Source organism: Lontra canadensis, unplaced genomic scaffold (genome assembly GCF_010015895.1).
Source record: "Lontra canadensis isolate GAN:19392208 unplaced genomic scaffold, GSC_riverotter_1.0 scaffold8, whole genome shotgun sequence".
Lineage (NCBI taxonomy): Eukaryota > Metazoa > Chordata > Mammalia > Carnivora > Mustelidae > Lontra > Lontra canadensis.
In genome coordinates, this window is record NW_022631002.1 from 1,062,129 (window position 1) to 1,184,024 (window position 121,896).

The window sequence follows — 121,896 nt, forward strand, 5'->3', positions numbered from 1 at the left end:
ACGGAATTGTTGTGAAAGCGCCATGTTCTCTAAACCCTTTCCCCACCATGTTTCTCTTGGCAGAACCCGATCTGTCTTGTTTCTGAGGCTGGTCCCACAAGGAGCTCCTCCGCAGCATCCTCCTTCCCAGCTCTCTCTTCCGTCACTGTTTCTTATTCTTCCCCAGTGTCTCGTCTGATGTCCTGAAGACACACGCGCACAAGCACAGAGGACTTAAGGGCTCGCACTTTTCCTTAAAAGAGCCCCTGGCGGTGGCGGTGTTGGTCCCGGGTAGCCACCTAACCGTAAACAGTCTGCCTCCACCAGAGAGTTTCTGGTGGTGCGAGTGGCCATGCGTGGGCAGCACCGGACAGAAGAGGAGAGAGGGCGTGGTGGGGGTTTTCAGTCAGGAGGCCTTCGGTGGGGCTTGTGGAAGAGCCTCCAAGAGCTCCCCGGGAGCCCCAGAGGAGGGCGATCATTTCTCATCTTCGGGGTGCATCTGGAAGCAGAAGCTGCGTGGCTATGGACGACCCTCTGGTGGACCTTCCCCTGAGGGCCTGTGCGTGTTGGGGCCGGCTCAGCCTTGGGCTCCCCTGGCCTCTGTTCTCCTTTCATGCTCTCTCATCAGCGCTGTCCCACGGGGCCCTCCATGTCCGTGTCCCCACATGCGGTCAGTGAGCAGAGATCACAGAGAAATCAGAGCGCTCACGTCTGGGGGGTAATGTAGGGAATGAGGAGGACAGGTGTGTCCTGTGTGCTCAGTGTGCCTCTGCCTGGTCAGGTAGATGCTGTCACTATTTCTTTTGCACAAGAGGCCACGTTTCCAGGGGTCCCAGCAAAACCGGAGCTGGAGCTCTGGCAGTCGGGCAGGCTGGTCTCTGAGCCCCTGCCTCCCCCCGCAAGTGCCCTTGCAGCAGTGACCCTGGGGACCGCTGAGCCTTGATGGCCAGACACACAGACCCACAGGGCTGCGGGCAGGTGCTTCCAGGTGCAAAAGGGAGTCTGCATGCACCTTCCCAAGACCCCCACCTCCGCAGCCCCCTCCAGCTGGCAAAGTGTGCCCTTTGCCTTGACCTGTGCCTTTGTCGTCGGAGATGTGGTCCTGAGGCCAGCACTGACGACGTGGTAGCCCGTCCCCTGAGCGCTCCCGGGGCCGTGCCTTCTGCGTGTGCATTTTACAGCTTTGTGGAGACAGACCCTCCTCGTTTGAAGCACGCACGGCGGCGTCCGCTGAGTGTCTGCTGTCGAGCAGGCATCCCCATCGCAGACACAGCCACAGCCACGGACCTGCGCCCCGTCTGTGGACGGGTCAGTTCTGGATTTTCCATGTCAGCGCACGACCTGAGCTGGGTGGTCCCGAGGCCCCAGTGGCCGTGTCCGGCAGTAGCTCTCTCGTGCTGGGGACAGGCTGCATCCATGTGTCCTTTACCCGTAGCTCCTGCGGTGGCACTGCCGTGCGCACCTGTGGGACAGCAGCACACTCTCCCCCTGTGACTGACGAAGTGAGAGGCCAGCGTTGGCCAATAGGCTGCTCAGACCCTTGGAACGGCAGGAGGGGCATCCTGGAACGCTTGTCAGAGCGCCGTAGGGTGGGTGCCGGAGCACGTCTGTCCCACGCCTGCCGGGGTGCCCTGCGGGCCCTCCCCAGGTGAGGACGTGACTAGTGGCCCATCCTCCTTCCCCTGGAGGACAAAGGCTCTTCCGAGGGGCCTCATGCCAGGCTGGGCCTTCTCCCGTGCACACATGCCTGCAACTGGTGACAAGCAGGTGGGGGTGCGCCGGGAGCCAGAGGGAAGGTGGAGGGCCTGGGCAGCAGCTTTCCTGGTGGTGGAGAATGCCGGCCACTTAGCTGAGCAGAGCTGAGTGGCCTCCACAGCACTTCCTAAGAAGCTGGACCGAGTGGGTCCTGGCGTCAGGTTCCCACTTGCTGCCTGCTGGGTGCTCTCCAGCCTGGTGTCCGCACGGACTGAACGCCACTCGTTTCTCTGCGGCACTGGGGGTGGGACTCGGAGTGAGGGGGGCTTGCTCCTGCAGTCCAGGCACGTCTGTGTCCGCTGGCCAGCTTCTTGATATGGCCTCTCCAGGGACGGCGCCAAGAGCCTTAGGCCCCTGGGGCCATGGGTGTCCCCGCTCAGCAGTCAGGGGCCCAAGCAAGCCCACTGCCATCATCACGCCTCTGCTCTGGCACTGTCCCGAGGCTGGTGACACTCAGCCTGGAGCTCTTTGGTTTCCTCTCCCAGCACTGTTGGTGATCTTACTCTCCACAGCTTTGTGCATATAGGGTCTCCGGAGGCCTCCTGTGTCCCCCGTGTCCCCAGAGCACCTGGGCCCGCTGGCATCACCGCACGGCCATAAGATGGGCAGGCTGAGCCTCAGGCTGGGCCCAGGGCCGCGGGGCCAGCACGGCTCCTGGAGAGCCCCAGCCACAGCTCCACCAGCCTCCTGCACACGACAGCAGGCCCCAGAAACCCGCAGCCGGGAGGGGACCTGAGGTTGTCGTTTAGCCAGAGAAGCAGGAATGACACTCTGCAGAAACAGCAGAGGGGAGCTGCCCTGTGAGGTTCAAAGCAGCCAGCAGCCCTCAGGCCCGTGTCCCGTCCCCCTGCAGGTTCTGCGGGGAGTGCCTCCAGCCCTGCCTCCAGGTGCCGTCCCCCCTCTGCCCGCTGTGCCGCCTGCCCTTCGACCCCAAGAAGGTGGACAAGGCTGCGCATGTGGAGAAGCAGCTCTCGTCCTACAAGGCACCTTGCAGAGGCTGCAGCAAGAAGGTACCCCACCCTGGGGCCCTCCTGGGGCAGGGGCAATGGTCTGCAGCTTCAGGGAGACGAGCCTCTGCTCCCCGCTCCAAGCTCTCCCGAGAGCGGAACCTGTGCTCTGCCCCTCCTCAGGGTCCACCCCTTCCCAGGGCCTTCCCACTCCCATCACCCCTGCCCTGGCCTGGGCTCTGGCTCTTAGGTTGTTGTGGGCCTAATTAGGGAACACGGGAACTGAGCCTCAGCCCTGCCAATGGGAAGGGTGGGGGGGAGGGAGGCAGGGTCCCAACTAGAATTGGGGGCCCTCTAGTGCTGACTGCTACCACCCACCTGGCTTGTCTCTCCACCCTGCCTGGAGCCCCTCACAACGGTCCAGCCCCAGGAGCTGATTTTGACTGCCATCCCTCCGCTCAATGCGAACAACACCATAGAAGGTGACCCCTGGTTGCTGTGTTCTAAAGCTCAGGGTCTGGACATCCTGGGGCTACCCTGGGCTCTGCAGTGAGGCCGCTGGCCTCCTTCCCTGGCACACAGGCTTTCTCCCGATACATCTCTTCTGGTTTCCTCGAGGACTGCCCAGCCCCTCTGCAGCCCCCCAGGGACCCCAGCTAAGGTACGCTCCAGTCCCGTAGCTGGTGACCAGATGCACCTGCCGACAGGTGTGCGGAGTCTGCGTCGCCTTCCCTTGGCGCCTCTTTCCTGGCAGGGCTGCAAGGCCCCCGCTTATGCGGCACCGCGGGCCGTGAACGTCAGGGGCAGGGACCGGCCTGCTTCCTGGTGGTCCTCTCATCCTCTGGAGCCTGACCCCGGTGCCGCCTCTGCCTCTGTCTTCCTAGGTGACGCTGGCCAAGATGAGGGTGCACGTCTCCTCTTGCATGAAGGTCCAGGAGCAAATGGCTAACTGTCCCAAGTTTGTCCCCGTGGTGCCCACGTCCCAGCCCATCCCCAGGTAGGCCTCCCCACCCACGTGCTCAGAGCCCCGGTTCCTTGTAGGGGCGGCTTCTGCCTGTGCTGCTGTCCCTAGAGGAGGCTCTTGTGTCCCCTCTGCAGGCAGCCTCACTGCCCTGCACGAAGGGGACCCCAAGGAGGGCCCGTACAGGTCACTGAGTCACCTCGCAGCAGGGGACTGTGGGGGGAAGGGATGGGACACAGAGCATTGGGGGGAGCCCATCAGCCACACCGCGGGTGGGGGGCGTGGGCAGTGCGGGCCCCCACTCACCTCCTGCCACCGCCCCAGCGCCGTCCCCAACAGGTCCACCTTCACCTGCCCCTACTGCGGCGCCCGCAACCTGGACCAGCAGGAGCTGCTCAAGCACTGTGTGGACAACCACCGCAGCGACCCCAACCGCGTGGTGAGTGGCCGGCCCCGGGGGCGGGGGCGGGGGCAGGGAGCAGGGCTGGCTCCCCCCAGCGCCGCTTCAGCCCGCGCCCCGTGTTGCAGGTGTGCCCCATCTGCTCGGCAATGCCCTGGGGGGACCCCAGCTACAAGAGCGCCAACTTCCTGCAGCACCTGCTGCACCGGCACAAGTTCTCCTACGACACCTTCGTGGTACGTGCCCCGCCCCGCCCCGCCCCTGCCGGCCCTGGCCCCGCCCCTGCCTCCACCCCCTCCGGGGCCCCGCCCCGAGGCCGGTGGCCCAGAAACCATGCCCCCCTGCCCCCCCACCCTGCAGACCCGCCGCACCCGGCCCTATCGCCCCCGCCCTAGTTGCTCCTCTGTCCGTCTCAGACTCCGGGTGGTGTGGCCCGAGGCGAAGGAGCCCCCTCCTCCCAGACGCAGGCGGGAGTCAGCCGGGCCGTGCCCTCAGGGAGGACCCAGCTGTGGATCCCAGGCGTGGGCAGCCCGTCCCACCACCCCATGGCCATGGCGTGACAGCACTGTGCCGTCCCGGGGCGGGGGGTTCTGGCCCTGAGAGGCACCTGCGCATCTCTCGCCTTCCCTTCCTGCCCTCCAGGATTACAGCATCGACGAGGAAGCCGCCTTCCAGGCTGCCCTGGCCCTGTCTCTGTCCGAGAACTGAAGGCACAGCCCAGCCCCTGGACCTGACCCCTCCGGCCTCGGGAGACTGGGCCACCCCCAGGGACTGGGCCTCCTGCGCCTGCGCGGGACAAGCGGAGCCTCCTGTGTTGCAGGACAGGTGGTCCCCGAGCCCGCCAGGGCCGTGGTCCTTGGAGGGTGGACACCAGTGCTCCCGGCCGAGCGCGGCTGGCTCCCTCGGTGCTTCGGGCTGAGCAGGTGGCCCTCGCTGGGCCCGAGAGCGCGGGCGGTCTGTCTCCAAGCCATGCTGTCCTCGTCCGACTCGGTGCGCCCCAGCGGGGTCCCGCAGGCCTATGCGGAGCAGGAAGCGCCAGGGGAGCCCCGCCCACCATGGGGGGGCGCTTCCAGTTCACCCGCTCGGGACTGGCTTTTGTGATACTTAGAATTCTGGCATTTTTCTATACTATCCAGCGTGGTGATCTTTCCACATTTTATAGAGCAAAGACCGAGCAGTTACTGCTCGTACTGCAATACCCGTGTTTGACTAGACAATAGTATTTTTATGGAACATTTACAAAATTATATTTTTTAAAAAAACAATCAAAAATAAATAGTTGTGGGGTCTGTGCGGGGGAGCAAAAGGCGCCGACGCCAGAGCCAGAGCGCGCCCCGGGGCTTTGCTCAGACAGATCCTGGCGCTGCTCTGCTGGGTTCCCCTTCCTAACTGCCAGGAGGAACCCCCGGGGCCCCCAGCTGCTCCCAGCAGCTCCTAACTCCGCGGTTGCCCCAGCAGCGCCGGCCTCCTCCCACCGGGGTCCTGGCCCCAGCCCTGGCCCTGCTGTTTTATCCCCAGGCGGACCCCAAGCGCTGTCAGTAGGCCGCCCCTGGGGACGACAGCTGGGGATGGAAGACACCATCTTGCTCTTTCTGTTCGCGGCATAAGTTATTGCTCTTTTAGAAAAACTTCAATAAAACATTTCAAAGCATCTGTAGTGACCTTGACCACTGGGTTTCATCTGGGAGGGGCTGGGGTGCACCGTGACTTCCCTTTGCTTGAAGTCTGCAGGCATGTCTGTCCCCAGGCAGCTCCAGCACTGCGGGGGGACAGTGCCACCCACCAGCCCAGGCCCCTCCCTGTGAGCATGGCGCCTCCCCAGGCTGCCCTCAGCCCCAGGCTCCCCCAGAACACGTCCTCTCTCTCGAACCACAACAGTTTGCTGGTGACACATCTTGGCAAAAGTGTGCCAGGGGGGCGGTTGTCACCTCCTTCCTTGTCAGGAGATGGGGTCGCCCGAGGCCAGCACACTGGACTCAGTGAGGCCTGCTCTGGGGGCCGGAGGTGGCCACGGTGGCTGGAGGGCCACCTTTGGGACACCCTCAGAGTAAAGTCCTGAGTCTCTGAGCAGCAGCCCCTCTCCCCTCTTGCTGCTGGACAGCTCCCCGGGCATCCTCCTGGTGCCCCAGCATGTGACCTCGGCTCCCCAGCCTCACATGGAGGCTGGCAGGCGGAAGGAACCATTCAAACAGAAAATGTCCGGGGTGTCTGGCTGGCTTAGAGCGTGTGCTCCTGGTCTTGGGGTTCTAAGTTCCAGCCCCATGTTCGGTATAGAGATTACTTAAAATCTTTGAAATTACTTAAAAGTCTTTAAATGTGGGACATCCAGCCAGAGGTGGTGCTCTGGGCTGCCAGAGCGGCTTCCCCAGGCAGGGCTGCGCTCCAGGCCGTTCCTCAAGGCAGGTAGGAGCTTGAAGCCACGGCAGAGCCAGGCAAACCGGTCCCACAGGCAGCTGCTCAGGAGAGCAGTGATGGGCTGGTCACCCTCTTAGGACCCCCTTCATTAGGGGCCTCCAGTCCCACCCTCCCCCCTTCAACCCCACTGGTCGAGGGAGCCGGTGTGGTGGCGGGTCCCTGCTGCCACCTGAGGACACCTGTGGAGCTCTGCCCTCTCCATAGAACCACGGGGCGAGAGCCACAGGGTAGTGTCCACACAGGACCTTTCATCCCCAACACCTCATGCCCAGTGACTCGGAGTCCAGGGCAGTCTGCCAGGGGGAGGGCATCGAGTGAACCCCAACACAGCGTGGGGGGTGCGGGTGAGCTGGATCTCAGCAAACCCCATGGCGTCAGGGTGGGGACGCTCTGGCTGAAAGCCACGGCACAAAGAACCTCCCTTTTACTTCTAATGAATCCTGGCGACAGTGGGGCTGTCCTGCCAGGCCTCCCCCTCAATCCACAGGGCCGCCTCCAGGGCTTCCCGCCGCGTGCGTGTACACGCGCACACATGCACACCCATCTCCCCCACGGCCACACAAAGCCAGACAGCATTGTGTCCCAGTGCTCCACCCGGAGGGCACACTTCCCTTCCCCAATGGAGTCCACGCGCATCTGCGGCCTAGAAAGCACGTCTTGGGGTGCCTGGGTGGCTCAGTAGGTTGAGGCCTCTGTTTTCGGCTCAGGTCGTGATCCCGGGGTCCTGGGATCGAGCCCTGCATTGGGCTCTCTGGTCGGCGGGGAGCCTGCTTCCTCCCCGCTCTCTGCCTGCCTCTCTGCCTGCTTCTGATCTCTGTCTGTTTAAAAAAAAAGAGAGAAAAAGAAAAAGAAAGAAAGAAAGCGCGTCTGGATCTCAGGTACCTACAGCCTCCTATGATAGCACCGGGCCAAGCAGGCAGGACCCCTGGAGCGCACAGCCCTCGCCACCCCCAGGCCCCGGAGCGCTGGTGCTGTCCTCATCCCCGGGGGCCTGTGGGAGCTGAACGCCTGTGAGTCTGGCCCACTGCCTGACCTAGCCGGGGGCACTGCCAGCAGGGCTCCGATGGGGGCCTCCTGCTGACTGTGCGGGCAGCCCCCAGGCCGCAGAGGAGGCGCTCTGGAACCAAGAGGCCGGCTGCGGATTCCTTCCGGGCTGGAGGACACTCCAGGCCCTGCAGTCAGTGGCTTCCAGAAGCTAGGGACCCCGGACCTGGGACCCAGGAGGTTCCTGTCTGGCCTGGCCGGTGCACACCCCCCCAACACACACACACCCCTGCCGCGCACCTTATATGGAAGTTGCAACAGAGAATTGAGCTGCCAGAGACACCTCTCCTGAGAGCCTCCAAGGACAGGCCGCGCTTGCTGGCCTCTGCCCCCCGGTGGCTGGTGTGAGAAGCACAGTGCGTGCTGTGGGCTTGGCTGGGGGCTGGTCTGCGAGATGGGGACTCCAGCCCCTCCCGGTGACAATAAGCAGCATGACAGGTGGCCCTCCCTTCTCCCAACAACCTGCTGGGAAAGGGGGGTCAGCTCCACGGTGCAGGGAGGAGGCAGTGAGGTGCTGAGTGGGGAATTCTGCTGTGGACCCAAGAGACCCCTCTCTTTGAGGCCCTGGGCGTCCTGCCGATGCCTGACACCCATATCACTCGGGAACAGCGCCTGCGGCCTTACAAACACACGTGGGCACACACATGTGTCATGTGTGCACGCGGTAGGCCACAGCCCCGCACGTGCGTGCACCCCCGCTCAGCCCCCCACTGCTTTCTTCCCCTGCCGCCCCTAGAAACCCTCCTCAGGGCCCAACACTGTGCTCCCCGACATGCCTAGGACACCATGTCTAGGACTCTCCTGCATGCTGTGTGAATAAGCTGTGTGCGAAGGGACAATGTCCCTCCCTGTCTCACACAGGACATGTCTCCAGACCCCAGGTTAAGAACCAGCATCAGCTGTAAGAGACCTCAAAATGGAATGAGCTCTCCTTCTCTGGGAGTAACCAAGCACACATCGGCCACCAATCTGACCAGATGTTGGGAGCTGGAACATTGGGTCTCCATTTCTATAAGCCCATGACCTCGTACGGCCACAAGGTTGCCCCAAGTCAGGATATACAGCCACAGCCACACCCCAACAAATACGCCCTATGCCAGGGCAGGGGCTCTTCGTCCCTGCGGCTGGCGCCCCCAGTGTGAGGGGCCACCCCTCTGGGGTCCTGGGACAGCTGAGCCCCAGCTATGAGGTCCAGCTCTGAGCACTGTTCCAAGAGTCTCAGTCCCGGGACTCTTGGGGTCCCCTCCCCAGAAGCTCACCTCTCCTCCAAGCCCCAGGGGTGTGCATGCCCGGGGCCACACTGTCTGGGGGTTCACAAGGCCCTTCCGTCTCACCCAGCAAGCGCTGCTGGACCCCGCCGTGCACACGCAGGCACTGCGCAGGAGTGAGGGCTGGCTCCTGGCTGGGCCCCCATCGGGATGCAGTGTGATGGGGAGCAGGGCCCCCCGATTGGGTCGTGGAACCCAACCGGTTAAGAAGGGAGCACGCACTGGGGATGCATGTGTACAGACGCATGCAGAGTCAAGCACAACCTGTCTAACTCTTTGTAAGGCACGAAAAAAAGACTATAAAAACACATTCACACGAGAAGAAAAACTATCCAACCAGAACTACTGCAATGGCTCCCAGATGCCTACCCTAATGGCCAAGCGAGGCTCAGGCACCTGATAGAGGCAGATGGGCGGGGCCCAAGCCCAGCTCCCAGCCCACTGTCCTCCCCAGGGTCTTAGGTGTCAAGGGAAGATTGCTGTGATTTCTCCCGGACTCTGGTCCCTGCTCTGGTTGAAAGAGGGGCAGTTCCAGGAGACTGGAGGGAAGTGGGTGGGTGTGAGGCCTAACTGCCAGGTAAAGCAGCCATAATGAGGATAAAAGGACACGGAGCAAGAGCAAAGGGACAGTGGCATCCCCTCCCTGGCCCTGCACAGGTGCAGACAAGAAGATGCCCTCGTCTTCCTCTGAGGGTCCTTCTTGGGTCCAGCCAGACACGACCCTGCGAGCCACAGCCAGTGAGTCTGCATGACCCCAGCAAGGGCTGAGAAGTGGGTGTGGGTCTTTTGTTGTGGGATCCCAGGGGCCATTTCCAGGATGAGATGGGGAACACTCGTTTCCCTAAGTAGTGAGGGCCTCTCTCTGGGGATGAGGGACGTCACCTCGGCTGATGGCCCACAGTGGATGACCGGGTGAGGAGGGGCAGTGTGGGTGGAGGGCTAGCAGGCACCTGCAAGCCTTCTCTTCATCTGGGAGGAGGAAGAAGGGAGAAAGGGTATAAATAGAAGGGTCACGAGGCCACAGAACAGGTGAATAAGCAGAAAGCAGCCACGTGTCCTCTGAAATCCACACGCACAACTGCACAGGGCCAGGCTGTGGCCCGCAGGAGAAAGGCCTTCTGTCCATGTGGCACCTGCCCCTCCTTGCTCTCACCAAGCCACAGACAGGGGAGCACACGCCTCGTGTGCGCCTGGGTCCCTACCCCCCACTGGCTAACCTCTCAGAGCCTTTCTCACCTGCAACACTGCATGAACGTAAGACCCTGGGGGACATGGCCTTCCCTCCCCGCTTCTCTGGAGGTCCCTCTACCGGCTTACCGTCAACTCCACCCTGTCGCCCCCCAAGCCCAGAGCCAGCGTAGAGCACCCGCCGTCACCTGGCACCCGGGCCTCCAAGGCAGGCAGGCCTGCTGCAAGGCCACGGGAAAACCCCACGGCTGCCAGGGCAGGCTTGGTGCTGTGTCCCCTCACCCAGAGAACGCCCCGTCTGACCCCCAAAGTCCTGAAACGTCCACATCAAAAGGGACCAGACACTCAGACGCAGCTCGCCCCGCTCTTCGTGGCACTGAAGGAGGGACGCGGCCGCCCAGGGGCACAGACTGGTCTGCACACAGTGCCGGCGCTTCCCCTCTTGGAGGGAACTTCCCATCACCGCAGCTCAGATCCCCTCGGAATCCCAAAATCTCAGGCTGTGTCCGTTCTCCCGGGGAAAGGAGCCTCTGCGGGCGCGGCCCAATCCCTAAAGCCTTGTCCTCGGAGGGAAGGAGCGCTCCCCGGCTTTCACGCCCTGGGAAAGGCCTCTCTCCCGCCGCGGCTGACCCCCGCCGCCACCACGGCCCGCCAGCTGGGCCAGCTTCGGAGTCCAGGGCCTGCGCTCGTGGATCCACCGCAGCGGGTCTGCGCGGCAGGCGGGGCGGGTGCACCCCGCCGGAGCAGGGGTTCAGCGCGCGCCTCCCCCGCCGGCTGGACGGGAGCCCGGCTCGGCTTCCGCCCAGCCCTGACCGCCCTTTAGTCCACGGTGAGTGGGTGCGCCAGGCCCCAGGGGTCGGTGTGACTCGCGGCGCGCGCCAGCGCAGTCCCGTGGGGTTGGACTCGGCGGCCACGCGCTCCCTCCCCCGCGGCCCGCGCACCTGTCCTGGGCGTGGCCCCGAAGCCCCGCCCCGCGACCCCGCCCCGGCCGCGCCTCGCGCTGGTTGGCCCAGGCGGCGCGCTATGCTAATGAGCCAGCCCTCCCGACACCTGCCTGCTGCGCTGCCCGCGGGCGCCCGGCGGACGCGTCGGGGCACCCGCGTCCGCAGGGGGGACCATGCCACGCTCCTTCCTGGTGAGAGCGCACTCCAGCCACAGGGCTCCCAACTACAGGCAGCTGGAGACGCAGAGAGGTAGGGGCTGCCGGGCTCCTCGGACTTCGTCCCAGGTGGGAGGAAGGGGGCATCTTGCCGGCAGAGGGGCAGCGAGACCCCGGGTGCGTGGGTGGTCTGCGGGCGCTCGTCCGCTGCGGGGGGCCTCGGCCCCGCGTCGGGCTGAACGGGCGCGGACTCCCTCCCCACCGAGAGAAGTTTCAAGGCCCCCAGTCACTTTGGGGCTCTCCACCTGGGGCCTGGCGAACCCATTGCAGCTAAGGGAGCCCCGGAGCCATCTTCCCTGGGGCAGGAGGTTTGGGTGGGTGGGTGATGGGGTCCCGGGGATTGGTGGGGAGAGAGACTGGGAGAACTTGGGGATGCGGTCCAAGTGCTCCCCCAGAGCATCCAGAGGAGCCCAGAAGAGTGACCCATGGGCTCTGTGTGCCTAAGCCCAGCTCCTGCAGCGCCCCTCCCGGCCCCTCCAGGGCTTCCTCAAACCTCTTCTGGGGGTCACCTTCCCTCGGGCCTCCCTTCACCCCCGTGACAGGTCCTCAGAGCAAGCTGTGGGGGGCACTTAGGGGCTGCAGTCTCCCAACCCCAAGGGTGGCTCAGTGGGGAGATGCACGTCCAGGACCCGGGACTGTCTATGTATCCCCATTCCCTGCTAGGCATAGGGACACAAGAAGGTCCTGGGACAAAGGTCTCCTTAGAGTGATCAGAGCCATTCCCCACAGCTCAGGTGCTTCTTGGGGGTGGGGGGTGAAGACCCCCTCCCCGGGGGAAACTGCTTGGTGACTCAGACAAAGAGGGGAGGAGGGACACTGTGGAGGCCTGCGAGTGGAGGCCGCCGCATGGATCCATCCTGGGGCCCGCTGCCACCAGGGGGTGCCTCCTAGGACTGGGCTCCTGAACTCTGCATTTTGAAATCAGTTTAATGAGTCACCACCAGTGATTTTCATAAAATGAAACAGTACAGAAACCATCAGAGTGCAGGGCTCAGGGGAAGGAAACCTGGGCTTCAGATATATGTGTGTCTATGATGAGAAATGGAACTGACACGGCCATAGTCGTGTTTCAAACCTGTTGTCTAGAGCCCGGCCTTAGCACACACCTGGCTTTACCCTTTGTGCAGACGTGCAGACCAGGGCAGCCAGTGACAAGGGTCAGACTCAGCCACCTCCCACCCTCCTCCCTCCTCCTGTCACCCTCCTGCCTGCGGAGAGCTAGGTGACCACTGTGAGCCTCCGCCTGCTAGGGTGTTGTCTGGGGCCCCTCACTCTCTGATTTTAAGTAAGTGCCTTTTCAGGCCTCCCCCAGGGAATGTCTAAAACCAGAAGGAACTTAAAAGTCTCTTCTCCCAGGAATGTGAGTCCCAGGACCAGTTAAAAACATCCAGCAGCCCAGGAAGTATGGAAAGCATTTAAAGGACCAGCAGAGGCGTGGGGCAGTGCCACTAGCTTGGCTGCCTCTCTCCCCTGCCCTCCCTCTGGAGCCCCCAAAACAGGGTCTGGCTCTGAGATGCCTGGGGCCAGGGTGGTGGCTGCATCCCAGAGACAGGAAAGGTGCTCTTTTTCCCCAGTAGAAAGGCCCCTCGTGGCGCTTCTGTGGTGTCAGCCTCTCCAGCATCCCAGGGCTATCTTTCCAGAACTTCCTTGGCCTTTGTCTCTTAGCTTGCCATTGCTACTCTCTCTAGAGGACAGAAATTTGGTGTGCTATTTTATAATTGGAGGATTAGGGGTGAAGTCAGGGCAGAGTAGAGGGTGGGAACCTTCCTTAAAGGTCCTCATTTCTCTACATCCTCACTAACACTTGCAACTGCTTTTTTTTTTTTTTTAAGATTTTACTTATTTGACAGAGAGAGATCACAAGTAGGCAGAGAGGCAGGCAGAGAGAGAGGAGGAAGCAGGCTCCCCACTGAGCTGAGAGCCCGACGCGGGGCTCGATCCCAGGACCCCAAGATCATGGCCTGAGCCAAATGCAGAGGCTTAACCCACTGAGCCACCCAGGCACCCCGCAATTGGCTGTTTTTAAATTCTAGCCATCCTAGTGGGCATGACCTGTTATCTGGTTGTGGCTTGAATTTGCATTTCCTTGATGGCCAAAGAGGGCAAGCACCTTTTCCTGGGCTTGTGAGCCATTTGTAGCTCTCTCGTTTTTGTTTTTGCTTTGTTTTGTTTTGTTTTGAAGTAAGCTCCACGCCTAGCATGGGGCTTGAACTCACAACCCTGAGGTTAAGAGTCAGAGGACCTGCCTGCCAGGCACCCTGCCATTTGTAGATCTTGTTTGGAGAAACGTTTATTCAGATGCTTTACCCGTTTTAAAATTCTATTACTTATCTCTCATTGCTGCATTGCAGGAGTTCTTTGTATATTCTGGATGCTAGTGACCTACCGGGTATGTGATTTGCAAATATTTTCTCCCCAGCTGTGGGTTGTCTTTCTCGACCCAAAGCCTTGCATGAAGGCAGAAACGAGACCAGAGATTTATTCCATCACATCTGGAGCACGAAGTGGGACAGGGGCTGTTCAGGGATTTGGGTTTGGGGGAAATGCGGGATGTAACTACCCACTCACCTGTTGACTCTGGGGGCGCCCGCTGCTCCCATCTGGTCAAGTGTGGGCATGCCGGCCCCCAAGTTCGGGCGTGGCAGCCTGGGGACCAGCTGCCCCAGGAGGTCGTGGCGGTACCATCGAGCACAGCTGTCGACCTGGTAGCGTTGGCGGGAGGCTGTGTGCACCTCCGTCGCCATGGGTGAGGGGTGATCGGGGGTGACTGGAGGCTAATCAGTTGTCTTATACATTGTAGCTGACTGCCAAGTGTTCGCTCTGATTCAGCGCTGTGTGGGAGCCTGGCGCCGCGGCTCTGAGCCGGCCCTGAGGTGGAACGGGGGTCAGGGAGGCCTGCCCCGTCTGGGTCACGGGGGAACCTCCCTCGGCCCCACGAGGGCCCTTCTGGGAGCCTGTTGGGGACTTCTCTTCCTTTGTTTTTAGAGCACTGAGATCTGTCCCGTAGACCCTGTGGTCACGTCCTGAGCTGACACCCCGCCTCGTCAGTCCTTTCCCTGCAAACTGAACTGCGAGGACCTAGAGGAGGCCCGGGGTCGGACCAAGCAGGGCAAGTCTGAGGACAGAGTGTGGGGGCTCATGTTCACCTGTACCTTCTCTCTCCGTCCTCCCTTCCAGAAGTCAACGGTGCCCATTCTGCCTGCAGGGGCCTGGTGGTGCCCGTCCTCCTCCCAGATAAGTCGGCCTCTCCCACACCTGCTGACCCTCCCCGGCCCTGGGAGCACACCTCTGTCCTCGCCCGCATCTCCCTGCCCCTTCCCCGCCACGAGGAAGCGCAGGGGGCCCCCGGGCCAGACCCCCTGCAAGTTGGCGCAGTGCACCTTTGGGCCGGTCGGGCCCCCAGCGTACCCCTCAAAGATAGCCTGAACCAGCTTAACCTGCCCCCGCTGCTGGTGCTGCCCACACGGTGGCCCCCGATCCCGGGCCCCGCTGGGGACCCCGCCGCAGATGGCCGGCTGGGTGCGGCACGGGCCCCCGGAGGCTTCCAGTGCGTGCACTGTGGCAAGACCTACCACACGCCGGCCGGGCTGGCCAGGCACCGGGAGCTGCACTGCCAGCTGCAGGCACGGCGCTGCTTCTCCTGCAAACACTGCGACAAGGAGTACGGCAGCTTGGGCGCCCTCAAGATGCACCTGCGCACGCATACGCTGCCTTGCCCCTGCGCCGTCTGCGGCAAGGCCTTCTCCCGGCCCTGGCTGCTCCAGGGCCACATGCGTACCCACACAGGTGGGTTGGTGGGAGGCCCCGGGGGGCGGGGTTCAGGCCTGGCCCCAGACAGGACCGGAGGGGAGAGTTTGCAAACAAGTGGCCAACATGGCCGGGCTCCCTCCAGAGGCTCGGGGAGGGTCCTTCCTGCCTCCTCTAGCGCCAGGGAGGCCCGGGTGTCCCTCCACGGTGGCCATGTCCCTTGCCCCTGCCCCCATCCTCATGTGGCCTCTCCCCTACGCATATTTGCGTCCATATTGCCTCTGTTGTGAGGACACCAGTATAGGGGGCCAGGGTCCACATACCCAGGGTGACCCCACCCTAATCTGGTCGCATCTGCAGGGGCCCTGGGTTCCAGGTCAGGTCACGTCCACAGGCACTGGAGGTTATGACACAAACACATCTGTTTTGAGACACACAATTCACCCCACAACACCTGGCAAAGCACAGGATGTCCCGGCTTCTGTGGGTCTGACTTGTCACCTTCCACGGCCTTCCGGAACTCTGGAGCAGGAGGAGCGGGGGACGGAGAAAGACGGGTGGCAAGCACGGGGGCACAGACTGCCTGAAGGGCACAGACGACAGCTGGGGCTTGATGAGGGCCCGGGAGCAACCCCTTCCTGGGGAAGAGGAGGCCTGAACACAGGAAGGGAGAGGAGGGCAGCTGCGGACAGACAGAGACGAGCCGACGAAAGAGAGGGGCATGTGCCCAGACCTGAGGCCCAGAGGCCTCAGCACTTCAACTCTGAGGGCAGGAGGTAGGACCACACCGCACCCCAGGCCCACCAGGAGAGGGAGAGGGAGGCACAGACAGATGGCCAGGAACGAGAGTTGAGGGCCAAGGCCCCAGCTGTCACGCATGCCTCCCGTCCCCGAGCCTCCCTGCCCGAGTCTCTGTAACTAGGACTCTTGGAGTCCCAGCTGGGCAGAGGCTGGAAAGCAGGGTCTTGCAGGAGCCACTGTCTGGGCTGAAATTCCATTTGGTTTTCCTCAGCTCCCCCCGCAGAGACGTCCCCGAGTGCCCCACCCCACACTCTCAGGCACTCAGCGCTCTGGGTCTGGGAGCCCAGAGGGTGGGAGGCCCCACAGGAGACTGACCGGGCTGGAGGGTGTCCGGGCTTTGAGCAGCAGGGAGAGATGCTCAGGGGCCTTGGGACTGCAGCCTGGTGCCTCTCGGGACTCCACAGGGCGGAGGGCTGGGAGTCACTCCACACGGGCAGAGGACAGATGAGCCCCAGTGGTCCTCTTACACTTGTTAGGGCTGTCCAGGGGGCCCAGCTCCCAACGGAAGGACTTTGCGCAAATCCCCAAGCACCCTGATTGGAGGTGCTTTGGAGGACACAAGGTTCCTAAGACGTTCCTAAATGCCTGTGTCCACTGCAGGGGCCAGGGCTCAGTCCTTTCAGCCCACCTTCACGGCCGATCCGGGAGTGGCGCCGCTTGCCACCCTGTCCTTCCACGGCAGGAACAGCGGCCAGAAGGCCCCCCGGAGGGCTCTGGCAGAAACAGAGAAGGATCTGGTGACTGTGGTGATTACAGCAAAGACCCACACTAGACCTTTCCTCTTAGGGTCTTAGATGCTGTAGTCCTGGCCGGATGTGACCGTCCATCCTGTTCCCAAGCGGCTCTGACCTTGACTGTGTATGTGGGCCTGTTGGTCCTAGGGTTTCCTCCTGGAGCCGGGCTGAGGCCCCCTCCATGAGTGCTGGGGAAGGGCGCTGAAGGAAGAGAAAGCATTAGAACGGGCACGAACATTTGGAGAAGGTGGAAGGCCTTATTCATTTATTTTTTTATTTTAAAGATTTTACTTATTTATTGGGGGGGAGCAGAGGGGGAGGGACTCCCCGCTGAGCAAAGCCTGAGCCGGGGCCCCACCCCACAGCCCTGGGACCATGACCTGGGCTGAAATCCAGAGGCAGGTGCTCACCAGGGGAGCACCCAGGCACCCCGAAGCTTGTTCGCTGGTAAACACGACCCATGAACCCGGGGCCAGCTCCCGTGAGCAGGCAGAGGCACCCTGACCCACGCCCCCCTTCCTCCCGCAGGTGAGAAGCCCTACACCTGTTCTCACTGTAGCAGGGCCTTTGCCGACCGCTCCAACCTCCGGGCCCACCTGCAGACACACTCTGGCACCAAGAAGTACTGGTGCAAGACCTGTGCCAAGACCTTCTCCCGCTCGTCGCTCCTGGCGCGTCACCAGGAGTCCGGCTGCTGCCCCGGCCCCTGAGGAGGGTGGGCTCGGTGCAGGTAGGAGGGACAGGACGTCACCCCAGAGCTGACGGCTGGCCTGCCGCGCTGCCCGGCCCCACACTCGCCCGTTCGGTGTTTCTCCTCTCCGCCTGCCGCCGCCCAACCCCATCCCGAACGGGAGAAGCCTGGAGGGCTGTTAGGGTGAGTGAGCGAAGACGGTGACCAAGGACGGTCCCGTGTTTGACTTGCTCTGGTTTCTGCTTCTGTTATCCCAGAGTTAAAGGCCGGTGGGGGACAGCTGCCAGCGTGGCCCGCGCCTGCCATTCCGCTGGCCTTTGTGGGGAGAGCTGCCTCAGGGCTCCCCTCCGCCTGCCGCTGGTCTGGACTCCGGGCTCAGCCGGGTCCCGTCAGGGATGCCGCATGCCGCCCCCGCCCTCCTCCCCAGGCAGCCCCGGACAGAGCGAGGCCCCCCCACAACCACAGGGCAGAGGACAACCACGTGTCCTCTGAGGCTCTGAGTCAACGGCGGAGGCTGAGCGTGGAACTGTCCTCGAGGGGCTGCAGGTGGGTGACGTGGCCCTCTGGCCGCAGAGTGGGGGGGGACGGCGAGGGCGTGGAGCCATGAGACGGAGGGATGAGGGGCAGGACTGGTGGGAGGCGGTGGCGCCAGTACACGCAGGCGGAGCAGGCGCCAGTACACGCAGGAGGCACCGTCTTCGGAAGAAAGAGACCAGAAATGGGAACAGCATTAAACCGGGAGGGAGAGCAGCCACGGGGCGTGGACGTGCTGGGGAGAGGGTGTGAGCAGAGCTGGGGACATCAAGGCCCAGGGAAGAGGCAGCCGTGGGCTGCGCGTGCCCGCACTGGCAGGGCGCTCAGAAGGCCATCTAGTCTGGGTCTGCACACGTCTCTACGGAGGCCACCACATCACCCAGGGACTGTGTCCGTGGCCGCCCGTGGCACCGTCACCTCCCCTCTGTCTGCCCTTTTCTGAGGCTGCAGGCGTCCCCCAGCTGAGAGAGGGGCAGACCTTGACCCTGCCCAAGACAGGCCTCTCAAACAGACTCAGGTGCCAACAGGAGACCCCTCCTCTGCCTCCTGCCCCCACGGGGCAGCCTCTTCCCACCTCCAAACACCGGGCGGTCACCTGCTGGGCTGGTCCTCCTCCTGCCAGCACATCTTGGCGTCTCCGGCTGGCCCCGGGAGGGCGGCCTGCATCTCACGGGGACTGATTGAGTTCTCGACACCCGGAGGGGACACCTGCTCCTCTCTGCAGGAGGGCTGGCCAGCTGTCAGCAACGCCACTTCTGGCCCAGGCTGAGGGACAAAGTTAGGCACCTTGGTCCTGGCCCTGAATGGGGCCATAGGGCAAGCAGCAGAGGTCCCTGTCTCAGCCCCAAGCCCTATGGCCCTGCTGAGGAATGTCCACCAGGCCCACCCTGGCCACTCGGCACCTACAGATTCCGCTGGAGGCTCCTCTGCGGCTGCTTGGATGACGGCCATTGGAGGAGCCTTGGGGACACCCCAGAGGAAACTTGACCGTTATCTTGGGCTTCTCAGGACCAAGGGTGACCTTGACGAAACTGGCCACCCAGGAGCCCGCGGCTCTAGCAAGTACCAGACTGTATCAGCAGGTGGAAGGAAGACGCCCTCTGGGAAAGCCTTGCTCACATTCCCGGGCTGCACTGCTGCCTTCCCTCCGCAGGGATCAGCCGCGCCCGGAAGGACAGACAGTGTGAGCGGGAGGCTTAGCTAATATATCCGAGTCCTGGGGCTGCGTAACCAAGTTCCCCACACCGGCCCGCTTGAACCTCAGAGGTCCACTCCCCCATAGTCTGGAGGCCGCACGTCTGAGACCCAGGTGCCAGCATGGCTGGTTCCTCCTGGGGCCCCTCTCTCAGGCCCTGCTGGCTTGCCGGCGTCTTCCACGTCCTCGGCTGGTAGACCCGTCACCCATCTCTGCCTCCGTCCCATGTGGCGTCTTCCTGTCTGTGCGTCTGTCTCTGTGTGCAAATCCCCCTTTTCCTGAGGACACCAGGCCTACTGGGTTAGGAACCCCCTGATGACATCATCTTAACTGGATCAACTCCAAAGACCCTGGTTCCAAATGGGGCAACATTCTGAGGTCCTGGGGGGTCAGGATTTCAACACCATCCTCCCCCAACAGCTGACATGAGCAGAGTTTGCCAAGAGACACCTGGGGTCAACTCCTCTGTCCTTAGTCCGCAAAGGTTTGGTGGGTGGGTGCAGTCGATTTAACTGATGGATTTACTGGAAACACTTCCTGTGCCCATTCCCACGCCTGTCCGTCGTCCTGAGCAGGAGCCCTGCGCTCACAGGGCAGCCGTCCCTCTCAGCAGTCTCCCAGAGCTCTGGGCTCCTCTGCTGAGCGGGTCAAGCCGGCGATCGGCCTGTGTCCCGCCATCTCACAGAAGGCCTTTTTTTTTTTTTTTTCTTTTTAAATAGCCTCCAGATGCCTGAAGGAAGCTATATTGTAGATTGTGTTCTATTTCTGGGTCCCGATGTCTAAATGAGGCGATGCACCTGTTGGATATGAAGGGAGGGAATTTCGCGGCTCTAAAATAAAGTCGAACGCTTGCCCTTCTGTACTGGCCCATGGAAAATGCTCCTACATTTGTATCTGGACTGGCAGAGGGCAGGGCGATGGAGGCTGGCTTGGCAGACGGGGTGAGGAAAGGCCCGAGGGCCTGCTGGGAAGCCAGCGGAGGATGAATGGGGGAGACAGGCCCACCGGGAGCGCGTCAGCTGGGGTCAGATCACGGGGAGGCCACGCGGCCCGGCCCGAGCAGCTGGCAGCTCCCCCTCCCCGTGTCCCCTGCCTCTCCTTGTCACTTTGGTTATCAGAATTCACCTAGGACACCCATTACAAAGTTGGCTTTCTGGAGCCCCCAATCCCGACACCTACAGAGTGGGAACCAGGAAGGGGGCCCAGACCTCGTTCATGTCTGTCCCAGTGGCGTGGGTGCGGCTGGGCTTTCTGCGGGAGCTGCTCTTTGGGTCCCTCCACCCAAAGGCTTTCTTTTTCCTGCCCAGACTTTGCTGAACACATGTCCCCTCTTCATCCTAAAGAAGGCCTTTGGGTCCCCTCCCTCCGAGGCAAGAGCAAGTGGAGCAGGGGCCAGAGGCCCTGGGGCCGAGGAGCTGGGAGCTGGTGCTGTGGCCATAGCCCGTCCGGTAGACGCTCCACCAGTTCCATCCAGCAGAAAGCGGAAGGCTAAGAGATCAGGGGGGATTCTGGACAAGAGGAAAACCATGTAATAAGCCCTCCAAGCTCAGAGACCCCATCTTTCAACAAGAGAGGAGTCCCTGGATGGTGGTGTGAGGGCGACGGACAGGGTCAGCATCAGATACCCAGCCAGGAAAACCACTGTTCTTGGACTCAGATGCCAGCGCCCGGCCTCCACGGGCTCAGGTCCTGGAAACAGGTGCAAGAGGGACACCCAGTCTCTCCGTGGCCCGGTCCCCTGCTCCATCCCCCATTCAAGGAAACCACTCTCCTGAAGCTACAGACACACTAGGGTTATGCCTTCCCTTCCAAAAGTCCAGAGGGTTCCATAAATATCATTTGGGCCCAGAATATTCGGGGGGGGGGTTCTCTAGAAGTTTGAAAATAGCCTGCTTGTTACTATCTATATTCAGAGAACCCACTCCCGGCCTCCACTTGGGGGCTAAGTATAGCTCGCTGGCAAGGTTCAATGGAACAAAAGTTTCCAGACCTCTGTCACTTGTGCACAGCATGACATTCCAGGGAGGATGCAGCCAAGACTCAGAGGGGGTCCAAGGAGGCCGGGACAGCAGGGCGCCCCCGAGCGGGGGAGTCTGTGGGACTCACCGGCAATCAGGGTGTCCTGGCTCGGTCCCCAAGTGAGGAGTTCTGATCCCAGCTGAGTCACTCCCACTGTAAGGCCTTGGCTTCCGCTTCTGTAAAAAAAGGAAATCATGCTAAACTCAGTTTCAGAATTCAGGGGAGGACCAAATACATATAATAGCAAAAAAAAAAAAAAAAAAAAGAAAAGAAAAAAGAAAAAAGACACTCAAGATTCCTCAAATAAAACCAAACAGCTAACGTCAGAGAAACCCTTCCCTCCTCTTAGAGTCTGCATGCACCTCCCGGCCAGCGAGTTCTGGCTCCCGCTCTCCCCTCCCAGCTGCCTGCTCAGCTCACTGAGCAGCTGGGAGCATGCTCAGGGCCCCGCACACACGGGGCAGGGGCTCAAGGTCACAGTGGGGCCAAGGGGGCTGCTGAGGGGCAGAGGTCGGGGCCCGTCTCAGCAGCTGGGCACGTACATCTCTGGTATGTGCAGTTCAGGGCTGTGTCCCCCATCGTCCATCTGTGCTGTGCCCCCAACCCCCAGGCTGACCTGAGGGCATCCGCCACCCCCCGCCAACAGTCTCCCCACACCTCTGTCCCTCGGGGCCTCTTCTGTTTTCCTGTGAAGATCCACCAGTCACGGGTCCTTCAGGAGGACGTGGAATCACTCGGCCCATCTAGCTTAAGATACCAGTCCCCTTCCCTCCCCTGGGAGCAGGCCTATGCTCCAGAGAGTGACATAGTGACCTCGGAAATGAGAGTATGTAAGGAAGGCGGTCCTGGAGCCACAGGGGACTGAAACCTGCATGTTCACCTGGGGAACGCAAGTGTTCTGAATCGGCCAAAAAGAGGCTGGGTTAGGGACAGTCTGAGCCCTGATCCCGCCGCCAGCCCCTCCACTGAGTGTGAGATGAGGTGCAGCCGCTGTCCCTGTGGCTCTGGTGACCTTGGTGGCAGCTGTGTCTGCCCCCCTCACAGAACCCACCCCGTGATGGTGGCTACGAGGGAGACCCCTCGCCATGAGGGCACGAGCTGATGGTGCAGGAGCTGCAGGGGGGCTTGGCACTGGCATCTCCACACGGGCCCGCCAGCTCGCTGCCCCAGGGCCCTGGCACCTCCCCACCACGCACTCGTGGAAATCAGATGCAGCCTAAGGATGTCTTGAGTTGTACTCAACCTCAACCCTGGGTGCCAGCCTCTGTCGTGTTCCGAGCGAAGGCATGGGAGGCGTGCAGAGCCCGTCACGGGGCGCGCGGGTCATCTCCGAGGAGGGCACGTGCCACGGAGACGCAGGCCTGTGCACCTGCAGGCATCTTGTCAGAAAAGAACTAAGGGAACCTGTCCCTTCCAGGAGAATGAACAGGACTTCTCCCCCATAACACCTACACATTTAAGAGAAAATGACCATTTCAGAAGCTTTCTATCTCTGGGCAGCTTTCAGGCTCAAAGACTTTTCTGATGAGAAAATGATTTTTCTTTTTTTTGAATTTAATTTCTTTTCAGTGTACCAGAATTCATTGTTTATGCAGCACACCCAGTGCTCCACGCAATGCGTGCCCTCCCTAATACCCACCTCCAGGCTCCCCCAACCTCCCACCCCCGAAAATGATTTTTTTAAATTATGAAATGAAACGTCAATATATGGACGTTCCGGATAAAAGAATGAACCATTGTTTTCCCAACGACTGATGTGGACACTGCGACACCCACCCAGGCCAGAGACCCCAAGGATGGGGCAGATTTCCGTGGATCGGAGCGTGGGAGGTGTTCACCAAGAGGTCAGATTCCCGGTCGCAGCTCGCTGGGAGGCAGTGTCACCACAGACAAGCTGCAGGCATCTGGAGGAGCTGGAGTGCGTTTCTGTCCCGTCTGTGGGGTCGGGCAGAGGGGACAGTCCGGCCGCTCCAGCCAGGACCCCAGACACCCAGATTCGCAACAATGCCAAACCACGTCACTGTCCTAAAACTGCTCTGGGAAACAGTTCCCCTGCGCACAGATGTGTCAGCACGTGGTGGGTTTCTTACCGATGATTCTGAATGAACGTAGTTCGCGCATCGTTACATCAGCTGAACTCCCAACACGGGGCAGTGTACAGGCGCCGTGTGCACAGCTCTCGGTGCTGAGCCCGGGCGTGGGCACACTCGCACAGCCAGCCGGAGACCCGCGCGCCCACGTGCGCTCCCAGGGTGGGAGCAGGAGCCTGTGGCGGTGCACGGACGCTGCCCACGGACGCTGCCCAGCCGGGCGCTGGGAGAGAAGCTCGCACCGGCTCGGCGAGATGCGAGAGACGCCCGTCACTGCTCCAGGGGCGCCTCCTGCTTCCCCGGCTGTGCGCGCACCCGCGGGCGCCGGGCTCATCTTCCGTCCTGCCGCCACCGCCTCAGCTCAAGCCCTGCGCTCCCAGCCCGACCAGCGAGAGCTCCTCCTGGGCCCTGCTCCCACCTTCCCTCCACATCCGCCTCCCCCACGCCCAGCGCAGCGCCCTGGCTACCTCACGTTCAAGACCATGACCCGTGGCGTCCTGTGGGAGGCCACCTTCACCCTAAACCCTCCGTGTGCCGGGCCTGTATCTGATCCGGACAGGCGCTCGGCAAACCCAAGGGAATGAGCGAAAGGGCACCTGGCTGGCTCAGGTCGTGACCAAAGCGTCCTCGGATGGAGTCCCGCGTCGCGCTCCCTGGTCAGCGGGGAGTCTGCTTCTGCCTCTGCCGCTCCCCCCATTTATGCTCTCTCTCAAATAAAATCTTAAAAAGGGGGGGAATAAAGGAACAGACGGGGGACAGGGCAAGGCTCCATCTAAACCAGCCTTTATTTCTGTTTTCTTCAGTCCATTTGCGGGACCAATCTCACAGCCGTGGCCTTTCCTCACCCTTAGAAAGGAAGCTGCTGGCCACGGCACAAGTGCGAGGCCCACCATCAGGCCCCGGGGCCGGGCTGCAGACACGGCGCGCGGGCGCCGGCAAGCGGTGAAGGCGACGGTGGAGACCATCCCGGCTGTCAGCGGCGTGGACAGGGGACGCCAGGGCGCATGCGCATGGTGACGCCCGCCGGCCGGCTCCAGCTGACAAGGCTGCTGGCCGGGTGCGCGCATGGAGCGAGGACACACATGAGCTCACTTCGGAGGAGCAGAGGCTACAGAAGCAGCCGTGTCACTCACTGATTTAAACACCCGACACTGTTTCTTCTGGAAGGAGGCAGCACTGACCTGTGCGCTTCTGGGGCCAGTGTCAGCCAGTACTCACCGTGGACCGCCGTGGACGTGACACTGGCAGGCCCTTCTCCACCAGAGAGGTCTCGCGGCATGTTGGGTGGCGGCTGCCATTGACACCTTCACACTCTGGCTTCAGAGTCTGTGATCTCAGCTACTAAACCAAGTGCTGCCCAGCAAGACACTCTTGAGCTCTTCCCTTGCAAATCAGAGACCAGAAACGGGGGAGATCAGGAGGCGGAAGTTCTAGAAAGGGCAGGCCCGGGTGTGCAGAGATGGCTGGAGGGTGGCCGGGCACGTGCAAGAAGGGGAGCTGCCCTGGGGCCTGGAGGAAAACACCTCCCTGACGGGTCTGGGGCTCGAGTGTGGAACGTGGGGTTCTCTTAACACCTGCCCAGGGGAAGACAAAGGGCCGTAAGCAGCAGTGGGGGAGGGGCGGGGCGGCACCGGAAAACCACGGAAGGACAGCAGGATGCTCAAAATTTCACCGAGCTGACCAGGCCTCTTTTTTTGTTTTTAAGATTTTATTTATTTTTTTGACAGACAGAGACACAGCGAGCGAGGGAACACAAGCAGGGGGAGTGGGAGTGGGGAAAGAGGATCCCTGCTCCGCGGGGCAGGCTCGATCCCCAGATCCTGAGACCATGACCTGAGCCTAAGGCAGACGCTTAATGACTGAGCCCCCCCAGACACCTCTGACCAGGCTTTGAGAAACAGGACAGAAAGGCCAGGAAGACCAAAGAGGGTGGAGGTCGAAGGACAGTGGCCAGGATTCCAGGAGTCCGAAGGCAGATTCAGGAAGGATTTCCCCTGAGCCAGGTGGGACGCTGCCACTCACAGCTGGGCTTGGGGACCAAACAGGTAGCAGGTGTTGCCCACCACAGCACCGGGCACCCAGCAGGTGCCTGATATCTGGCCTCCACACTCTGGGACTCCCAGCTCGGGTCCTGGTTCACAATGACACCTTAAACCGTCCCTGCCAGAACACAGACCTTTCAGGAAAAGACCAGCAGCGAGGCACTAGCAGGCAGGGCCGGCGGGCACCTCCCAAGATCAGCCAGACACCTGCAGGAGCAGGTGTGCGTGGGGCCCGTGGGAGGCCCCGGCCACCGTCCAGTGGAGTACGCACAGACTGGCCTGCAGAACGCCCTCTTCCCCAGTGTCTGGGGATGACAACGCATCCTAACTCCAGGATGCTGGGGCTGCCCTTACACACTCCACAGGTGGGGCTGAGAGCTCCGAGACTCTCTCTCCCTGTCCTGGGGCTGCCGGTTCCAGACAAAGGTGTGGGCAGGCTGGTCCCTCTCTACGTGGCCTGCAGACTGGCGTCTTCTCCCTACGTCCTCGTGTGGTCCTCCCTCGGCGCCTGCCTGTGCCTGATTTCCTCGTGTCCCCCAAGCCCTGGGATCTGGGTCTGCCCTACTGACCTCACTGTAACTTGATCAGCTCTTTAAAGATGCTCTCTCCAAACACAGGCACATCGTGAGGTCCTGGGCACCAAGATGTCAACATACACTTGCAGAGGGCAACTCAGCCCGAGAGCTCCCTTCCGAAACCATGGACCTTCTATCAACAGAGAAACGCCAGCGTGCCCCGGCCCCCCGGCACCAGTACGCCACAAGCAGCCCTCCCTGGAGTCAGACTGGGGCTCTGAGCTGGGCGCTGTCCCCGCCCCCGTTCAGGGGTGGGTGGCACAAGAGGTGGACTGAGCTGCTCGGAGGCTCCCGGCCACAACACATGGGACAGGATTGGAACCAGGCAGCCTCCCCCAGACCCCAGAATCCTCAGGCCCCGCCCCTGCTGGAAAGCAGCCCTGCAGGGACCCGAGGGCCTCAGGTCAGGCAAGCGCCTTGCTGTCTCCCACGTGAGAACCGGGAGCTGCTGGCCTTCCCTGGGTTTGGCTCAGGGACCCACGCGTCCCTGCTCCTTGTCCTTGGCACCTTCCCCAGCTGCCCCTGCACACGTGCCTCATGATGCGTCTCACGCATCCCCCAGACTAAGCCCGAAGCATAAATAAAACACGGACTAAAGCCTGTACGCGTGGGCACCTGGGTGAAGCTGCCTTCGGCTCCCAGGTCCTATCCCGAGGTCCTGAGATCGAGCCCCGAGTCAGGCTCCCTGCTCAGCGGGAAGCCTGCTTCTCCCTCTGCCTGTCACTCCTTCCACTTATTCTCTCCATCTCTCTCTCTCTTAACTAAAATCTTAAAGTAAAAACCTGTACACGAAGTGCTGTCTTGTGCTCTGCTGATGGAGAAGAGCAGGGAGCACCTGCTTGGTGCCCGGCACAGCCCCCTCAGCGGCCCCGAGGAACAGGGCTCGGGAGGAAACGGGAGCTCCCAGTGGCCAGAGGGAAAGCAGAGATGCAAACCTGACGCCTCTGCCTGCGTCATGGTGGACATGAGCACTACGAGCGGAGCCCCCAGTTTTGAGAAAAATGCCAACGGTCTCAAAAGGGCTGAGCCAGGACCGTGCAGACAGACAGGGAGAGGCTCAGGCCACGGTGCACACAGACACCAGTCATCCCGAGCCTTCCTGTCGGGGGGACAGACCCTGGTGCGGGTGCAGTGTGGGGGGCGCCGTGCTCACGGGGCGGCTCTGCTGGGCCCATCTCAAACTCTTCCGCTTGGAGAGGGGGTGTGCCGAGAGTGTGGCTTACAGAGCCCTCAGTGACACGGCTGGTCCTGGACCTGCGGACAGGTGAAGGGTGCGTGGATGACTGGGTGACTCCAGACGGAGGGCGCCCAGAGCGCCCCGCTTCCTTACTGACATGCTGCCCCGCCCCCACTATCACCGGGGCTCTGTCGCCCGCGGCGCCGCACACCGTGCTGCCTTCACCGCATCAGACTCTGGGTTTACGCCTGGTTCAAAGAGCTCACCTGGGTTCAGCAGTCGAAGGGCGAATATTTCCGACACAGGCAGCAAAGACAGTGTGACGCTGACACGACAGGCACAGCAGCTGTCTTCTGACGCTCTGAGAACCCACGGAGCTCCGTCGGTCTAAGCCAGCCACCAGACCCCTCAGTTCAGAACCACCCACCTGGTAGCTCACACACATGAAATCGGGGCATCACTAGGCAGCCACAGTGAGCAGTGACTGGCCTATGGCCATATGCACAGACATGAGGTGTGGGGGCTGATGGGTCAGGACACCTGTGCACACCTGTGAAGCCCCGGTCTGCTCCATGGGACAGACACACCTAGCCAGTCTCCTCCTGCCCTCGTCTGTCTCCCCTACCTCAGCCCTTCTCCAGACAACCATGCAGCTGCCTTCTGTCACACAAAAGGCTGCTGGTACTTTCTTGAATTCTTAGCAGTGGGACCTGCCATGATTGTTTGCACACCTCAGTCCCAACCCCAAGGCCTCAACACACGACACGTTTTCTTCCCAGACTTCTCAAGGCCTGAGATTCCCTTTGCTGACCCTCCAATGCTGGTCCAGAACTTTCATTATAGACCACCGAGGTCTGCATTTTAAGAGACGACAGATGTCACAGACCACGTCTACAGACAGAGGATACAGACTATCATAGTCTAGATGACAAATGACATGGACCGTCCTGGTCTACAGACAACAGAGAACATGGACCATCACAGACTAGAGACAACAGACGACATAGGCCATTGCGGACTGCCGACAACAGACGACAGGGACTGTCCTGGTCTACAGATGATAGACAACACGGACCATCCTGGTCTACAGATGACATGGACTGTCACAGACTGGAGATGACAGATGACGAGGACTGTCCTGGTCTACACATGACAGAGGACATGGACCATCACGGACTAGAGATGACAGATGACAAAGGCCATCACGGACTACAGACAACAGACAACACAGACCATCCTGTCTACAGACAACATGGACCATCAGGACTAGAGACAACATAGGCCATCACGGACTGGAGACGACAAATGGCATGGACTGTCCTGAACTATAGATGACACGGACTGTCACAGACTAGAGATGACAGAAGAAACAGGCTGTCCTGGTCTACAGACAACAGATGACCTGGACCGTCACGGTCTGGAGAAGACAGATGACACTGACCATCATGGTCTAGAGATGACAGATGACATGGACCATCATGGAACAGAAATGACAGACGATGCAGACTGCCACGGTCCAGAGACGACAGATGACACGGGCAGTCCCAGTCTAGAGATGACACAGATGACACAGACCATCATGGTCTAGAGACGACAGACGACATGGACCATCACGGTCGACAGATGACAGACTATCAGAGTCTATAAACAGCAGATGCGCAGATCACCACAGCTGTAGATGACAGATGTCGCCGTCTAGGCTGCAGCAGACAGTGGAGGTCACTGACCCCTGGTGAGCAGGGGTCTCCCTGCTCCAGCTCACCCCGGCGACCAACAAGCTTTGCTCAAGATACAGTTACAATTGTGTCATTCCCCAGACTGAAAGCCAGACCTTTCTCGCGGTCTGTGGGGCCTGAGCATTCCCAGCACCTCCGGCAGAACGCCACCGTCTCTGTCCTGCTCGCTCCGGCACTCATCTCACGTCTGCAGGGAGGCTGTGACCCACCCGAGGACAGAACTCCCCCGGCCTCACCTGGCACCGTGCGCTGCTGGAGGGTCCCTAGAAAGGCTTCACGAATGAACAGAGAGGCACACGTGTGAACTTCAGCAGAGCTTAGAAGAGAGTCAGAGGCTTTACAGCCTGCGTTCTGTGGCGACGAGAAAGTCACTCAGCTGCTTCCTGGGGGGACAGAATGAAGGACAGTTTTGGAAGCTGGAAAAGGTGGCTGGGGGTGACCTCGTGCCAGGCCAGGACACACCCACTCTTTAAATGCTTCTTGTTCCATCTCTGCCCCGAGCCCTGCTACCTCTCACCTTCCCACGATGTCGGCAGGTGCCAGGAATCTGAAAGTGCTTGGCTCTAGCCACGGAGGCCCTGGATCCACGACTCTGAATCCTCCCTGTAAAGGAGAGAGCGGGACCTTTAGGACGTAACTGTGTGAGCAGAGCCAGGCTCAGAAGCCACACGGTGCCCGCACAACAGGATGGCAAGAGAAGCAGGGCCCACCCACCAGCCTGCATTCTGGCGAGCAGACCCGGGAGGGAGGGTAGCCCCAAGGAGTTCAGAGCCCGGGTCAGGGTCCCAGAATGAGTAGTGGAGGCTGGGGAGTCATATTCTGATGCCTTAAGTGACCACAGGACCTGTGCTCTGTGCATCAAACACTCCTTAATAAACAGGAAAACTTTATAAAGGAATAGTGGCTCTGGGAGAAAAAAGAGACGTCAGGAAGGGGGGCCGGTGCTTCCTGGAGCAATCACGGGGCAAGGTCCCACCCCTTCTCCCCTGAACACGGGCTCCTGAAGGTCTCCAGGATGCCAGGAACGGGTGTGCCAGATCTGTCCCAGCAAGCCTGCAGCTCCGGCCACTCTGCCTCACATCCATTTCTCTAGATGGGACTGCTGGTGAGCTGCGGCAGGCCCTCAGGGTAATTAAAGGGTATGAGCACGCCTCACTGGGCTGCCTAGCAGCTGGTGTTCAAGACAAGTCTATCATGAGCATAAATGAAACAATTCATGTAAGGACTCCGTCCCCAGTATGCAGGCAGGAGCAAAGTGCCCGGAGATGGGCAGGCCAGGCAGCTGAAGACCCCCGAGAATCGTCACGCAGGAGACCCAGGAGAGCTGAGCTCTGGTCCCCCTCTGGTCCCCAAGCAGGAGGGAAGGGCCACAGGACGACAGTGCCCAGGCCCCAATTCCCATGCCAGGCTGTGATCGCCTGCTTCTGCTGACCACACTCCCACACCAGCACCTGGCACAGCACTGTGGCGCGGGGCAGATCCCTGATGGACGGTGACTGAATGACTAACGAGGTGACCCTTGGCTCTAATGTCCCACCGTGCATATGGTCCCCGCTGATAGCACACGAGGACCCCATGTCTTCAGTTTTGCCTCAGGCGGCTCGTGGAGCAGGGACGGGCCGAGCAGCAGCCACTGAGGACAGTCGTCCTTTCTCCTGTGTCCGAGCCCTGCACTTGGCGGTTGGCAGTAGAGACAATGCTCTCGGTCCACAAAGGAAGACACTGGGGCCACCGCAGCGAAGAAACCTACATACCTACCCGAGTCAGGTCTGCCCGACTCCGGAGCCAACGCACTTGTTCTCATCTGTCTTTGCGACTCACGGCATGGCCTTCGGACCAGCCGCTTTCGTCACTGGCACCCCCTGGTGCTTGCTAGAAATGCAGAGGCCGCACTCCAGATCTCCCGAACCAGGATTTCCACAAGCTCCGGAGAGGACTCGTGTGCACGTTAACACTGGAGAAACACCGCCGAGACTCCCTCTCATCAACACTGGGAGACGACCTGAAATAAAGGGCCGTCTCAGAACGCAGACTGGAACCACGACGAGAAGCAACTTCACACCCATTAGCACCGCGGTTATTAAAAACAAAGAGGAAAAAGAAAATAAGCACTGGGGCGCCTGGGGGTTGAGTGTCGACTCTCGGTTTCAGCCTGGGTCGTGGGACCGAGCCCTGAGTCGGACTCTGGGCTCAGTGGGGAGTTTGCTTCTCCCCCTAAATAAAAAATATTTAAAAAGAAAAGAAGGGGTGTGGAGCAACTGGGCTCTTTGTGCACCGCTGGTGGGCACCTATGACACGGCTGTCACAGGAGAACACCATAGCAGCTCCTCAAAAAACTGCGAGAATTCCCGTAAGACCCAGCAAGTCCATCTCTGAGTATCTGCCCCAAAGCACTAAGAGCAGGGACCTGCACGGACACCGGGACAGCTGTGTTCACAGCGGCGTCACTCACAACGGCCGGAAGGCGGAAGCAAGAGAAGCATCCCTCGGAGGACGACCGGAAAAGCACGATGTGGCCTGGCCCTGCAGGGGACGGTAGCACTCGGCCTTAGGAAAGGTCATGACACCTGCTACACCATAGGGATGGGCCTGGGGTGGGGGGTGGGTATTACACTGAGTGAGAAAAGCCAGACACCGCAGGACAAACACTGTACCATCCCACCCACAGGCGGTCCCTGGGAGAGTCGGATCCGTACAGAAGATGGGGGTGCCAGGGGCTTGGTACAGGACAGGGAGTCGGTTTAATGGGGACCGAGCTCAAGCTGCAGAAGACGGGCGCGTTCTGTGCACGTGTGGCGGCGTCTGCGTTACGGTGCGTGCACTGCACACTCCCGAGCTGATCCAAAACCGGCCAAGACGGTAAATTTTAGGCTATGTATATATATATTTTTAAGATCTATGTGTTTACTTTAGAGAGTGGGGGCAAGAGAGAGAGAGCGCACAGCAGGAGGGGAGGGGCAGGGAGAGCGGCTCTCAGCCCCCACATGGGGCTCAGTCCCGTGACCCTGAGACCACCACCCGAGCTGAAACCAGGAGTCAGACGCTCAACTGACTGCACCACCCACGTGCCCCTGGGCTATGTGTATTTCAGCGCTATTTTTAAAAAATGCTTTAAAATAAAAGAATCTGAGGGGGATTGTGCGAGATGCTTTAGGCTTACAGAAGTACACTCTGCTCTTCATTCTTGGTACTTGGCCTTGAAATGTCAAGCTTTACTCCCTGTTTTCCACATACCTTTGAAACACGTGAAGGGAACAGACAGAAAATCAGAACAATGAGGCCTCTGTGGGGTTAACAGGCATTAGCCCCACAGCCCATGTAACCAAAAGCTGAGAGTGGGAAAAACATACACTTACCCAAGAGGCCCTATGAGGGGTTGACTTAACACATGTGGGTAGGTGCTGGGCTGAGGGTGTCGGTGTGGGATGCGGGCCCTGCCCCCTTCTATAGGGCTTGTCCGTTCAAGGTTCTCCGTTAAATAAGGGAGCCTTGGCCCACTAACACGTGCTCAGGCATTTAGGCCCATTGCCTGAACAGAGTGCGGTCTACATCACGATAGTAACAGAAACGAAGGAATACCCATTTCACTAGACGGGGATGGTGGGGAGGAAGGGACATTGTTGGGGTAGAACAGAACCCCTTCTTTCTACTCAGTGGTAACCAACAGATGCTATTCAAAACTGAAAAAAGGGATCAGAGAAATTAGACAGAAAGAATACGAGCAGGTTATTTAGAAATACGGAGGAAGGGCCACCTGAGCGGCTCAGTCGGAAAGCGTCTGCCTTCAGCTCGGGTCATACTCCTGGGGTCCTGGGATCGAGCCCCGCATCGGGCTCCTGCTCCGCGGGGAGCCTGCTTCTCCCTCTGCCTGCAGCTTCCCCTGGTTGTGCTTACAAATAAATAAAATCTTAAAAAGAAATATGGAGAAAAACAACAGATTTGAACAGTGGCCGCCTTCGGGGTACCTGGGTAGCGCAGCTGCTTACGCACCTGACTCCTGCTCTCAGCTCAGGTCATGACTTAAAGTCCAGGGACCGAGCCCCACTTTGGGCTTGGTGCTCAGTGTGGACACTGCTTGAGATTCTCTCTCCCTCTCCCTGCTCCACCAGCGCTCACTGTCTCTTCCAACTAAAATGAATCTAAAAAAAAGAAAAGAAAAAGTGGCTGCCTTTGGGAAGCCAAAACCTGGAGGTGCTAAGTATGCCGGAACGCGTCTAGTAACTAAGTTTTAAAATCACGCATATATGACATTACCTTAATCTGTTCAGGCTGCTATAACAAAAAACCCCAGACTGGGGGGCTTACAAGCCCCACTGGTGTCTCACAGTCCAAGACCAAGGTCCTGGCAGATGCCCCGTCTGGGGAGGACGCGCTTCCTGGTTCAGGTCAGGAGGCCGCGTCCTCACGGGGCAGAAGCGGGGAGGACGAGGGCTCGGGGCCTCTGCTGCAAGGGCTCTAACCCCATCACGAGGCTCCGCCCGCTGACCTCACGGCCTCCCACCGGCCCCGCCGGACACCGTCACACTGGGGGTTTATGACAGGAGCTGGGAGAACTTCATACAGGTCCGTGCTGATCTTTCCACCACTACTACGGCAGAACGTACATTCCTGAGGCTCACGGGTGACCTGGCTACAGAGAACACCCCTAAGGGGTGCCCGGACGGTCTGTCATCAACCTTTCAAAACAGGTTGCAGCGGCTTTGCATGAAACAGGAACACGATGGCAAGAACACCTTAAAATAACAAGCACCTGAAACGCAAAGGCAAACCGCGGTGGGATACCATGTTCACATCAGACGGAGGGGCCGCGCCGCGGTGGCCGGGTTTCCACAACCGATCCCACTGCCTTCCGGGAACCTGCCAACAGCTCTCAGAACTGCCCCACACAGTCTGCTTGGCCTGTGATCCCCACTGAGGAACCTTCTAAGGAACACGAACACCGACACAAGCTGTGCTACCTGAGAAGCCGCTCACAGTATTAAGAACCGGTGACGCCTACCGGCCCACCAGCAGGCGGTGAGCTGGGAAGAAGGCGGCACGTCCAGACAACAGAACGGGGCGCACCCCTGCACGGAGCGGGCATGACCCCCAAGAAGCACCTACGTGGGAAAAGGTGTCGGCCCGTGTGTATCACCCGTGAACGCTGAGGGAACCGGACACAAAACAGGAGCACTGGCACGTCTGGGGAGAGGAGGGCTGGGGCGGCTGGGTTTGCTCTGCGTCTCCCAACCTGGCCGGCATCCCGGCCCCGGCAAGGGCAACAGCGGCAGCTGGTAAAGGGCGGGGGCATCGAGAGCTGGTGCTGCAACGCTGCGAGCTCGGGTTTACAAGGAAGAGGTCCGGTGGCCTCAGGGTGGTCATGGTTGTCCAAGGGGAACCGACTCCGGCCACAGAACCACACACGGGAACAGTGAAACGGGTTTTACACGGCAAAGGCTTTACAGTAACGCAGCGCGCCCGTGGGTACAGACCCCTCTTAACAGCGGGAAAAAGGTCCCCGCTTACCCCGAGCTTCAAGAAGAGGGGGTGAGTGGGGCTCCTGGGCGGCTGAGGGCTAAACTGCACCTCCGGGCTTCTGTTCGGGTCATGACCTCAGGTGGGCTCACCGCCCCATCGGCCTCCGCACCCCGCGGGAGTCCGCTGGGGATTCTCTGCCTCCTCCCCTCCCCCATCTAAGTAAGTCTGCTAGAACCTGCGGGGCCCGAGGTTTGAGAGAGACTGTCTGAAGCCACATGCCTGGTGCCCGCCCAAGCCAGCACAGCTCGGGGTAGGGATGCGGACCCCACAGTGACCCAGACCGCTGGGGCGCAGGGGACTCCACGATCTCCAGACGAGGGGAAGACCTATGGGCACTACGGGGCTCGGAGACCCCGACGGTCAGGAGTGCGGAGACCTGTGCGCCCCGCCGGGACGGGGGACCCCGACGGTCAGGCGTGGGGGTGCGCCCCGCGGCGCCCGAGACTCCGGGGCTGGCCCTTTGGCTCCGCCGGCACCCCCAGCGCGGTCACCCCGTCTGTCGTCCCGAGCTGCTGAGGGCGTCTGGGCGCCTGGTCCCCCTGAGCCCAGCCCGGCAGAACAGGCCCTCGGCGTGCGCTCCCCCACCGCGTCCGGCCGCGGGAACCTTTCCCCTTAGCCGCAATCCAGAGTCGCTCCGAGGAAGTCCGACGCCACGCGCCTGCGCAGACCCCTGTGCCTGCGCGGTCCCAGCTCCTACGCAGAGCCCTGCGCCTGCGTGGCGGGGGGGGGGTAATACCTGGACAGATCTCCGCGCTTGCGCAGACCCTGCGTGTGAGGGCCCGCCAACGGGGGCGGGCCCAGAGTCGGCAGGCCATCGTTCGATCCCCTTCATTGGCTGAGAAATGCAGCGGGGGCGTGGCCCACCGCTGATTGGGCGGCGTGCGAAACAGAGGGTCCCTGCGAGCCAATCGCAGCGCGGGTGAGGTGCGAGCAGGGTTCAGCAGGCGGCTGAAGGCTGAATTGCGGTTTCTTGGCCATGGCCTCTGAGAAGCGGGTGGTGGCGGTGACCTGCACCGCGCCGGTCAACATCGCGGTCATCAAGTACTGTGAGTGCGCGGCCCGGGGCGCCGGACACGGCCCACGCGGGACGTCCACCCCCGGGGGGTCGGGACGGGGTTGGCGACAGTGTCCACGCGGACGGCGAGCCCCACGGGGGCGGGATGGGGTGGGGGACAGTGTCCACGCTGGGGCGAGACGGGGTCGGTGACTGTCCCCGCGGGGGCGGGATGAGGGCGGGTGACAGTGTCCACGCGGACGGCGACTCTCGCAGGGGAGAGACGGGGGAGGGTGGCAGTGTCCACGCGGACGGCCAGCTCTGCGGGGGCGGGATGGGGTGGGTGACAGTATCCCCGCTGGGGCGAGACGGGGTCGGTGACTGTCCCCGTGGGGGCGGGATGAGGGCGGGTGGCAGTGTCCACGCAGATGGCGAGTCCCGCGGGGGGCGGAGTGAGGGCGGGTGACAGTGTCCACGCAGATGCCCAGCCCCACAGGGTGGGACGGGAGGGGGTTGGTGTGTGACAGTGTCCACGCGGGATGGGAGGGGGGAGACAGTGTCCACACGGAGGGCCACCCGGGGGCTGGGGACCCACGGTCTCCCGCACCGGGGAGACCGCTCTCCCTCTGCAGAATGCTGTGAGCGCAGTCAGTGCGCGTGTAGCTTTGAGGAGTGGCCCTTGTCACTCGCCTGATTCCGGAGACTCCCACGGGAGGCTGCTCACGTCATTACTGGTCCTTCCAGTGCTGAGTCCTGTTCCCTGGTGGGGCCGTCCCACCCGGGCCTCAGCAGCTGGGCTGTTTCCAGGCTGAGCCATGTTGTGGATAAAGCCTTCCGCACCACCCGAACACAAGTCGTCCCTCCCCGGGGCGAATGCTGGGTCACAAGGTGGTTGTATTTCAGTTTTTTATTTAAAAAAATTTTTTTAAAGATTTTATTTATTTGAGAGAGGGCGTGCATGGACAATGGGGGAAGGGGCAAGCGGAAGAGGGAGAAGCAGTCTCCCCACTAAGCAGGGGCCCCACTCGGGACTCCATCCCGGAGTCCCGGGATCCTGACCTGAGCTGAAGGCAGACGCTTCGCCGTGTGAGCCCCACGGGGTCCCTGCTTCCCCTCTCCGTCTCTCATCCCCCCACAAGGTTCTCTGATTTTATCAGGCAAATAAATAAAATCTTAAAAAAACCAGATACGCCCCGGACCACTTTGTGTTTCCACCAGCATCGTCTGTGTGATCCCGGTCTTCAGCCGTTGCTGGTGTTGTCACTGGTTTTCATTTGAGCTTTTCTGACCAGTGGGGTGACATCTGGTTGTGGGTTTCCGCCCAGGGATCCTGAACCCCTGGCCTGGTGCTTACCTGCGACCCGTGTGTCCTCTCTGGGCAGTGTCTGCTCGCATCCCCTGGCCACGTCCTGCTTGGACTGTGTGCTTTCTCCCCGTGGAGATTTGAGAGTCCGCAGTCTAGTCGAGGCTCTAACCCTCTGTTGGACGTGTGCCAGCATCTTCTTCCACCCCTTAGCTTGTCCCTTCATCCTCCTAACAGGGTCTTTCAAAGTTTTGAGAGTTTTGCCGAAGTCCAGTGTATCAGGTTTTCCGTGACTAGATCAATGCTTTTGGTGTGGAGTGAGACTCCTCTGCCTGATCCTACACCAAAAGGTTTTCTCCCGTGTGTTTTTCTAAAGGTTTTGTAGCTTTGCGTTTTATTTATTTATTTATTTAAAAGATTTTTATTTCTTTATTTGACAGACAGAGATGACAAATAGGCAGAGAGGCAGGCAGAGAGAGAGGGGGAAGCAGGCTCCCTGCCAAGCAGAGAGCCCGATGTGGGGCTCGATCCCAGAACCCCGGGATCATGACCTGAGCCAAAGGCAGAGGCCTTAACCCACTGAGCCACCCAGGCGCCCCATAGCTTCGCATTTTAAATTGAAGTCTCCACCTTGACGTGTTTCTCTGCGTGAGGTGTGAGAGTCGGGTCGCAGTCTGTGTCTGGCCGTGGATGTCCGGGTGTCGGGCAGCATGTGCTGAGAAGGCCGCCCCTCCCCTTTGCAGCGCTTCTGCGATTTCTCAGAGACGAGCTGGGCATGTTTGTGCAGGTCCCTGTCTGGGCTGTCATGGATCACCTGCCAGGCGTAGTCATTACCACCACCTGTAACTGTCCCCACTCCCGACACCGCATGCACTGTGTGTGCTTCACAGAGAGAGAGCTCCGCGACTTCCCACGTGGGGACGATTCCCTCGTCTGGTGCGCGGGGAGTGGAGGCGGTCCCATGTGTCTCCAGGGCCTAAGCGCACAGAGCTTGCAGGAGTTTCAGTAACTAGGGCACTCCTGCGTGGGGGGCGAGAGCCTTACCATCTGAGTGCTCAGGGCCTGGAAAGCCACTCCAAGGCAATTAGTTGAATGGATGAAACAAGATAAAACATGCGATGAGCTAGGGGCATGGACTGGCCTCCAGCTCTGCTCTGGGAGTGGGAGGCCAGTGAAGTGGGGGAGCAATCCAGGAAGACTTCCCGAAGGTGAGGGCCCAGCAGGAAGAGGACGTATCTGATGCCATGAGAGAGCACGGTCCTGGCAGATGGGGGAGCAGTGGGATGGGAGTGAGGGTAACTGGGGAGCACTGGTGGGGAGGAGTGAGGGCAGCAGTGTGCTGGTTTGCAAGGCTGGGAAATGGACCAGCCTGGCCTTCGGTTGTCTGTTCCAGGGGGAAAGCGAGATGAGGATCTGGTCCTGCCCATCAACTCCTCTCTGAGTGTCACTTTGCACCAGGACCAGGTTAGTACAGGTCAGCACTAAACACCAAAGCAAATAATCACCAAACTTCTGTCGCACTCGTGTGTGACAATGGGTCGCACAACTCTCCAGCCGGTGCCAGCCCCACCCACCCCTGTTAGGACTGCTCTTCCCGTGCACTCCCCTCCTCCCTGGTCTCTAGAGGTTCCTGTCCCTTCCTCCTGGAGCCACGCCCCGTGGCTCCGCTGTGGCCCAGGAAAGCGTGGGCTGCACCCTGCGAGCCCGAGCCAGGCTGGGTGCCGAGCCTGCCGCACGGCTTGAGGCCTTCCTCACCGCCTGGCCTGGCTGCCTCGGCCTCAATAGCCCTATTCTCCAGGGAGGCCATCCTTGCCCCTCAGTGGGTGACCGGGAAGGGCCACGTAGGAAGGCCCTCCCCCGCGGCCAGGGGCGCTTAGCCGGCCCCCCCTCTGAGGTGGCCTGTGTGTTCCTTCCCAGCTGAGAACCACCACCACAGCCGCCATTAGCAAGGACTTCACCGAGGACCGGATCTGGCTGAACGGCCTGGAGGAGGACGTGGGGCAGCCCCGCCTCCAGGCCTGTCTGAGGGAGAGTGAGTGGGCTTGCGGGAGGGGCGCGTGCGGCGCTGGGGCTGGGCCCCGGTGGTTCCTCACTCCACCATCCCTTCTTCACTCTGGCTTGGGTCTCAGTGCACAGAAGGTGCCGCTGCCTCTTAGCTCCCCCGACTTCCCAGCACAGCCCAGCCCCTCGGGGAAAGGGGGACGCCTGTCAGCACATCTGGAGCGGGTGTGGGTCGGGGGCTGGGGTCTGGGGCTCTGCCCCAAGCAGGAGGCCTGCACCAAGTCTGGGGCAGAGGCCTGGCTTCAGCTGTGCCACTGCCCCTTCCTGACCTGTGGCGGGTGAGATGTCAGGAACAGGTCGGGGCCACTCTGCCTGTGACCGTCTCCCCCGTCCCTTCAGTCCGCCACCTGGCCCGGAAGCGGAGGAGCGCCGGTGACGAGGACCCAGTGGCCCTCGGCCTCGGCTACAAGGTTCACATCGCATCCATGAACAACTTCCCCACGGCTGCGGGCCTGGCCTCCTCAGCAGCGGGTTACGCCTGCCTAGGTGGGTGCCCACAGGAGCCCAGGGCCCCTAGGGGGTGTGCTGGGGCAAGCGGCACCGCTCGCTCTTGGCCTCCAGGGATCTGGGTGCCCAACTCTTCCTGGGGCTGTGTGTGTAGAATCCTCTGGGTTATTTGTGTCAGAAACCTGTCTCCAACTGGCTTAAGCCTAAGATAGGAGCAGTTTCTTGGCTTAGCTGGCTTCAGGTGCAGCTGGCTCCAGGTGCTCCCACAGATTCCTTGGCAACTTGTCTCCCTCCCTCCAAACCCCTGCTTGGCTTCCCTGTATGCTGGCTTACTCTCTAGTAGGCCCTCCCCACCTGGGGCAAAGCTGGGCACCACGTGGCAGGCGGCAGGCTCACCGTGTGTGGCCTGGCCAAAACCCAGCTCAGCCAGCTCACATGCCACTGCCTGAGACGCCCTCGATGACTGGCAAGGCCAGGAGGACACCCAGTGCTGGGGGCAGAGAGCTCACCCTACGGGCTCCCAGCTCTATCCTGGTGTCAGCCGCTCAGCCAGACCAGCCCTGCTTCCTGGTGGCCCGCACTGCCAGCTGCCATCCTCATGCCCGCTTTTCAGGCCTCTCTGCATTAGTCTCTGCGCCACATGCTTTTGAAAGTCTTCGTCCCCACCGCACCCATCTGAGCCCCCTGTGCCCTTCCTCCTGTGCCTTCAGCCTATACCCTGGCCCGGGTCTACGGGGTTGAGAGTGACCTCTCGGAAGTGGCACGCCGGGGCTCGGGCAGTGCCTGCCGGAGCCTGTATGGTGGCTTCGTGGAGTGGCAGATGGGGGAGCGGGCCGATGGGAAGGACAGCATCGCCCGGCAGGTGGCCCCGGAGTCACACTGGCCGGAACTCCGAGTTCTCATACTTGTGGTGAGTGAGGCTGGGGGGGCAGCTCCTCCGGGCCTGTGGGCTCGCCGGGTGACAGAAGCACCTGGCCCAGCTCTGAGCGACTGCCCGCGGCAAAGGGGCTGCCGTTCCCAGGCGGGGGCAATGGATGGGACGCGGCCATGTTTTAGGCTGGGGCAGCAGCATGGGGTCCAGGCCAGTTCTCCCGGCAGGTGAGCGCGGAGAAGAAGCCGACGGGCAGCACCGCGGGCATGCGGACCAGTGTGGAGACCAGCCCCCTGCTCGGGGTAAGGCTGGTGCCGGGATGGCCCAGGGCACGTCCCATACCTCCCGGCATACGGTGGGCTCCACCCGCCTCCCTCAAAGCCCTGCTGGTCTGCCCGGCTCAGCCCCCCAGTGTTGCTGCCGGCCGCCCTGCCGAGCCGGGACTCTGACCTGGGGGACGGCTGGCGCCTCACGGGACCATGCCTTGCAGTTCCGGGCTGAGTCGGTGGTGCCTGCACGCCTGGCAGAGATGGCCCGCTGCGTGCAGGAGCGGGACTTCCCGGGCTTCGCCCAGCTGACCATGAAGGACAGCAACCAGTTCCACGCCACCTGCCTGGACACCTTCCCGCCCATCTCTTATCTCAGCGACACGTCCTGGCGCATTGTGCATCTGGTGCACCGCTTCAACGCCCACCACGGGCAGACCAAGGTAAGGCCAGGCCGCTCCTGCCGACTCCCCAGACCCGCGGCGCGCTCCCTGCGCCGGCCCTCGGGCCCAGAGCTGCTGCACAGCCGGCTGCAGTCTGGCGCAGGCCGGCCGAGACCGGGGCTTCGCGGCCCCGCTGGACCCGGCCGTCGGCGGGCACTTAGTCTCTTGGCCCGCGTGTGGGTGCGCGGCCCCCACTTGGCACTTGAAGGCGCGGGTCCTGAGCCGGTGGGCAGAGGGGCGGCGGCTTCCCTCCAGGCAGTGCGGGGTCTCTGGGGCCAAGGAGAGGTGGGAGCTGGGCCAGCCGCCCTGCAGACACTCACGCGGGCCCCGGGGCTTCCAGGTGGCATACACGTTTGACGCGGGCCCCAATGCTGTGGTCTTTGCCCTGCACGACACCGTGCCTGAGTTTGTGGCTGCTGTGAGGCACTGCTTCCCCCCCGAGTCAAACGGAGACAAGTGAGTTGGGGGTCCCCCACATTTAGGAGGCGTAGGGGGAGGAGCGGGGTCACCTGCTGAGATCTGGGACGGTGGCCCCCGAGGCCGTGGTGCTAAGTGGGGGGTCCCGTGGGAGTCTCCGTCTCTGCAGGGACCCCAAGCGGTGTGTCACCAAGGGCGCCTCCCTGTGACCATCACGCATCACAGACTGGTGGCCACACGTGTGGGTGCGAGCAGCATCATGGTGTCTGGGGCTGGAGCCCGTGTCCCTTCCAGTCGTCTTGGTGCAGGGACACCTCACTGCTTGGGGTGCGGGGAATGTGTCACCGTCATTGGGGGGACACTGACCTGTAGTGTGTGGGGGCCGGAGGGCTGGCTTCCTCACCGGGTGGACAGACCCCATGACCAGGGACAGCCCCTGAGGCAGCCGGCGTCCTTGCAGGAGACCGAACTCATCGCTCCTGTCACCCCGTGGGCGGCTTGTGGGTCTGCGCGTCCCGGGGGTGGGGGCTTCCACTCGGACTGAGGTGCTGCTGCTTCGTTTCTCAAAGACTCTGTGTATTTGAGAGAGAGAGAGCTTGAGTGGGGCGCAGAGCGGAGGGAGAGGGAGAAGCAGGCGCCCCCCCTGCGCGCGCAGCCTGACACGGGCTCGGACCCAGGACCCTGGGATCATGACCTGGACCAAAACCGAGATTTGTTTGCTTGGCACCCTGAGCCATGCAGGCCCCCACGAGGTGTTCCCTTTCTGACCTTTGTCCCACCCCGGCCAAGCAGGAGCCGCGGGTGAGGAGTGGAAGGAGGAAACCAGAGCCCCACTCCTGGTGACCCCAGCGGGCGCGCGCTCGCTCGTGCTGGGCATCGTGCGCGAGGTCAGATACACACCGCGGAGCCGTCACCCCTTCCACAGCTGGGAGGGCGCGCCCCGCGGCTGTCCCCGTGCTGCTGTGCGAGCGGCACTGCCACCTGGTGCCGGAGCTTCTGCATTTCCCCGGAAGGGACCCCCACCCCACGCCAGCTGCCAGTCCGCTTCCTGTCTCGCACCTGCGGCCTCCGTCCGTGGCCTCAGGACCTGCCGCCCCTCTTTCCCCAGGTTTCTCAAGGGGCTGCCCGTGCCACCCGTCCCACTCTCAGACGAGCTTAAAGCGGCGCTGGACGTGGACCCCACCCCCGGCGGCGTCAAGTACATCATTGCCACCCAGGTGAGGCCCAGGGCCCGGCTGACCGAGGGGGCGCGTCCAGCCCCGCGGGCTCAGCCCCTGCCTGCCACCAGGTGAAGGGGCGCCCTTCAGCCGCCGTCTGTCGTGGCTGGAACGCTGAGACACAGTGACATGGCCTTTGGGTTTTCAGAGTTTGGTACCGTCCGGCTTGAGCCTTCACTCAGTCACCCTTCAAGTGGGTGTGTAAGGACCCCCGGCGTTGTGGGGCAGTGTTCCCCGTGCTGAGGGGGGACTTAGGGAGACACAGGCGCGGTGGGTCCTCGGGGCCTTCCTGGCTCACCCCACAGGAGCGGGTCCCAATCCCTGTTTGAAGGCCTGAGCCCACATTTCACCAAGACTGGTCTGATCCTGATTCCTGTGACCTGAGCCCCCAGGCCCACGGTCTCTACCTTGCACTGGGGACGTGCTGTCCGCCCCACATCTGGGTGATGGAGGCCAAGTGACGGAGGCCCGCCGTGGGGCAGGATGCTGCTGCGTGGGTCGTTAGCTTCTGACCTGTACTTCCTGCCTCCCCATCGGACAGGTGGGACCCGGGCCTCAAATCCTGGAGGACCCTCGCGCTCACCTCCTGGGCCCGGACGGCCTGCCGAAGCCGGCTGCTTGACCGCCTTTCCTGAGGGGAGCTCCGGCCGTCCCTGGAAGAAGGCTGCTTCACTGGGAACGGGGTCGCTGGGGGTGGCGACCGGGGGGTCTGTGCTTGTTGGGGCTCCAGGCCGGACCCCACACTGTGGCCGAGTTGGGTCAGTGGAGTGACCAAGCCGTTGGGGAAACGCTGCCCCCTCTGCCCCCGCCAAGTGCCTCACCTAGTGCTTTGCTGAGAAGAGAGCGGGTACGAGCACCAGGGATCCGATTCTGGGCGCAGAGTGGGATGGTGTGGAGTGGCTGGGCATCCCTTCAAGGGGCCCCCTAGACTCACTGTCTGAGGCCACTCCCACTGCCCCAAACGGCAGCTCTGCTGGACGTGAAAGGGAGTCGGCACCCCTCCTCAGAGCCGGACGACAGGTCACTGTTAGAGACCTCAGGGACCCCCCACAAAAGCTTCAAGCCTCAGCTAGCCCCCCACAACTCCTCGGCCGGACTCATGCCCTGCAAAACAAATGGAATGTTTCTTTGTAGAAAGACCCCTGGTGTGTCTGTAGCGGGAGATGGGAGAGCAGCGCCAAGGTGGGTGCGTTACACAGGAGCCCGTGGGCTGCTGGGAATAAAGCCATCGGTGCTGACTGGGGCAGACGTGTTTTATCGTGGTTCCGACCCTGGCACTCTGGGGCCCCTGCGTTGCGAGGCTGGGAGGGCATGGACGGAGTGCGCGGGAAAGCTGCCTTGCGTGCCTTTCACTTGCCTGTCAGCTGCGGGCCACACGGTGGGCGTTCAGCATGTGGCCGTGAGCCACGTCCGGTGGCTGACACAGTCTCTGAGGCTCTGATGGGTGTGAGATGTGGTTTGGGTCTGGCTGTAAGTCCCTGTCCATGCAGGAAGGTGGGAAGTGGGTTTGTTGGTGGGAGTGCTGGTTAAGGACTCAATTCCCCACAGCCCAGAAGTTTCTGGGCTCTGAAACCACAGGAGTGCCGCCCCTCCCTGTTTCTGAACCATCAGTGCTGGGCAGGGTAGGCTTCTGGGAAGAGTGGACCCCCAGGGCCAAACCTCCATCCTTCCTGCACCAGGGTCAGGGCTGGGTCTGGGGCTGTGGGGGAGGGTAATGCACCTGCTGGGCTGTGATCCTGAAGGGGAGGGTGAAGGGAGATGGCAAGGACCATTCCTGCCCTCTGGATTTCCCCAGAAGCTTGGCAGGTCTTGCCCTCCTGCGAGCAGAGGGTTGCCTGTGGTCTAACCAGACCTGAGCTGCAGCATGGCTGATGAGGAAGTGGGGGCTGGGCCTGCCACTGTCCCCCCTGGTGAGGACTGGCGCCTGGCTTCCTTGTGGGGCACCGGTGGTGTGGCTGCAGTGAAGGTTCTAGGGCCTTGAAAACCTTCTAGGAATCAGCCTGCCCACACCTCTTTTGGGAGAAACCCCTGTTGCCGCCTGTGGGATCCTCCGACCGGAAGGTCCAAGAAACTGAGCTTTCTGCCCTCTTAGGCAGGTGCCTCCACCCCACAGCGTGCTCCCGCTGTGGCCCAGCCCGCCAGGGATCACCTTGGTCGGAAGAGGCAGTGGAGCTGATGGTGCCTAAGGGGGCAGTGGTGGCCCCTCCTCCGGCGCCTGGAAGGAGCTGGGGGAGGAAGGAGGCCGAGGCCGAGGCCTGGGCCTGGACGGAGGTGGGCTGGCTGGGGCCGCAGGGAACCCCGCCTGGGAGGGAGGCCCAGCGCCGGCAGGGCCCCCCACGCTCGGTCCCTGCTCTCAGAGAGAGCGGGTCCGGGCCGCCTCGGGGGCGGGGCCTGCCTCGGGGGCGGGGCGGGGGCGGGGCCGGCCTTCGGGCTGGGCCCGCAGTGTCGCAGGGATCCCGTCGAGTCGCGGTCGTCTCCGCCACCATGGGGCAGATCGAGTGGGCCATGTGGGCCAACGAACAGGCGCTGGCGTCCGGCCTGAGTGAGTGCGCGTCGAGCCCTCGGGCTGCGGGTCGGGCTGGGCCAGCGCGGGCGCCGAGACCCCGGGCTGCGGGCTGGGAGTGGGGACTGAAGGCAGGGCCCGGGGCCTGCAGCTGCGGGGCGGGCCCGGAGTGGGCTGAGACCGGCGGGTCAGTCAGGGACCTTGGCCTGCAGAGGAGGTTTGGAGACCAAAAACCCCCTGCTCCTGCCCACCCTCCAGCTGTCCCCTCTACTCCCCCACCCAGGCCCAGACCTCTACACCGAGAGAGGAAGTTGCAACCAGGGGAAGAGGCGTTTCGTCCCTGGTGGTTTCCGGGGAGTCAATGCCCCCTGGGGTTGGGTAAACACAGCAAGTGGACAGCCCATACCCCTGCTGCCCAGGGCTGGGGGGCTTTGGCCCAACCGTGGAGAGGGGCTTCCTCTCGTCCTGGGTCCTGGGAGGCAGGTGCTCAGCATGTGGGGCCCCACCCCCAGTTGCACAGAAGGGCTTCTAGGATTTCATAAGGGAGCTGGAAACCCCCGAGAGTGACCCCGTTCAGCTCAACTCCCAGAGAGACTGCTTCTGGGGTGGGGGCAGGGCCCCCAGGCACCATGCCCCGTGTGCGCAAGAGCTCTGGTAAGGGAGCAGTGGGGTGTGCACCCAGCTCTGTACTCACAAGCAGGAACCTCTCTGGACTGTGTGGGGCAAAGCTGAGTCAAGAGGGGCCCCAGAGGCTCTGCCTGCCTCCCTCCAGTGACCTGCCAGTCCCAGGAAGGGCCTGTGCGCCCAGTGTGGAACACGCAGACAGGGGGCGTCTTAGCCGCACACCATTCCCCCTGGACCGCACCCCACCCCCGGCCTCCTGCACCCGGGGAGGGAGGAGCAGAGGCAGAGGACGTCTCCCCACCCCACACTGTCAGATCACATTTTAGAGCATGGGGCCTAGGGTGTGCTGTACGTGCAGGCAGGTCCCACTTGCTGTGGGCCTCTCCAGTGGCTGAGAACTCAGTGGGTCGGTCACATGGTGCTGTCACGGTCCCCAGGCTGTCCACTGCAGACAAGCCTCTGGTTCTTTGGAGGCCCACTGTGAGCAGGCCGGCGTCCTGGCCTTGGCTACCGCCCGCGAGGCCATGGGGCCCACACTTCTCTCATGTCCGCTGCACAGATGGCAAAGTCGGGGGTGGGCTCAGCCTTCTCCATCGTCAAATAAGAGTGCTTGTCAGAAGGTCCCCAGGGCCTGCTCTGGTTCCTCCCTTGCTGACTTCTCTTCTGGGTGTGAACTGTAGCCTCCAGCGACGGCTCAAGCCTGGTGAGACCCTGACTACACACAGTCACAGCCCACAGATTTTTCTATTGTGGGAAGTCCCATCTGACCCAATGGTGGCACCTGCTGCTAAAAGCCTTCCTGGGGTTTTCTAGTACACACACCAAAAGCCAGATTCTGGCTGCTCCAATCCCTGAGTGTCCAGAACATTGCCCTCTCCGGGACTCGTGCACAGACTTCTGTTCTGTTCCCGGATCCTCTGAGCTGACCCCAGGGCCTTTGCTGAGCTGAAGCGTCTGTGGCTGGCTCTCAGCTCACGATGTCTCTCAGCTCACGATGCCACCTGCTTGGAGCAGACTTTCCGGGGTACCAGGCGGAAAGGAGCCCCAGACATTCCATCCCGTTCCCCCTCTTCTAGTTTCGATATTTATTTCTGTTCCCCTGACAAGACCATGAGTCCCGCAAGAGCTGAGGCCTCATCTGTCCTTGCCGCTGCTGCACGGAGCAGGGCTCTCTTGGCGTTTGGGGGTGGTGCAGCAGTCCTCCCTCCTTCCTGGTGAGTCAGTGGTGTCTTTGCCCTCCTCTTGCCGAGGGCAGGCAGCCACACCACCGCTCGGGAGGGGGAAATCACACACCCAAACACAAGTAAGCTGACTGAATGCGGAACGGCGCTCTTCCCTCTCCCAGCTCCCCCAGATGCTGACCAGCCAACAAAAAAAGTTAATATGTACTAGAGCTCAGCAGCACCACTGGTAGGAAATCTGCTGGCAGGAAGCAGAGTGAGGTTTCAAGGTGGTGTATCTGGGCTGAAGGAAGGGGTGCCGGGGGAATAGGGTCTCTCAGGGGCTCAGGCTCTTACCTGGTGGGATTTGGGGGCCTCTGTGTGGAAACAGGTGAATCTGGGCTGCATGGCTAGACCTGGCTGGGGAGGGCCACATGCACAAGAAACAGCGTCAGGAACAGTCCTCTTCAAGGATGCTTGGGACCTGCAGCCAGGGCTGGCTTGAAGAAGCCTGGGACCATGCAGCCGTGCAAACTCAGGCCTGTGCTATGAGTGGGGAAGGGCTGAGTGTTTTCTTCCCTGGGCCAGACCAAGAGATTGCCGCGCACTGGGCCCAGGCCCGGAGAAACCCCGAAGCCCCCAGCAGAGGCAACGTGAAAGCTGTCTGCAAGGCTGTTTGCTCCCCGGGGCGCAGGAGACCGCCACAGGAAGCCGGGCACTGCCAGCCGCCTGCCCCGCCCGTGGAGGAAGCACGTGGCCCAGGGTGGGCGCTGACACTGCGGCAGAGCCAGGGAGCCGAGCCGCCTGGGCCTGGAAGACCTGAGGACGTGAGGACGCCTTGATGCCCACCAGTATGTTCCAGACTCTCAAGGGGAGAAGAGAGCAGAGGGCACAATGAAACAGGACAAGAAGTGAACTATGCAGAACATCAAGAAAGAAAATTCATTCACGGTCCACGGGTGAGCTGGATGCACTGTAAAGATAAGAGGGCTCGTGGAGTGGACGATGGGACTCAGGGCGCCTCGCAGCATGCCGCGCACACCAGAGACGGGGTTACTGAGGAGAAGCTGAGCCCTGTGCAGGGGTGCAGGGGTGGGGGTGCAGGGTGGGCAGCAGTGGAGGGAGGGAACCTGCCGCGTGGGGGCGGTGGGAGTGCAGGGAAGACCCTCCCCATGGTCAGTGGGTGGGAGAGACCCTCCCCGTGGGCAGCAGCAGGTGCAGAGGTGAGAAGCAGGGCCCTGTAGGGTGAATGCTGGGAGGCAGCACGAAAGGGTAACGGGCGAGCATTTTCCAGAAATGGAGAAATCTCAGATTGAAAGAAAGCGGAGTCCTTTACAGAATAAAGAAAAACAGATCCCTTTTTGGACACAAGGTAACGAAATTATAGACCATTAAAGAAAAATCTTAAAATTTACCAGAGGGGAAGAGTGGCTTCGAGAGTCAGACTGATGGCAGACTTCTCCAGGAGGGCCGCCAGAAGACAAGGGAATGAGATCTTGGGTGCAGAGGGGAGGGTGTGTTCAAGCCCCGGGTAGACTCACTCAGAGGGCTGCTGCCAGGCCTCCCTAGGGGGACCCCGAGGGACACCGGTCAGCGGGGAGCGCGGGGTCCTGCAGCAGGGCTGGCGGCGAGGAGGGGGCCTCGGGGCACCGATGGTAAATCATGAAGCTGCCCGCGCAGCTGGGGGGTGAGGCTGAGGGGAATCTGACGTCCACGTGTGATCTGGGAAGAGAAACGTGCGATTTCAAGTTGGAGCGCGTTAGCTGGCGGTGGGAAGGTGACACCAGCGCACGTCACACAGTGCAGCTGGACCCGCTCATCCGTAATCGTGCAAGAGCGCCGCCTCCCAGAGGCACGAGCTCCCGTGCTTGTAGCGGGAGAAACCGCTGGAAGTTCTGGGGCTGCGCACGCGGGTGTGCGAGGACTTAGGTCTCTGCCTCTAAAATGGCTACAGTGGAACATTTCGTGTTGCAGATACGTGACCGCAAGAGAACAGGTTGTAACAAAATAGTGTCTGGGGAGGAAAGGTCCAGCCGTATGTCGCCTCCAGCCGGGGGAGGCAGCCCCACGCAGGCTGGGAAGAGCCGGCAGACGCCAGGCCCAGGAAGGGGCTGGAGTATCAGCCCCTGGCCGCCGCGGTCCAGGTGCGACGGCGGGAGCGCCGTGCGCCTGGGAGAGGTCGTCCGTCCACAGACACACACAAATAACAATGTCATCTCGAAGCACGGAAAGCTAACACAAAATGGCCAGGCGTCGTGGAGCCCTGTTGCGCGGGGGCCTGGGTGAGGACCCGTCCGGCCAGCGCTCCCCGGGCTCTGAGCAGCTGCTGGGATGGGGACCGGTTCCGCTCACACACAGTGCTCTGTCGGCCCGGCTCTGGCCCCAAAGTGCCCAGCTCATGGGCTACTCCCTGCCCCACCCCACCTGCCGTGTCCCCTGCACGGGCCAGTGTGTTGTCCCACCGCAGAGCATCTGTGGGCGACTGCTGGCCTCGCCAAGGGAGGGGGAGTGCACGGGGAGAGCTGGGGAGGGGGACTCCTGTTAACCTGCTTCTCCTCTCTCCGCAGTCCTCATCATGGGGGGCGTCGTGGCCACGGCGGGCCAGTTCACCAAGTGGTACTTCGGCGCGTACTCCATGTATCCTGCCTGTGTAGATCGTGGGACGGGGTGCGGGGGGCAGTGGTGCGGGGCTCCGGGTGCGGACGCAGCTGCCCCTGGGGCCACGGGCACGTCACGGTTTCCCTGGGCCCCTGCAGACGTGGGGAAGGCAGGACAGGGCTCAGTCGCAGTTTGGGAAGCCGAGGCTGGGAGCAGGGGAGTGACTGGCGTGAGGCCAGGAGGCCCGTGGCCTGGCGAGAGGTGTCAGCAGCCCCGAGACCAGCACTGAGGCCTCGGGAACTCTGGGGAGCCCCTCTGTGCCCCCCTTCTATCAGCTGTCCAGCTGGGCCGGCTTGGGATCTGTCGGCGGTGGGCTGAGCCCCTCTGGCCCAGTTGGGACGGGCCAGCGGGCACCCAAGTGGCCAGACCCATCGGAAGCTGCCCGGCTGTTTCCCGCCAGCAGGCAGCTGCACCCCGTCTGTTTTCTGAGCCCACCGTTCCTTCATGGCACGTTCAGTGGCGCAGGCGTGTTCGTCTGCCTGTTGGAGTACCCCCGGGGCAAGAGGAGGAAGGGGTCCACCATGGAGAGATGGTGAGCTCCCATCCCTGCGCTGGGGGGCGTCCCCGGGGCTGGGCCACCCCACAAGGGAGGACACGCCTTCTGAGGCCGCAACCGCCCTCCTGGGCAAACAGGCCAGAGCCCGCCCTGCTGCTGTGGCCCCTCGGTCTCTGGGAGGGAGGAAGCCGGGGTGCTGGGGGGCGGGGGGATGGCTGCCGAGCAGGGTACAGTCTGTCTCTCGCCCTCTGCCTAGTGGACAGAAGTACATGACCAAAGTGCTGAAGGCCTTTGGGCCTCTCACCAGGAACTACTACGTCCGGGCCTTCCTGCACCTGGGGTGAGCCTCCCCCCGCCTCCCCCCGCCCCCGGGGACCAGTATGGCCCTGGAGTAAGCCCCTCCCCACCAGCTCAAGTCAGCCCCATCCCGGCTCAGATAGGCTTCCAGACCTGGAACCGGGGCTTCCCCAGACCAGCTCCATGACCTCGCGCCGCGTAACGGCTCACGGCCACGCAGGAGCTCACCCGGGAGTCGTGGGGGGCTGATGAGGCTCGCCTGGGCGGCTCTGCTCACTGCCTTGGGCGTGTGCCTGCTGGTTCCTGCCAGGGAGGCCCCAACGCCCTCGGGCCTTGACGGCCATGTGGGCGTCCTCCTGGCGTGGTGGGTGGGGGCCCAGCCCCAGCACCCCAAGAGTTGTTAAGGCTCAGATGAAAGCAGAGGACAGCTCCAAGGGCCCAAGCATGGAAGCCCAGCCTTTGGCAGGACTGGGCGTGTCCTCCAGCCGGGGTCCTGGGGGCTACATGCTATGGTCTGCCTGGTCCTGGGGGTCCTGGGGTGCAGACTCCTCCTGACCACCTGCCTCCCCCTCCCCGCCTCCCCAGGCTGTCAGTACCTGCCGGCTTCCTGCTTGCCACCATCCTGGGGACAGCCTGCCTGGCCATCGCGAGCAGCATCTATCTGCTGGTGAGTGCTATCGTCTGTGGCTCGCCCCGCGGGCCCTCACCACCTCGGTCCCCAAAGCCAGCTCTGCAGCCTGAGTCCTCACTCATGCCGTGGCGGGGTCAGTGGGTCTGTGGCCACCAGTCACTGGACGTGTAGTGTGCACTAGCTCCTTTTTCTGGGCCTTGGCCCTGCTTTGCAGACCAAGAAGTACAAAGTCAGAGCTGAGGTGACGTGGGTGGCCCAGGGTCACACGGCCAGCCACGGCCCAACCATACTTTTCTCATCTCACCCGTCCTTGCTAACTTGGGGTGCTGTTGGGAACACTTCCTGGGGAGCCTGTTAACGGTACAGATGCCACGGGGATGTTTTCCAAAGCTGCCCCATGGGGCCTGCCCAGGGTCGGGACACTTGCAAAGGCCCCGAGGTAGGGCTGCACGTCATCTGGTCTTCCCAGAAGGGCCGGCAGGCTCGGGGGAGGATGGCGTTGGGGGAAGCTCTGCTGGGCACAGGCTCTGGGCCAGACGTGTGTCTGAGCTGTTGCTTAGAACCGCCCATTTTTTGAGGGGGCTTTTGTCTTTTCCTGATTAACTCGCAGGAATCCCATGTTATGTTTTCAGTGTGAGTGTCTGTGCATGAATTTCAGACCCTGAATACTTTCTCTGCCTTGGTGAGGGTGTGTTAACGTTGGTGTGACATCCTTCCCTGGGCGGGACGGGAGTGTTGGTCTGTGCCTTCCACAGACGCCCTTCCCTGCATCTCTGCCCTCCCTGGATCCGGAGTTTTCCTTTTCAGGGGACATGCTGGGATTCACCTCGGGAGGCGGGGCCCCGGTGCCCATTCATTCTTCTGCTTCCTAAGTGACGTCCTGTCACAGTTTTTCTCTCAAGGACGGTGGGGCACAAATGAAAAGCACACGTTCCCAAGCCCTCCTGGCCTGCTGAGGGCTCTGCGGCCAGCAGGAGCCCATTCTCTTTCCTCAGCCGCCATGGCTTGTGCCCCCACGAAGCCTCCTGCCCTCCCCGGCTACCCCCCCACCCCGGCCACTCCCGCCCCGCGGCTGGAGCGTCAGCGTGAAGGGCGTCCAGGTTGCCCTCCCCACTGTGGGGTCCTGCCTGGAGAGTGAGGCAGCCGGAGTCTGGGGGCCCGGCTGTCACTCCGGAATTAGTGGGTCCAGACGCGGGTCCCGCCCGGCTCCCGGGGGCTGGTGGTGGGAGCAGAGTTGGCCTCCGGGAGGCCCTATCAACCCAGCTCCTCTGTATCCCGCAGGCGGCCGTCCGTGGAGAGCAGTGGGTCCCCATCGAGCCCAAGCCCAAGGAGCGGCCGCAAGTCGGGGGCACCATCAAGCAGCCACCCAGCAACCCCCCGCCCCGGCCCCCTCCCGAGGCCCGAAAGAAGCCCGGGGAAGAGGAGGCTGCAGGGGTGGCAGGGGTTTCCGGTGGCCCCCAGGAAAACCCGGTCCCGGTGATCGACGAGGTCGTGTGACCCGTGTCTCCATTTGTCCCCCAAGTAGCCTCCAAAATAAACCAAGGAGGGCAGGCTCCTGACTCCGTGTGCACCCCACTCCCAGTCCCGGCTCCTCCTGCATAAATCCCGGATGGGCTGCTTCTCGCCCCCTCTGCCTCCCTGCCTGCCCGTCCCATCGGGCCACTGCCAAACCGCCAGGCTCCCGCAGCCCAGGGCAGATGCCACCTGCAGCACGCTGGTCACTGCTGCCACAGAGATGCCCCTGGTCCGTGGGCCTCCTGGACCTTCGGTTTGGAAGGTCCTCCCCCCGCACCCCGTCCCCAGCCATGGTTCCTTCACCAACAGATGGTGTCGCCGCTGGGTCTATGGCGTCCGTGGCCCATGGGGCTCTGCTCTCAGAGCCAGCCACGTGGTGGAAACTCAGTCACGTGCTGACCAAAGCGTCCTTCAGACCCCAGACAAAGGTCCCTCCTCCCCAGCAGGGCGCTCGTTCGCACACAGTAGGCCTTCTTCAGGGGTGAAAATGGCTGGACGGGCAGGGAGGTGCCGGAAACACCCCTCAGATGGGCTGGGGAAACCGAGACTCCAAGCGGGGAGGTCATCGCCTCGCCGGAACTGCTCAGGCTCTGATCCCGGGTCCGGAGGCAGGGGTGCCTGGCCTAGGGGCTGTCCCTGGCTGGCCAGGTCACTGCAGGGGGTGGGGGCAGAAGCCCCCAGGGGGGCATCTGGGCAGCGAGACGGGCCTTCGGATTTGTCTGGGTCTCTGGTGGGGCTGGAGAAGAGACTCAGACACTTGGAGGGGAAGGTGGGCTGCACAGGCATGTCCCCCTGAGCTGACACCCCCGGCCATGGGGCAGGGGGCTGGGTGCCCTTGATGGAGGAGGGCCTGCCTGCAACGTGGCCAGACCGGGAGCAGAACCCCTCCCCGGAGCCACGGTCAGAGGTGTTGGCAGGTGAAACCCACTAGGGCCCTCAGGGCCCACACGTTTCACACACCGGCCACCCTCAGGGTTCACGCACAGACATTTCTGGAAGGACGCAGGATCCAGGGCCAGCGACTGTCCTGGAGGACCAGCTGGGCCTCAGGCCAGGCAGGGGTGAGGGTGAGGAGAGTGCTTCGGTCACTGCCCCTGCCTCCGACGCTGTGCTCTGGGGGCGTTTGTCAATTAAAAACACACTTACACTTAGAATAAATAATTGTTTTAGAAATACAAGGGTACTTGTTCTGGGGGGAATGGGAAGGGGAAGCTTGGGGGCTGGGACCAGCCTGAGGCTGGTGAAGGTGTGAGGGGAGCCCGGGGAACCACCGACAAGGAGGGGACATGAGAACACATTTTGTTTAAGAAGCTCTAGAAGAATAAAATGATTCCTTCTAGGCCAAATGTTTTTGCAGAAAGGGTAAACCGAGTCTCGAGATGGGCCTGACCGGCGCAGGGTGACCCCACAGGCCCAGGGACACAGCTCTTCAGTGCCTGGAGCCTCGGAACCTCCCCGGGGAACCCCAGGGGGCAAATAAATAACCAATAAATACCCATAATTAGTAGGGACCCTCTTCACAGAGACCCCAACTGTCCAGTTGTGCGGGGGGCGACCCACGGCCCCCCCCCGATGCCACCCAAGACAGCCAAGGCCTCCGGTCACTGTGCCGACCTGGGCAGGACGCAGGTGCAGCCCACGGGTACGCGGATGAACTCTGCGTGGAAGGAGAAGGCCCCGGGCGTGGGCGACCCCGTGGCGTCCTGCGAGCAGGGCTGGCGCCGGAGCACCAGCAGCGTCTGCTGCAGCGGCACGGAGTTGAGCGCGGCCGTCTCTCGGCCCGTCTTGGCGCTGATGCAGCCCCGGCACAGGCACTGGGCGAAGGCCAGCTTCTGCGGGTAGCGGCTCTCGTCGGTGTCCACGCTGGGGGGACAGACGGGGTGAGGACCCTGCCCGCCACCCCCGGCTGTGCCTGGCGCTCAGGGTGCCCCTGGCCCGACGCGGGCTGAGGAAACCAGGCTTCAGGGCAGGTGGCATGGGGCCCCCTTCCCACCCGCCCAGTTCCCCGACCCCCAGCCCCGGGCCCAGCCACCCCTGCGGGGGTTCCAGCGTTTACAACGGAATTGTCCCAAGGGACCGGGGAGATGGAGGCTCCCGGCAGTCCTGCCCCGGGCTCGTGTGCTGGACCCTGCCCTCCCGTCGGGGGGTGACAGCTCCTCTAGCTGCGAAGACACTGAGGCTTGGAGAGGGGAGGGACTGGCCCAACCCTACAGGGCAGGGACCCCGGTCCCCCGCGGCCCTCACCGGTATCTCCAGGGCGAGATGGAGCGCTGGTGAATGTCGGCTTCCAATACCTCCTCAGGCCGCAGCACCGGGCACTGGGTCCCAGCTGGGGGCCTGTCATGCCGCCTTCTGCGGCCCTCCGCCTCCAGGCTGGCCACCAGGGCTACGGGCAGAGCCTGTTCCCACTTGGCGGCTCGAGCCAGCAGGTGTGGCGGGGCCTGGCCCAGGGGCAGTTCCTCAGCCGAATAGCAGCGTGGGGTCCCATGGGGGTGGGCTCCCCCCCAGAGCTGGGGGCCATGGCGGGCTGGGCTGGCAGGCAGCCAGAGCAGAAGCAAGAGGCCGGGAAGGAGCTGGTGGACAGAAATTGGGTGGTCGGGTCAGGGTGGTGCCCAGGGAAGGCGGCACCTCCCTGGCCTCCTAGCTTGCCCTAGATGGGGTGCGGCCCTCCCTCTACAGTTAGGGAAACTGAGACCCAGAGGGAAACTTAGCCCTCAGGCCAGGCTCCCCAGAGCAGCAGAGCTGCTGGGTCCTAGCTCTCTCCTGTCCCCGGATTTGGGGTTTTCCTGGACCCCGTGCCAACATCCTCTGCTTGGGGGCTGGCGGCACGGTGCAGGTGGGGGCGTGGGGAGAGCAGCGGCTCACCAGGCTCACCATGGCAGCCGTGGCGCTGGGCTGAGAGAGGCAGGTGCACTTGGCTGTGGGCCTGGAGGCTGCGGACCTGGAGGCTGCCCGGCTCCAGGTGCCCTTTATACCTCCAGCCACACCTGGGGAAAATCCGGAGCCTCTTCCTCCTGGGGAAGTGCCCAGCTACGCTTCCTCCTCCACTCCCGGGTCCCCACTGTGCCCTCCTCCCACCCCACTCCTCTCCCTCCCCCACCCAGAGGGACCCTGCCTTGCAAAAGCTGCTGAGAAGCACGTTTTAGGACTGGGCTGTACCTGCTGCTTGGCCCTGCCGTGAGTGGCACGCTGGGACAGCTTGGACTCATCTAGGGCTCGTTCCCCAGGCTGGGGACAAGCAGTTGGTCCCGTTTTTTTCTCTGAGAGGGTCCAGGAGGGGCCCCGTGTCCGCCTCCAGCGGGGCCGATGGGAGGGTCCAGAATAGGCTCCGGGGGCTGGGGACCAGCCAGGCTTCAGGTTCTGGGTTGGCTTTCTGCGGATTTACTCAACGAAACCTCCTCCAGAAGCCAGGGATGAGGAGGGGGAGGATGCCTTGGAAACCTCAAAGAAGCTGCATTTGAGGAAGTTCCCCCCCGCCCCCCTCCACCAAGGTTGTGGCTGTGGTTGGTGGGGAGGGGGCTGCCTGACCACCATCCAGGCCCCTTGGTTATCCAGAAAGGGACAGCTGGAGGCGATCTTTGGCCATCACTCCCTGGGTCCCACGGCCACCCCGAAGTGTCCCCCAGCTTAGCAGGGTCTGAGGGCAGGGGAGTGGCTAGGCTGGGCACCAGGCAAGCGCCGTTCCCTAAGTCTCCAAGGACACAAAGACGCCCTAGGGGAGCCCAGACCTGCCCTCCTGGTCCTCACAGGTGTCTGCACCTGCAAGGGGGCTGCCCTGTGGCCCTTGCCCTCCCGGGGAGCAGGACGTGGTCAGGGGAGACCCTGCCCCTCGCTGGCCCGGATGAAATGCTCCTTCCCAACAGATGGCTGGACAGATGCACTGAGTTCCCAGAGCTGCTCCTGCCTACAGTGTCCTGGTCCCTGGTCATCAGCGCTCTGCTCGCATACTTTCTGCAACGGGGAGATCACTATCTCCCCTGCATTAGTTTGTACAATAACAGAAATCCAATTGTGGGCAGGGTCCGTTCCTTCCGGGGTCTCCGAGGGAGGACCGCTCCCACCTCTTGGAGCTTCTGGGTCTGCTGGTAATTCTGAGAGTCCCTCGGCTTGTGGCCACATCATTGCAACCCCAGCCTCCTCCTCAGGTGGCTCTCCCCTGGGTCCGTGTGTCTCCTGCGCAAGGACGCTACCCTCGTTCAGAAAGATCTGAAGAACCAAGACCCTTCATTCGTCCCAGGGACGGGGGCCAGGACGCCAATGTCTCTTGCGGGGGTACACAGAAGACCCCGGACCCCCTCTCCAGGGTGGATGCTGGGGGATGGCTTGGTGCACCCGCGTAGGCCAGCTTTCCAGGACACCCCTCCTGAGGGGCTGACCACTGACTGCTGACTACTGACCGCTCCTGCCTCCTGTCTCAGGAGAGTTCTAGTCCCCCTCGGGTCCCCCCAGGAAGCAGTGTGAGCCCCTTGAGGGCAGAGGCGGTGGAGTGGTCCCATGGCCGCCCTGGCATAGAGCTGTGCCCAGCGCCTCGGGCTTCCATAAATACACTGGAACAAGGGGAAGAGGGGGCGAGCCTGGTTCCCCTGGAGTAACATGGGGTGACAGTGCCCCAGTTGCGGGGTGCTGGAAGGGGGACGCCCACTGTGCCGTGGTCTCACCTTCCTTTGTGTGTGTGGGGGGGTCTGCACACATGCACATGGGTGTCATTTATGAAACGAAAAGATGGTCACTTCTGCAGCCACTGCCTGGCGGGTGCGCTCTCGTGGGGGCCCCGCAGGCTGCACAGGGCACACACGCCGCAGCTTTGCCCACCCCCCCACACCAGCCCCCCATGGGAGGGGGGAGTTTCCGCATTTTCTGTGCCTTTCCAGAACAGCTCATGGGTGGGCCCCGTGCTGGGAGGAGGAACCCTGGGACCAGGCTGCGCACCTGACCTGCTTCATGGTGCCACCACCAGGGGTGCCTCCAAGTGGTCCTGACAGCCGGTCCACAAGGGGGTGGCGGGGGGGAGCTGCCCTAGGGGACGAGGGCCAGAGCCCAGGGGTTGGGGGTCCTGGCCGGCAGCACTAAGGCCGGAAGGGTGCAGGGCGGGGGCCTGGGCGGCACCTCATTCCTGTGGGTGGCTGAGGCAAGCGCGGAAGTCCGGGGTTGGGCAAGACTGGAAAGGCGCCACCAGAGGAAGACTGGAGGGCGTCCCGGAGGCCACGTCCCAGAAGGCCCTGCCCCCCAACCATGCCCCTTGGACCGCCTCCTTCAGTCTCCTGCTGAGTGAAGCTGCCAGCCGCCCTGGGGGGGCGGTTGACAACTGTTGCTGGGGAGAGCTGGGGGGCTGGGCGCATTGGGGAGGGCGGGGGAGGCGGCCCCGGCGCCCTGGCAGCTGCTGTGAGCAACCAGAGAGAAACCCACGGAAACGGCACTTTCGGCGAGCAGCCCGGGGAGCCGGGCGTGTCCACTCACGACCTTGGAGACTGTGTCTCACATTTGAGTGACAAAATTAAGAAATAAAAACCCCTTCTGTTTTTTTTTCTTTATCCGCTCAAGAAGGACGAGGAGAGAGGCTGCGGTGGGGGTTGGGGGATATAGCAGGAGCCAGGTGGTTAGGGAAGGAGCATGGGAAGGCCTGAGGGGACAGGCCGCGCAGGCTGGGGCCACGAGAGTTAGTGTGAGGAGTTAGGTCAGAGTTCCAGGAACAGGAAAGAGCACGTGCAAAGGCCCTGGGGTGGGAGGAATGGCAAGCAGGTGGTCAGCATGTGTAATGTGGCAGGGCTGCTCTAGCTGTGAAGACTGGACCTGGACACAGGGGTCAGTCTGGTGGACAGACATGGAACTGGAGGGACGGCCCTTAATTATGCCCACTATTTACATGTTAACCACAGCCAGGATCTCAGCCATCATGCTCCCTGGAGCACAAACATGTCTGAGGATCCATTACATAACAGGGCTTCCTTTTTCCAGATGCCTGGCCTGGAATGTTCTTCCCACGAATGTTCTTGGTACCAGACTGGGCAGGGGGAGGGTTGGCTCAGGCTGTGGCCCTTACCCCTCCCAGGACAGGTACTACTGAGTCTGGCCCAGAGGAGCCATGGGCCCAGATGCCTCATGCTCATTACACCGGGCTGGGCTGAGGGAACCAGGGCCATGGTTCCAGCCTTGGTGTCAGAGGCCCAGGCCAGGTCAGTGGGGCAAGGAGAGCTATGCGCAGACAGGGACATGTGGTAGGCTCACCTGTGGGCTCCCAGCCGGCTTGTGGGGTGCAGCGGCCCGGGAGTACAGAGCACAGGGGTCAGGATGGCCCCCGACGTGCCCTGGCTTCCTTCTTGGCTCTGTGTCCTCGAAGGCCTCCCACTCAGAGAATGGGAGTTCCTTTTGTACCCAGCTTTGACCCAAAGGCAGTTCAGATAAGCCTTGAAAACCTGCTAAGACCCAGGGGCAAGGCCACTGGCATAGGAGGGCCCAGACACCCTGCAGGACTTGGTGGCCACATGGAATGCTGTCCACCCCCAGGCCCCCAAGCTCCACCGGCCACCCAGCCTGGGCAGAGTGCCTGAGTGCAGCTCAGCGGGTCCCCGGTGCAGGAGAGAAGCCCTGGGGCTGCTGCCCGCTGACCTGGCCCAGGGCAGCCGCCTCCCCAGAACCGGGGTGGGGGGGGTGGCACGGGCCCCAGGGGGCATTCTGCCTGCCAGAACTTACAGAACTTGTTATAAAGCCATCTGAGTGCAGAGGGGTGCTGACACCCCCCAGACCGTGTGGGGGCCCCCCGAGGCCTTGGTGCCCCTTGGCGAGCTCACTCCTCCAAGACGGGGCTGCGGTGAGCACCAGGGTTCCTCCTCATTGGTCTTGGTGGGATGGGGCTCTCCAGGGGGAGCAGGGGCTGCGGCCGGCAGGACGGCCCCGCTCAAAGCTCCTCACAGCGGCAGGACCCCAGGACGGTCCTGGGCCCAGGACCTGTCAAGCCTGCCTGCGTGCACATGGCGGGGGAAGCGTGGGGGGACAACGACTGTGTGCACACCAGCTTTGGGGCCGGGGGCCGGCCTAGCCCGACAACCGCCCTTCCTGGCTCCTCTGCTCTGGGACCCACTCGAGGCAAAACAGGTCACCGGCGTGAGCGAGGGGGGCTCCGGTGTTCAGGATGCCCCGCCAGGCCCAGGGCCACCACGAGCATACCAGGTGCCCGCCCACGGGGGCCGAGGGGCAGAGAGGCGCCAAGGGCGTCTCCTTAGGGCCTCCGGGGCGCCCGCGTCCTCAGCCTCCATGAGCCGACGTGGGAGGGGCGGCTAACATGCGGGGGAGGGGGCAGGCCCAGGGAATCACCACCACCAGGGCAAGACGGTGCTTATCAAAATACTTTATTTTAGGAGACCCCTCGAAAAAAGACCCTCCACATTAGACAGACGCCCAACAACACCCTCAGCCTTTTTTTTTTTTTTTGGTCTTTTCTGTATTTTTTTTTTTTCCTTTTTAAATCAACTAAAACAATCTGAGGCTTAAAATAAAAGACAGGAAGTATTTCCCAATCGGACTTCAGTCAAGAATATAGATCTATTTTCTGACCCGGGCCGGGCAGGGGTGGGGCGGCGGCCGCTCAGGAGCTCGCGGCGCTCCGGGACGGGGAGGAGCGCGCGCAGAGGACAGGACTGCGGGGCAGGCTGGCTGGCAGTGGGGAGGGAAGCCGGGCAGGCGGCCCTGGGGCCCGGGACTGCTCATTTACATGACCCTGACGCCCAGCCCGGCTCCTGCCGCAGCCGGCCGCAGCCGGCCGGCCTGCCTCTGTCCGGCAGGACCTCTGCTCCGGGACGGGCCGCGTCAGTCCGGCCAGGTTGGGAGGAGACCGGGATACGGCATCATCTTCATCACGGTGGCTTCTTTTCCAGCTGAGAAACTGTTTTTTTCTTTTTTAATTTTTAAAAAGATTCACAGCCAAAATGAGACATTAACTTCAAAATCCCAGACGGCTGTGCTCGCGCCAGTCCCAAACACACGAGCGCCCGCGGCGGGGCCTACACCTTCCCGGGGATCTTGGCGCGTTTGCGCGCGATCGCGTCCTCCACGGCCTTGAGCTGCTTCAGCAGCTCCTCGCGCCGCGACAGCGTGCTGGCCTTCCCGGACTTCGTGCCGGCGGACGCGGAGCTGGCGGGGCCAGCGTCGGAGGCTTTGCCGGGGACGCTTGTGACCTTACTGGAGCTCTTGGACTGGGGTGACATCTGGCGCTTCCTGCGTGGGGGAAGGGAGGCCATCAGAGGGTCCACCGCGGGGCAAGGACACCGGACAACGGCAGCTCTGACCGGCCTTGCTGGCATGCGCCCCCCGTGCCCCCCGCCCTCGGCTGTGGAGAGCGAACGGGGCATGGTGTCCAGGGCTCAGCTGGCGCCCTGCTGACCCGTCCTTCCTGCTTCTGGTCCTCTGCGGCCTCCCCCTGCGGCGGGGAGAAACCCCACACGGCTGACCCAGGAGCGGCCCTGAGAGCCGGGCTGTGTGGGGGCTCCAGGGATAGCAGAGTCCAGGACCCATCTGGCCCATGACCCTGAGCAGTGGGGTGGCGGGGAAGGGCCTCCCAGACGACCTCCTGCGAGGAGGAACTCTCCGCCCTGCTTCTGGGGCCGACGGGGAAGGCGGGAGAAGCTGGGAGCACCAGGAAGCCTGGTGCCAAGGGCCCGTGTTCTAGGACCTGCTGTGGTGCAGGAACGCTCTGGCTGGCCAGCCCTGAGGCCCCGGTGCCCATGGGGTCCGCTCAGGGCATGGGTGGGGCGCTCACCTGTCTGGTGGGGCCACAGGCACCTTAGAATTCTGGCCTCTCTGCCGCTCTGACTTTGGGGAGCCGAGTCTCCCGCCGGACTTCCGGTCCCGAGAACCTGGACGACACGGGCGAGGTAAGACCATGGTCCCAGCTGGGAGTGGGCTGGTGTGCATGGACAGGGCTGGGTCAGCCCGGACGGACGCCAGCGTCGCTGCAGCTCAGTATGGCCTGTGCGCTCTCACGGGAAGAGGCAAAGGGCAGAGTCGGTCAGAAGGAAAGGACAGGGCAGCGCCAGTCATGCTGCAAAGCGAAGCTCCGCGAGCCCACGGAGGCTGAGTTCCGGACAGGCCACGGAGCTCCCACTTACCCGACACAAAGACCCTCATCACTCACACCTGTGAACTGGGAACAAACAGGTAGGAGAGGGCAGGAAAGAGAAGTAAAACTAAGAAGCCGGGGGTGTCTGCCATCCCGCTGTCAGGTGAGCGGGGAGGCCCGCGTGGGCAGCAGGAGTGGTCCGGCAGCAAAGGCGAGAGGTGCCCCCTCCTGCTCCGGACCGGCCCCCTGCCCTTGCTTAGGGAGGAAGGACGGCTCTGCACCAGCGACCAACGCCGGCCGGGCAGATGGCCCGTGGACAGCCGGGGTCGGACTGCAGTCCCGAGCCCCCCGCCTGCCCTCTGCCGCCCCCCAGAGTGCGCGTGCCCCGTGCCATCGCAAAGAGGAGGACTGGAGCCACCGCCCGTCAGAAGGCATTTTCAGAGAGGAAAAAAACAAGGACACTTGTTTTTTGTTCATGGAAATGTAGTTATTTTTCATAAAAAATGTTATTTGTTTAAAAATATAATACTTTGTTACTATTACCTTAACATTAATAAATGTTGACACTTTCTCCCCAGTTTTAACTTTTAACACCTTAATATCGATGGACGGACCCACACGAGCCTGCCCTGATGAGCGCACGGGCCCCGGCCCTCTGCCCTGCGGAGCCCCGCGGAGGCAGGACGCTCACCTCGGTCTGGGGATAAGTTGGCCCGCTTGGCTGGAGGAGGACTTTGCCTGTCTTTGTCGGACGGTTCATACCGCTTCCTGCCCCCTTTATCGGCCGCCTGGAACGACAGAGGGAACACAGTGAGGATGGCGGGCCTGACAGGCTGGCCACCGGGCGGCACCAGCCCCCGCGGGAAGCCGGGAGCACAGCGGAGCTGGTCCCACGCCCACCTCTGGGTGCTGACGGGGCCTCGAGGGAGGCAAGGCCAGGATTTCAGGCCTTCAATCTCTGCAGCAAAGGTACCGCAGACACTGTTCCCTGGGGGCCACCAGCACTGGAGAGGACCCCAGGGAACTCAGCGTCTCATCCTCGGAGTCGAGGGCGCCTTGGGGACGTCAGCTCACACAGGCCCAGCCACACGGAGAAGGGCTGGGGAGAGCAGCCACCACTCCAGACACTCTCACCTCCCAGGACATGCTACTGGGCTTCGTCTCCCCCATCAGAGCAGCAGGACAAGTGGGCTGTGTCCAGCCACCGCTCACTGGCCCCAGGAAGTCGGACACCCCTGGGGACTGGGCTCCTGGAGCTGCCACCAGCAGTGCCGTGGCCTCACCTTGTTCAACAGCGTCAGTTTGATCTCCTTATGGGCGACAAACGTGCCCTGCTGGGGCTGCCCGGGGGCCGCCTGCTGGGGGGCCGTGGGCTGCTGGGGTTTACCGCCGGCAGAGGGCCTCGAGGACTTGGGCAGCTGTGCGGACGAGTCCCTTTTCCGCTTGTCCTCTTTGACCCCATCTTCTTTTTTAGACTTTCCTGCCAACAACAAATGCTAAGTCACAGTCGCCATCCCGGCATGGCGGTCTCCTGAGGGGGGATGTGCTCTCAGCCAGGCCACGTGGCCGTGGGATGGAGCCGGGAGGTTCCTGCGCTTTCCTGTTCAACCAAGTGAGGCAGTGCGCACACCCTCTTTCCACGAAGGGCCTGCCCACCTCTGCAGCCACAATGCCCAGGACACGAGGACCCCCTGTACCTTTCTCCTTCTTGGTCTGGGCTGGGGTGGGGGACCGCGAACTTGCTGAGGACACGGGGCTGGCCAGGTCTGCGTACATGTCGTCTGAGTCCACGCTGTGCACCGAGCTACTACTCGACGTGGCGCTGGACACCGAGGAGACGCTGCTCACGCTCAGGGACCTGGACACACACAAGCACGTCTGCACCCACGCGGCCCCGAAGGGGAGACGGCCAGGGGCCAGAGGCCACGGGGGGCCGGTCGTGGGTGTCCACGTCTACGGTCCCCAGCCTCTGGTTTTGAGAACAAGTACCAGCACGCTGGAGACTCCAGGGAGTACGGTGGGGGGATTCAAGGTGCCCCAGGGTGAAGGGACGCCCCATCACGAAGTCGAGGGCCCTCGCACGAATAAGCAGCCACCCTGTTTGCTGGGCAGGGACGTAGGACGAGTGACTAAATGAGAGTGAGGCCGGTGACGACAGGGCCAAGGGCCCAGGTTACAAGGCCCGAGAAGGGGAGGCTTTGCCCTGTGGCCACACCAGACCCTGGAGCGGAGGCTGCCCTGGCCCAGCCCGCGGCTCTGGGAAACACGGGGACGGCGGCCGGCGCGCAGGTGCCGTGGCCACGGCTCCCGCCGTGATGAGGACGTGCCACTTGGCAGGCCGCTGAGTCCTGCACGCTCAGAAAACACCGGAGGCCCGTGGGAGAAAGCCAGGGCCCAGTTCCGTTTAGAGACCGGGTCTCTGAACCTCTCGGAGGAAGATCTGGGCTGCGCAGAAACGAAGGAGCGCGTCCGCTCTGGGAATCTAAGCACTGGAGGAGGCGTCTTCTCTTCCGACAGCTCAGGCGCCGCGTTCTTTCCTACTTGACTGGCCATCCCCTGGCGCCTGGAGCACGACGGGCGGGCCGGCGGGAGGGCTCCCGTGTGCGGGCCCGAGGGGGAGGCGGCCAGGGTTCAGGGGGCCAGGGAGGTGCTGACAATGACCTGGATCTGGAGCTGGAGCCGCTGTAGCTGCTGCCGCTGCCGCTGCCGCTGACCGTCCGCCTGCAACACAGAGAAGCCCGCCGTGTGGCTGCCGCGACCCCGACCGGCCGGCTCACGGTGCGTGGGGCTCTGCGCGCTTCTAAGTGCAATTTCTCCTCCAAAGAAAGACATCGGCCTTCTCGGCGTCCCACAGCAGCACTGCCCCGTTCTGGGGGAGACCTCAGTGTCGAGGGGCGCCTGCGTCCTGCACGACCACACCTCTGTCGTCATGATCGGGGGAAACTGAGACTCGGGGAGGCGACGTGACAGGAAAGCCACACAGGACAGGGACTGTCAGGCCCCAGACTCAGCTGCTTGCCCCGGGTGACCAGCTTGAAGCCTGTTTGCTCACCTCCTGGGGGGGGTCCTAGCTTGCCGCTCCCTCCTCCTGGCTTCCCGCAGGTCTCCTGGCTTGGTGGGCTCGGGGGCTGGAGCAGCGGTTTTGGGGGCCTGAGGTGGGACTGGAGGTGGGGCTGGCTTCTTCACTGACTTTTCTCTGTGACGGGAGACGGGGGCGGGGTCAGAGCCGGCCCCATGGGCGGAGGACAGGCCCACGTGAGGAGCCCCGAGAACCATGGAGCCGGCGCTTCCTCAGGAACGTGCCCCCCACCGGCCGCCGGCCCCACTCATGGGGCAAACCTTCACGGCCGCCAGGACCCCTCGCGTGTGGGACCCACACTGCAATATAAAGAACAACCCCGAGGGCTTTCCTGCGCTGTCAGTGTGGGGCGAGGACCCCGCTGACCGTCCTGGCGCCGGTGCAATCAGCAGGGATCCGCGTCGTGGGCAAAGGCGAGCCGCTTAGCACAGCGACAGGGGCGGCCAAGACACGCGCACACGCCGCCCCCCGTGTTCGCGAGGCCCCGTCACACGGCCCGGTCTGGACGGCTGCGAGCCCGGGCACCAGTCACGCCTGACACTGTTCCCTCCGCGGGCGTGGGCGGCTCCGGGTGCCCATCGGCAGTGCGGAGAGTTTCAGCGCCGTCCACCTGGCGAGCACCAGGCTACTGGGCGCTAAGTGAGTCGTACACGTGAGGACCGGGGACAAAGCAGGGGGGGCGCTGGCGCCACACACAGGCACCGGCCTCGCCCGCAGGGTCAACGCCCCCACTGGCTGCCTTTCAGTGCTCTGCTCGGGAAAGGAGTCTGCTTTCCCTTTGGGGGAGGGGCGTGGGCATGGCTGCAACCTGAGACACGCCTGTTAGGGGCTGTAACCCGACGGCAAGCTCCAGGTGCTTCTAACCGGCCACATCAGTCACGTCTGTTGACGAGGACCAGTGGGACCCCCTCCTGCAGCAGCAGCATGCGTGAACGAGGCCGGTCTGGCAGGCCGCCCCTCTCCGCACACCCTGGACACGGTCCTGGAAGCACGACGGGAACCACCTCCCTCCTGCCCGCTGGAAGAAACAGCAGGGCCTGCTCCCGGCAGACGCAGCGGTCTGACCCGAAGGAGAACGGCCGACAGCATGGTCCACACAGGGCTGCAGGCGTGCCGAGGTGAGCGTGGCCTTGAAGTTCACAGGCCAGGAAGAGAGAGAGGCTACGTCTGTGGCCTGTGGCCCCCAAGCCTGATCCCCCGACACCTCTGTCCACCTGCAAGGGTTCTCACTGGGACGTCCTCAGAGGCAACGGGGGGGAGGGAGAGAGGGCGAGCCTGCCCCACGGGGCACTTACCCTGCTTTCCCAGGCGGCGGAGCAGGCTCCCCCTTGGTTCTAACAGAAGGTCTGTGTGGGGACGGCGTTGGAGACGGGGAGGGAGACGAGGAGAAGGAGCGGGACCTAGGAGGAAGCAGACGCATGAGGAGGGAGCAGCGCGGTGTCCGTCTGCGTGGGAGCACGCCGGGGAGGTCACCCAGCTCCACAGAGAACGCTACTGCCAGGCTCTCAGCTGCCGCACGTCTGAAACGGCTTTCGGGCAGCTCTCGGTCCCCCCTGCAGCTCATGAGATGGCGAAGCCGTGACGGATCCTGCAGGAGGCCCGGCGGCCACGAGGACGGGGTGGGAAGGCCACACACTCAGCGCTGCTGCGAAGTCCAGCATGGACTCGGTGACACAGGCAGGACGGAGGGCCGAACAGGGGAGCGGAGCCCTGAGGCCCAGGGGGCTGGAAAGTGGGGTGGGGAGGGTGGGGGCGAGCAGCACGAGGTAGGGACGGCCAAGCCCGGGCGCTGCGCCCGTGGAAGGAAACGGAGATGGGCTCCAGGTTCATGTGTCAGCGGCAAGGATGGAGAGCCCCAGGACGGGGACGCTGGTGGGAAGTTCTGGAGGCTGGACCGGCCAGGCCACGATTCCGCTGTCCCGGGATCCAGCACTGCACCCCACGGGAGGCAGGCTTCCGAAAGGCCCCTGTGCTGGCGTTTTCTTCCTACTAAGAAACTGTCACGCACAAGGCCCCATTTTCCACCAAGCAACGGGACCGGTAAAATAAGGCGGGGCCCCTGCAATCATACACCCTGAGGTTTTAGAGACAGAGGGGTGCGGAGGAAGTGCCTGGGTCCACCCTCCTGATGCTCCTTGGCTGGGCTGGGGGTTGCCCCCAGGGGACGGACACCCCCGGTAACTGCCAGGAGCTCGGAGCCAGAGCACACAGCCTTGTGCCACAGTGTGTCCGTGCGGCCCGGGCACCACCTGCGACAATGGGGTCTCTCGTCTCATCCCCACTGTGGCCTTCCCAGGCAGCTGCGCTGCCCTATGGAGATGGTGGAGCTGCGGGGGGGGGGGGTAACCGCGTGGAGGCCCCTACACGGGCCGTCCTCCACTCCCCACTGTCCTCTGGCCTCGCCCTTCTCCTCTCCTAACTAAACCCTGAATGGGGGAAAGGGAAAGGAGAGGGGGCCGGGGGTCTCCCCACGCAGGTGTGCCCTGGAGGCGGGACACGTGGGTGTGCGTGCAGCGCAGGCCACCTGAACGGGCTGGAAAGACAGAAGCAGCAGACACAGAGCCTGAACAGGCCTGTTGTTACGTTAACCGACGACTGTCCCCACACAGACAACAACGGAGAATCCTCCAGAAACACCAGTGTGTCTCTTCAGTGCGAAAAACACACGTGTTGTCTGACCCTTCTAGAGGCGTCCACAGGAGACAGAAGACGGAAACGCCCTGGGAGCCCTGCAGTCGGCGCACGCACACTTCGAAGTCGTAACTGAATGAGAATGTGAATCACCGCCTGTGGCTAGCGGCCCAGTGGACAGTGCAGGTCCACAGGACGTGGCCACACAGTGGCTGGTCTCCTCACTTCAGCGCACGCACAACACAGGCCGTGGGGGGCCGCTTCCAAGCCGCCTCCCGACAGGCCCCGCGCTGAGCCCTCAGCGCCTGCAGCTTGTTATCTGGCCACCTGCACACACTTCACACGCTCCTCGGAAGTGACCTCGAAACGCGGCTCCGGCTGTTCTGAGAAGAGCCGGGTGCCCGGCGGGATGCGGGTGCACAGCGCGGCCGTGCCCAGACGCGCCCCCGCTGCCCACAGTGGCCGGCGGCGCACGTACCTGGACCGGCTGCCTGAGAACGAGCTGCGTCTGGAAGACCGGCTGGAGTAGGAGCTGTAGGAGGACGAGCGGGAGCGCGAGCGGGACGAGCCGGAGCCGGAGTACGAGGACGACCGTGACGATGACCTAGAGCGTCCAAGGACAGGGCTGGGGGAGGGGCTGGTCTTCCTCCACCTCCAGCCTGGCCGCCGCTGACCTGCTGTCCTCAGGTGCAGACCCAGGTGACGTGGCCACATGCCCACCTGCTCCCGCACCCCCCACGTCCTCCGTCCCTGCCTGGGCACACCCAGCCACCTGGCCACACAGCTACTCCCACCCGCCCTCTGGGCCCCTCTGTGGGCATGCTGCAGGCCAATCCCCTTTCTGGTGGAATCGTGTTTAGAAAGCAAGACGTGGGTAGGTGCGTGCTCACTACTGCTGGCGGACAGCTTCCAGGCCCTGGCTGGACACAGCCCCCCGTGCGGTCACACATGGATTCCTCTCTACCCATCTGGGTACATAATGAAAGCCCTGGGTCAGCACTGACCTCCCCAGTCCCCGTCTAGCATGGCGGGGTCCTGCCGGCCTCCCACCCCCACCACAGGCCTGCCTGCTTGTTCACACCCAGTCACGCTGCAGCCCACACCACAGGAGGAAGAGAGGGGCTGCCTCCATGACCGGGCTCATGCCATCCTGGCCTTCTGCCTCGTGGGGTCTCTCCCAGAGGGACTGTGTGAGCTCTCCCCGCCTCGCGGGCCCCCTCACCGGGTCTCTGTTCTGGGTTGCCAGCATCCTGGCTGAGGTCAACCGTTCCTTTTGGGGGTGTGAAGCCTTACGGAAGTTGTAAGCCTCAGTTCTGTCTGCCGCTAACGCCCCAGCGCCCCAGTTACTCAGTGAGTCTCTTCTAGACAAACAGGCTGACTGTCCTCCGGCCGGCGTGGTGCAGCCCTCCGGCAGCGTCCGTGCACCGTCGCTGTGACTGGCCAGCCCCCTTACCTGGAGGAATTAGAGGCAGAGGCTGACGAGGCTGATGTTTTCCGGCGCCTTCGTGCCCGGCTAGGGGAGACGGACACCCCGAGTTTCTTCTTGGGAGACTTGGACCGGCGCCAAGGATCCTTCCACTCATCCGCTCGCTTCACCTGCGGTCCCGCAGCGGCGGCCTCCTTCTTTGGTGGCTCAGCTTGACGGCTAGAATCAGAGGTGTCAGCCACTCTGGGACCTCCTCTGTGACAGCAATGCCGCTCGGGGAAGGACACTGAGAGGCAAGATGGCGGCATAAGCGCCTGCTTCAGGGGGAGCCTGACAAGTAACGGGTCACCCACCGGGGCCACAGAGCTCACTGCCAGCATGACAAGCAGAGCTCACACCACGGACGGTCTCCACGCACGTGTCCTTCCTGGAGGGACATGTCCTTCTCCTTCATGGAAACTAACCACACTGGTACTCACTTTTTTGGGTGTAACGACGTACAGAATTCCCCACCATACTACAAACTCTGGGAAGGACGGGGTGGCCTTGTCTACCATGTTCTCTCTAGAGCCAGCACAGCAGGTGCAAAACAAATTCTTCGTTTAAGGGCAATAAATTACTTGTTGCCCTCCACTTATGGCCAACTCATCTTTGACAAAGGAGAAAAGAATATTCAATGGAAAAAAACCAGTCTCCTACACAAGTAGTGCTGGGAACATGGGACAGCCACATGCAGAAGATTGAAACTAGACCATTTCCTTACACCACACACAAAAATAGACTCTAGATGGATGAAAGACCTCAACGTGAGGCAGGAATCCATCAAAATCCTTGAGGCGAACACAGGCAGCAACCTCTTCGACCTCAGCTGCAGCAGCTTCTTCCTAGGAACATCGCCAAAGGCAAGGGAAGCAAGGGCAAAAGTGAACTATTGGGACTTCATCAGGATCAAAAGCTTTTGCACAGCAAAGGAAACAGTCAACAAAATCAAAGGACAACTGACAGAATGGGAGAAGATATTCACAAACGACATATCAGATAAAGGGCTAGTGTCCAAAATCTATAAAGAACTCATCAGACTCAACACCCAAAGAACAAAGAATCCAATCAAGAAATGGGCAGAAGACATGAACAGACATTTCTGCAAAGAAGACATCCAGATGGCCAACAGACACATGAAAAAGTGCTCCATATCACTGGGCATCAGGGAAATACAAATCAAAACCACAATGAGATGCCACCTCACACCAGTCAGAACGGCTAAAATTAACAAGTCAGGAAATGACAGATGCTGGCGAGGATGCAGAGAAAGGGGAACCCTCCTACACTGTTGGTGGGAATGCAAGCTGGTGCAGCCACTCTGGAAAACAGCATGGAGGGTCCTCAAAAAGCTGACAATAGAGCTACCCTGTAACCCAGCCATCGCACTACGGGGTATTTACCCTAAAGATACAAACGTAGTGATCCGAAGGGGCACGTGCACCCGAATGTTTATAACAGCAATGTCCACAATAGCCAAACTATGGAAAGAACCCAGATGTCCATCAACAGACGAATGGATAAAGAAGATGTGGTGTATATACACAATGGAATACTATGCAGCCATCAAAAGAAATGAAATCTTGCCGTTTGTGACGACGTGGATGGAACTAGAGGATATTGTGCTGAGCGAAGTAAGTCCATCAGAGAAAGACAACTATCATATGGTTTCACTCATACGTAGAATCTAAGGAACAAAACCCACGGACATAAAGAAAGAGGGAAAAAAGAGAACAAAGCAAACTGTGAGAGAATCTTAACTCTAGAAACAAACTGAGGGTTGCTGGAAGGGTGGGGGGTGGGGGATGGGGTAACTGGGGGATGGGCATTCAGGAGGGCACGTGATGTGATGAGCACCAGGTGTTCTATGCAAATGCTAGACGACTGAGTACTACAACTGAAACTAATCATGTACCACGTGCTGGCTAACTGAATTTAAATAAAACATTTTAAAAACGCCCTAAGGACGCATTAAACTGAAGCATAAAATCCCTGTTATATTGGCCCTAAACCCCAAGAGTGTTTGCCATATAAGCTCACAGCTTGTATTACTGGAAAAGTAATCGCGGAAGTTAGTGAAACTTGTCAATTCCAGCCCGTCCCAGGCCAGCCTGGGGCTGCCGTCACCCCCTACATCCTGTGCTACTCTCGTCCTAAGAACGCTGGTGTGGGGTTCTTCCTCAGTCACCCCGCGGCCCAGCTCGGCCGGTCTGCAGCCCCCTGACAGGGCAGCAGGGCAGACAGAAAGCGAGGGACAGACTCCTCTTGTCACCATTAACTGTAGGTTAAGGACAGAGTGCCGCTGCCCGTCCCCTTCACAGCCCGGAAAAGAAATCCACCGAGGGTGCAGTGCTGGCCAAAGGAGGCCACCGCTGCCTCTGAGAGTCAACGTCTCCCCAGGGAGACTCTCGCATGCACTCTGGGGGGAACACTATGGGCTTCGTGGTGAGCTGCCCTTCCCCCCGGAAGGGCCGCCAGCCCACGCACACCGAGCCACCAGCCAGCGCCCCCTTCCCTCTGAGGGCTGTTTTAATTTATTTGTACACAGACAACCATTTTCATTTTTTACTTCATTTCTACAGTTACTCACTAGGACAAATGATTTGGCTTGTTTTATGAAAATGATGTAATTTCTTCTCAAAATGTATTTAACCCTAAAAAGTAAAAATAACAAAAAATATAAACCGTGTCCATAGGCCCTGGATACAGAAAACCATGCTGGCGGCACAAGAATGAAGCGGTTTAGGGAGCAGCTGAGGGAGGGGTCTCTTCTGCAGACCACCAGACCCAAACACTGCTGAGCTGGGCCACAGATCTGGGGACCCAGACCAGAGAGCAACAGTTTCCGGCTTGGACACAGAACTGGAACTGTCCACGTTAACGGCAGGTGTTTTGGCGAAACGACTGAATGGACACCCAATAAAGAGCTCCTGGGAAACCCCAGGGGGAAGCACGCCTGGGCACTGGGGAGGCCGGCGGAGGCAGGAGGCACGCCCTTGGACTTCCACGTGGGTGGCCACGTGGGCCGGGGTGATGGCAGCCACACGACCAGGCTGTCCTTCTCCACTGTTTTCTTTGTTCTTTACAAAGTTCTCCACACTTTTCTACCCCATCCTGTTTCACGTCTATCACAGAAAACCCCCAAATGTTATTTAAGAAATGTTTCCCCTCTGGCAGAGGACAGCTTCTGCTATGCTGACTGGCACACAGGCCCAGGAGTTTTACTAATTCTTGGTCCTAGCGACGCGTTCTCATCTCTCACAGGACCTCCCTGCAGAAGGAAGGGGCCCTGGCGCCGCTGCAGGGCCAAGTGGCTCTTACGGCCGTGGCTGCCGACCCTCAGCGGCCTCTCGGCCGCACACCGGCAGGGATGGGAGAGAAGACGCCCCGCGCAGGTCCATAAGCTGAACGTGACCCGTCGGTAAGGCAGCAGGGCTGGTGCGGCTGTGCTCTGAAGCCCTGGAGGGCCGCACCCCTGCCCCGGAGCCTAGGACCCGGTGGTGGTGCAGCTGGTGTCATGCGGGTGCCCGGCCCCAGAGTCCGACCAAGTGACAAACGCTGCACCAAACTGAATCGGAAACCCTGTGGGCAGGTCAGCTGATCAACAGTCTGAAGACGCAGGGGTGGGAGAGGCGGCGGGAAGGGCCGCGGTCAGCAGGGGCAGCGGGCCAGCATTTGCATAAACCCTGCTCCACGGAGAGGGGAAACAGGCCTCGCTCTGCCCAAGGAAGGGGCCTTCCCCAGCCCTGTGACCGCACACTCTTATCTTCCAGGCTCTAACGCTCCGCTCAAGGCTTGGAGAGGGACTCCGGGGAGCAAGGGTCAGCCGCAAGGCCTGCCAAACACAGACGTCACAACACAGCACAACCCCGGCCCGACACTCACAACACGCCTCGCACGTCACATCAGGGGTCAGAGGCGTGAGACGTCAGCGACATGAGGCCGCGACATCAAGGTGTCTGGAAACTCTGAACAGAGCGGCAGCCAAGTTTGGGGTCAAAGGTGAAACGAGAGAAAACATAAAGGTGTTCTTCTAAAATCGAAAGGCCTAGGCATCCAATAAAGGTCCAAGAAAAGGGACTTAGAAGTGACTGAACTCTTCACAGTCCTGTCACAGCACCTCTCACGGGAGAGCTTGGCCGCGACTGCATTCTGGCAGCCTGCGTTCTGGGGCTTTCGAGGAAAGCCTGCGCTGTGATCACCTCCCCTAACCCCTGGGCAGAAACCCCCAACGGGGGTCCTCCGCGCACCCTGCTGAGCACCACGCCTGGGGGACGCCCGCCAGGGAAGACTCCAGGGGCTGGCAAGGCACCCCTCCCTCTGGGATGCTCACCTTGCGTGGAAATCCCACTTCTTCCTTGTCTCGGACTCTGCTGAGTTCTTACGACCCACCCCAGCGCGCCACAAGCCCTCTTCCAGCCTTGGCCAGGCCACGGGTCCCTCTCGCAGCAGACACACAGTAAGATGCGAGAGAACTTAGACCGGCTGCTTGCGGTTCTCATTCTGGTGCCCCCCCAGGCCCTGAGGGAAGCCCCAACGCCGGCCGACGCACGCCCCATCAGCGAGGCGCACAGCCAGCACCCCGGAACCTGACATTTCCAGGGGCCGAAGCCGGGTCCTGGCCGGAGGGGCCCAAGGGCGGGTCACTGCTGTGGACGGTTCTCCCGGGGCGAGGTGGGGGGCAGGACAGACAGCCTTTCCGAGTGAGAGGGCATCCGGTGACAGACCCAGCACGTTCACTCTCCAACTATGAAAACATCCCTAACTTCATCAGGAACCAGTAACCCTGAGAGAAACGTGACTGCCAGCAGCGGGGACAGGCACGTCCCCACCCACTTCCCCTTTAACTTCCGGGTGAACAGGGAGAGGAGAAGCCTCCTGTTTCAGGCCGTGGGTAAGCGGCGTTCGCGTCCGTTTCCTGACCGCTGCAAGGCCCATGACGTTGCCCGAGGCTCCTCACGGCTCCTGCCCCCGCAGCCTCCCCCGCAAGAACCCAAAGCTCCCCCTGGGGGCCGGTCACGCTTGAGGCGGCTCCGCGGCACGTCCTTCTGCCTCACGGCTGCATCCGTGTCCACGGGCACTTCTCCAACTCCTGCTGACAGCAGGTGTGCGGCCTCAGACGCGAATTCCCCGGGGAACGCGACCGACTGCCTTTTTGTCTTCGGCAGTCGGGCAACTTCCCGGGCATTCAGTGGCTTAGGCCCCGGGCACGACGACCTTCCCGGGGGCAAGCAGTTCAGCGTGCCCAGGACGGACGAGAGGTCAGGACAGTGAGCTAAGGTCTACTGCATCCCCAGACGAGCGCCTTTGCCCTCACCAAAGATTACCGACCGTTCGGACGCCAGGCCCAAGAGCAGCTCGGAGCGATCTCCAGCGCCTGGCTCGTCAGGAAGCACGGGACGCCACGCGGCGGGGAGCAGAGTGGGAGGCTGGGGCGACCTGCCAGCCCACGGCCTCGGGACAAGGCCCACCCGCTTTTGTGGGGCCACGCACACCCCGCGAGGCTCCCGACAGCCGTCTGGGTGTGGTCGTCGGACACACTCAGGGGCAGCAAACGGCGGGACACCAGCACGCTGGTCTAGGGCCGTGTGAGCGCGCACAACTTGCCACGTTCGGGTTCCCGACGCCGACAAGCCGCAGCGTTGCGTGAGGGGGGCTGAGGAGCCACGACGCTGCGGCGAGGGTGACGGGCAGCTGGAGGGGAGAGCGGCACTCAGACAACCGGGAGTCACCCAATACAGAGGGGAAACCTGATGTGTAGTTTTTGCAAAAAATACAGCAGACCGGAGCAAGGGTCACCTTCTCTCTAGGGCGGCAGATGGCCGTGCGGCCTCGGACGTGACACACAGGGCAGCGGTTCCGGTGTAGCCCATGTGGCTACAACCGACCTCCCTTGCTTTGGCGCTTCCGGCCTCCAAGGGGAGTCCGGAGCAGTGGGCGCCTCTGGGAGGGGCTCTGGGAGCCCCGTGGAGACGGGCGTGAACGCCTGCCCACTGCCAACCCACCCTGGGCCCCTGGGGGCCTCACACTGGATGCAGGCCCCTGGCACCCTGAGACGAGAAGCCCTCGGCGGAGGCAGCGGGCAGGAACAGGGCTCCCTCGAGAGGACGGAGGAGAGCTCCGGGGAAGTGAGGAGCCTGCCCTCTTGGCCCCAACGGGCACCAAACCTCACACGTGCATCTGAACACTAGTGAACAGCTTTAAGCAGTCCCGGCAATCCCTCCAGGAAGATCCCAATTACTACCTTTATCTAGAATGAAATTAATTTGCGTATGCCAAAGAGCACCCTAATTACCGCCCAGCTCCGCCCGGGGCGGCACGCCCTCTGGCTCGGCTCTAAAGATCAGAAGGTTTCACGAAAGGGATTTCCCTCTATTTACATAGATGCGTTCCACAGAACTGCTTATAAGGCTCTGCTCAAGGCCTAATTCCAGACAGGAACCCTAAAGGGGGCGAGAGACCGCGGCCCCAAGCCTTGGCTATCTAGAGCAAAGCTCGTCAGAACCCCCGGAGGGAGATGTTCCACAGAAAACACTTGCCAAGCAGCCCCGTGGGGACGGCCTGGCTCGGGCGGGGCAGGCGGGAGAAGGGCAGACAAGACGGCGGACGGCAGTGGGGGGCGGGGGGCTAAGACCCAGGGAGCCAGGCAGTCTGCCGGCACATGGTCCTCGCCACGCCTCACCCCACGGGGCCGAGGCTGTGCCCCACTGCCGGGCCACGGGCATCTGGGTTGCGAGAGCTCTCGCTGGCCACAGACAGACCGCACTGAGTCTATCCTCGCCAACTGCCATGTGTGCCCACTGGACTCCGCGACGAGCAGTCCTGGGGCCGGCCCGACCCCCTGCAGAGTCCTTGAGCACCAGCAAAGACGAAAGCTTCCCACTCCACTCTGAATGCAGTCATGACGGTCTCCTACTTGAGGCGAGAAAAGTGCTTTCCATCCAGCTGTGGATGTAAAATTCCCACCCCGTCCTGGGTAGGTAAGTAAACCGATCTAGAAAAGGGAGCCGACACAAACATACTATGCAGGGAAATTAGCCGCCTCCTAAAGTGGTCACGCCAGCTCCGGTGCTCAAAGGGAAAGGAAACAGGAGGGCCGCGCTGGAAATTCTGCTCTGGGGAAACCCTAGCCCTTCGTGCTGGCACAGGGCTGGCGGGGTTCCAGCCAGGGTGATCAAAGACGGAGTTCAAGACTCCCCAGCAGCAATGAGAGGCTGAATCCAGACCAGGGAACAGGGCGCACCTGCCTCTGCCCACAGGAGCATGAGTGAGGGTCTAGGGAAGGAAAAGGAGGGGGATGCGAGCCTAGCAAAAGGAAGCAGACACCAGGGGAGGGCAGGTCTGCCTGGTTTGGCGAGAAAGCTGCATCTCATTTTAGGAAGAATCCACGTAGCCCCGCCTCCCGAACCCGCCCCGCCGGCTCAGCGGTGCTCCTTCACCCGAAGGCCCGAGGCTGTGCAAATGTAGGGCTCGAGGCTGGTCTTCACAGGGATCTGGTGCTTGGGGGCTAAGCCAGTACATGCTAGTGCCCTTCGAGCAGTCTTTTTGGATTCACATGGACACCCCCTGGAGGGGCCAGGCAGCACTGAGAACACGAGGGCTAGAAGGGCGTCTGTCTCACGAGTGAGCAACAAGCAGAGACGGACACAGCCACTTGCGCAGCTGTCCTCCCTCCAAGAGGTGCTAAAAGCACACTCAGGTGTATAAAAATGTCCCTGAGCTGGACACACAGACACTTGACTTGGAGCTACCTGGCTTCTTGGAAACAAGCAGGACATGTGAAGGGGGTGGGGGACGACGGTCCACAGCCAGAGTACATAGGAGGAAACACACTCGAAAGCCATCCAAACACTGGAGTGGACGAGTGGATGTGCCTCAGGACGCCACAGAGTGACGGGGCAGAGTGACAGCCTCGACATCATCTGCCCATCTTCCCTGTGTCTCTCCTTTCCAGACCAGGCATCTGGATACACATGAAAACAGCTTTTAGGCATTTGGAGAGCAGAACTCCATCTGCAATTTCATCAGTCCTACAATGTTTGCTATGACAGATGAAGTAAAAAGGGAGACTAGTACCAAACCCAAAACTAACTTATAGCACCATCACGTGTCTGCGGGCTCCAGCTCTGGACTGGGCCGTGACGGGGGGCGCCGATGCTGTGGGGGCCTGCAGGGGACCGCGCTGAAGAAGGCAACAGGTGATAACACATCCGTCAACAGTAACGTGACATCAGGGAGTGCTAAAAGCCATGACGAACTATCTAGCAGGGTGGGAGAGGCAGGGAGGCCCCTCTAAGCAGCAAGATGTGAGCCACGTCCTGGAGACACGGAGGGACGGCAGGGGCAGGTGACGGCCGGGGCACAGGCCGGATGACCAGCAAAGTCGGCGGTGTGAGCAGAGGGAGCCGGGCCTCCTGCTCCGGCAGCGCTCCCAGAGCGGACACAGCCCCACCGTGGAGCCCTCACAGGACTTGTCCTGCGCATCTTGGGGTAAAGGGCTTCTATCAAAACAGGGCTTCAATGGCCCAACGCCAGGAAGGCGAGATCAAGCGCCGTCGTTCGCACGCGGTCACACCTTCAGGACAGTGCAAAGAGCGGCCGCCGCAGCCCGACGGTCATAAAGCTGTTGAAGATGGAGCAGTCTCAGTGCATCCAGAATATGCGATCACTGAATGTTCTTTAAAAACATTATTTTGCCCAATGTTAGGAAAGTATGAGAAAATACAGCAAATTACTGAGGACAATTTATCACGATCCAGAGGAAGAGAAGAGTGAAAACCGGTGCTCACAAAGACTAAGCACCCTGCGGCTTCCTGCCAGAAACAGAGCTGCACAAGAAAGGGGCTGGTCTGAGCAGAGAGAACAGGAGCCTGGCTTCATCCACCAAAAAACTGTAACTAATAAATGAATTCGGTACAAAGGAAACAAAGGATACAAAGTCAACATTACAAAAAAAAAAAAAAATCTGTTGCATTCTTATACACTAACAACCTGAAAAAAACAACAAAGGAAACAATCTCATTAACAACCGCATCAAAGACAGTACACTGGGGGACACCTGGGCCGCTCAGTCCCTTAAGCGGCTGCCTTCAGCTTGGGTCATGATCCCAGCGTCCTGGGATTAAGTCCCACATTAGGCTCCTTGCTCGGCAGGGAGGCTGCTTCTCCCTCTGCCTCTGCCTGCCAGTGCTCTCTCTGACAAATAAAATCTTTTTTTTTTTTTTTAAAGATTTTATTTATTTATTTGACAGAGATCACAAGTAGGCAGAGAGGCAGGCAGAGAGAGAGGGGGAAGCTGGCTCCCCGCAGAGCAGAGAGCCTGATGTGGGGCTTGATCCCAGGACTCTGGGATCATGATCCGAGTTGAAGGCAGAGGCTTTAACCCGCTGAGCCACCTAGGCGCCCCAACAAATAAAATCTTAAAAAAAAAAAAATACATTGGGGGTGCCTGGGTGGCTGAGATGGGTAAGTGTCTGCCTTCCACTCAGGTCCTGATCCCCAGGGTCCTGGGATCAAGCCCTGCATCAGGCTCTCTGCTCAGTGGAAGTCTGCTTCTCCCTCTCCCTCTGCCCCTCCCCTCCCTACTCATGCTCTTGGCATAAAAATCTGAAAAATACATAAAAATCTTAAAAAAAAAAGTACATAGAAATAAATTGAGCCAAGGGGGTGAAAGAGATAGATACTGAAAATTACAAGACATTAATGGAAGAAACTGAAGACCACACAGATAAAGGGACATATATCCCATGTTCATGGACTGGAAGAAAGGATACTACAAAAATGTCCCCTAGTACCCAAAGCCATCTACAGATCCGATGCAATCCCTATCAAAATTCCAATGATACTTTTCTTTAGAAACAGAAGCAACAATCGTACAATTTACGTGGAACCACAAAGACCCCAAAGAGCCAAAGAGCCAGAGCAAGAACAAAGCTGGAGGCATCAGGCTTCCCGATCTCAGACTGCATCACTAAGTCTGAGTCATCCCAACTGCACGGTATCGCGTAAAAACTGCCACAGATCAGGGCGCCTAGCGGGCTCAGCCCACAGAGTGCAGGACTCTTGGTCTCAGAGTCGTGAGTTCAAGCCCCATGCTGGGTGTAGAGGTTATGTACAAAAACCCAAAAACTAAAAATCAAGAAGAGACACAGGGCAATGGAACAGAAATGAAAGCCCAGAAAGAAACCCACACATACACAGCCCATCACGACACAGAAGGCAAGAACATGCAACGGGTAAGGGCAGTCCCCTCAATGAATGGTGTCGGGGACACTGGACAGCCACAGGCAGAATGAAACTGGACCCCATCTCACACTGCGCCACAGATAACTCCAGGTGGACTAAAGACTCAAAATGGTGAGACGACCCAAAACCATGAAGTTCCTAGAAGAAAACAGGAACAAAAGCTCCTTGATATGCATCTCCGTGATGTCTGTCTGGTCAGGACGTCTGCAGCGCAAGAAACAAGATAAAACATAAGTAAGTGTGATCACTGCACTCTACCCCGAAACTAGTAATACAAAACGCGTTAATTAATGGAACTTAAATAAAAAATAGATATGGAAAAATAAATTAATAAGCAGGACCACATTCAACTAAAAAGCTTTTGCACAGAAAAAATAATAATAAAATGAAAAGACAACCTACAAGAATGAGAAAAAATATGTACAAACCATCTACCAGATAAGGGATTAACACAGAAACTATGCAAGAAATTCGTACAACTCAACAGCCAAAAGAAATCGGACTTAAAATGGGCCATTTCCTGACCAGACATTCTGTAAAAGAGGACATCCAGATGGCTAACAGGTCCGTGAAAACATGCTCAACACCTCTAATTATCAGGGACACGCAGGTCAAACCCACAATGAGGTATCACGCCCCACCTCTTCAAGTGGCCGAAATCCAAAGCAGAGCTGGTCACCATGTCAGTGAGGGTGAAGGAAAGGGCAGCCGGCCATGACCGAACCCCCACTTCTAGCTAAACGTCCAAAGGAAATGAGAACAGAAAGAGATGTCTGCACTCGCCCGCTCGCCTCAGCAATCTTCTCAACAGGAGCCCGCGGCTGGACACACGGATCAAGGAAATGTGGATGGACCGCATGAGGGGTACGGCTCAGCCACGGAAAGGAGGCTGTCCCGCCCTCGGTGAGGACTCCGATGGCGACCGAGAAGTGGGCTAACTGAGTAAGTCAGACAAAGAAAGCCTCTCTGTTCTCACTGTGCCTGCTCACTTACACGTGGAATCCTTTTTTTTTCCTTAAAGAGTACTTATTTATTTATTTCACAGAGAGAGAGAGAGCAGGAGAGGGAAGAAAGCAGGGGAATGGGAGAGGGAGAAGCAGGCTTCCTGTCGATCAAGGAGCCCAATGCTTGATCCCAAGACGCTGGGATCGCAACCCGACCCGTGGGCAGGTGCTGAATGACTGAGACACCGAGGCGCCCCTTCTATGAGGAGCCTATCAGAGCCGAGCTCATGGAGACCGACAGCAGAAGGGCGGGTGCCACGGGCTGGGGCTGCCGGACATGGGGAGCTGCTCCCACTTCCAGTCAGAACAGGACTGAGTCTGGGGATCTAGTGTAGCCACAGGGGCTGCAGCGAGGGATTCTGTCTTGTGCACGTGAAAGCTGCCACGACGGTAGATCTGACGTGTTCTCCCCACGCACGGCAGTGGTGCCGGTGCGGACGGACAGCGGAGGCCATTCTGCAGCACGGAGGCAGGGCCACGCATCACACTGTGTATTTTAAGTTTGTGCAATGTCACATGTCAACACATGTTAACTGCGCCTAATAAAGTTGGAAAAAATGTAAAAAAAGAGGCTTTCCCTCAAAAAAAAAAAAGAAAAAATGCACATCATCAAGAAGGCGAAACTGAGAATGCCAAGTACAGTGAGGGGTGCGCACGCGCAAGAGGATGCTGGACAAGGGGTTTGTGCCCAGAACACATCCAACTCAGAAATAAAGACCGTGAGCAAATAACAAAATAAGGAAGTGGGGAAAAGGATCTGAACAGACGTTTCTCTAAAGAACATACACCAAGAAGCACATGAAAAGAGGCTCAGGGAAATGAAAATGAAGCCACAGTGAGCTGCCAGGTCACACCCGCAGGACAGCCACCACCACAACGAAGGCGACGATGATGAATCGCCTGGAGGAAACTGGAACCCTCACGCGTTCCCGGTGGGAATGTCGACTGGTGCAGCTATCTAGGAAGATTCTAGAAATTCCTCAGAAGGTTAAACACAGTGATCCTATGATCCAGCAGCTCCACTCCGAGCTGTATACCCAAGGGAAGCGAGAACAATTCCCACACTCACGTTCACAACAGCCAGAAGGCAGGAACAACTATGTGTCCGTCCGCGGCCAAGCAGGTAAACACACGGCCGTGCACACACACCCACACCACAGGGTAGCAGCCAGCCGCAAAAGGGAGCAAAGTAAGGGTACGTGAACCTCGGAAAACATCTTGCCAAGTGAAAGGAGCCAATCACAGAAGCCCGCACGTGTGATCCCGTCTGTGTGCAGTGCCCAGCAGCAGCAAACCTACGGACAGAAAGTGGGCTGCTGCTGCTGGGGCGGACGGCGTCTGGGGGGAATGAGCCCAGCGCCTCCGTGCCGAGCGTCCTACACGCCGCTGCCCTTGCCCGCTTCCAAGAGACGTGCTGCGGGGCGTGCACACGTCCTCTCATGAGGCCGCAAACACAGACAAAACTTCTCCAGTTCCATGATCTTCTGAGGATCACCTGCCCGCTCTAGTACTCAAATATACATATGGACGTATTTTATTTATTTTTCAAAGATACATTCATCTTAGAGAGAGAGAAAGAAAGAGGGAGCAAGTAGTGGGAGGGGCAGAGGGAGAGAGAAAAACCTCAAGCAGACTCTGAAGCAGACACTGAACACAGAGCCCGACGTGGCGCTTGATTCCAAGACTGCGAGACCACGACCTGAGCCGCAATCACCAGCCGACAAGGGACACCCTGGTGCCCCGTGTGTACTTTAAACAAGGGCTGTATGAAGGCCCAGAACTTGCCCAGCCTCTCGGGCCGCTGCTGTGCTGCGTGCCGTCGGCGCCCACCCTGCGGTCTCCCTGGCAGCTCTCCTGGCACAGAGCACCAAGGCGAGCACCCAGAGAAGGGCTGCCCGGAGACTGCCCTCCACCGGCGGACACGAGAGCCCACACGGTGGCCAGCAACCTCCTACCCTCGCTGCCAGAGCAGGGGCACTGGGAATTCACAACTTTCCCGATTTAGGGCGACGAGAAGGAGCACCTGGCGTGTGCTCCCACCGTCACACACCCGCCCCTCAAAACACACCAGCATTTCTCAGCAACGATTGTGGGCGCGGGGCTACGGCCAGCAGACAGGACCCGTGAGCAGCTGGCGAGCCCCTTCCTCTCCGGGCCCGGGGCCACGAACCCAGAGCCCACGGGGCAGATGGCCTACCTTGGCGGCTGCGGGGAACGGGGCTTCGGCTTCTCCTTCTCCTTCTCGCGCTCCTTCTCGCGGTCACGGTCTCTGTGCTGCCGGTCCTTCTCGTCCCGCTTGGCTCGCTCTCTCTCCCACTCCTCCTTCCTCCGCTGCCGCTCCTTGTCCCGCTCCCGCTCTCGCTCCCGCTCTCGCTCCCGCTGCCGGCGCTCCCGCTCTCGGTCCCGCTCCCGCTCCCGCTCGCGCTCCCGCTGTCGGTTCTCGCGCTCCCGCTCGCGCTCCCGGTCCTAAAGCCAAACGCACGTGCTGGGTGGTGCCTGGCACCGAGGTCGCGGGGATCGACCTCAAGTGCTCACTCCGTTCCCGTTTCTCCTTAAAACACAGCGTTACGCGGGGAGCTGGATTCCAGCTTGGGCCCCAAGCTGGCGGCTCAACACTACCTGCCTCCCGCCTCAGCCCTTCCAGCGGGGGCTGGACATGACCCAGCAAGGCCTCCGGTGGGCTCGGCCCGAAGCATTCTGCTCAGGGGAGTCTGGTACAGAGGGGGTGCCCCAAAGTGGGGCTCTGGCCCTTGCTTTCCTAAGCACAACCCTTCAACGCCTTTCTGAACTAGCAGTCTGCACTCATCCATCCACGTGCGCTAATAGTCAAAGTTAAAACGATAACGCCCGAATCACAGCAGGAAGATGGGTTTCAGGCTCCAGGAGGCTGTGGGAGGAAATGAAGCACGTGTCTGCCTTTCCCCTGGCCCAAATCATGGACATGGTAAGGGAGAGAGGAGGCGGAAAGGGACTCTAACAGGACTTACTGACCTTCCAGGCTGCCCTGCCTGGCATGCACACTGTGCCCCGGCAGCCTGGCCCCACGGACATGCTACCAGGGAGAGCAGCACAGGATGGTCGACCACGGTCCCACCATCTGTGGGTTCCGAGGAAGTCACCACCCTTTGTCCTCAAAACTCCATCACAAAGACCAGCCTACTGCTCCCACCCGACCTCTGCTAAGCGGCAGCTGTCCCATCACTCTGAAAACATGAGGGACTCAAAGACTGAAACGTCCATCCATCGAAAATACCAACACAGAATGGTCTTCCAGGAGACCACCACAGCACAGCTGGGGAGAGGCCCAGGTTACGCCAACGGAGGAGGACAGCACAGTTACAAACGGTACTATTAAGGAGCCTGAAGGAGGAATTTGTTCGGGAGCGTGGAACACACCCCCATGCCGGCTTATATCAACATGAATAACCCTATCCACAAACCTAATTTTCAAAATTTGAAATTTCACACCACAGCAGGAACACAAACTAAAGGAAGTCTGTCTGCAGACCACCTCCCATTTAATCTCTGGATCTGATCTGCTTCTCCACAGAGGGTTAATCCGGGCTTGAAGCTGGTCCACTGGGCCAGCACGACGAGGCCCGTCCGAAGTCCCACACAGCGCGGAGGGCTCGCCGAGGAGCCGCGCGGCCCACTCACCCGGTAGTTATGGTACGGCTCCGTCTCCGTGTACTGCACCCGGAAGTTCTCGTAGTGCCCGCCGCGCCAGAAGCGCTCGATGTCGTAGTCGTAATACGGGTCCGCGTAAGGCTCGAGTCTGAAAACAGAGCCCAGAAAACAAACCTCACCACTTGGGAATATGAACGCCAGAACACGACATAAAATGTCGGCCAACGGAATCCGACACCACGTAAAGAGAACGGGCCGTGACTCAGGGCATTTATTCCAGGAGTGCGAGGCTGAGTGAACACGAGGAAATTCCTGCCTATACCACACATCGCGACAGGCTGAGAGAGAAAAACCACGGGACGGCACCGACGGCTGGCGGCAGCGTCTGGGACGAGAGGGCCCACCCCCGGTGGCAGTCTTGAAAGGAAGTGGCGGTGGCGCTTTCCGGGCATGGCTGCACACACGTGTCCACCGTGGACTCAAGCAACCTCTTACTCAACGGGAACAGACGGGCACTTCTCTAAGGCCAGGCCACAGCCTTCCTGAGCACCCACCGGCGGGACAGGGGCCCGGCCGCCGCAACCAGGAGGCAGCAGACCCGGCAAGAAGGAGCAGGATCCACACCCGGAAACTGAGACACAGTAAAGCCAACGCAAGCAGCCAGAGGAGCCCAGTGAGGCAGACTGAGACCAGATCAGCACCGCCCGGGAGGCCGAGCAGACCAGTCTACGTTTGCGACTGTCAGTGAGACGGACGGTGCTGCGGGACAAAGCATGGTAACCAGAAACAAGCAGAACGTGTGTCAGGAAAACTTCACAACACTCTCGAGAGCACATAAAGAAACGGAAAAATGTTCCACGCTCACGGATTGGAAGAGCAAACACAGTTAAAATACGTACACATACAGAGAGCCCAGGTCGCCCAGTCACCGAAGCGTCTGCCTTTGGCTCAGGTCATGATCCTGAGGTCCAGGGATGCATCAGGCTCCCTGCTCAGCAGGGAGCCTGCTTCTCCCTCTCCTGGCTCCGCTTGTGCTCTCTCTCGCTCTTTCTCTTTCTCTCTCTCTCAAATGAATAAAATCTTAAAAATAAACACATAAATACAATACCGACACAGTCCATGCAATCCGTACCAAAACACCACCGGCATCTTGCACTGTTGGTGGGAGTGCGAGCTGGGGCAGCCGCTCCGGGATACAGCGTGGAGGGTCCTCACGACGTTGACACTAGAGCTCCCCAATGACCCGGCACCTGCACTAACCGCTATTCACCCAAAGGATACAGAGATACAGATTCCAGGGGACATGTGCACCCTAATGTTTACAGCAGCTTTATCGACAACAGCCAAACTATGGGAATAGCCCAGGTGTCCATCGGCAGACGAAGGGATACAGAAGATGTGGGGTATACACACAAAGGGATTTTACTCAGCCGTCGCAAAACAAAATCTTGCCAGTTGCAATGATGAGGACGGAACTAGAGGCTATTATGCTAAGTGAAGTAAGTCGGAGAAAGACAATTATCATACGATCTCACTCATGTGGATGATTTCACTTGCATGGGGAATTTAAGAAACGAAACAGAGGATCAAAGGGAAGGCAGGGCTAAATAACGTAAGATGACATTGGAGAGGGACACAAACCATGAGAGACTCTTAACAGGGAACGAACTGAGGAAGGCAGAGGGTGGTTTGGGGAGGCTGGGGCTGGCAGGGAACGGGCACTGAGGAGGGCGTCTGTTAGGGTGAGTGCTGGGTGTTGTATGGAAGGGGCAAATCACTGATTTTTCCTCCAGAAATCAATATTGCACTGTATGTTAACTACCTAAAATTAAAACAAACGCACACAGAAAACATTGGAAAGACACAAAAACACGTGTGAATAAATGAGACGATGTTCCCTGTGTTCGGCGGGACGACTAGACACTACCAAGAAGTCAGCTACCTGTCGTTTATGTCCCAGACGCAGGGCCCTCCCAGTACACACAGCAGCGAGCCGCTGCGTGAGCTAGACGAGCTGGCCCGGGTGCGCTGCGAGACAGGCCAGGGAGATTAGCCAAGAAACACGCGCCCTCTGGGACACCACGTTAGGAGGCCTTTCTGGGGAGGAAAGGAATGGCCCACGGGAATGTGACGGGAAGCCCAGAGACAGACCCCAGCAGGGAGGATAGAAGAGCCTCCCACAGGGACGAGGCAGACTCGTCATCGATGGGGAAGGGACCACTGCTAACCACTGGGAGGGTGAGGAGACCCAGAGGACCCGCTCTGGGGGTGCCTGGGACCCCAATGGAGGAACGAGGAAATGTAGACCCAGCAACAGACGGGCGCTCTGCCAGGGATTTCTTGGCTCCAGGCCAACTCTCCCCTTTGAGTAAGGTGGCGGGGGGTACCGAGGCACCTGCAACCCAGAGACCTGCCGCTCGGGGTAGCCCTCAAGGCCCCTGCTTGATGGCCTCCAGCGAGGAGGCTGCTTTCTGGGAGGCCTCTCCCCCGGCTCCCTGGGACCCAGCAGACGCCCCCAAGGCTGGCTCTGGGGATGACAAAGCTCTTTCGTTCCAAGCAGCCAGACGTCTTCCAAAGCGCCTAAGCCGCATGTGACCCACGTCAGCTTGAAGACGAAAGCTGGGTGCGGCCAAGGCCGGGACGCAGGCCCCGCGGTGACAGCCCCATCGCAGCCCGCCGAGGCCCTAGCGAGTACATCCCCGGGCGGGCGTGAGGGTGTGCGTGCTCTCTAAGGAGGGCTGTTCTGGCCGATTCGTGTTTGGAAAGCGGGGTCAGCAGCGTGCATGTGGCCCCGGTCCTGCGGGACTGCTCGGCGCCAGAGGGGCAGGCCGTCAGGGCCCCGGTCCCCGGGCGACAGCGGCTCGGAGGACGCACCCCGGGAAGGGCTCCAGCCCAGGCCCCTGACTGCTGAGCGGTACTGTGGCCATCAGCTCCTGCCAAGGACCCGTTTCCTCGCGGTGGAACCCTGGGCCCGTGTGCCAGCCCCCTCCTCCGGTGGGCCCGGCACCGCGCCCCTGCTCCCCGCTGGCCCGGCTGCAGGGCAGAGACGCTCCTCTGGCCTCCCTCGCTCCTTTCTGAAACAGCCTCCACGCCCGCCGTGGGGCCTGACCCCCTGACGCCGAGATGAAGACAGGGGGCTCCCCGGCGGAGGGGACAGGCCTTCCCGTCGGCTGCGCGAGGTCCCGCGGGCTGGCCGGCGTCGGAACCCAGCGTCGCAGCGGTGGGAAGAAACTCATCCCGTCACCACCCGGGGTCTGTCTAGGAAAGCGCTGTTTTTACCAGCTGACCCTGTTAGACACATTCATTCCGATACCAGAGTGAAGAAAACACCCGTTTCCTGCCCTTTCCGCAGCCTCAGAGCCTCCTCCTGGCGCGCACCCCTGCGGGGCCGGAGCTGCCCGCACTGAGGCCACCAACGCCCCCGCATGACCGCGACTCAGCTCTCCACGCGCACAGCCAGCGGCGGGCCGGGCAGCCCAGGCCCCGGGAATGGGCGTCCGTGGCCTGGGAGCTCGGGGGAGGGCGGCAGAATCAGCCGCAAGGCTTGGCAGGAGCCGGCGGGACACCCCCAGGCCCGGGCACCCTGACACGGGCGTTTCTGACAACCCCCGCCCAGGTGCGCTGCTGGTCCCGCAGGCAGCCCCGAGCTCAGCCCTCGGCCCTGTTCCCTCCTTTCCTGCCCGGCACGCGTAGGGACCTTGGTCACGGGGCTGTTGCGCTGCTGGCTGAGGAGCACCTCAGCCGCGGGCGCCCGGGAAAGGAGAGCCGGTCATGCTGGGCTTTCTGAGCTCTCCACGGATGCCCTGGAACTGCCGTGAAGTCACCTGCCCGGTGGCCCCGCCGCCCCGCGCGCTGTCACGTGCCTTCCCTTCTGCCAGCTGCTCCGGAGAGCCCGGCACGTGCCACGGGGGCTGGGGAGGCCGCGGTGAAGGGCCCTCTGCGTCCTCGCCCTGCCCACCGCCCGCACCACTCCTGCAGCCCGGCCTCCTTGCCCGCCCCAGAGACGTCAGTGTGGCTGGCCAGCGTCCCCTCCTCAGTGACCGGAGTCCTACTGCCTCCTCCAGCCTCTCCCCTCCCTCCCTGCAGGGGTAAGGACGCTGCGTCCAGGCTTCCTGGATGGCCGGTCTTTCCGTTAAATGCTCTCCATTAAAATACCCCCGTCGGGGGGGCGTCTCCTCTGCTTAGTGGACCCCAGCCGACACAGCAGAGGTGGCTTCCCACCTGACCCACGCCAGGACCGTTCCCAGAGGTCCTCACTGACAAGGTCTGGTCGGGGCCCAGCACACGCGTGTCACAGAAGCCCCCAGTTCATGCTAAGGCACCGATGTCCAGATGGCCAACAGCGGTGAGCACCTGGCTTGAAGACCCTCTTCAGAGCTCCAGCTCCAGCCAGGGCTGGGAAACAGGGTCGGGGTGAACCCTGAGGTTCTAGAGCTCTTCTTTCAGTGCCCAGAGGACCACACCGAGGGAGCACCCTCTGCCCCGTGCTCGTCCCGTGCCCTGTACACACGCGTGAGCTCCCAGGGCTCTCCCCTCCCCCCACTCCCTGCAGGGCAAGATCCTCACCCGCCTTCGACACAAGGAGAACGTGAGGGCTCGGGACGGGACGGGGCCGCATGCCCTGGCAGACCGCTCCTGACTCCTGTGTTCCTGTCCGCGATCAAGGTACCTCCATACCCAGAATTAGGAACACAGAGGTCTGAACTCCATCTTTCAATCTCTACCCACTGACCTCTGGGCTGTTCCCTGCCATGACAGGCAGGACGGAAGAGCTTCCTCCCCTTCCTTTCTGCATACGGGACAGGAGGGCCCTGAGACAGCCTGGCGGGTGCGGGGCAGGGCGGTGGGGTCCCGAAGCATGAGTGCCGTAGGAGCCCCTCCCCTCTGCACCGCCTCCACCACCGCCGGCCCAGCCAGGCCCTGGAGACCGGCCCTTGCCTGCAGCACACGGGAATGCACATCGATACAAGCCTGACAGGAGGCTGAAGCCGGATGCCGCACCGTGCCTGGGAGCTGGGCCCACCCTGCGGCTGCTGCTCGGGGGAAACCTGCCGGATCCTGCCCCTCCGAGCGGAGCACAGCCCAGCCGGCCCCCCCGGGAACCGAACGCGGGCGGATGAGCGCTTTACCTAACGCTACGCGAGTCCTACAATTCTGACTCAGGGCTTTCGAACACGTGCGCCTTGGGAGTGAGTCTCCGAGAGCCCAGCAGTGGCACATCGGGGAGGAGAAGACGAAAAGGGTCACATCTGCCCAGTTCCTGGACTCTGGTGACAATCTCGTGGGTGCTGGGAGGAGGGCGGGCAGAGGCAGGGCAGAGGCAGGGCTCCTACCCCACCAGGGCTCCAAGAACAGGTGCAGAAGTTCTCCGAGCTCAGAGAGCGTGCAGGGAGCCGAGCCCTCCCCAGGCACACAGCCCTGCCCGGGCTGACACACTTCCTTCCCAGAGCAAAAAACCAAGTAAAGTGGATACAAAGAGTCCGAAAGGATCTTGGGGACGCCATTCTCAGTCCAGGACAGGGGACATGCATGGGCCCCCGATGCCTGAGGGAACCAATGTGTTGCCGCTCTCCAGAGCCCGGGGCTCACACAGCTGGCAGCAGCGCATACTCTATCGAAAGGAAAGGAAGACGCGGAACTGGTCCTTACACTGTGTCTCGGACATCTCTGGTGATCCGGTAATTCCAATCTCGAAAAACTTCATTCTCCTTGTCAAACTCCCGTTCGTCTTCGCCAATGGTCACCGTAAACCTTTTCTCTTCGAAATCAGGCTCCTGTTCTTTTCGAATGGTTGCTTTTTTTAAAACCTACCATTATAAGAAGGAAGACATTAATGCCGGTACTGTCAGGAAAAGCAAAGGGCAGCCTGTCCCGATGTGACCCACGGAGCTCCGGCCAGCATGGCAGAAGTGGCCCGCGAGCGCGTGCCGGGTGGGGGAGACGCGCCCCTGCTCCAGGTCAGGAGCGCGCCGTCTCTGCACCCGGCAGCTGGGACAGGCCCGCTCGGCAGTGCCCTAGAGCTCGCTCATGTTCCAGAAAGGGGTGAGAGAGCTGGCATCTCCTGGAAACAGTCCTCACACTGAGGTGGGGAACCCAGACTGTCACTCGGGGAGGAGGCCCACGTGTGGAGGGGAAGGGGAGGCCGCTTGTGGCAGAAAAGCCACATGAAGCGGTTCCAGCCTCAGAGGAAAGGCAGGACGGGGGGTTGTGTGCTGGGCGAGGGAGGAGAAGGGTTTTTAGTCTGTCACCTCACTCGAGAGAAGTGGGGACTCAGCAAGCAGGCCTGGTGCCGACAGACCACAAGGCTGACAGACAGCCGGGGCCAAGGTATGGCCCGGAACCAGAGACCAGGGAAGGAGGGGAGGGTGTGCGTGAGCACCGGGCCTCCTCGGGAGAGGACGGCTCCTCCGCAGGCACAGGCCCCCTATGCTAAGTCTCCGGGGAGTGGCTCTGGACAGCCGGGGGCTGCAGCACTAGCCGGGGTGGGGCCCACTACTGCCCAAGCCACAGGAAGGCAGCGGGCCTGTGCTGTGACCTCCCGCACCTTGGAGAGATCGACAGACATCGGTTTCCATTCACAACTCTACAGAGAAATCACAGAAATATACCCTCGCTTCAGAGACTTTACTGGGTTTTCAATCCTTGTCTCTGAATCAAAAAATGTTACTTTGGCTCAAGGGACCGCTGCTAGCATTTTCTTCTTGGGCTGTCTGGTTACCTCCTTCGCGTGCCGGAGTCCTCGTTCCCAGGCACTCTCTGTGGGGGGCTCTGGAGGGGGTGGAGGCAAAATTTCATCAACTACTGGCCCACCCTATTAAAAAATGAGAAGGGAGAAGTTGAGAAGCAAGCAAAACTTTACAATTTATACAGAAATGGGAGCAAAAAGCCCAGCAAGAGCATCAGCTAGCTGCATGGCACCTGCTCCCCCGGCCTCAGCCTGGCCCGACCCGCTGCCCGGCCTGAATCTACGATTACCTCCACATGGAGACACGGAAGCCTCTGGAAGGCAACTCAGTGACTGTGTGATGTCACAGAAGTGCCTTTCACACAAGCTGCTAACGTGCTGCAAGCTGAAGATGCAGAGAGCTTAGCTGTCCCACCTGCTAGCAGTTAGAGAAAGGGATTCACGCACCCACGGGTTGGCGGGCATCAGCGGGTGAGGTCCGAGAGGCGGGGCGCCGTTAGGCGGGAAAGGTTCGGCTTTGGTGATTAAGGAATAGTTGCCCTTGTCGTTGACTCCGGGATGTATAAACCTACAGTTCATTCCCCACGTGCAGTTCCCTATGGAGACAAAAGCCAGGTCAGGAAGGGGAGAAGAGAACCAGGGCGCACAGGTCAGCCTCCAGCCCGCTGTGCGTGCAGCGGCAGCCTGGGGCCCGTGTCAGGAGCAGCAGCTCTTGGAGGGCCTGGGGGGCGACCTGCGGGTGCTCCAGGGCTCCCACTGCAGCCCGCGCCACCTCACTGGCTGTGTGTACCTGAGCACGGACAGGCCCCATGGCAGGCGGCTGTGGCGGCAGAGCCAGAGCTGGGCCGCCCGGGCCCACTCCTCCCAGTTAACGGAGCCACCACCAGCCTTGCCCGGCCCCCACCTCCACACACGCACAAGTTCCGCGCAGGCCAGCTGGAAGGTGTGCGGCCACAGCCCGGACTGAGGAGCTTCCGTGAGCAGGACTACCTAAGGGCCCCCGAAAGGGAGGGGGGGGCTCGTGCGGTCAAGGAACCTGGACCCCGCTCCTAAGTCACTCTGGGAAGAGTTCCTCTCCCCCTAAGAAAAGCGAAGTCCTAGAGCGCCCCAGACGATCCCAGGCTGCCCCTGCTCTGTGAGGCGGTCTCCCGTGCAGGGGACGCGGCACCCCCAGAAGGGCTCTGAGGTGCGCGTGCGAGATCCTCAGCCTGACCCCAACACTCGGTCACCGCGGGAGTCCTGCCCGTCTGCTCAGGGCGTCTCTACCAGTTCCGTACACCGGCACTTCTCCCACCGGAAGTCTCACAAACCCTTCCAGGGTATCTCTCTGCTTAAAAATGCGTGAGAGACACAAGACGCGGAGGACTGTAACTCCCCGTCTGTTCACACTTCACACAAAATATTTTATGAAGTCGCCTTTTAGAATTATTCCGTAACAGAACACCAAGATTATTCAAGGAATCCACTAGACTTCTCAGAGCAGAAGGCAAGAAGTCCAAGTTTTAATTTAATCGGTAAGGGAATCACTTCCAAAAAATTTCACATGGTGGGGAGGACTCCCGCTCAGGCCGTGGAGCGTGTGACCTTGATCGCAGGGTCAGGAGTTTGAGCCCCATGGTGGGTGTAAAGATTACTTCAAAAAATAAATAAATAAAACACATGAATAAAAATAAAATTTAATTTTTAAAACATGTAATGTCCATATAAGCACAAATATGGCATAAATAAATGTTTTTAAAACATTTCAAGGGGTTCACACATAGTTAAATTTTAAACCATCTTTTAATATATATTCCCTTCTAAATGTAATAGTCCACTTGAATGTTTCTATCAACAAAACACATTTTTCCTTGTATAATGTAAGTTAAAGAGAAATAATCATTTGGTATTTAGGAAAAGGCTAAATTTACCTTTTAGGCATCATGAATATTTAAACTTGGATTAAAACCAACCTAATAACGTACTGAGCTGAATTGAATGCAAAATAAAGTATGCTTAAAATAATTCTCTGGAAATGCAAAAATGACTTTTAAAATTCTTAAGAGCACTGGAGAAATCACACTTAAGCCAGAGGTTAGAAAACATTATACTACGAGGAGTTCAGGTCCCAGAGTCGCAGAGAGCTTTACTGAAAACAGACCCTGGACGCAGTCCCGCATGTACATAAGGGATTCCAAACACTGCCAAGCCCTTCCCTATCTAAGTGTCACAGAGCTCGCCCGGCACCCTCACTGCTGGGCAGGTACAAGACCAACGGAGACTTTCTGCAGAAAGTCTGCAAGTGCAGGAAAGTATTAATAGCCTAAGCCCCGAGTTCCCATAACTTTTTTAAGCTAACATACGTACCTGGGTGGTAGATAAATGGGTATTTGGTAATCTCTGTTCTTTTTTGTACATAAAATATTTTACTGAAAAGACTTTACTTATTTTAGAGAGCGAGAGAGCGAGGGGAAGTGTGCAGGGGAGGAGCAGGGGGGAGGGGAAGGGGAGAGGAAAGACGCCCAAGCAGACCCCATGCTGAGCGTGGAGCCCGGTGTAGGGCTCGATCTCACAACCCTGAGACATTGACGTGAGCTGGAACCAAGAGTTGGGATGCTATCCAGGCGCCCCATATGTAAAATATTTTCAAAATGAAAACAAAACATCACCCAACGAGTCTACAGACAAAAAAGATCTTTTCTTGGTCCACCAGGCAGGGGAGAAAAGACGAAGGGAAGACATCAGTCAGGAGTGCCAGAGGCAAGAGCAGCAGCCTGTGCCCCCTGAGACGTTGTGGGGTGACAGGAGCTTGGCCTCGTGCACTCTGTGCGCCTGGGTGTGCAAAGATCCTGGCTGGACGTGTCTTGACTCCTAGCCAGCAAATATAAGAAGGCCGTGCTCCGGGCAGAAGGTCTTCAAATACCTACCACCAGCACAGATGCCCGGCACACGCAGGCGAGGGAGCGTGAGAGCTCCCGGCAGACTTCTTTTTTTTTTATGATTTTATTTAAATTTTAAAGATTTTATTTATTTTATTTGACAGAGAGAGAACCAGAGAGCACAAGCAGAGAGAATGGCAGAGGAAGAGGGAGAAGCAGGCTCCGTGCTGAGCAGAGAGCCCAATGCAGGGCTCGATTCCAGGCCCCTGGGATCATGACTTGAGCCAAAGGCAGAGGCTTAACCATCTGAGCCACCCAGCTGCCCCTATTTTTTTTATGATTTTATTTTTAAGTCATCGCTACACCTGATGCAGGACTTCAACTCAAAACCCCGAGATCAAGATTTGCACACTCTGTCGACGGAGCCAACCATCCACTAGCCTTTTAAAAAGTGAATTTTTATCTGTGTAGAAAAAAGCCTGGAAAGAAACACCCCAAACTGTTGGATAGTAAAAAGACTTTTATCTTTTACTATCCTCTCTGTCAGTAATACTTTCATAATTTAAAAAAGCATTTTGTTTAGGGAAAAATATTCTCTAGAAAATGGAGGAAAAATCTTGCTATAAAACTGTATGTTCTTCTACTTCCAAAGGAAGCTTCACAAATACAGAATTTATGTGGACTGTGCCCCTGACCAGGGGAAGAAACAGGTTCCTAATGATGTGAGGACCCCAGGCAGGGACCTGGGCACAAGCCAGCAGGGAACAAGGAGACATGGAAGCGTGGTCACAGCGGCAGGACAGGGGACAAGATTCTTCATGTTGGCATATACGTGGCTTCGAAGGCACTGATCATGTTTCTTAACTGAACGGCAGCATCTTAGTAACTACTGTTTTCTATCATCATGTATGCCGCTGCGGACAGTGTCATTTTAAATATACGAAATATTTATAGGTAAGAAATAAAAATAACATAAAAATGCATCCAAATACTCTAAAAGGGATTCAGCGACGTCTCCATGCTTCCAGGGCCTTCTGCCGGAGATAGTGAGCAATTTGCTGGGGGTGGGTTAGTCAGTCAGTCGATGAACCCACCCGGTTTCCCCTGCTTATACCACACGCCGTGTTGACCCTGCTTCTCTTCACTAAACCACAGATGTATGAAAAGGGAACTGTGTGCACAGTACCCACACACCCGTGACCAGTGAGACAGGCACAACCTTTGCAGAAAACCTAGAGGCTCTTCTGCAGTGATCAGAGGAACTGCACCCAGAGACGATGGACACCAAAGCCACGTCTGTGTGTGGCAGTAGCCCACCGCTCACAACCACACACCTGACAGATCAAGGACCCAGCCGGCTTCTCCTGCAGCGTGGAACGTCAGGAGAAGAAAGCCACATGTGCACACGCTGGGTCCAGACACACGACGAGAGTTAACACGTCTCGCTGTCGCTCGGCCTGGCGGTCAGTACGGCGCAGCGCTCGCACCGTTTACAGGGCCTCGCTGCGTCGCGAGGGAGTCTGCGAGTGTTATCTCTAAATAAGACACGGTGGGCCCACTTCTGGGAGTCTGAGTAACTCAGAACAGAAAACAGCAGGACTATAAAAGTCAAGAGGTTTAAAGTGCTTCGTGGTTTTAAGAAATTACCACTGAAAGGAAGGCAGAATATGAAAAAACCTAATCATCCAATATTAAGGACCAACCTAGAATCTACAAACGTGTGTCCTAACGAGCATCAAGTCTGCGGACCATCACGGGCAAGTTCCTGAGAGAACATAAAGGAGCACATTCCTTTCCCATTTCACAGACAACCGGTCCCCTCTCGTGGTACCGGAGATAAAACCGTAACTTCTCTAAGGAAACCCTGCACTGCACCGGGGAAAGAATTCCAATAGTGCGTGGGCGGCTTCTCTGTAAATGAGGCAGACCTGAAACCAGAAGTTCTTTGACGTTTAAGTCTTAGGAACCCAAAGAGTCACAAATGGGTCCTACCTATCGGTATTTACTATAGACATTAAGACTGAAAAAGTTTAAAAAGACACAGCACGTGCCACGTGTAACTTATGCTGACAATACAGTAACATAAATACTCGTGAAAACTTTTAAAAATACTTAGTGACACAAGCAGCCTTCCCTGCTTTTTTGCAAACCTCTCCAGCTGACAGGGACATGGGACAGCAGTGCTCTCGTCGCCTTCTGCTTTCAGTTCACCGGGATGGCTGGTTTGGCTGGAGCAGGTGAAGGGGAAGCCAGCCTCACGCCGAGGCGCAGCAGGGCTGCCGTTAGCGGCCGCGCGGGGCCTGGAACCCTTGTGCTGAATGTTTCCGACTGTGGCGCTGATGCCCGCTGGTCCACCTTGCGCTGCAAGCGGGCCTCCTGCGCGGGTGTGACTCTGTGACGCCACGCACTGGTCACTCGGAAAAGTCATCAAGCACCGCAGGTGGACAGTCAGGCCCTCCAAAATCCTGACTTTCACGTAAGAGCCTGAAGCTCCAGCTTAGCCAAAGATACTGGCAGCTGCTCTACCGCAGGTGGCAGGCTCAATTTGTTTCAGAGGACACTGTGTTCTGTGTCACCGCAGCGGTCCCCGCTCACAGCACAAGCCTCACAGCCTCCTGGAGACGCGACCATGCCTCCCTGGGCGGAAGAGGGGCTCCGGGGGCGCCCCCATCTCGTCATGCGGAATGTGGGAAAGACCAGCACTGCGGGGTCTTCCTGGGGCCATGGACATGCTCTACAACTGGACTGTGGTGACGGCCACACAACTTGGTAAATTTAATAAAAGTTATTAAATTGTATGCTTAAAACATGAGTTTTAGGGCATGGATATTATACCTCAAGTTTTTTTTTTAGAAAACCTGCACTCAAATGTAAAATTTAATTATAACTCTTACTGTTCTCTTAGAGACATCATTACGCGAAACTGCTGTCACTGAACCCTGAGTGTGTGGCGGTCAGCCCCATTACCAGCTCACGACCACAGAAGTAGTTTTGACCTCAGGGTCCCTTCAAAGAATTTTAAGAGCCCCTACGGGTCTGCAGACCACATCTGAAGATCTTCTGCTTTAAACATAAAAGAGAATGCAGGGATTCAAAAAAGGCAATGAACATTTCTCTGAAGAAAAGAGACTGTTCAAATGGCCAACGGGCTCATGACGAGACACTCAGCATCACTAATCACTATGGAAACGTAAATCAAAACCACCACGAGATACCATCTCTCATCAGGATGCTTACTACCAAAAAGTCAGGTCACACTAAGTGTTGGTGAGGAGGCCCCGGGTCCCTGTGCACCATGGATGGGGATCCAATGCGCTATCGCTCCCATGGAAAAGAGTACGGGGGCTCCTTGAGGAATTACAAAGAGGATGACTGCACGATCCGGGAGTTCTGGCACTGGGCACACAGCTCCAAAATTCCCAAGCAGCGTCCTGAAGACACATGCACAGCTATGTTCACAGCAGCAGAAAGACAGACACAACCCGTGTCCACACCACTGGATGAACGGATACACAAACCACGGTGTACGCACGGTGGACCACTAACCCAGGAAAGGAAGAGCGCCCCGGTGGGGCACAGGCGTTGATCGTCTGTCTTTGGCTCAGCTCATGATCTCACGGTCCTGGGATCGAGACCCACATCGGGCTCCCTGCTGGGCGGGAAGCCTGCTTCTCCCTCTCCCACTCCCCCTGTTTGTGTTCCCCCTCTCGCTGTGTCTGTCAAATAAATAAATAAAATCTTAAAAAAAGAGAAAAGAACTCTGACACCTGCTAAAACTCAAATGAACCCCAAGAACAGCAGGATGAGGGAAGTAAGGCGGTCACAGAAAAACAGGAATCGTGTCTTTCCACTCACACTGGGCACCTAAAGCAGACAAATTCAGGTAGAAGAACGGTGGTGGCCAGGGCCTGCGGGAAGGAGGAATAGGAAGTGATTGTTAATGGCTACAGAGTTTCAGTTTTACAAGAGGGAAAGAGTTCTAGAGACGACAGGGTGACGGCAACAAAGTGAACACACACGAACGTATGCTCTGAAACAGTTAAGATGGCAAACCTCACCTCAGGCATATTTTACCAAATTCTGTGTGTGTGTGTGTGTGTGTGTGTGTGAGAGAGAGAGAGAGAGAGAGAGAGAGAGAGAGAAGGGGTGGAGGGACGGAGAGAAGGGGTGGAGGGACGGAGAGAACGGGGGGAAACAGGAAGGAGCAGGGGCAAGGTCTGGCCCACAGAACAGGCAGGCACTATTAACGACTGGCTCAGTCAGAAACCCGAAGTAGGCCACAATTTAAAGAAAATGTCATTTAGGCCTTCACAGCACTTTATACACTTTATACATCTTGATGGTTCAACATAAATACACCAGAGGCAGAAACACACCGCAAACGAAACACTGGTGCTTAAGAACGTTTCCATTTAGGGGCGCCTGGGGGGCTCAGCGGGTTAACTGTCTGCCTTTGGCTCAGGTCATGATCTCAGGGTCCTGGGATCGAGCCCCACATCGGGCTCTCTGCTCAGCGGGGAGCTGGCTTCCCCCTCTCTCTGCCAGCTGCTCCCCTTGCTGGTGCTCTCTCTGTCAAATTAGTAAAATCTTTTAAAAAATGTTTCCATTTTTATTTCTAAGTACATTTCATTGTCCATGGTCACAAATACCAATGTATCCATTTGGACAATTAATGATTAATCTGCAGAAACCTTTTAATAGGAATGTAACTAACAAATTTTCTTAGAAAGAATTTTCAAATTAAGATAGATTTCACATACCACAAAATACCTCCATCTACAGAGCGTAATTTAGTGAGCTTCAGTACGGACACAGGAGGTGCGCAGCCGTTGCCCTGCGAGGAAGCCCAGTACTCCCTGGCCATCACCTCCACTGTCCACTCCCACGCCCTCTCTCCTCCCAGGTTCTGCAGCTTAGACAATGACTAACCCAGTTCCTGCCCCGATAGATCCATTCTGGGCGGTTCGCATAGACGGAAACACACAAATGGGACACTTTATTGTCCGTCTTCTCTAAGTGGCAGAGTGTCCCTGGGGTGCGCCTGCGCAGTGGGGTCTGCTCTTCCTGAGCTGTGGGCTGGCGTGGCGTCCCGCTGTACGACAGACCACACTGTGTGGGACCACTTCTGAGCTGGTGGACACGTGGGTTGTTTGTACCTGCTGGCTATTTTGAACACTGCTTTTACGAAGAGTCACATACGATTTTTGTGTGGGTGTACGTTTTCCTGTCTCGCGGGTAGAGACCCAGAAGCAAAAGTGACTGGGTCACGGAGAGCTCTACCCTCTCCTGCTCTTGGGGCCGCCGCCTGTTCTCCGGTGCCTGCACCGTTCTGCGCTCCCGCCAGTGTGAAGGTTTCAGGTCTCCGCATCTCGTCTAACACAACAAATTCTGTATTATTTTTAAAGTGACTTCTCTTGCTAATAAACGGAACTTACACGAACTCATCTCGATTTAATACCAAGCTTAAAAACTGAAGGTTAAGCAAAAACATTTTCACCCAAAAAACCTCGCATAACTAAGAAAAGAAGCAAGAGATGTGTTCTAGAACCCCCAGAGCATCAACCATTTCTTTTTGTACAGTATCACACTACTCTGCAGAATGAACAAGTGTGGGCAGGAAAGGTAAACATATACTTAGAAGCAAAGTCTGAAACGAGTTACCAATTCTGCGCAATCGAGCTGCAGAGAAGGCCGGCTGCCGCTAGCCTCGGATTTCCCCGCAGAAAGCCGTGCCGCTGGCCTTTGTCTCTGAAACCCAAGCTGGGCATTTCACTGGACTCTGGAGGGACCTCCCTCCCGCTGCGAAGTGGCTCTGGGGACCATAGGGTCCACGGAGACGGTGCCCGGTCCCTGCCCACGAGGCAAGTCCTGAGGACGCTGAGCTGCAGGCCCAGCAGCAACGTCACGTGCTGCTGCTCGACTCTGGAAATTGCCTGAGTGCGGTGGCCCCGTGCACTGCAGCCTCTGTGGCACGGACGGGTGGCGCTGCCTCCTGCCGGCGGAGCCCCCGGCTAGTCCCGATGGGCCGGCCTGGATGCTGAGCCACAGTCTGACCACACCACACGTACACCTATGTGAGCACGTACGCACTGGTCTCCTCTGTCACCTAGAAATTTCAAAGGTGCACTGACATCATTTATGCCCATATAATTATGGAAAAGAAGTCCTCTGCGTAAGTTAAAATTTTCTGAAATGTTAACATTTCAAACACTGAAACTTTTTTTAAAGCAGGCTCCATGTCGAGCGTGGAGCCCAAGGTGCACTTCGAACTCATGACTCTGAGATTGAGACCTGAGCCGAGATCAAGAGTCAGACACTTAACCAACTGAACCACCCAAGCAACCCCTCAAACACCAACATTTTAAAGAACTGTCAAGAACCGACTTCCTAAGACATACCACACACTTTGCATTCTCAGGGTGCCCACACTGCCCACGGCGTCACTGGCAGCCACTCTCCCGAGGGCAGAACGCACGTGGCCACACAGCGGAGCTCACCACACGCACGTCTACCTCCAAGGAGTCTCCTCTCCGCAGAAACCGCAGCCGGGTGTACATGGCACAGGCCCGGAGTGCGCGCCCCAAAGAGGGAGCTGACCCGGGTCCTGAGCGCATCGGCTCCCTGGTCCCAGCGCCCCCTCTGCACCGCGTCATCCTGAGTGTCGGGAGAGGGCCCTCCAGGGGCCGCTCAAGGGCAGAGCCTGCCCTCTCGGGAAGGTGAGACTCCACCGTCCCCTGCTGTCCCCCCTCCACGTGCCATCCGCAAGGCTCCCGTGAGCCTCCAGTGCCTCTAAGAACAGCGGTCCACGACCGCTCTCTGCCCCTCGGAGCCTCCCCCTTCCTTCTGGCTTCACATCAGAATGCTGGATCCAGGAGAAAGAAGTCTGGCCTCCGGAACAGAGAGTGAGTATCGTAGACTTTGTACCTGTCCCCTGGCCTCTGAAGGGCATGGAATGTGACACTGGTGCAAGAGGAGTGGACAATGCTGCCACAACATCTGGAAAAGAAGTACAGGAAGCCCTTGTGAAATCACGGGGCCGCGAGCGAGGGTGCCCAGGGCCAGAGTGAGGCGGGACCAACACAAGCATCTTCCTACCTGTGCACGGACAGCGTGGAACTACAAGGACCGCGCCCCAACTACTGCCGCTCGGCACGGCGACCCTCGCGGACCGGGGTTCGCACTGCCATTCCCGGGTCTGCCCCGCTCCGCGCCTCTGCCGCCTGTCCCAGCCACCTGGCTTGCGCCGTACACCCTCCCGGAGCGAGCGGGCCGTGCTGCACTCAGAGCCGCTCCATTCAGAGGGAAGGGTGTACTTCGGCTTTAATACATTTAGCAAAAAAGTGGCAACTTTCCTTACAGTTGTGGGAAAATGTCTGCACTGGTGCCTGGGACGTCTGGCCTTAGGGAAAGGGAATGATACTGTCGCCATGAGAGCTATGGTTCTCTAGAACAGGTGGGCCTGGAACCACAAGTGTGAAAATGGCAAGTCTGGCCCCCTCCAAGTCAGTCAAGTGAGGCAAAGACCCACGAAGGACTGATGCCAACACTGCCACCAATGGTCACGGTCTGGCCCCAAGAACAGCCTCGCACAGCTTCAGAGCTGAACCACTACCAGAGTCCCGGGAAAAGCCAAGGCCACACCAGGCCTCTTGGACAATTACCTTTCATGAAGAATCGGCAGGTGGGGCGCGGCCTCACCTTCCGGTCACTGGGGTCCTTTACTTCGCCCTCCTCCAGATCATCATCCTGAAATAGAGACAACAGGACTTGAGAGGGAATCACCTTAACGAGAGAAAGGAGGTGGGAGGGGCATCGGCCAACAGGCACGGCTTCCCCCGACCAGAACAGACATTTTCTCAAGACTGGTGTTTGGCCGCTCGGCAATTCATCTTCCCAACCCAGATTCCTCAGCCGGCACGATGGGGCTGTGTCACGCTCGCCTCCGAGACCGAGGCACAAAGAGGAACACCAAGTAAAAATACCCCGGGACACAGGCAAGGCAGACACGAAGCAGGGCTTCACCACGGCTCCCTTCATTAGCAATGCTGGGCAGAAAACGTTCCACTTCAGGTTTTTAATACTCCCAACGTTTCAACAAGATTTATAGAGCAAAATATTTATGCTCTTTTTTAAAGATTTATTTTCATTTATTTTAGAGAGAAAGAGAGTGAGAGAGAGACAGCGCATCAGTGGGGAGAGGGACACAGAGAGCCGTAAGCAGACTCCCCAGCAAGTGCGGAGCCCCAAGTGAGATCACGGACGGAGCTGAAATCAAGAGTCAGACACTTAACCAGCCACGTCAGCAGGTGCCCCAGAATATTTTATGTTCTTAAAACTAAACACTGTCGGGGCACCTGGGTGGCTCCACTGGTTACGCGTCTGCCTTTGGCTTGGGTCATGATCTCAGGGTCCTGGACTGGCTGAATTCCACGTTAGGCTCTCAGCTCAGTGGGGAGCCTGTTTCTCCCTCTCACTCAAATAAATAAAATCTTAAACAAAAAAAACAAAACAAAACAAAAAAACTAAACACTCTAGGGCACCTGAGGGGCTCCATCAGTGAAGCGTCTGCCTTTGGCTCAGGTCATGATCCCAGGGTCCTGGGATCAAGTTCGGAGTCAGGCTCCCTGCTCAGTGGGGAGTCTGCTTCTGCCTCTCCCTCTCCCTCTCCCTGCCACTCCCCCTGCTTGTGCTCTCTTTCTCTCTCTCTCACTCAGATAAACAAAACCTTAAAAAAAAAAAAAAAGGAACAAAATGTTCTGGTATATTTCAAAGTGGCTCCTTAAAAAAAAAAAATAAATAAGCACCTCCGTCCTCTAATTTAAAAGCCTAGGGCTGGGGAAGAGGGAGGTCAGTCAGACCCAGGCCCCTCTCTCTGTAGTCCAGAGCTCCTAACCCTGGCTGTCAAGTCTTGACATGACGCAGGGGCTTTGAAAACACGGGAGCTTGGGTGGGTCTCGCCCTCAGGGATTCCCAAGAGCAGCCGCCATCCGGACTACTATTCTGTGCCGTGGCCAGCTGCCAGTACCCCAGGGCCTCAGTCCCAATGACCTGCAGCGACACCCGCCTGTGTCCCTCAGCTGAGCCCCCAGCCCCAGGGGTCGCCTGCAGGCCAGAGCGAGTACGCAGCCACCCCACTGACATTTCTGCCGGGAGGTCTGAGATGGAGCCCCGTGTCCGAGCCTGTTCCAAGCCACCCAACCCAGGGGGTCACACGGGGCAGGCTGTGGGACTCGTGGGAGCATCTCCCCTCTCCTGCAGCGTCGCGCTCATCCAAGTACGGCCCAGTTCCACCCAGTCTGGAGCCACTTCCTGCCTCGTGCCCCACTCTCTCCTGACTGCCCACATGCAGTGGCCTTTCGGACCCCAGCCTCCTTCTCCCTTCTCCGTTTCTGTTAACGCGCAGCTCGTCCCATTTTCAGATGGCAGGTGAGTCTCCACCCTCAGCTCCCTACCCCCAGCTCCCTTTGTGACAGATCTTGGCCACCACGGCCCTGCCCGACTGAACAGGAGCTCTCCCAGGCCGGACTATGTCACGTCCAAGCACAGCATTGGGCTCCTGGCCAATGGTAAGTATCTGTTTAATGAAAAAATACTGAAGTCAAACCCTGGGTTTCTGATGACTTATTTATTTATTTATTTTTTAAGATTTTATTTATTCATTTGACAGACGGAGATGAGAAGCAGCCAGAGAGAGAGGAGGAAGCAGGCTCCCCGCTGAGCAGAGAGCCCCATGCGGGACTCGATCCCAGGACCCCGGGATCATGACCTGAGCCGAAGGCAGAGGCCCCAACCCACTGAGCCACCCAGGCGCCCTCTGATGACTTATTTTTAAAGCTTAGGTATTTGTATCATTTCTGCCTTGAAAATGTTTACTTACTACAAAAGCATTTTAGGGGTACCCGAGTGGCACAGTTGGTTAAGTGTCCAACTGCTGGTTTCGGCTCCGGTCATGGTCTCAGGGTTGGCAGATGAGCCCCGTGCGGGGGTCCGTGCTCAGGGTGGAGTCTGCTTGAGGACTCTTCCTCCCTCCCCCCGCCCCTCCCCACTGCACAGGTGTGCACTCTCTAGTAAGTAAATCTAAAAAAACCCAACATTTTATAGTGAAAAGAACACCTGCTAGAAGGTTATATCCCTTAAGAAGCAACAGAATGACTTTTCTTTGAAAAAGATTAAATAATTTATTCAAGGACTTTTTTAGTCCCCAGAACGTACTCATCGTCTAGCTGAGGCCCGTCCCTTTTGCACACCAGCACCGCCTCCCCACTCCCCGACCGCAGGACCATTTCCTTGCGTCTCAGAGGGCACGTGCACCCTTCACGTGCGGGACAGAGCACCGCTCTCCTCTGGCCCTTAGTGTCTTCTTTTTACGACTGTCCTCACAGAGGCGACTGCTAGGCCAACCCTTCCTGGGCGGTTTACACAGGCTCAAACGGAAAGCAGGTTCTTCGGTCATTAGGGAAGCGAGCTCTTTTGAAAGATTACAAGCCATTCGAGTCTCTGCTTCACTTGGGAATTAAGGCACAGGAGCGGAGATGAGGAGAGCAGGTCCGTAGTCAGCTCACAGCAAGGGCACCGGGTGAGATTTAAGGAGATGTTTCTGCAAAGCTGGGACTTCCAACACTTGGCAGAACAGGAAGGAGAACCAGCCACCCATCTCCAGACTGGTGAGTGGCCATGTGAGCCAGAGAGCAGTCCTGCGCAGCTGCTGGAAACGCTCTGTGACAGACCTAGCAATGCACGGCAGAGCACTCACGACACGACGTCCCCCGGAGATCCCTGCTGGCTGCCGCCCCCCGCCAGCCCCCACACCCGCCAGAATGGAGACGGACGCCTGTCCCTGGTGCTAGGCTGGGTTTATGGGCTCCCCTTCAATTAAAAAACAAACGAGAACAATCAATAAATCACTAGGCAATGTAATATCCTGAAATTTTCAACGAACCACTTAGGATGGCTTTTCAAGTGATGAGAAATTAAAAGAAGTCGTTAAACCTTGCAGAGTTTCATGCAGGCGCTGCTGAAGAAACGGGACCTCTACAGTCAGTGTCGCACCGCTCTGCTGCATGCGGCTGGCCCGGCGAGCGCGCCGCGCACGCGGGTTCTCTCAGACCACCTGACCGCGTGGCTGCAGGCAGGGACAGCAGAGAGTGGACAGGGAGGGGCCCCAGCAGTCGGGCAGAGCAAACTGGTGGATGTACACACGGGACAGCGCTCCTGAGGCTCTCCGCGACCCGCACCCAGACAGGCTGACACAGCCCGAGCATGGAACCCGGGGGATGGCTGAGGCTCTCCGGGGTCTGCAGGCCTCAGCAAAGCCAGGCTGGCACGCCGGCCTCAGAGCGTCCTCCGGGAAACACACGCGGGGCACACTGGACTCCGATGGCTTTACGAGATGGGACTGGGGGGAAGGCCTGGGCTCACATCCTGACAGTGTGCACAAGGACGAGGGCCTCCACTTTGAGCCGGGGAGCCCTTGAGCGGAACTGGTGGCCGCGCTCAGGGAGCTCCGTGTGCAGCGTCTCGGGTCACCCTAGCAGCGAGAGCTCAGGACGCGGTCACGACTAAGGGGAAAGGACCCAAAAGACGACTGTCTAAGCAACGCGGCCTGGCCTTACTTTCTGCTCCGTACAGGTTTTTATTTTCCTTTAAGACAAACAAACACAAACAATGCACGCACATTATTTCTCCAACAGGAAGCGGCTTCCACCACGGCAGCTCCTGCACGGAGAGGGGGTCAGCAGCGGCCGGGCACGTGGGGAGGCGGACAGGCACAGGCCCCCGAGGCCACCCACCACCTCCGCAGATCCTGGCTTCTGCGTGGGCAGGAGCGAGCAACAATACAGATCCATCATCCCTTACCTGAAACCCTTGGGGGCAGACATGTTTCGGGAGTTCAGAAACATTCTGGCTTTACAAAGGCGGTAAAAGCAGGGCTCTGAAACAGCTCCCCGTAAAGGACACAGACCTCCTTCTGTGCGGAGACACGTGACCAGCCCCACGAGTGGTAAATATAGGACACACAGCCTGCTGTCCACTGGGGCCAGATCTGCCACCAGAAGAGCGAGGAAACCCTTCTGTCCTCAGAGCTCTGGGACTCCCGCCGCTCGGGGTGGGGGCTGCGGCCGGTGCGCCCACGCAAGCCTGTGCTGACCAGACTAAAGGACATGGGGGCGGCAGTCGTTCAGGCTGCGGACCTGGCGCTCCCTCTTTGCTCAAAGACAGCACAGGCGGCTGCCTCCGGGGCTTCAGCAAGGCCGCTAAGCATGTGCGTGAAGTGACACGGAGAAGAGCAGAAACGACCCACGGGCACCACCTGGAAGGAGCCAGGCCCTTGTGGAGAGGAGACCCTAAGCCACCAGAGGGCGTGTGTAAAGGGGCACCTTTCGTAGAGGATGTCAGGTGTCCAGCCACAGAAGGAACAAGCAGATCTGAACAGGAGAAAATGCAAAACAGCACCTGCAAAGAAAATGTTTAAAGTAGTTTTCACATGGGTGGGCCGAGAGCGATCACCTGGGAGCCAGGGGTGGGCTGTCCACTCAGGGCTGCTGTCCTGCTGTCCCTGACAGGCCAACCCACCAGTGTGAGGGTCACCGAAGAACGCAGGTATGGAACGTAACACGCAGTCCACCGTTGCCCAAAGGGACGGCACCAAGTTCTACTGACCAAATGACGAAAAAGAAAACCAAAGCCAACACACGAACAAAAGGAAGGATGTACACACCAGACGGGGGCCCCGAGTCAGGAAAGGCAAAATCAAGACCCACAGATACGCATCCGAGGGCTCCTCCCACCCAGGCAGGAGGAAGAGCTCCAGCAAGACAGCGGGTGCAGGCAAGGACGGGCCTCCGCGCGGCAGGAGCGGGGCCCGCGGGCTCCCTCCACTCTTCTGCGAGACGCAGATGCAGAAACAAAGTCACAGGTGAGTCTGTGATAGGTGTGGCTTCCAGAACAGGTGGGGGACTATGGATTAACTAAGGTTCCCTGGGGCTCAGATGGCAGGGACCCTCGGCGCCCACTCCATAAACGAGCCAACGCTGTGTGTAAACCCTCCCGGCCTGACCACGGCAGCATGCGGCACTTCCAGAAAGTATCTGTGTCGGGAGGCTGTGCCGGCAGCACACCGAACACATATAAAGGTCATTCAAGGTCTTAGCCACAAATCGTGTGGTTTAGAAACAAGAAATTTATGGGTTTATGCACAAATTGATGTCACCATCGGGAAAAATACTAAGAGGGCAGAAAAGCTGGGGCGGGTGGGGTGACCCGGCCACACATCGGGTCACCTATCCTAGTGGCCCGAAATCTAAAAGGGAGAGAAAAGGCACGAAGATGTGTCATGACAGAGGAGAAAAGCCCTTGACTTTTCCGACACTTCCCCTCAGCTGTCTGGCAATTCAGGGCCGGGAGGCTGCAGGGAGGTGGGGTGTGCTCTGGGCAGCGAGCCTGCTGGGCACAGGAACTCGCAGGGACATCAGGGAATGCCCACTTCTGGGGTGTAAGCCAAGCTGCCCAATTCCTCTCGTGGAGCAGCCAGGTCTGCGCGGGCTTGAAAGCGACCAGCGAAAAGCCCTTTGGGACGTTTGCTTCCGTGAGGCCAGAGGCTACTTCGCAAGCACTCAGTAAAGGGGACAAAGCGAAAGGACAAAACAGGCTATTTCCAGAAGGAAGCGCACACCTCTGGCTCCCTCTCCATCAGGGTCACGGGCCTGGGACAAGGAGGAGGACACGGCGCCAGAACACTAACGGGGCACCTCGGGAAGGAGAGATCCGGGAGTGGAATGTCCACTTGGTGGGGACACGGGGCAACACTGCAGCAGGGATCAGTCGGGGAGCGATGAAGGGCCGGGATGGGGCCGGGGCCCAGGAGCAGGCCGCATACAAACTGACAGACGTGCACCCTGGGCCCCAGCAACTGTGCTGAGGGCCGGCACTGGTCACCCGCACCCAGGACTTGGGCTGCCCTATCTGTGGGAACAGCTCTCCAGGGTAAGCCTCCCTTCCGCCCACGGCCACTACGTACTTCAACAGCACTCAACATTCATGTAACAGGGGCTCGCCGTCTGCTCAGCACGCAGTTTCTGGCTGCCTACAGTGTGCCCGTGCTGGGGAGACCGATGTGAGCCGCCCAGATAGGTTCTGGTCTTCGGGAACTTGCATTTTTGGAGGTGGGGGGGAGGGGAAAGCAAGAGGAACAAACACTCCAGAGGCCTGAATGTGTGGAAGTAAACAGAGTCCTCAGCCAGGGGTAACAGAGCCCAGGGAGGAGGCAGAGCCCCCATAAAGGAAGCAACAATCACACTGGTGGCAAGGGGTGGGGGGCAGTGGGGAGCGCAGCCGGCGGGGCCACGAGCAGAAGTCAGCAGAGAAGCTCTGGAGGCAGCCGCGCTCCTCTGAGGGTCAGAGTCACCATCCACGACGCCTGTCCTCCCCTTGTTGAGGTCTGCTGGTCTCCCAGGGGGCGGGGCTGGGGTCCTGCTCTGTACGCTCACACCCCGGGCACAGTGCAGTGACCCTGGCATGACACAGGGCCCCCCGGGGCCGTGACCGAGGTCCCGTCTGTGGCGTGGGGAGACTGGGTCCGCACGGCGCAATGAAGCCGTGCTCAGGTGTCCTCAGCAGCACTGTTCCAGCGCGGCAGGGCCCTGACAAGAGGCTGTGACGGAGGGCAGAGCCAGCCAGCCGAGGTAGGATCTGAGGGGACAAGAAAGCCAAGCTAGATCTTTATTCCACATGCTTCCTCTAGGGAAACTGGCCAATCTCTAGGCAATGGACACTTTCCAGGGCTGGCTCGGTTCAACCCAAGGTCCCAACACTACATCCGAGTGGTGGCAAGCCTGCTGGCGGGAGGACAGCAAGGTTCTCCAGGACCTGCAGGGAGACACCTGACCCCACAGAACCATGGAAAGGCAGGAAAGGAGCTGAATTTCCCCCAAGACTTATTCCACAGCTGACGCGAGAACTTGCACCTGATCGTCTCTGAGTGGCAAACAGGCGGCCAAGGACCCACAGCGTCCTGGTCACCAGGAGACCTCGTTTCCTTAGGACAGAAGCAAGCCACAGCTTTTCTCTCTGTGACTCCGAAAAACCACATTCACACGCAATCTCAACCAACAACTTCATCTTTTACCTAAAATTTCACACAAACCGACGACCTTGAGTCTCACAGCATCTCTTTCCTCGGTAACCCTGTGGCAGAGGCACATTGTCCAAAACCGGAAGGGAAGCGCAGCTCGCAAACCTAGGGGCGCCTGCCTAACCACGTCCTGACAATACCCTTTAAACAAAGCTCCAAACGGAAACGATTCCCTCAGCTGTGAGAAGATAAAAGATCTCAGATTCTCAGCTTACAACCCTATAACCCCCCAGCCCCATTCTGTTCTTGTGAACCAAAGTCAGACAGGCAGGGTTTAAACCCCACACACTTACCAGGCACAGCCACTGGCCACCACAGTTCGAGATGGACGGAGCCCCGTTGCACCAGCAGCTGGCTACGAAGTGCAGTGCTTACCGTGAACCAATGGCTAAGTACTTCCACAGCAGCAACCTTTTCCCTCCCCTAAACCAGAGCATTTCTTTTTCTTTTTTTTTAAAGATTTTATTTATTTGACAGACAGACAGAAAGCACAAGTAGGCAGAGCAGCAAGCAGCAGGAGAGGAAGAAGCAGGCTCTCCACTGAGCAGGGAGCCCCACATGGGGCTCAATCCCAGGACCTGGGATCATGACCTGAGCCGAAGGCAGAGGCTTTAACCCACTGAGCCACCCAGGCAACCCCCAAACTCAACTTTTAAAGGTCATGATTTCAGGGGCACCTGGATGGTTCAGTTGTTGGGCATCTGCCTTTGGCTTGGGCCGTGATCCCAGGGTCTTGGGATCGAGCCCCAAATCGGGCTCCCTGCTCGGTGGGAAGCCTGCTTCTCTCTCTCCCGCTTCCCTTGCTTGTGTTTCCTCTCTGGCTGTCTCCCTCTGTCAAATAAATAAATAAAATCTTAAAAAAAAAAATAAAGATCATGATTACAAAAGGAGCGTCTGGGTGGCGCAGTCAGCTGAGTGTCCAACTCCTGGTTTCAGCCTGGGCTGTAAGATCAAGCCCCTTGTCGGCTCCACACTTGGTGGGGAGTCTACTTAGGACTGTCTCTCCCTCTCCCTCTGGCCCTCCCCCTACCACAAGCACATGTGTGTGCACTCACTCTCAAATACATAAATATATCTTAAAAAAATCATGATTACTAAAGAGGTAAGGATATGCAATGGGAAAAATCTCTTCAACAAATGGTGTTGGGAAAACTGGACAGTAACCTGCAAAAGCGTGACACTGGGCCACTTCCTTATACAATGTACAAGAAACAAACTCAAAATGGACTGAAGACCTAATGTCAGACCTGAGCCCATAAAAATCCTACAGGAGAGCACAGGTGGTGATTTCTCTGACATCGGCTACAGCAACGTTTTTCTAGATATGTCTGTATAGGGGCAAGGGAGACAGAAGCAAAAATGAACTACTGGGACTTTACAAAATAATAAACCTTTGCACAACAAAGGGAACAGCTGACAAAACTAAAAGGCAACCTGTGGAATGGGAGAAGACACCTGCCAATGATATACCCAATAAAGGGTTAGTATCTAAAATAAAGAACTTACAAAACTTAACAGCAAAAACCCAAATAACCCAGTTAAAAAGTGGGCAGAAGACATGAACAGACAGTTCACCGAAGACGACACACAGATGGCCAACAGACACACGAAAAGATGCTCCACGTCACTCATCATCAGGGAAATGCAAACCAGATCCAGAATGAGACGCCACCTCACACCAGTCAGAATGGCTACAATTAGCAAGTCAGGAAACGACAGATGCTGGCGAGGACGCGGAGAAAGGGGGACCCTCGTGCGCTGTTGGTGGGAATGCCAGCTGGTGCGGCCACTCTGGGAAACAGCATGGAGGTTCCCCGAAAGGTTAAAAATAGAACCACCCTACGACCCAGAAATCACACTACCGGGCATTAACCCCCAAAATACAAAACACTAATTCAAAGGGATGCACGCACCCCTAGGTTTACTGCAGCACTATTTCCCAGAGCCAAGACACGGAAAAGAGCCCACATGCACATCCATACACGAACGGATAAAGACGTGGTGTAGACACACGATGGAACTCTACTCACCCGTAAAAAAGAGGGAAATCCTGCTATTTGCGACAACATGGAGGGAGCTAGAGAGTGTAATGCCAAATGAAAGAGACCAGAAATAGACAAATACCATATGATCTCACTTGTAAGTGGAATTTAGGGAACAAAGGAGCAAAGGGAGAAAGAGAGACAAACCCAGAAACAGACCGGTGACGTCAGAGGACACACTCCTGGCCCCCTGGAGGGGGGGGGAGCGGGTGGAAGAGGTGGCAGGATGATGGGGTGCGCTTGTCTTGGGGGGCTCTGGGTGATGTGTGGACGGGCTGCATCATTACGGTGCGCACCCCAAACTGGTGCTACACTGTATGTTAACTGTCCCAGAACTAATTAAAGAAAAACAGACCACGATTAAAGTCCTTCGATCGGATGATGATGCATCATAAAACCCGACCTACCCGCGTCTGAGAGGGTATGTTAGTATCACCGTCTCTGTAACCTGAACCGCAGAGTAAGTAAGTCAATTATAACCAAGTGAGATGGCTTGACCAAAGGCTGAGGTGTTTGGAGACAGCCCCCTATGATCCACTCCTAAGGATCTTTCCGGGCACACCTCCAGAGATGCTTGGCCCAGCCGGCATCCTTGTCGGAGGACGGGCTCAGGAAGAACAGATAGAACTCAAAGGAAGCTCTGAGCTCGTCGTTTGGAGCGCATCAGTCTCAAGGACCTAACGGACCTGAAAATCCACGATGGTTTTAGCTGAACGTGACCTGGAATATCATCTGAAGATAGCAAAAATAAAAGGAGAAACGATCTCCACTCGCCACACAAACCCAGAGCTCAAGAGAACATCTGGGTTGGGCGTCTGAACACCGTCGCCAGCAGCAGCGAAGGGGAGGGTCCGCGGAACTGCCAGCTACCAAGCCGCAGACCCAAGTTCTCCGACTCCAGCCGACTCCTTGCCCTGCCTGGTTTCGGGCCCTCCCTAATCACCACAGGGACTGCTCCCGGGGCAGTCCTGACGTCCCAGGCTTCACGTCTCCCGCCCCCGATTCCCTGCCCCACCCCAACCCCTGCCAGCCCAGGCACTCACATCAAGCTCCCCGTCGTCCAGCTCCCCATCATCATCCTCCTTGTTTTTCTCCTTGGCGGTCTCCAGGGGCTCCTTGTCTTCCACACTGTGAACGCCTGTCGCCCCCTCGTCCCCAGGAGCTCCTTCCCCCTTGTCCTCGTCATCCTCGGCTCCGGCCTTCTCGGCCTCGTCCTCCTGCCCGGCGGGGGCCGGCTCCTCGGGGACCTCCTCATCGTAGTCTAACTCATGCTCGTCCAGGTCCCTGGTGACCGACGAGGCCTCGTCCCTCAGGTCGCTCGTGCGCTCTTCCTCCCCAGGCGGGGGGCTTGTGGGGTCCCTGCTCAGGTCCCGGGCCGGGTCCTCCTCTTCAGAGTGACTGTCCTCCTCCTCCTGGCTCAGTCCCGGGCCGGCGTGGTCCTCGTCCTCCAAATCAGACGCCCTCCCCCCAGCTCGGTCCAAGTCCGGGTCGGACCCGCTCTCCCTCAGAATGTCATCGTCCGAGAGCCCCTGCTGCTCCTCTTCTTCGTCCTCTGGAGAGCGAGGGTCCCGTTCAGGGCTCTCGGCCACATCCATCGGTACCCACAGGTCTGCAAAAGAAAGAGAACACAGACACGCGGCAGTCAGCGGCACCGAGAGTCAGTCTCGGCCTGGTTTTCTTGGCCCCGTGCTCTTCCCCGACCTGCGGGGGGACCAGGACCTGCACCTCTCCCGGTCCCGCAGCGCCCCCCAAGCCCCAGACTGCACCCCACAGACCACTGCTGCTGGCGGTGCCGCCAGGAGGCCGCGGGCTGGCCCCGCACACACGCATCTACGAGGCTGCACGCAGTCCCTAAGCTGTGTGTGCGCCGCGGCTCGGCGACCCGGCTGGGACCTGGAGCACTCCTCGCCACAAGCACGCCCGGCAGGTGAACAGAGTAAGCAATGACACAGGCAGGCACAGCAGGGAAAGCTTTCTGGATCCTTCAGTTACTTTTTAAAATTCAAGAACAGCTGCATTGTGGAATGAGGCAACAAAACTAAAGGCACACTGTTCTCTTTCTAGAGCCACGCTCAAGGGTCTGGAGCAGAAACCCTGGCCGGCCTTGTCCCCAGGCCACGGGCTAGCTCCTGTTCCTGAACGCACGTCTCCAAGCATGGCCCTAACTGCCCCACCAGAATCTTCAAACACGCAGACCTTGGGCCTTATCACAGATCTGTATGCTGGGGCCACCAACAGATGCCCAGAAAGTGGCATCCGTTCGTGCATGCTGAGATGACCTCACTGAAAAGCGGAGAGCCATCATTCTAACAGAGCTAGGCCACAGAAAAGAACTCTGGCTGGAAATTGTATGTATCTGAGTAGTTTTGTATGTTAGAAGAAGGTCATCTCAGAAGACCTTTTTCTTCAATTTTTACTAATCTAGACTTCATGATAAAGCAGACATTTTTCGTTTTCCCACCCCATGCCCCGTGACAGGACATCGTTCCATCTGTTTAAACGTAAAGTGCAGAGAGTGGGACAGGAGCACACAGTCAGCATTCACCAGTGCAGCCTGAGTCACTGCGGCACTAGTTGGAAATAATGGGACCAGAGAGGGGCTCAGTGTTTACTTGGTTCTTCGAAATTTTAATTTAAAATAATGCATGTCGCACGCGCGCAGCTTGGTACTTTAGCAAGATCTGGAAACACACCATGTAACGACGTACTTTAAATATAAAGAATTATTTTGCGCATTCATGTAACTAAAAACTAAATATATATCTTTCAAGTTTATACTTCTGAAAGGAGAAACTGTGTTTAAAGATGCATATACCAAGAGATATCTTAACCTACGGTTAAAAATACTTTTCTTTGCAGTTAATGGAAATTATTATAATTGAGTACACATTAAGACAAATCACTTAAAATTCACTTTATAAATCAACTAAATGTTAACAATATTAGAAATTTACGAACCAATCCATTCACAGCCACAGTTTTAAAAATGACTCACTTTTCAGTCTTCCTAACTGCACTATTCAGAGGTAGGACTACTGGGGAGGATTGTTAAAAAGTCAGGCCTCAAGGGGCGCCTGAGTGGCTCAGGCAGCTAAGCCTCCGGCTCTAGGTTCCCGCTCAGGTCGTGATCTGAGGGTGGTGAGGATGAGCCTGGCACGGGGCTGGGGCTCTGCACTCAGCGGGAGTCTGCCTGAGATTCTCCCTCTCCATCTGCCCCCCCACCGCCCCTCCCCAGGGCTCACACTCTCTCCCTCTCAAAAAAAGTCAGGCTTCCAAAGACTTTGGACTCTGCTGAAAATCAAGAGGCACTCTACCCCCGGGGCAGAGCCTGTCCCTGTGCACAGCACACCTACTGGCCACGGGAACGATGAGCCAGGTGCCCGAAAGCTAAGGGCCTTCTGTTCGCAGCTGTTGCACAGGGCCTGGAAGGAAGGGGGTCACGGCAGCCACTCAGGGCCCCTTCCCCTTTACTAAGGAGTAAGATTTTCCTTTGTGTATGAGTCCTATGTCCGTCTTTGCACAGTTTTATCACACCATCTGTAAGAAACCTTCCTCGTGGGAGGGCAGCGACTTTCGTCTCCCCAGCTGCTGAATCTAGACATGTACCCTGCGGGCAGCCAGTCACTTGGAGCTGGTCCCTGAGCCTCAGACATCCTACTCAAAACCTGACAAATTCTTCTTTTTGCTTAAAGGGGGAGAGGCAGAGAGAGAGGGAGAGAGAGAATCTTAACCCGATGCGGGGCTTGAACTCACGACCCTGAGATCATGACCTGAGCTGAAACCAAGAGCTGCACGCTCAACAGAATGAGCCCCACCAGGCGACGCCCAGCAAATGCTGATTCCCACCTCTTTTAGTCCAACGGCAACCCTGAAAACAAAATGACTTCTTACTTAAATCAATCAAATGTTATCTCAAATTACACGTCCTCTCAAACTAGTTTAAAAATCTGCAAAGGACAAGTCTGCTCCCTGCCTCCCAACACCCGACCCTGCTCACGGCCACAAGCTCCCCCGGCCTGGGAACAGCCCTTTGCTGGGGCTCGGACGCAGATGGGTCTGCACTTCGGTGTCAGGGTCATGATTCAATCCAAACTGCTTTTTATATTCTGCGAAATTGAAATCAAATCCTCGAGTAAGAAATGGAAAAAACAGAGCATCTAACTTCAAATGCCTGAACCAGTGCAAAATGTGGGCCAGGCCAGCGGGCAGTTTACCCCTTGGTGTGCTGCAGTGTAATGGGGTACGCAGACGGTGCAACAGCCTGGGCTCTGTGTTAGAGCTGAACCCCAGCCCCTCTGCTTCCCAGCTTCGGGATCCTGGGCCAACTACGTGCACTTGCCACACCTCAGTCTGTCTCTTCCCCTGAAATATGGGGACAACAGTATCTACTTTACTAGGCTGTTGCAACAATTAGATGAGATAAGCCAGATAACATGCCTGGCAAGGGTTCCACATATCTGAATTTAAACTGAATTAGTGGGAAGACCAGTAAAGGTAATCCTCACCTTCTAAGAACCAGACCCCTATTGCTCCTGACAGACGCATTTCCAGTGTCTGGGCGCACCTGAGTAATTCACTCGCGGCCTGACTCGACAAACAGCTCTCTACTCCACATGAGACTCTATCATTGCAAGGATGTCTGCAGTGAAGCTGGCAGCCGCCACCATCTGCTAAGAGACGACCCCTGTGTCAGGCACCCGAACAATCTCTCACGTCAGCCTTCCGAATAAGCCATGTTCCCTGTCATGGCGGAGAGCCCAGGCCACACAGCCACTGAGCGGGTATCCTGGGACTGCAAATCAGAGCTGCCTCTAGGGCATGCAGTTGGGTAGAGAGCCTTGCGCTGCGTGTGAAATGAGCTGGTGCTCCCCACTGGGGAGCCAGCCCCCACTTTCTGCCGTTGTTTCTACAGGAAAATGGAACCTGAGTTCAAAGTGGTCTTACAAACTCTTTTTTGGGAACAGAACCCATTCCTGGGGACTTCTACTGAACCAGTAGATCCTGCCCGTTTTTCTTTTCTCCCTTTTAACATTTCGTGTTGATCCGTCTACAGTTCTCTCAGGCCCTCCAGAAACAAGAACGCTCTCATCCACATGGAAAAGGTAGCACGTCATTTATATGGTCTATTAGTTAGAACGGCTACGGACAGGTGGAGGCCGACCTGTGACATCAGTCATTTATTTTAACCTTGTCTGAAGTCTGGCTCTTGAGCATGTAAACTAAACACGAATCCAAGAAAAGAAACCACAGGGGGGCACACCTTTACACGGGCGCCCCGGGAAATGCCAACTGGAATCATAATCCTGAGAGGCCGGTGTACTACGGCAGGGCAAGTAATTTTAAGACGTCCTGAGTACATCCCCCACAGTTTAAATTTCGGATATCACTTCAACATGCCGAGGACACAAAGGCCCTGAACTTCCTGACTCTCAAAGGCAGTTTCCAGTGCTGACCAGAAGGGGGCAGGGCAAAAGGTCCCGGGCGCACCTGCTACTAGGAGGGCCGCCTGCTGTTCTAGGTGGCGGTGCTTAGCCTTAGTGGAGCACGGGGAGTTTTGAGAATCTGATGAAGGGGATGGGATGGCTTCTCTCCCTAGAAAAAACGGAATGTATGCAACTTAGCTCCCACTTTCAGGAGCTCTAAATCCCCTGAGGTTTACCTACTACTCCCAAATTGAGAATCTTGCCCTAAGTATACTATACGTCGCTCCAGTACACATCCAGACTGACCACGCCACGCACAACTGTCTGCAAAGTCTGCCGGCAGATCCCTCCCCTCCATAAAGTACCTGAGTAGAAGGCTTCAGAATCACCTCTGCGTTTCCCAAGCTCAGCGAACAGCTAGCCCTTGGTGGCAGTGCTCCATGTAAACTATTGCCTAAGTTGGGTCACACCTGAGACTGTAAAGGGGTCACTATTAACAATTACAACAGGCGGCTCAGTCGGTGAAGCCTCTGCCTTCGGCTCAGGTCATGATCCCAGGGTCCTAGGATCGAGCCCCGCATCAGGCTCCCTGCTCAGAGTGGAGACGGCTTCTCCCTCCGCCTGCCACTCCCCCTGCTTGTACTCCCTCCCCCTCTCTGACGAATAAATAAAATCTTAAAAAAACAAAAAACAATTACAACAGGCATGAAGAGGGGCTGCCCTAGGCACAATGGGAAACACAATCACCCTTAGGAGCTGACAATTTCCTGAAGAGTCCCGTCTCTTCTCTTCCGATGGAACCCCTGTGATCTGACAGTATGAGGCCACAGGCAGGCGAGCACCCTGGAGAGAAAAGTGTGCCCGAGAATCTACCTATTAGAAACAACCTGAGTCACAGCCTGCGGCACAAAAGAGAAGTGTCACTGGGAGTCAGAGGATGGTTTGTGTGTCAGGCCCGGGGCTGGGCTGGTTCGCGCTCTCTCTGGCCTTCTACATCCTGTTTTGAGATGAATCCAGTCCTGCAACCCCTTGAGCACGCGCTAGGGAGGACACGCAGCCTATCGCGTACAGATGATGACACAGAGGGTCCTCTTGACCCATCTGCATCAACTCCCAGTTCATGGTTTTTACTCAGTTGTTCTTCTCATGTGATCACCTTGTAACTGAAGATTCTTGGCGAACTTTAGAACTACCTCTCCAGTTCTTTGACCCACAAGATGGTGAACTTGCCCAGAGAACTGAACGACAGGTGTCCGTCCCTGTGTTTCCACTACTGCATTCAGCAGACGATGGTCGACAAATGCTTGTTGAGTAAGTAGCAAAATCTTGTTACTTGATAAACTACCTGTTGCATCCCACGAAGAAACTGGAAGTGAGTGCCCCAGTTTTAGAAGACCACCCCAGACCTCGACACGCAGTGGGTGCTGCCTCATGTCCCAGCAGCCACTCTGGAAGGCTGCACGCGGACTCCACTGACAATACTGAAGTGCAGACCATTTTGGGAACTTCTCTGCTTGACTGACCTTTCGAACCCGCAATGTTCTTTCCTGGTGCTCTGGGAGAAGCAGGTATCCCTCCTGTCAAGGCAGGTCACTTTGAGAAATCACAGGAAACCATTCAGAGCCTGGTGTGGTAGTACATGAGGTAAGCTACCGAGCCAGGTAAGACGATTGCTGCTTAAACATGGGGTATGGCTATTAATGAGACCAATTTTATCACACGGCTTTCGTATTTATTGCCGATACACAAGTTAGAAGGCGGTATAGGCAAAGGAGCACCCATGAAATGTAAACATAACCTTTTAGGACAACAACTTTTAACAGAGCAATCCCCATTTGAATGTTTAAGTTCTGGTACCTCTGCTTAAAAATTCTGATTCATGGGGCACCTGGGTGGCTCAGTGGGTTAAGCCTCTGCCTTTGGCTCAGGTTATGATCTCAGGGTCCTGGGATCGAGCCCCACATCGGGCTCTCTGCTCAGCGGGGAGCCTGCTTCCTCCTCTCTCTCTCTCTCTCTCTCCCTGCCTCTCTGCCTACTTGTGATTTTTGTCAAATAAATAAATAAGATCTTAAAAAAAAAAATTCTGATTCATGACCTCATGGATTACAGCATCTAAAGGAGGAATGTCAAAGAAGATGACAGACTCCACCCCAAACTGACTAAACTTGACCCCAAACTCCCCAGGAAAGCAGCACTCACCTTGAGACGACAGGTAGCTGTGAAAAAGTGAAAACCCTTCTTCCACATGAGCAAGCTCACAGCTTACCTGCTGGCTCCCTGGAATGATCCCACAAAGCTTTCTTACAACATCTGGGCGCTCCCCACCCAAAACCAGAGAGGAGTTTGGCACACACATGCGTGCTCAGACTGTAAAATTCTCCAGCGAAGACTCCAACTCCACTCCACGAGCACCGGAGGGAGGGGAGTCTCAACGAAGAGATGGTGAGACTCTGCTGGGCCCCCAGGCAGCACGGCAGGTACCAGACACCCTCTTCTTCCAGTGCCCCCCCGGCGGATGGAGCACTGACCTACTCCTGCAGAAGAGCCTGCGGACCGGAGCTCTCCGAAGACGCCCGACCACTCTACGCGGCAAACGCGCTGCCCTAAAGTGCTCGAGAAAGCTCAGGCGGAGTCCTGGGCTCTCCCGGCACGATGGCTACAGCTTATCCAAAGGACTCGGCATCCTTTGGTTTCCTCGCTGAAGGAGCAAGAAGTTCATGCCTAGCGCGGCGCGCGCGCTGGGGCTCGGCCAATACACCCAACCTGTGCGCGCCGAAGACGAGGGAGCAAGTTCCGGGAGGCTCCCGAGAGCTCAAAGTTCCCGGGGAGCCCATCCCCAGGCCGGGCCGGTCTCCTCGGAAGGGTGCCCCTGCGTGCCTCGCCCCCCCACCCCCGCCGTGGGCGGCAAACATGTGCCACGCGATGTCCCGGAAGAGAAATGACAGCTTCGGGAGAATGGAGTCCACCGCGGGGCGCGGAGCTCCGGGCTCCAAGCAGGTTCCAGGGCCGCCCGGGCCGGCGAGCCGCGGACCGGACGCGGGATCGTGCCTGTTTCCGCGACCCCTGCCCACGACCTGAAAGCCACGCTCGGCCGGGGACACAGCCCGGAGCGCTCCCCGGAGGCGGCGGCGCCGGGGCTCCCGGGCCTCGGCTCCGCGCCGCCGCCACGCTCCCCGCCCGGCCGCCTCGGCCTCCTCCCCGCCGGCCCGGCCTCCCAGCCGCCGCAGCCTGCGCCTCCACTTACTTCAGCGCGAGGGCGGGGAGGGGGCCACGGCTCCGCTGGCGTCGGGGCGGCGCGGGGAAGGCGTCCCTCGGCCCTTCCGCTCCTCACAGGCTCCGGCTTGAGGCGCGACGCGGGCGGAACAAACGGGCTCCACTACCCGCGGGGGCCGGCCATTGTGCGACGTCATCAGGCCGCGACGGTCGTCCTGCGGGCCGGCGGGCTTCCCTCGCTCGCCCCGCCCTCCGCCCGCTTCCTTCCGGCCTCCGCGCGGCCGCCTCCGCGCGGCCCCGCCCCCGCGGCGCGCGCCCGCCCGAGCCCGCCACGGCGCAGGCGCCGCCGAAGGCCCCGCCCCAGGGTGTGTCTCCGAGCCCGCGCGCCCCCGGCCGCCTGACCACGCCCGCGGAGGGGGCCGGGGGGAGGCGGGCCGCGCCGCGAGCCCACGTGACGCCGCGCGCCGCCGGTTCCCCAGTGGGGCCCGCGCAGCGGGTGAGAGCGGCGTCGGCGGCGGCGGGTGTTTCCGCCCCGCACCGCGCACGCAGTCTGGGCAGCCCGGGCGCGGCCCCCTGCGCTCCGCGGGCTCCGGTCGGTGCCGCCCAGACCCGGTGCCCGTGGAGCGTCGAGGGTCTACGCCGGAGCGAGGCTGGGACCGTCCCGGCTCTCGTGCGGTCGTCGGCTCCACGCGCTGCCCCTTCGGTCGTGGGTGCGAGGTTCACCGAGCGGCTCCCGCCGGCCGCGACCCGCTCTCCGGGGCCGGGATCCCGCGGGGGCCCGGCCGCGCGCAGCCGCTCCGCGTGGGGCCGCCGGCGGGGGGTCAGACGGCGCTTTCTGAGAAGATACTTGATGTTTAAGTGACGTGAGCCCCGGCGTGGGGCTGGAGCTCACAGCCCTGAGAGCAGGAGTGGGACGCGCCACGCACGCAGTGCGCCTCCGGTTCTGTAGGGGAAGGTCCGGGGCTGAGCGGAGAGCGCGATGCGGGGCTCGATCCCAGGACCCTGAGATCATGACCTGAGCGGAAGGCAGAGGCTTAACCCACTGAGCCCCCCAGGCGCCCCACGGGCTGGGTTCTTCATCATTCCTGAGCAGGGGCCTGTGTTTCCATTTTGCACTGGACGCTGCGAATTATGTACCTGGTCCTGGGTGCGGTGAAGGGCGTTGAGAGACGCGGGGCAGAGCAGGCCTTCCCGCAGCCCATCCTCCTCCGGAGGGCCCGCGGGAAACCGCAGAAAGAGCTCCTTCCTGGTCCGCCTGCCCCCGTTGAGCCACGAATTTAAGCGTCTGGCCGACAGTGAAGTTGCATGAATTTGTAGAGGTTTGCCCGGTGTTACAGGAACAAACGAGCAGAGGAAGAAATGGGGCACGCACAGAGCTACCACATGGCCCAGCAATGACCCTCTTAGCTGACACAAGAAACGGAATAGGCACAGACACCTGCACACACACGGGAGTTGGTAGCAGCTTTACTCACAAGAGCCATGAAAGGAAACGACCCACATGTTCATCAGCTGATGATCGATAAGTACGGTCTATCCGTTCAATAGGATACGTTCAGTCATATAAAGCAATGAAGTCTTTACAAGAAGAGACAGCACTGAGTTCCCTCTCTCTCCTCCTCCTCCTCTTCCTCCACATACTGGGGGGGCACAAGAAGGGGGCACCTGCTTCCCTAGAGGAGGTCTTCCGCCAGAACCTGACCATACCAGGACCCTGTTCCCGGACTTCCGGCTTCTGGAACGGTGACCATTCTGAAGGTGAAACACAAATCTCTTATTGGGGGAAACCAGGTCATTTGGAGTTTGGTGTCAGCCGTCACTAGTGGTCGCTCTGACGCTAACTGGCAGGTGTGCACACCTCCATGGTCCGTGTGCTGGCAGGCGTGGTCCCGTCTGGCTGGGGTCATGGGCTTGGTCGAAGCCAACAGGCCCGCCTGAACACCCCTTATGGGCCAAGATAGCTGGTACGACTCTCCCAAACCGTGACAGGTGTTTGCACAGTGATCATGGGGGTCACTGAGTCTGAGTTGAACAAGAGTGACAGTCTACCCCAGGTGACAACCACTTTGGAAGACCACAGGCACGTTGAGAGCAGTGCTCTGTGACCAAACAAGGCAAGCCTAGACAGGCATGCTCAGAGTGGAGCCCTTGGACGGCAGCAGAATCCCTGGACCAGCTAGGAATGCACATTCTCAGGCCCCGCCCTGCGCTTCTGTGCCAGAAACTCTGGCTGTGGGGCTGGCAGGCTGCCTTTTCACAGACCTGGGGATCTGATGCCCCACGGAGGGCGAGACCACAGGACTGGACTTTCTTGCCTGTGGCCACAAGGAAACATGAGCAAGGATACTTACAGGAGATTTCTTGATAATAACCAAAAGAACAAAGGGGAGAGAACAGAAGTGGCCCAGATGTTTATAGCTGAGTGCAACATTGTATAATGTGTTACATTGCAACAGATGAGTCTCGCCTGCATGTACATGATGTCTATAAGGATGGTGCTGTTTTCTTTCCACTCTGGGAAGCTGTTTCAAGCATGGCATTGACTGCCCCATTGAGGAGTGATGGGGAGGCACAGTGGATCTTGAGCAGGGGAGTGACATGAAGAAAGGTGGCATGTTGGTCATCTTAAAGCTTCATCCGAAGCTCCTACATCTGAGTCACCCCCGGGGTCTGTGGCTTTTCCTCTTGGTTTTTAGTGATCTGGTCATGCTTTGTAGCACACCTTGTACTTCTTATTGATGTTAGACACGATGGATACATTTTTACTGGGTGCTGGGATGGCCTTATCTGCTCCCAAAGAGGGTCAGGCTTTATTCCTACAAGTGGCTGATTTCAGCAGATCACTGGGCTCCGTTAAGCTTTGCTTCTAGGATTCGCAAGGGCTGGTTGTTTCTGAGAGTGTGGCCTGCCCGTACTCCTGGGAGTGGAACGTCTGCACTCTCAGAGGACGGTCTGCACTGTCCGCACCAACTCCGTGTCCGCAGGCTTGATCTGCAACCTGCTTCTCCCGCTTTCATGCTGCTGCCGCCCCTCCTTCCAGCTCCCGGTCTCCCCAGGTGCACGTCTCTGCCTGTTCTCACGGTTTCCCCAGCACGGGCAGCCACCACACCGCGGGTTTGCACTCAGGATGCTGGGCTTCTCTTCTCCAGCCTTTTGCCTCACGTTCCAGATGGCTTAGACTGTCCGCTCAGCTCAGCAGGGCCGTGAGTGCAGCTGTTTCCCTCCCAGCCTCACCTTGTTTCTCTTTGCTCAGGGGTGGTAGCTGCACAGCTGTGCATGTTGGCGGCCCTCCAAATGCGCACATGCACGTATTTCAGCACGTCGGGGTTTTACAGCTGTCTTTAGAGGAGGGCGTGGGGTGGGGCTCCTGCGGGGGGTGGGACCTACATTCTCACTTCTTCAAGGTAGCAGTGCCTGTGCGAGCCGCTGCTGTTTTCCCAAGATGCCACTAGAGGGCGCGCCAACCCCCGTGTTCTCTGCTCCCAGGCCTGGGGTGGGGGCTGATGGGTGCTGCTTTGGCTGCCAGTGGCCCTCAGCCCTTCTCATTCTCCGGGTGGCCCCTTGT

The 121,896-nt window shown here is 59.4% G+C and overlaps 6 protein-coding genes and 2 long non-coding RNA genes across 14 annotated transcripts in view; 4 read left to right on the top strand and 4 right to left on the bottom strand.

Annotated features, from left to right (window-relative positions):
• RNF166 (ring finger protein 166) overlaps positions 1-5,472 on the top strand; it is a 7,005-nt gene extending 1,533 nt beyond the window's left edge. Inside the window, exons 2-6 of one of the 4 annotated variants that reach the window (XM_032853778.1) lie at positions 2,588-2,744; positions 3,566-3,678; positions 3,967-4,081; positions 4,171-4,278; positions 4,685-5,472. In XM_032853778.1, coding sequence (XP_032709669.1) covers positions 2,588-2,744; positions 3,566-3,678; positions 3,967-4,081; positions 4,171-4,278; positions 4,685-4,750 — 559 coding nt within the window. In that variant the 3' untranslated portion in view covers positions 4,751-5,472. Of the gene's footprint in view, positions 1-2,587; positions 2,745-3,067; positions 3,343-3,364; positions 3,389-3,565; positions 3,679-3,966; positions 4,082-4,170; positions 4,279-4,684 lie in introns of those variants that run through there. The other 3 variants (XM_032853780.1, XM_032853782.1, XM_032853781.1) reach the window with 3 other exon arrangements.
• Positions 5,473-11,029: 5,557 nt separating this feature from the next.
• Positions 11,030-17,283, top strand: SNAI3 (snail family transcriptional repressor 3). Its single transcript, XM_032853777.1, has 3 exons — positions 11,030-11,150; positions 14,294-14,902; positions 16,927-17,283. Exons 1-3 carry the CDS (start codon positions 11,075-11,077, stop codon positions 17,106-17,108), a joined length of 867 nt encoding a protein of 288 aa, XP_032709668.1. The 5' UTR covers positions 11,030-11,074; the 3' UTR covers positions 17,109-17,283.
• A 2,236-nt stretch (positions 17,284-19,519) lies between these two features.
• Positions 19,520-21,101, bottom strand: LOC116865558. Its single transcript, XR_004382232.1, has 3 exons — positions 20,925-21,101; positions 20,027-20,326; positions 19,520-19,615 (listed from the first exon to the last, which is right to left on the bottom strand). It is a non-coding gene; the product is annotated as an uncharacterized LOC116865558 (long non-coding RNA).
• A 7,534-nt stretch (positions 21,102-28,635) lies between these two features.
• On the bottom strand, positions 28,636-34,574 carry LOC116865557. 2 transcript variants are annotated; one of them, XR_004382231.1, is made up of 4 exons: positions 34,351-34,574; positions 30,216-30,459; positions 28,975-29,060; positions 28,636-28,840 (listed from the first exon to the last, which is right to left on the bottom strand). It is a non-coding gene; the product is annotated as an uncharacterized LOC116865557 (long non-coding RNA). The 2 variants fall into 2 exon arrangements; XR_004382230.1 differs by lacking the exon at positions 34,351-34,574 and having other exon boundaries at positions 30,216-30,562.
• Positions 34,575-34,918: 344 nt separating this feature from the next.
• MVD (mevalonate diphosphate decarboxylase) lies at positions 34,919-42,684 on the top strand. The gene is made up of 10 exons (XM_032853776.1): positions 34,919-35,020; positions 37,665-37,735; positions 38,189-38,303; positions 38,672-38,818; positions 39,490-39,689; positions 39,878-39,952; positions 40,141-40,359; positions 40,700-40,815; positions 41,885-41,993; positions 42,535-42,684. Exons 1-10 carry the CDS (start codon positions 34,951-34,953, stop codon positions 42,613-42,615), a joined length of 1,203 nt encoding a protein of 400 aa, XP_032709667.1. The 5' UTR covers positions 34,919-34,950; the 3' UTR covers positions 42,616-42,684.
• A 1,748-nt stretch (positions 42,685-44,432) lies between these two features.
• LOC116865556 (cytochrome b-245 light chain) lies at positions 44,433-51,932 on the top strand. Its single transcript, XM_032853784.1, has 6 exons — positions 44,433-44,535; positions 48,848-48,917; positions 49,396-49,470; positions 49,691-49,774; positions 50,317-50,398; positions 51,644-51,932. The coding sequence occupies exons 1-6, from the start codon at positions 44,478-44,480 to the stop codon at positions 51,857-51,859; spliced, it is 585 nt and encodes a 194-aa protein (XP_032709675.1). The 5' UTR covers positions 44,433-44,477; the 3' UTR covers positions 51,860-51,932.
• Positions 51,933-53,464: 1,532 nt separating this feature from the next.
• Positions 53,465-54,792, bottom strand: IL17C (interleukin 17C). The gene is made up of 3 exons (XM_032853783.1): positions 54,752-54,792; positions 54,122-54,450; positions 53,465-53,740 (listed from the first exon to the last, which is right to left on the bottom strand). Exons 1-3 carry the CDS (start codon positions 54,752-54,754, stop codon positions 53,479-53,481), a joined length of 594 nt encoding a protein of 197 aa, XP_032709674.1. The 5' UTR covers positions 54,755-54,792; the 3' UTR covers positions 53,465-53,478.
• Positions 54,793-59,634: 4,842 nt separating this feature from the next.
• On the bottom strand, positions 59,635-118,552 carry ZC3H18 (zinc finger CCCH-type containing 18). Of its 3 annotated transcripts, none has more exons than XM_032853772.1 (19): positions 118,363-118,552; positions 110,739-111,304; positions 100,185-100,269; positions 99,448-99,519; positions 90,113-90,261; positions 89,699-89,791; positions 88,630-88,787; positions 83,011-83,128; positions 81,551-81,819; positions 68,093-68,284; positions 67,118-67,243; positions 65,304-65,408; positions 63,982-64,125; positions 63,591-63,650; positions 62,627-62,787; positions 62,213-62,409; positions 61,621-61,717; positions 60,630-60,726; positions 59,635-60,088 (listed from the first exon to the last, which is right to left on the bottom strand). In XM_032853772.1, the coding sequence occupies exons 2-19, from the start codon at positions 111,288-111,290 to the stop codon at positions 59,875-59,877; spliced, it is 2,889 nt and encodes a 962-aa protein (XP_032709663.1). In that variant the 5' UTR covers positions 111,291-111,304; positions 118,363-118,552; the 3' UTR covers positions 59,635-59,874. The 3 variants fall into 3 exon arrangements, with proteins under 3 accessions (XP_032709663.1, XP_032709664.1, XP_032709665.1); XM_032853773.1 differs by lacking the exon at positions 118,363-118,552 and adding an exon at positions 116,642-116,723; XM_032853774.1 differs by lacking the exon at positions 99,448-99,519 and having other exon boundaries at positions 59,636-60,088; positions 118,363-118,550.
• Positions 118,553-121,896: the final 3,344 nt, after the last annotated feature.

Coding starts and splice junctions, on each gene's coding strand:
- MVD (XM_032853776.1), top strand. CDS start 34,951: ATGGCCTCTGAGAAGCGGGTGGTGGCGGTGACCTGCACCGCGCCGGTC. Junction 38,819..39,489: donor AGCGGGTTACGCCTGCCTAG/GTGGGTGCCCAC, acceptor CTGTGCCTTCAG/CCTATACCCTGGCCCGGGTC. Junction 39,953..40,140: donor AGACCAGCCCCCTGCTCGGG/GTAAGGCTGGTG, acceptor CATGCCTTGCAG/TTCCGGGCTGAGTCGGTGGT.
- ZC3H18 (XM_032853772.1), bottom strand. CDS start 111,290: ATGGATGTGGCCGAGAGCCCTGAACGGGACCCTCGCTCTCCAGAGGAC. Junction 83,129..88,629: donor AGAGATGTCCGAGACACAGT/GTAAGGACCAGT, acceptor CTCTGTTTTCAG/ACTCGAGCCTTACGCGGACC. Junction 62,410..62,626: donor CCAGACCAAGAAGGAGAAAG/GTACAGGGGGTC, acceptor TGTTGTTGGCAG/GAAAGTCTAAAAAAGAAGAT.
- LOC116865556 (XM_032853784.1), top strand. CDS start 44,478: ATGGGGCAGATCGAGTGGGCCATGTGGGCCAACGAACAGGCGCTGGCG. Junction 49,471..49,690: donor GGGTCCACCATGGAGAGATG/GTGAGCTCCCAT, acceptor CCCTCTGCCTAG/TGGACAGAAGTACATGACCA. Junction 49,775..50,316: donor CGGGCCTTCCTGCACCTGGG/GTGAGCCTCCCC, acceptor CCGCCTCCCCAG/GCTGTCAGTACCTGCCGGCT.
- SNAI3 (XM_032853777.1), top strand. CDS start 11,075: ATGCCACGCTCCTTCCTGGTGAGAGCGCACTCCAGCCACAGGGCTCCC. Junction 11,151..14,293: donor GCAGCTGGAGACGCAGAGAG/GTAGGGGCTGCC, acceptor CCTCCCTTCCAG/AAGTCAACGGTGCCCATTCT. Junction 14,903..16,926: donor CCACATGCGTACCCACACAG/GTGGGTTGGTGG, acceptor TTCCTCCCGCAG/GTGAGAAGCCCTACACCTGT.
- IL17C (XM_032853783.1), bottom strand. Junction 53,741..54,121: donor ATCTCGCCCTGGAGATACCG/GTGAGGGCCGCG, acceptor CTGTCCCCCCAG/CGTGGACACCGACGAGAGCC.